This window comes from Trichosurus vulpecula, chromosome 9, assembly GCF_011100635.1.
Source record: "Trichosurus vulpecula isolate mTriVul1 chromosome 9, mTriVul1.pri, whole genome shotgun sequence".
Classification (NCBI taxonomy): domain Eukaryota; kingdom Metazoa; phylum Chordata; class Mammalia; order Diprotodontia; family Phalangeridae; genus Trichosurus; species Trichosurus vulpecula.
The window spans coordinates 136251498-136395676 of NC_050581.1; the positions used below are offsets into that span (position 1 = coordinate 136251498).

Here is a 144179-nt window from a genome sequence, read left to right on the forward strand (position 1 = left end):
TATTTAAAAAAAATCCCTATGATATCTTCATTTAGTTTAGATGTTGAAATAAAAATAAGAGTAAAAGAATGAAAAAAACAGATTCTATATATTCCATATCCACCTAAAAGTTGAGAATCTCCAAACTAAAATAAACCTAGTTATTTAACTTAACAGTGACAACCAATTATTTAAACTTTATTTTCTTTTCCTTGAATGTGATTTCGCACATTTTTATTTTTAACTTAATTTTAGCAAGCTGTGTTTAAATCTAAAGTTTCTAAATTTTAATGAACAAAAATGACAATATGTGACATTTGCCAATTATAAAAAAAATCAGGATGCCTCAATGAGCTTTATACCATTTGATCCTGACAGAAAGACTATTGTTAAAGTGCAGAAATAAGAATGATATTATCACCTTTTTAAGGCTAAGAAAACTGGGCCTTAGGAATTTTAAGTATCTTGCCAGGGCCATTCAGAAAATCAATCATTTATAAACACGTATAAAAGAATAGATGTGTCAGGGTCCATCATAGCTACTAAAATGGTTTCACAGAAATAGAGGACCCAGTAATGACTAAAAGCAATTAGCCTCTGTATTTTTTTAAGTGTATGTAATGTCCAGAGAATGTGGTTAAACCAGATAAACTCAAGGTAAAACAAGCTAATAATACAAGAGCAACTAAATGGTCCCCAAATATTGTGGCCTAAACCAATGACTTCAAATTTGGCTGTTCCTTCAGTCCTGTTATGGTGGGGTTGGGGCCAATTCCTTTAAACTCATTCATCTTAGCTCATTAACCTTAAAAGTCAAGTAATCAAAAGAAAGATGTGCTTCAGCAGCTGTCCCAGATTTACATAGTGGCTGCCTAAGACTCATGAGTCAGTTCATTTTTTTTAAATCAAAAGGGAAGGGAATAGAAGGGAAAGGAAGAAAACAACAAGGAAGGGAAGAGAAAGTATTTGAAGGAAAGGAGAGGAAAGGAAAGAGGAGAAACAAAAGAAAAGAGACAGGAAAATAAATGACATAGATGAGAAAGTTACTTAAAGATGAGGAAAGTAAGGCCCAAAGGTTAAGTGATTTGTTCATAGTCACTCAAGTAGATAGTAGCAAAGTAAGAGTCAGAATTCAGGTCTTAAGACTCTCAGGTCAGAGTTCTGGCTACTGTGCAATTCTTCTTCCCATTTGTTGGAAAACAATAACATACACACATATGCATATGATTACTTTGTAAATTTCCTGTGTAAACTTATCACAGCACTTACATTTTTATTACACAGTTTTCCCACCTGTCAATCAAAAATACTAATGTCTTCTCTGCATACTTAACATATTAACACTATTCTTTTACATTTTTGTAAGAACATAGCATAATATATGTTGATATGAAATATATTTCCATATATGACACTGTCTCCTAACTATATTAGGGCTAATCTGGTTATTTTCATGTAATGATTATTTTTTAGTGTGTCCATACAAGAAAAGTCCAATCTTAGGATACAAAGATAAAAAGAAAGCATCTTCTGTTCTCTAGCAATCATTACAGGTTGCTGAATTTTTTTGACTGATTGAAGCATGGCTGATTTAAAACAGTTTAAGAATGATCATCCCCACTGTGCTTTAGCAGATGTCCCAGACACACATGGATGATGCCAAAGTCTTGTCAGACAGTTAATGAGCAGAAAAATGAAATGATCCATAGAGAAGAAGGATTACTTACTTGGATACTTCAAAAGATCTGTGATTCTATTGGGTATAACTATTTCTTCATCCAAAACAAACTATAATCCCTTTTATACCTTAGTAGACATCTCAGTGAGTTAAAGGATACACATAAACACACATACGAAGTCACTACTTCTTTGGTGGGGGGGCAGACAGAAGAATTCACAGATTTTTAAAAGAAGAGATGAAGGTATTGTTATTGCTATAGGTAACTTCCTTTGTGTAATGGATTGTTCTAACTCAAGCTAGTCCCATGTTAGTTTAGGTTTGGAATTGGAACAAAATGGGAAATGCATGAGGCATTCTACAGTTTCTTTTAAGGAGATACAGTTAGATATAGCATAGAAAAGTAATCTAACAAGGACAATATCACTTAGCTTGTACAGACCCTTCTTCTATGTCAAAGCTTTTGCTTGATGCAGAAGGGTGTGGTGACTCTCAAGGCCTAGGAGGTGCCTCATTTGAAGAGTTTGAAATCCAAGTGATGTAACCTTTTTTATACACTTAAGCATACAAGAAGCCATATTAATAATGCCAGAGGATCTAGCAAACTGGGCCAATAGAGGCACAGCTTGAGCCTTACCTACTTGGGTCAAACAAGTGAGGAGATAATTTCCTTGGCCTGTAGAGAATGAATGAGTCTTAGTTACTTTGAGGTGGGAAGCACAAATATTGTCCCAGTAATTGAAGTTTTGGTTGAAGAGTATGAACAATATAAGATATTTTCTAGAATAACTGCAGTTGTAAATTTATACTGTCTTTTAAAAATTTGCTCCAACAATGACCATGGTCTTATTTTATTATCTTCACTAGTGTGATACAGGTGAGGTAATATTACAGGGCTATTTTTATTTGCATTTAAAGTATTATTATTCATTTTAAAGATATAACCTGAATCTTAATTTGTCACCTCATGTTATCTACCGTAATTTGGAAAACAAAAACATCTTTGCCCTCAATTTTAAAGTTATTATAAATAGGAATAAGACATAGGTAAAATGCCAGACTTTGGATCAGTTTTATCTGGATTTATAACCTGCAACAGGCATGTGCTAGCCGTGTATACTGTCTGAAAGTCACCTAGCCTTTTTTGTTTCTTTTTCTGACAAAATGATGATAATAAGAACACTGAACTTATAAAATAATTTTGACGACCAAATGTGATTTGTGTTAAACATTTTGAAAACTTTAACATAGTATATAAATGTGAGGTGTTACTATTAAACTTAATATAATAGCATTACAACAGGAAATAATTATCAATTTTAATTAACAGATTAAAATTCATCGGTGTTCTAAATATGATCAGAAACCAATTTATGAACTACCAGGATTACAATTTTTTGCCAAGATTCAATGGAATTCCTTTGTCAAATGTGGAAGTGTTATATTTTTAAGTTCATACTGAAGGTTTGCATTTGGTTTTAGAGGCTTTGTCTTAGAAACCTGGATTTACAGTTTTTGCCCTTCGTTAAGTTGCATTATTAATGCTATTAGCACCTAAGTCATCACTCTGTGTCTGTGAGAGTGACTATCATTCAGAATAACTATAGCTCATCTGAGTTTTCTGGAGACAAACCAGAGAAGCAAGTAAATGGAAATAGGTTTGCAACTAAAAACATTGATTTCATGTACAAAATACATGACTGTCTTATGGTGCCAGAAAGGAAAACAGCTTTCAGCAGCCTCTTCAAAAAAGTTTGAGTTTATGAGTGATTTACCAACTAGAGCCCAAACCATCTAGAGTTTATTACAAGCACCACCATGTAAATGAAGACAAAATTTGCAATATTCCTTTGCTTTCATATCATTTTTTTATTTGTTGCATGCAAACATGCATCTGACATGTCACTATGTTAATATAACACTAGTTCAAAATAATATTTAACAATATTTCAGATACATTAATACGGGATTAAATTGTCTTGTTATCAATTTCTCAGACATTACTTTTCTATGCCTTTTTTTAAAATGAAAATGGCATTTGGATTTCAGTAGGAGTTGTATATGTGTAATTTTCTGGAAAATCCTTTTGACCATTGATTTCTCCTCTGTAAGTAATATGCCAATGTTATTTGCAAAAAAAGAATAATGAAAACTAAAGCAAACATAAATGCTAATTCATTCATAGATAGGTATGTTTGTACTACAAAGCCTTGGATATTGAAAAATGGCTCATTAGCAACAAGACATGTTATCCATTTAGCTCTCGGGTACTTTGGTGACTTCTGATTAGAAATGTTGCTGGTATTTCATGGCTATTTGCAGCTAGAAACAATTACCAATTCCTTGGTGACTTTAGCAATTCATTGACATATTTCACATGAAGAAAATAACTTTTGGTTGTGAATTTAGTTGAAAGAAGAAGTTGATTTAATTAAAGAAAATATAAACACTTTTTTTTGAGTCAGTCGGAGGATCAGTAATGTATTTTCACATTTAAACACCATTTTGACTTATTCAAGTGACATATTGAGAACTTAATAGAATTCTTTCCAAAGGACCACTAGATTCTTGAAATGTACTATAGACCCTCTAACTTCCTCTTTTGATGGTGGAATAAATTCTGCTAGTGAGAAGAAGCAATGCCTTTCTATCACAGAAAAGAAATCATTGGCAATAAAGACAACATGACAAAATAGGAATAGTCCTCATCTTAAATCTTCTAAGATCTGGTCAAATACAAATTTCAACACACACACACACACACACACACACACACACACACACACACACACACACATATATATATATATATATATATATATATATATATATATATATATATATATATATATATATATCTTATTTTGTATAAGTCACTTAACCCTGCAAGAATGGATTTCCTCCTCTGTGAAATAGGTATAACAATACTTATATTGTTCACCTCACAGGGGATAGTGAAATTGCAATAATAATAACATCAATTAAGTTGTTGTTGTTCATTTTTTCCCCTCGTAACAAGTAATAATTCCAAGATAGCATGTTTGTGGTAGGTGAGATTTTCAGAAATTTTATCGCTGACAGAAGCAGAGAAATCTTTTTAAGCCAACATTCTGTCAATCTGGACAAAAATTCAATAAGCCTAGCTTTCTTCATTTATGCCAATATTTCAGATGGTAGATGGATTGTGGAATGACTTGTAAAGTCATTTTGGCATTGCATAATGACAACATGAATCTAGAAACTTGAGGAATTCTTATTTCTGCAGAAAATATATCTGTCTTGGCAAAGATGACAAAAAAGAGAAATGACAAATGTTACCAGGGTTGTAGAAAAGTAAACATATTAATGCACTATGGGTGGAGCTGTGACTTGGTCAAGCCGTTCTGGTAAGCAATTAAGAAATATGATCCAAATGTCTTTTAGTTATATAAATACATTAACCAAGTAATATTGGTATTAAACTTTTTACCACAAATATATAAAAGAAAGAAAAGTATAATATGTTCTGAAATATTTATGACAGCTCTTTTCATAGTAACAAAATACTGGAAACTAAATAATGTGCTCCACTATTGGGGAAAGGTTAAAAATTATGACAAATATTATTTTGCCTTAAAGAATTGATGAAAAATGCAGAGTTTCAGAGGTTACCGGAAGGATTTTATAAACTGATAAAAGAGTGAAGTAACCTAATTTAACTGCCATTGTAAAATGAGAAAATTGTTTTAAATACTTTTGAAATATTTGCAATCTCTGAGCAATGCAGTGACTAACCATGATTGCATAAGACTGACACACCCTATCCATCCCTTAAGGTGATGGATAAAACATACAGAGGGAAATATATATGTATATATGTAGTTAGATGTAGCCAATGTGTCAATTTCTTTTGCAGAATTATGCATATTTGTTATGATGGGTTTTTTTAATTATTATTGCTGAATAGGCAGTGGGAAGAAGAGAAAATGAATACCTAGAAAAATTAATGTTTTATTTCTTCAATAAATATAAATCATTTAATCTCACTTTGAACTTTTTTCTTTCATTATTTGGTAAGAAGCTGATAGATTTATAAATGAGAGTGACTTTTGAGTCTACTGAATACAACCACCACATTTTTCAAGTGGGTAAACTGAGGCAGAATGAAGTTAAATGGCTTATCTACAATGACACAGCTAATAAGTGTATAAGATGGATGTGAACCCATGTCATCCTGAAATAATCTATTTATTATGTCACACTTCCTCAAAGTTTTTCCTGTCATGAGATTTAGGATTGACTATAGCAGATTCTTGGCTCCTGCTGAGTACCATCTAATGGAGTTGGTACTATAAAGGATAAGTCATTTAATAAACCTGGTACATGACTAATCACAGACTAGTTTCAAAGTGCTATAAACTGTTCTAGATAAGGTCATAAAAGATCTATAGACTTTCCAGGCTTAGTTTTCTTGTCATCCTTTGGATATAGGGAGCACACCAGGATTATATAATGACACCTAGAGAAAAGTAGATGCTGGGCTATCAAATCAAAAAAGCCTAACCCCTGCTGCTATTGTATATCATATCCATGAAGGCCTATCTCAGTCTCTCTCCATTATTTATTTATTCATTTATTCTTTAAATTAATTTATTTATCATTCATTTGCTTGTTGTTCATGTATTAGTTCCTTCATTTATTAATGTACTTATTTGTTTATTTATTTGTTCAGGTCCTATTTATGAATTCTTTAATAAAGAGAAGTATTAAAAAAAAAAACAACCTGCATTTAGTGATTATGCTGGGAACCTCTGGAGGCAAGATGGAGGAGTGAGTCAGGAACTTACCTGAGGTTCTCCCAAATACCCCTCCAAACAACCCAGAATTATGCCTCAAAATCAATTTGGATTATCAACCAATTTTCTGGCCCAGGACAACTTAAAAGTTCAGCAAAAAAGGTTGGTATCATTGAGGTGGGAAGGGATTGTGGTCAAGTGCAGGTGGTACCCAAGCAAGTCAGCAGCAGGCTACATCCCAGGAAGCTGGCAGCCAGACCCTTTGTAACAAGTCATAGATCAAGTCAGCAGTAAGAACCTGCCAAAAATTCCAGCCAGTAGTGAGACCCTGCATCTGGTGCAAAGCAACAGAAAGGCTCTGCCTCAAGTGCCTGCCAGCATGGTGCTCCACTCACAGTGCAAGCCAACAGTTATTCCCTAGTGCCTGGTAAAAGCCAGTCAGAAGGCCCTGAGTTCTGGAAAAAGAAGTTTAACACAGTGCCTTCTCCAATACAGAAGCAGAGCATGACTTTGACATAAATTAGAAAGTCATGAAATTGGCTGGGAAAATGAGCAAATAAGAAAAAGAAAAAAAGAACCTGACCATAGACGACTACAATGGCAACAGGGAGGATAAAGGCACACATTTAGATGAGGATAATGTCAAAACAGCTACAAGCAAAGCCTCAAAGAAAACTGTAAATTGGTGTCAGGCTCAAAAATAACTCCTAGAAGAATTCAAAAAAGGATTTTTAAAATCAAATAAGAGATGTAAAAGAAAAACTGGGAAAAGAGATGAGAATAATGCAAGACAATCATGAAAAAAGGGTTAGCAGCTTGGTAAATAAAACACAGAAAGTATGAAAAAGTTGCACAAAAATTTGCGAAGAAAACATTTTTTTTAAAAAGAAGAATAGGCCAAATGGAAAAGGAGCTATAAAAATTCACTGAAGAAAATAACACTTGAAAAAACATAACTGACCAAATGGAAAAGGAAGCATAAAAACTCACTGAAGAAAATAATTCCTTATAAAATAGAATTGGACAAGTAGAATCTAATGACTCCAGAAGACATCAAAAACTGATAAATAACAAAAAGATGAAAAAATGGAAGAAAATAAGAAGTTTCATATTGCTAAAAACAACTGACCTGAAAAATAGATTGAGGAGAGATGATTTAAGAATTATTAGGTTATGGAAATTCATGATCAAAAAAAGAGACTGGACAACATCTTTCCAGAAACTATGAAGGAAAACTGTTATGATATCCTAGAACCAGGAGGTAAAATAGTAATTGAAAAAAATCCAAAAGTCACCTCTTGAAAGAGACAGCAAGATGTAAATTCCCAGGAATATTATAGCCACATTCCAGAGCTCCTAGGCTAATGATAAAATACTGCAAGCAGCCAAAAAAATTCAGATATCATAGAATTACAGTCAGGATTACACAGGATCTAGTGGCTTCTATATTAAAGGCTCAGATTACAACCAAGAATCATCTACCCAACAAAACTGAATATAATCCTTCAGGGGAAAAAATGTATATGTCATGAAATAGAGACCTTTTAAGCATTCCTAATGAAAAGACCAGAGTTAAACAGAAAATTTAATCTTCAAATACAAGAGTGAAGAGAAGCATTAAAAGGGAAAGAGGAAGGAGAAAACATAAGGGATTCAACAAGGTTAAACTATTTATATTCCTACACAAGAAGATGATGCGTGTAACTCTCATGAAATTTATCATTATTAGGGCAATTAAAATAATTATAAATAGCCAGAGGGTGTAGCTATAGGTTGACTATGATTGGATGATGTCTTCAAAACAAAATAACAATTATAGAGTGTAAAAGAGAAGTACGGACTTGCTTAAGCTCCCCACCCAGTTCCCTCCAAACACATATAAAAATGGCTCTAAACAAATTCTAGAGCTGTACAACCCATGAAATAGCAAAAGAAAGCAGGGCTACAGCCCAGCAAAGCCTGGATGGTTGTTGGGAAGGGGCGCAGAGCAGAGCCCAGTGTGGGCCATGCCAGGACCAATCAGACCAGAAGCCAGGCAGAACCAGCCGTAGTGCCCTGAATCAGTGAGATCTGTCAGTTACCAGACTTCTCAGCCCACAAACACCAAAGACAACAGACATTGTTAGTGGGAAAAAGCTGCTGGGACAGGGCGTGGCAGAATTGGTGCAGCTCTGAGGCTGCTTCCAGAGCTACAGTTGCAGTTGCTTCCAGCCCCAGGCCCACCTGGTGGGAGGAATTAAGCAGCGGATTAGAGCAGGAGTGCAAAGTCTGCTTTGCCCTGCCTGGATCTGGGCCACAATCCTGGTTGGTGGCTCTTGGGGGAGAAGGAGCACTGGTGTGGCAGAGATTGCTGTGTAGAAGTAGCTTGGGAAAATAGCAGCAGAGCCTCTCAAGCTTGGGACAAAGTAATCTCTCCTCTACAAGCAGTTGTATCCTGGCACAAAGCTCAAGGGTCAAGTAGTTGGCTGGGGACATGGTCAAGCAGCAAAAAAGGACTCAGATTCAGACTTTGGAAACTTTTTTTTTTTTTTGGTGATAAAGAAGACGAAAACGTACAGCCAGAAGAAGTCAACAAAGTCAAAGAGCCTACATCAAAAGCCTCCAAGAAAAATATGAATTGGTCTCAGGCAAGGGAAGAGCTCAAAAAGGATTTGGAAAAGCAAGTAATAAAAGTGGAGGAAAAACTGGGAAGAGAAACAAGAGTGATGCAAGAAAACCATAAAAAACTAAAGGAGGACCAAAAATACTGAAGAAAACAACACCTTAAAAAATAGACTAACTCAAATGGCAAAAGAGCTCCAAAAAGTCAATGAGGAGAAGAATGCCTTGAAAGGCAGAATTAGCCAAATGGAAAAGGAGGTCCAAAAGTCCACTGAAGAAAATACTACCTTAAGAATTAGATTGGAGCAAGTGGAACCTAATGACTTTAGGAGAAATAAAGATATTACAAAACAGAACCAAAGAAACAAAGAAGTGGAAGACAATGTGAAATATCTCATTGGAAAAACCACTGACCTGGAAAATAGATCCAGGTGATATAATTTAAAAATTACTGGACTACCTGAAAGGCATGATCAAAAAAAGAGCCTAGATATCATTTTTCAAGAAATTATCAAGGAGAACTGCCCTGATATTCTAGAGCCAGAGGGTAAAATAGAAATTGAAAGAATCTACCAATCACCTCCTGAAAAAGATCCCAAAAAGAAAACTCCTAGGAATATTGTTGCCAAATTCCAAAGCTCCCAGGTCAAGGAGAAAATATTGCAAGCAGTCAGAAAGAAACAATTTGAGTATTGTGGAAAAACAATCAGGATACACAAGATCTAGTAGCTTCTACAGTAAGGGATCAAAGGACTTGGAATATGATATTCTGGAAGTCAATGGAGCTAGGATTAAAACCAAGAATCACCTACCCAACAAAACTGAGTATAATGGACCAAGGCAAAATATAGATTTTCAATAAAATAGAGGACTTTCAAGCTTTCTCAGTGAAAAGACCAGAGCTGAATACAAAATTTGACTTTCAAGCACAGGAATCAAGAGAAGCATGTAAAGATAAACAAGAAAGAGAAATCATAAGGGACTTACTAAAGTGGAACTGTTTTGTTTACATTCCTACAAGGAAAGATGTTGTGCATAATTCATGTGACCTCCGTATTAGGGTAGCTGAAGGAAATATCCATAGATTGATAGTTAGATAGTTAGTTATGTAGACAGACAGACAGATAGATAGATGGATAGATAGATAGATGGAGGTCACAGGGTTAGTTGAATATGAGGGGATGATATCTAAACAAATAAAATCAAATTAAGGGATGAGAGAGGAATATATTGTGAGAGGGAGAAAGGGAGAGATAGAATGGGGTAAATTATCTCACATAAAAGTGGCAAGAAAAAGCAGTTCGTTTGAAGGGAAGACTGGGCAGATGAGGGGAAATGAGTGAATCTTGCTCTCATTGGATTTGACTTGAGGAGGGAATAATATAAACACTCAATTGGGTATCTTACCCTACAGGAAAGAAGGAGGAAGGGGATAAAAAGGGGGATGACAGAAGGGAGGGCAGATAGGGGGAGGAGGTAATCAAAAGCAAACACTTTCACAAAGGGACAGGGTCAAGGGAGAAAATTGAATAAAGGGGAAATGGATAGGAGGGAGCAAAATATAGTTAATCTTTCACAACATCAATTTTGTGGAAGGGTTTTGGTACATGTGTGACCTACGTTGAATTGCTTGCCTTCTTAGGGAGGGTAGGTGAGGAGGGAAGAGGGGAGAGAATTTGGAATTCAAAGTTTTAAAAGCAGGTGTTCAAAAAAAGCTCTTTTTTATGCAACTGGGAAATAAGATATACAGGTAATGGGGCATAGAAGTACAGCTTGCCCTACAAGAAAGTAAGAGAAAAGGGGATGTGGGGAGTGGGGTGACATAAGGGAAGGATGACTGGGGAACAGGGCAATCGGAATATTTGCCATCTTGGAGTGGGGGCGAAGGTAGAAATGTGGAGAAAATTTGCAATTCAAAATCTTGTGGAAATCAATGCCAAAAACTAAAAATATTAAATAAATATTAAAAAGCAAAAAAAAAAAAAAGATAGAAATGCACTGGGAGAAAAGGGGAGGGAAAGATAGAGTAGGGTAAGTTATCTCATATGAAAGAGAAACAAAAGAGCTATTACAGTGGAAGGGGAGGGGGTGTATTCTCAGTTGTAGTATTTGAACCTTACTTTCATCAGAATTAGTTCAATGATGGAACAATATGCATACTCAATTAGATATAAAAATCGATCTTTCCTTACAGTGAAGTAGGACAAAGGGATAAGAGAATGAAGGCACCAACAGAAGGGCAGGTGGTTTGGAGAAAGCAAAGGTCAGAAATAAAACATCTTTGAAGAGGGACAGGATTATAGCAGTAAGGCAAGTTTCATGACCTCGAGGATGACCATGAACATGCCTGAATGGTTTGGAATCGAGAAGTATAACAAATTCTCTAGATAGAAAGCAGAGGAAGTATAAAACTTATTTAGACATGAGAGAATCCAATTCCAGGACCAATAATTCCAATTCCATATAGTAGCAATTATATACCAAAACCAGTAAGCCCACCTCAATGTAACAACAAGGAAATTATAACAAAGTATTATAGCAAGGAGCCAATCCATACTGTAAACTTCCTCCCCCTCCCCCCCCATAGGGCCTTCCTGTAAACAATCTCTCAGGAATCCTAACTCTCTGCTCAACACTCTCTCCTGCAGCTCCCCTGACTCCAAGTTCCTTGATCTCTACAACTCTCTTTTGTTCTGCACTCCCTACTCTGCAGTCTCTCTCGATGCTGGTTCTCCCTCAATGTCTGCTGCTTCAATGTCTTCTTGAGGTCTGCTTCTGAATCCTGCTGCTCTCTGGTTCCACTGTTCCCAGTTCTGGGCACAGTTTTTATGTAGTCCTAGCTGGCCTCTGATTGGCTACAACTCAGGTCTCTGATTGACTGAATTCATATTGAATGAATTCATGATTGACTAGAACTCAGTGCACATATCTTTGGCTCTATTCTTAGCAACTCCCCTTAGGAACCGTGAGGGCTTCACTACCACATCAGCTTAGCACCTAGTAAGTAGGGGCTTTAGGCCTACTTACAAACAAAGACTTACTCAGGCTTTCCCACCCAGACCCACCTGAGGCCTACTGAATGGGTGGAGAAGCTCTTTACTTATAGTAATACTACAAGGTTGAAAAGTGAGAGAGGGAGAGAAAGATACACTGGTGGAACATAGGAAGGAAGAAAATACACATTTCATTATCATTACTGTAAATATGAATAGGATGAAATTACCCGTAAAAGAGAAACAGCTAACAATGTATTAAAAACCAGAATAATAAAATATGCTATTTAGAAGAAACAAATTTGAAGCAGAGAAACATACATGAGTAAAGGTCAAGCTGGAGTAGAAACTTTTATGCTTCAGCTAAATTAAAAAAAATAGCAGGAATAATAATTATGATCCCAGAGAAAGCAAATGCAAAAATAGATCTAATTAAAAGAGATAAGGAAGAAAAATGTATCTTGCTTGGATGTACCAAAGACAATGAAGGAATATCAATAGTAAAAATATATGAACCAAATGGCATAGCATCCAAATTTTTAAAGAAACTGGCTGAGTTATGGACTGTTAGGTGACACAGTGAATAGAGTACTGGGCCCGGAGTCAGGAAGACCTGAGTTCAAATTCAGCTTCAGAGACTTACTTACTATCTGGGTGATGCAGTTAACACTGTTGTCCTAAGTCTTTTCATCTGTAAAATGATGTAGAGAAGGAAATGGCAAACTATTCCAGTATCTTTGCCAAGAAAACACCAAATGGGGGCAAAAAGATTCAGACATGATTGAAAAATAACTAAACAACAACAAATGAGTTACAGAAGAAAGTAGAAAAACTATACTAATGGGGGCCTTCAACTTTCCCCCCTCAGCATTTGTTTCAACAATCCGGCTAGCAGCTTCTGTGGTGGTATAAGATCCACCCACAGCCAGCACCCAGAAAGCTGCCAACAGCACAGGTTCTTTTGATCTGCTTTAATAAGGAAAGCAAAGTTAAAGGGGTTGACAAGCTTACTTTAATTCAGCATACAAATATCATTCACTTACTTCAGGGGAAGAGATGAGCAACCTGAACTTCAGAATAAATACAAAAAAATTACAAGCTTCAACAGACAGACCAAATACAGATTCATAGTTACCAACATCTAAGTTCAGCCCGGGAGCTCAGAACAAGGGCTGGCCCAGAGTCACACGCGCCACCACTGCTGTAGGGAGGAGCTCCAAGGAACAGACAGCTAACCCCTGGTTTTTATATCTCACCCATGTGACCTAGAATCATCACAAAGAGGTGACTTAAACCCATGTGGTCTAAGAGCCTCTGCTCTCCCAGACATGTAAACTAGGCCCTCCCTGGAGTTAGCTCTACCTTGGGCCCCACCTTAGTTGCCAATACACACCCACTAAGGTTTTACACCTCATAGGGGTTTGGGCACTGGGGCTTAGCACTTAGTAAGACTCAATGAAATATACTGAATTAATCAAAGCAAGCAAAAGCCAAACTCTTCAAGGGCACTTGTTGAACTAAGTGCTAAGGAGCCCATTTTTCTTACCAACACAGCATTACATAAATCTAAACGAAAAATAATGAAGAAATAACTTTAAAAGGAGAAAAGAACTTTAGACAACTTAGATATGGTAAACCTCTGGAGAAAAATTCAATGGAAATTGGAAAGAACATAACTATTTTACTCAGAGGTACATGGAATCTACAAAATCTGGCCATGTATTAGGGCATAAAAACATCACAAACAAATGCAGGAAAGTGGAAATATTAAAAGCATTCTTTTCAGATGATAATGCAATAAAATTACATTCAATATAGAGCAGTAGAAATATAGGTGAAAAATTAATTGGAAACTAAATAAACTAATACTAAAAAATAAGTGGTCAAAGAACAAATTGTAGAAATAATCAATAACTTTAATCAGGAAAATGACAACAATGAGGCGACACACCAAAATTTATGGGATGCAGCCAAAATAATTATTAGAGGAAAATTTATGTCTCTAAATGCTTCTCTCAATGATATAGAAAAAATAGCAGAACAATGAATTAGGAATATAATAAAAAAACTAAATAAAACCTCACAAATTAAGTATCAGCAATTAAACATCAAATTGGAAATCAAAGGAGAAATCAATAAAGTTGAAAATTTTAAAAATGAGCTAATAAATAATACTAGGAGATGGTTTTATTAAAAATAAACAAAATAGAGAAGCAATTGTTTAATTTGATTAAAAAAAGAAAGGAGAAAACAAAATTTCTAGTATCAAAAATAAAAATGGCAAATACATCAACAATGAAGAAAAAATTAAAGCAATTATTAGGAGCCATTTCACTTAATTATGTGCCAATAAATCTGACAATTAATTGAAATGGATGAATAGTGACAAAAATATAAATTGCCCAGATTAACAAAAGAGGATATAGATTACTAAAATAATCCAATCTTAGAAAAAAGAAATTGAGCAAACCATTAATGAAATGCCCAAGTGAAAATCTGCAGGGCCAGATGGATTCATGAATAAATTACATCAAACATTTAAAAGCAATTATTGTCAATATATTTTAGTTGGTTGGTTGTTATCCTTCATTCTCAAAGAGGCTTAAAATGATGTCAATATGAGCTATTCTCTGTTCTTTTAAGAGTTCAAAAAGGGAGAGTGATAGTGACTTACTGAATACTCATGCATTTGGACTCCCTGAAGAGCTCAATAATTTTAGGAAAAAAGCATGGAAAGACTTGCATAAAATAACGAAGAGTGAAATGAGCAGAACTTAGAAAACATTGTATACAGTTATAGCAATATTATTTTAAGAATGACTTTGGGGACTTCCTGGAGCCAAGATGGTGGAGTAGCAGTAAGTTGCTATCACTCTCCCTTTCTGACTTCTTAAAACACAGAAAATAGCCCCCCCCCCCCCCAAAGGAAAAAAATCCTAGAAAAGTAGAGCCAGAAGAAAGATCTGATGGAGCAGTCTCTAAGCCCAGGAAACTTGGAGGATCATCAAGAAAGATCTGTTTCCCTAAGGTAAAAGGGGAATGCATTCTAGGACAGGTAGTGTTCCAACAAGCTGGTGGCTACCCCACCTTAGCAAACCAGGAGGAGATCCTGAACCCCAGGGTGGTGGAGCAGGCAAACGCCAACACCAGAACCCTCCACATGTATTAGCATAGCTAGGGGAACTGGCAGACTTCAGCTTGGAGAATCACCACATGTACCAGTACAGTCTCAGACAGACATGTGACCCCTGGCAGCAGAGCTCCAAGTGCTTCAGTGCTGTATGGGCAGGTAGGTGTCCTCTAGTAGCCAGACCTCCATGTGCTTAAATGCAGCCCAGAATGGGTAGGCATCCTCCAGGAGTGGACAACCCCCTGCTTTAATACAACCCCAGCCTGGTGGGCAAGCATCATCTAGCAGCAGAACCTCCCCTTGCTTCAGCACAGTCACCCTGGGGAAATGCATAAAAACCTCACCTGGCCTCAGCACAAACCGGACACCACCACTAGTACCCCAGCTCAGCACCAGGTCAGCTGTCAGACACATAGAGCTCCCAGCTGCTAGCACTTGAGGCACCAGCACACGAAGCCAGTGACCAAGCCCCTGGCCCCCAGCATAAGAAGCTTGGGACGGTGTCCCCCATGCTCTACCAGGAGAGCTCAACTTTAAAAGCCAGGAAAGAATCAAACATCATGAACAAGAAGTGGGAAAGACCACTGATCATTGTGAGTTATTATAGTGACAGGGAAGATCAAAACACAAACTCAGAAGAGAACAATATTGACAATATACCTATATCTGAAACCTCAAAAGAAACATAAATCCCCAAAAGCCTTCTTGGAAGAGTTCAAGAAGGATATTAGAAGCCAAATAAGAGAAGTAGAAGAAAAATTGGGAAACAAAATGAGAGGTATTCAAGATTGAGTTAACAGCTGGGAAAAGAAAGAACAAAAATTGACTAAACAAAACCACTCCTTAAAAGTCTATTTGGCAGAATGGAAAAAATAGGTAGAAAAATCTACTAAAGAGAACTCTTTAAAAAGCAGAATTTGCCAAATGGAAAGGGAGGCAGAAAAACTCACTAAGGAGAGCAGCTCCTTAAAAAGTAGAATTGGTCAAATGGAAAATGAGGTATAAAAGCTAACCTAAGAAAACAATTCATTAAAAATTAGATTTGGGTAAGTGGAAGCTAATTACTCCATGAAACATCAAGAATAAGTTAAACAAAAATTTTTAAAAATGAGAAAAAATAGAAGAAAATGTAAAATATCTCATTGAAAAAACAATTGACCTGGGAAATAGATCCAGGAGAGATAATTTAAGAATTATTGGTCCACCTGAAAGCCATGATTTATAAAACAAAGAGCCTGGACAGCATCTTTCAAAATATTACCAAGGAAAACTCCCTTGAGGTCCTAGAACCAGAGGGTAAAATAATAATTGAAAGAATCCACGAATGACCTCCTAAAAGAGATCCCCAAATGGGAACTCCAAGGAATATTATAGCCAAATTCTAGAATTATCAGGCCAAGGAGAAAGTACTGCAAGCAGCCAGAAACAGTTTAAATGTCATGGAATCACAGACAGGGTTACTCTGGACTTAGCAGCTTCTACTTTAAAAGATCAGAGGGCTTGGAATATGATATCCTGGAATGCAAAAGAGTTTGAATTGCAACTAAGGATCAACTGTTGAGAAAAACTGAGCATAATTTTTTGGGGGAGTAGATGAATATTCAATGAAATAGGCGACTTCCAAACCTTCCTGATGAAAAGACCAGAACTCAACAGAGAATTTGTTCCTAAAATACAAGACTTGAGAGAGGCATAAAAAGGTAAACAGAAAAGAAAAAAAAAAACATGCTATTCAATAAGGGTAAATTATTTACATCCCTACATGGGAAGATGAAACCTGTTACTCTTGAGAACTGTATATTTATATGATATTTAGAAGTGGTTCACATAGACAGAGAGTGTAGATATAAGTTGTGTTTGATGTGATGATAAAAAAATTAAGGGTTTAAAAAAAGATTGTACTGGGAGAAGAGGAAAGGAGAAGAAAGAAAAGGGTAAATTATATCACACAAAGAGGCACAAAGACCTATTATGGTACAGGGAAAGAAAGGAGGAAAGTGAGCATTATTTGAGCCTTACTTTCATTAGATTTGTCTCCAAGAGGGAATAACGTATGTAGGAAGTAGGAGGAGAAAAGAAAAAGAAAAGAGAAGGGTTGAATAGAAGGGAGGGCAGAAGGGAGGAAAGAAACAGCAAGGGAAAGGGGAAAGAAAAAGAGCACAGACATAATCCATGGTTGATTGTTGGAGATGCTGGTCAGAAGCAAAACACTTTTGAAGAGGTAAAGGGAAAAAAGGAGAAAGAAAAACATAACAAGGTGGAAAATAGGATGGAAAGAAAGACACAGATAGTAATCATAATGGTGAATGTGAATGGGATGAACTCTCCCATAAAATAGAAGCAGATAGCAGAATGGATTAAAAACCAAAATCCTAGAATATGTTGTTTTCAAGAATCACATTTGAAGCAGAGAGATACACACAGAGTAAATGGCTGGAGCAAAATATATTATGCCTTAGCAGAAGGAAAAAAAAAAAAAAGTAGGGGTAGCAATCCTGATCTCAAAGAAAACCAAAATTGATCTAATTAAAAGAAATAAGCAAGGAAACTGCATCTCCCTAAAAGTACTACAGACAATGAAGTAATATCATTAATAAACATATGAGTTACAGAAAGAAATAGACATCACAACAATTCTAGTGGGGGACCTCAACCTCCTCCTCTCAGAACTACATAAATCTAAGCACAAAATAAATAAGAAAGAAGTTAAGGAAGTTAATAGAATTTTAGAAAATTTAGGTATGTGTAATGGCAAGCAAAGTGGGATTTTTGTTGTCTTTTGCTTCGGAGTGCTTCTCAGCACTAAGGTAATCAAGTGCTTTTGATTCTTGCCTTTGTTTCAGCAAAGAGTCTTTGATTGAATCAAGGGTATTTTCTGACTTGTTTAAGTTCCAAGAAAGCCCCAGGCCTAAACTCTTTACTTACTAAGTGCTAAGCCCAGGCCTACACCTTTTCAAAGATTGGGCATAGAGCCCTCGGGGCTCTAAATAGTGTATATATACTCTGAGGTTACCATTTTGATTCGGGAGCACACTCATTGGAAGAATGTTGTTGTGGAGACTCTGGGTAGCCATTAAGGAGCCCTCTGGCTTTGAAAATGCAGATGTTGGTGTTTCTCTCTCTGATAACCATGTATGTATAGCTTTGGTCAGACAGCTAGAAGCCTATTTGCTGATTTGTATTATTTTCTCTGTTTATATTTTCTCTGTTTGTAATTTCTGTATGTATTTGCTCTGAAGTTCAGCGTGCTGGCTTTTCCCTCTGAACTAAATGAATGATATATGTATGTTTGATTAAAGTGAGCTTGTAAATCTCTTAAAGTTGCTTTCCTTAGAAAAGCAGATAAAGAACCTGTACTAGCAGCCCTTCTGTGTGCTGGTGTTATTGGCCTTACACAGTTACAGGAGCTACAAAGAGCATTGTTGTTACAATATGGTAGACTTCTGGAGAAAATTGAATAGGGATAGAAAGGAATATACCTTTTCCTCAGGAGTACATGGCACATACATGAAAATTGATCATGTACTAAGGCTTAAAAAAACATCACAATACAATGCAGAAATGCAGAAATATTAAATGTATCCTCTTCAGATCATGATGCAATAAAAATTACATCTAATGAAGGGTGATGGAAAGATAGACTAAAGAGTAATTGGAAAATAAATAATCTAATCTTAAAGGATGTGTGGGTCAAACAAGAAATCACAGAAACAATCCCTAACTTCAACCAAGAGAATGACAATAATGAGACAACATACCAAAACTTATGGAATCCAGCAAAAGTGGTTCTTAGGGTAAAATTTTATATCTCTAAATGCTTAAATGAGTAAAATAGATAAAGAGGAGATCAATGAATTGGGTATACAACTAAAAAAGTTAGAAAAAGAACAAATTAAAAATCCCTAATTACATGCCAAATTAGAATTTCTGAAAATTAAAGGAGAGATTAATAAAATTGAAATAAAAAAATAATGAATTAATAAATAAAACTAAGAGCTGGTTTTATGAAAAAAAGAAAATACAAAATAGATAACTTTTGTTTAATTTGATTAAAAAAGAAATAGGAAAACCAAATTACCACTATCAAAAATGAAAAGGGTGAATTCACTACCAATGAAGAGGATATTAAAACAATAATAAGGAGCTATTTTGCCCAATTCTATGCCAATAAATCAGACAATCTCAGTGAAATGGCTGAATATTCACAAAAACATAAATTGCCCAGATTAACAGAAGAGGAACTAAAATACTTAAATAACACATTTCAGAAAAAAAAAAGAAATTGAACAAGCCATCCATGAATCCCCTAAGAAAACTCTCCAGGTCCACATGGATTCACAAATGAATTCTGCCAAACATTTAAAGTACAATTAATTCCAATTCTATATGGACTCTTTGGGAAATTTGTTGGAGAAATACCAAATTCTTTTTATGATACAAATATAGTCCTTATATCTAAACCAGGAAGAGCCAAAACAGAGAAAGAAAATTATAGACCAATTTCCCTAGTGAATATTGATATTAAAAAAAATATTAGCAAAGAGATTACAGCAATTTATCATGAAGATAATGCACTACAAGCAGGTGGGGTTTATACCATGAATGTAGGGCTGGTTCAATACTAGGAAAGCTATGAGCATAATTGGCCATATTACTAACAAAATTAACAGAAATCATATGATTATCTCAATATATGCAGAAATACTTTTGAAAAAATACAGCACCCATTCCTATTAAAAATACTAGAGAACATAGGAATCAATGGAGTTTTGTGTAAAATGATAAGTAGCATCTACCTAAAACCATCAGCAAGCATTATATGTATTAAGCATAAGCTAGAAGTATTTCCAATAAGTTCAGAGTGAAAAAGTATCCCACTCTCACTACTGTTATCCAATATTGTATAGAAATGTTAGCACTAGTAATAAGAGAAGAAAAAAACTGAAGATATTAGAATAGGCAATGAAGAAACAAAGTATCCTTCTTTGCAGATGATATGATCATATACTTAGAGAGTGATAAAGAATCACATAAAAACCTACTTGAAATAATTAACAACTTTTGTAAAGGTACAATACATAAGATAAATAAACATAAATCATTATCATTTCTATATATTACTAACAAATACCAGGAGCAACAGATAAAAAGAGAAATTTCACTTAAAGTAATGATAGATGACATAAAATATTTGGGAGTCTACTTGCCAAGACAAACCCAGGAACTATATTAATACAATTACAAACACTTTTCACACAAATAAAGTCAGATCTGAATAATTCGGAAAACATCAGTTACTCACAGGTAGGCCGAGTTAATATAATAAAAATGATAATCCTACCTAAACTAATCTACTTATCTAGTGCCATACCAATCAAACTATCAAAATTATTTTATAAAGGTAGAAAAAATAATAATGAAATAACTCATTATTTAACAAAACTGTTAGGAAAACTCAAAAATAGAGTGGCAGAAACTAGGCATAGACCAAAATCTTACACCATATACCAAGATAAGGTCAGAACAGGTATATATTTAGACAAAAAGGGTGAAACTATAAGCAAACTAAGAGAGAAAGGAATAGTTTACCTGTGAGATCTATGGAAAAGGGAAGAATTTATGACCAAACAAGGGATAGAAAACATTATGAAATGCAAAATGGAAAATTTTGATTACATTAAATTAAAACATTTTTTCACAAACAAATCCAAAGCAACCAAGATTAGAAGGTAAACAGAAAGCTGGGAAACATTTTTTTTACAACCAGAGTCTCTGATAAAGGCCTGATTTCCAAAATACCTAGAGAACTGAGTCAAAGCTATAAGAATGCAAGTCATTCCCCAATTGATAAATGGTTAAAAAATATGGACAGGTGGTTTTTAGATGAATAAACTAAAGCTATCTATAGTCATATGAAAAAAATTACTCTAAATCACTATTGATTAGAGACATACACATTAAAACAACTCTGAGCTACCACCTTATACCTATCACATCAGCTAACATGACAAAACAGGAAAATCAGAAAAGGACATACATGTACGAAAGTATTTATAGAAGCTCTTTTTGTGGTGGCCAAGAATTGGAAATGTCACCTAAAGCCTTAGAAGTGCTTTTTTTTTGAAGTAGGAAGGAAGCAACAAGGTCCATTGCAATAGAATAGAACACTCAAAAGTAGGCCACTAAGTTCTTCAAAGCATTTTTTGTACTCTTCTAAAACAAAATCAGTTAGAAGGTAAGACGCCATATTATTTGGAGGTAAGAATAAAATAAATGGATTGAAAGTAGAAGATGCTGCTTTAAAGCACAAATTCCAGGGATTTTAAGCACAAAGACCTTTAGATCTGTTGTTGTTCAGTCATTTCAGCCATGTCTGACTCTTTGTGACCTCATTTGACATGTTCTTAGCAAAGATATTGGAGTGGTTTACCATTTTCTTCTCCAGCTCATTTTACAGATAAGAAAATTGAGGCAAACAGGGTGAAGTGACTTGCCCAGAGTCACAGAACTAAGAAGTGTCTGACATCGGATTTGACTTCAGCATGAGGAATCCTCTTGACTCTAGGCCCAGCCCTCTATCTACTGCACCACCTACATGTTCTATCCAGATAAGATCTAGTTAGACAATTAGATCTACATCATTGATCTAGAATTGAAAATGATAGTAGAGGTCAAAGAATCCTATTCCCTTATTTTCGATAAGAAGAACTGAGAGCTAGATAGATTTTGTAACTTGTGGAAGACAATACAGGTACTATGTAGCAGAGCAAGAATTCAAATTCACATCCTCTGACTGAAAATTCAGAGGTCTAAATGAAAGGTTTGTGAATGTAGGTTTCCGAGCTCTAATTCTGGTTTTCTCTATGATATGGAAAACGTTGCAATTCTTTATGGCCCACAACCTTTATCCATGCCCAAAGAGTTTCATCCACCATTACAGCTAGGTTAAAGGAATACTTAGAACCTCTTCCCATCATTCTCCCAAACCCTGCTTTCTCCAACTACCAAACTTTATCCATTTAGTGTTTTACTTCAACTCAGGATCAGATTTCAACAAGAGTAGTGACAAGTAGAGAAGGGGAAGGGAAAGAGAATAAGTAGCACTCATTGTGTGCCAGGTATGTGTGCCAGGTACTATGCTAAATGCCTTATAAATATTACCTCATTTGATCTTCACAACTACCCTGTAGGTGCTATAATTATCCCCATTTTACAGTTGAGGAAAATGAATCAAACAAATTAAATGACTTGACTAGCGTCACATAGGCATTAAGTGTCTGAAACAGGATTTGAACTTGTCTTCCTGACTTTGGGTCCATTTCTTTCTCTATCCACTGCACTACATAGCTACCTCTAAGTAACTAACAAATAACTAGGAAGTGATATGAAAGGGTTTCTTGTTGTTTATTTGCTTATTTTTTGGCAGTGTAGATGGCAAGAAATAGACAGGAATACTTTAGAACATTGGGAAACTCTGTCCTTTGTTTTTTCAGGTTAATTATTATTGTGGCTGTTGAGTTATTTTCAGTCATGTCCAATTCTTCAGAGCCCCATTTGGGGATCTCTTGGCAAAGATGCTAGAGTCGTATGTCAATTATTTCTCCACCTCATTTTACAGATGAGAAAACTGAAGCAAATGAGATTAAGTGAGTTGTCCAGGGTAATGCAGCTAGTTAGTATCTGTGGCTAGAATTGAACTCTTGAAAATGTGTCTTCCTTACTTCAGGCCTAATTGTTTATATACTGTGACACCTAGCTGAGAGATGGTTGAATCATAGGATCATTGCTTTAGCTCTAGAAGAGACCTTAAAAGATGTCTAAGACTACCCTAAATCCTCAGGGAAGCTGAGGTTCGAGGAGGTTTAATAGCTTTTCTAAGGTCACACAGGTAGTAAGTAGCAAAGCTGAGATGTGCACCTCGGTCTTCAAACTCTGAATGAGTTTGCTTCTGCTTTTTTGAATTCCTTTCCCAAAGTGATTCACAGCCAAGAAAGTGAAATAGGCTAGCTGGAAGGGACTTTAGAAATCATGCAATTCTATCCATTTAGAAAAAATGGATTTCAGAGTTTGTTATATCCACCACAAGATCAGAGATTTAGAACTGGAATGGGAAAAAGAACAAATTTTAATCTTTGAGTGGATGTCATGGACCCCTTGGCAAATCTAGTGAAGCAAGCTTATGGTTCTCTTTTCGGAAAAAAATATTTTTAAGTAAATAAAATGAAATATATACTATTATGAAGGAAACCAATCCTATTGAAATCTTAAACTTCTAATAAAGAAAGACATGGACAGATTAGGAACCTCTAACTAGAATGATATCACTAAGATGATCAAGGTAAATTAATGTTGAACTAAGTGCTACATTATGGGTTTCTTATCAAATTGAAGAAAGAACTACAAATGCCTTGTAAATGACATTCAGTTCTAATATTTATTGTGATAAGTTTTTATGTTGTTTCAACTAGTTTTACATTGATTCTCTAGGATTCTTTATGTATGCCATCATATCATTGTAATATCAGTTAAGTTGGGTGTCTTTGATTGAGCCTTACTAGGTGCTAAACCCCATGCCCCAAACCACCATCTATTAGCTGCTAAGCCTACGTGGGTGCAAATTGGTAACTAAGGTGGGGCTCCAGGTGGGGCCAATGAAGGGATGTGCTAATTCCATAGCCAAAAGTAAGAGCCTAAGTTCTGGTCATTCAGATGACATTTGATGACATCTGAAGCTGTATAAAAAGAGAGAACAGAGTTATTTGCTTAAGGCTCTCACTCCTGGAGGCATGGGACTCTGGGCAGCCACTCTAAGGGCCTTCCAGTTGAACTCTGATGTTGATGGTTTTCTTGGTAACTGTGAATTGTATTTGGTCTGTTTATAATTTGATTGTATTTGCTCTGAAGTTCAGGGTGCTGCCTTTTTCCCCTGAACTAAGTGAATGATATTTGTATGCTGGATTAAAGTAAGATTATTAACCCCTTAATGTTGCTTTCCTTAGTAAAGCAGATTGAAAGAACCTGGGATCGCAGCATTCTGTGAGCTTGTTGTTGTTTTTGGTTTTACACCCCACAGCAGCTGCTAGCTGGATTGTTGAAAGAATCATCAGCAAAGAGTGACAGTTTTATTTTCACATTGTGTATTCTAACTCCTTTAATTTCTTTTCCTCTCTTATTGCTATATCCAGCATTTTAGTACAAAATTGATTAATAGTGATGATAATTGGTAATATTGCTTCACTCCTAATCTTATTGGGAAAGCTTCTTGTTTATCCCCATGATAGATAATGCTTGATGATGAGAAAGCTCCATTAATTCCTATGCTTTTTAGTATTTTTAATAGGAATGAGTGCTGTATTAGTTTTTCCCCCCATATCTATTGAGATAATCAAATGTTTTTGTTCTTTTTGATATTCATATGGTCAATGATCCTAAAGTTGTTCTAATATTTAGCCAATTCTGCATTCCTCTCATAAATCCCACCTGTTCATAGCACATGATCCTTGTGATATGTTGTTGCAATCTTCTTGCAGTATTTTATTTAACATTTTTACATCAATATTAATTTGGGAAATTGGTTTGTAGTTTTCTTTCCCTGTTTCTGCTATTGCTGATTTAGGTATCGGCACCATATTTGTATGATGAAAGAAATTTAATAGGACTCCTTATTTGCCTCTTTTTTACCAAATAGTTTGTGTAGTGTTGGAATTAATTGTTCTTTAAATATTTGGTAAAATTTATTTGTGAATATAAATCCATTTAAATGTCACCCTAGATTATTGTGAATCTACCATAATTATCATTTCTTTTGTCAAAAAATATTCTAGTACATTTATAAAGAATGATTTCTTTAGCAGTTCCTTCACTGATAAACTCGTACATTGTTTCCATCTTTCACTTAGATAAATGTCAAATATGTCTATATTTATAAATATATATGATGTGGATACACACATATGTTTATATGTTTTTCTCCTCACATGGTGCTTCTAGCAGTTGCCATTTTTTTCTTTTTTGTTATCTATCAAGATAACACCTTTAAAGACTGAAATGGGATATTTGTGGTATTTTTCTTTGCATTCATTTTATAACCAGTGGTTTGGAAATGTTTTTGTATGGTTTTCAATAACTTCCATTTCTTGTTTAATAAAGCAAAAAAAAACTTTTAAAAAAACTGACCATTTATATATTGGGATATGGCTTTTGTTTTGAATGCTTTTATCAGTTCTTTATACATCTTGAATATCAGTCCTTCATATATGTTTGCAGCATTTTTTTCTGAGTTGATTATTTATCTTATGCATTGAGTTCAGGCAAAACTTTTCAATTTTATCTAATTAAAATGTGCATTTTCTCTCCTTTGGTACCTTTATTGTAATGCCAACTATTCTTCCTCTATCCACTATTGTGAAAATTATCTTCTTTCATTCTCCTTTAATTTATGCATCTTCTTTAGGATTTCTTCTTTTAATCATTCTTGCTCTGATATCATCATCATCTTCATCTTCAAGAATATATTTAGTGTTTGCTATATAATGAAGCTCCCTTTATGTTAAAAGATAACCCAGCCCCAAACTAATAATTAGTCTTTAGCAGACTTTATCAACTTTCAAGATCACATGACAGCAGGGTGGAGCCAAGATGGAGGCTGGAAAGCAGGGACTTGCCAAAGCTCTCCCACAGGACCCTAAAAAAACCTGTAAAAATGTCTCTGCACAAATTCTAGAACAGCAGAACCCATGAAATAGTAGAGGGAAGCAGGGCTTCAGCCCAGGACAGCCTGGATGGTTGCTGGTAAGGTCTATCACACAGAGGTGGGAGCAGAGCAGAGCAGAGCCCAGCGTGGGCTGTGTCCAAACCAATCAGACCAGAAGCCAGGCAGAACAGGCTGTAGCCACCTGATTCAGTTAGCTGGGGGTAGTTACCAGACTTCTCTACCCACAAAAACCAAAGACAACAGAGAAGGTTAGTGGGAAAAACTGGGGGACACAGTGAAAGGAGTTTGTGGTCCACTGTGGCAGTAGAGGTGGTGCAGTTCCGAGGCTGCTGAGAGAGCCACAGCTGCAGTTGCTTCCAGACCCAGGCCCACCTGGTGGGAGGAATTAAGTGGCAGATCAGAGCAGGAGTGCAGAGCCTGCTTAGATCTGAGTCTGGTCCGGGTTGGTGGTTCTTGGGGGAAGAGGAGTGCTGGTGTGGTAGAGCTTGTTGTGTAGAAATAGCTCAGAAAACAACAGCACAGCCCCCCAAGCTTGAGACAAAGTACTTTATACTCTACAAGCAGTCATACCCCAATGGAAAGCTCAAGGGTCAAGTAGTTGGATGGGGACATGAACAGGCAGCAAAAATGGACTCAGATTCAGACTCAGATTTTTGAATCTTTCTTTGGGGACAAAGAAGACCAAAACATATAGCCAAAAGAAGTCAATAAAGTCAAAGAGCCTACATCAAAAGGCTCCAAGGAAAACATGAACTGGTCTCAGGGCATGGAAGAGCTCAAAAAGGATTTGGAAAAGCAAGTAAGAGAAGTAGAGGAAAAATTGTGAAGAGAAATAAGAGTGATGGGAGAAAACCATAAAAAATAAGTCAATGACATACTAAAGGAGACCCAAAAATTACTGAAGAAAACAACACCTTAAAAAATAAACTCAAATGGCAAAAGAGCTCCAAAAAGCCAATGAGGAGAAGAAGGCCTTGAAAGGCAGAATTAGACAAATGGAAAAGGAGATCCAAAAGACCACTGAAGAAAATACTACCTTAAAAATTAGATTGAAGCAAGTGGAATCTAGTGACTTTATGAGAAATAAAGATATTATAAAACAGAACCAAAGGAATGAAAAAATGGAAGACAATGTGAAATATCTCATTGGAAAAACCACTGACCTGGAGAATCGATCCAGGAGAGATAATTTAAAAATGATTGGACTACCTGAAAGCCATGATCAAAAAAAGAGCCTAAATATCATCTTTCAAGAAATTATCAAGGAGAACTGCCCTGATATTCTAGAACCAGAGGTAAAATAGAAAATGAAAGGATCCACCAATCACCTCCTGAAAAAGATCCCCAAAAGAAAACTCCTAGGAATATTGTTGCCAAATTCCAGAGCTCCCAGATCAATGAGAAAATACTGCAAGCAGCTAGAAAGAAACAATTTGAGTATTGTGGAAACACAATCAGGATAACACAATATCTAGCAGCTTCTACATTAAGGTATTGAATGGTTTCTAATATGATATTCCAGAGGTCAATGGAGCTAGGATTAAAACCAATAATCACCTACCCAGCAAAACTGAGTATAATACTCCAAGGCAAAATATAGATTTTCAGTAAAATAGAAGACTTTCAAGGTTTCTCAGTGAAAAGATGAGTGCTGAATAGAAAATTTGACTTTCAAACACAATAATCAAAAGAAGCATGAAAAAGTAAACAAGAAAGAGAAATGATAAGGGACTTATTAAGTTGAACTGTTTTGTTTACATTCCTACATGGGATAATTCATGAGAACTCGGTATTAGGGCAGCTGAAGGGAATATACATACATACATACATACATATATATATATATGTATATATATATATATATATATATATATATATATATATATATATATATACATACACACACACACACACACACGGCACAGGGTGAGTTGAATATGAAGGGGTGATATCTAAACAAATAAAATCAAATTAAGGGATGAGAGAGGAATATATTGAGAGAGGGAGAAAAGGAGAGATAGAATTAGGCAAATTATCTGACATGAAAGTGGCAAGAAAAAGCAGTTCATTGGAAGGGAAGAAGGGGCAGGTGAGGGGGAATGAATGAATATTGCTTTCATTGGATTTGACCTGAGGAGGGAATAACAAACACACTCAATTGGGTATCTTACTCCACAGGAAGGAAGGAGGAAGAAGATGAAAAAGGGGGGGGGTGATAGAAGGGAGGGCAGATGGGTGAAGAGGTAATCAAAAGCAAGCATTTTCAAAAAGGGGCAGGGTAAAGAGAGAAAATTGAGTAAAGGGGAATAGGATAGGAAGGAGCAAAATATAGTTAGACTTTCACAACATGAGTATTGTGGAAGGGTTTTGCATAATGATACACATGTGGCCTATATTGAATTGCTTGCCTTCTTAGGGAGGGTGGATGGGGAGGGAAGAGGGGAAAAAATTTGGAACTCAAAGTTTGAAAAGCAGATGTTCCAAAAAAAGTTTCTTTTGCATGCAACTAGGAAATAAGATATACAGGCAATGGGGCATAGAAATCTATCTTGCTGTACAAGAAAGTAAAGGAAAAGGGGATGGAGGGCAGTGGGGTGCCAGAAGGGACAGCTGATGGGAATGGGGTAATCAGAATATATGCCAACTTGGAGTGGGTTGGGTGGGTAGAAATGGGGAGAAAATTTGTAATTCAAACTCTTGTGGAAATCATTGCTGAAAACTAAAAATATTAAATAAATAAATAACAATTTAAAAAAAAAAGATCGCATCACAATTTTTTTGCTAATAATTATTTCTATTCATTTCCTTGATTTTCATTTCTACAGAGTATTTTATTTTTATTTTTTCACCCCCCTTTCTTTTGACCTCATCAATTATTAATAATAATCTTACATTTACATTTCACAATATATAAAAGATAAACAGTCTGTCCTTATGAATTCCTTATAGTCAGTCTTTTTTATGTACCTTATGTTTCTCTTGGTTCTTGTATGTTGAATCTTCCACTAAGTTCAGATTTTTTTAACAAAGTCTTGAAATTCTGAGTGTTTATCAAATGTCCACTTTTGCACAGCTGTGTCTGGAGTTCCTCATCAGCAGAGGTTCCCTCAATCTTCCTGGTACTATTCCAGGCTGAAGAGTTCCTGGAGCTGAAGCAGTCTCTCAAATCAATACACCCTATGGCTTCCTGCTAGTTGTTTAAGTGGCTTGCCTCTTGTTGTTAAAATGGAACCTTGCCTGGAGGTGTTTATTCCTCTTAGTGGGGGAAAAGAAACTTGTCCTGGGACTTTCTTCAGATCTTCTCAAATTGTCCCAGGAAGATCCTGGTTGTGCTCCTATTCTTCTTTGTTTCCACCCCTACAGAGGATTGTATAAAGCAGATTTTTTTTCAACTATATTGCAACTGGTTCCTCCTGCACTGGGCATATTAACCTAACAATGTGTATAATAGCATTTGACTGGAATTCACCCATAATTCTACTCTAGGTCATGGTTAATTTGGATACATGCTGTTGAATATTGTAATAGCAGGCAAAATAAAGGGTCAGTATTTGCCTTGAACTTTTGAGGCAGAATACTTAAATTTTAGTCCTTGAGTTTTGTTTTATTTTTGAAGGGGGAAGGCAGGTCACTTGGGGATAGGTGACTTGCCCAAGGTCACACAGCTGATAAGTGTGTCAAGTGTCTGAGGTCAAATTTGAACTCAGGTCCTCCTGGCTCCAGGGCTGGTGTTCTACTCACTGCATCACCTAGCTGTCCCCTTGAGTTTTACTAACAATGTTACATTAGGCAAGTCACTGAGTGAAGCAAGCTTTGTTTTCCTCTTATGTAAAATTTTAAAAATAATACTTCTGATATTTAATTCACAGTCTAATTATGAGGATGCAACGTTTTGGTATGTAAGAAAGTGCTTTCTTACCATAAGGTGTTATAAAAGTAAAGTATTTTTAATTAATAGTCAATTGTTTTGATTCCCAAAGTTTATTTTTGGTATAAAATATGGGCAACAGACTTGACTTAAACATTTTTTCCTCCAAGGTAACACTTTGGGTTAGAATTTGTTGGCATCTCTGTCTATTTCCTTCCTGAATCTTACCTAATTATTGCTGAAAAGCTGCAGCAGACCCTGATATGTGCTTAGGAACTTCTTGGATATATCAACAAACTTAGTTATGGTTATGATGGAAAAGTGCAGTGAAATACAAGCAGATTGAAATGAGATAGGAAAACTAAAAGATGTATGACAGTAGGAAATAGGTGTCTGGTATTTTTGATACTGATTTCTTTCATGTACAGTAATTGCCTTAAAACAGAGTAAGTAGTATATGAGTATTTTCGGTATTAGCAAGTGTTATGAAATCTAGGCTGTAATACAGGTTCTGACTTTGTAAATGGTTGTCAAAATGAAACTCTTTGTATCCACCCACTTCTGGTAGTAAAGCCTTTGGAATTCTCAATAGTAAGAGCTATGGAGTAATTCAGTGATGGGGAGTGGGAAGGAGGAACAGAAATAAAGCAAATTCTGGGTGAAAATTATATATGTCTTGTGATTTTTGGAGTTTTGGAAATTGTTATGCATTCCTCAGATAGCCATAAAGTTAGGTAATCTGTACCTTAAGACAGGCTCCTCTCCATTTTTTATTTTAAAGAACATAGTACAAGTGCACAGAGGAAATAAGTTGGTCTGAGTCATATGGAGGAATATAAATAAAGTTCATCCCATAACTCATCACCATTTCATCTTGCCTATAAAGACCCTCAGGATTTCCCCACATATTGTCTTGAAACCTAAATTTGAACAATCACAAAAGAAACAAAAAATATTAATTCCTCATTCTCAGTTTGATATATATGTTTATCTGATTTATATTATGCCTAGGGAATATGGAATAATTTTAGCATATCCTATGGAATACCAGAAGTGGAAGAATATATAGCAATATCTAGTCCAGTGACTCATTTTACAGCTGAAGAAACTGAGGTTCTGGGAAATTATGCAACTTTCTCAAGATGACAAAGAAGTAGAGAGGATTTGAATCCAGGTCGTCCGATTCTAAATCCATATCTCTTTCTACCCCTTGCCTGGTTCTGAGAATGACTTTTCCATTTTTGTAATTACTCAAATGTTGTGAAACAGGCAAGATTAATCATTTGTTTGTAAATTGCTTTGTATCTTTTGGAAAAGCTTTAGATAGGATTAAAGTAAACTGTTAATACTTATTTTCTGTTTACTTTTATTCAAATTGTAAATGTAGGCATGGAATTATGGGTATGCTTGAAAATTACAGACTGTTGAAGACTATCTGCTTATTTTCTATTTCTACTTTCACAAAATAATTATCTATTGCATAAAAATAGAGAAGATAGTTATTCAAGTCTAATCAAACCTATATTTTTCCAAACAAGAAAACATATCTCAAAATTAGTAAATAATGTCACCAACCCTGAAACAGATTTAAATACCCCAGTCTTTCCTACCATTCCCCTCCACCTCCAATTTTGGAACTCAGAGAATTTCTGGATGTATAATATTTCTGTAACCTCGTTGCTGCCTATCAAGTAGAGTTCTAGAACTAGACAGAGTCTTACCTTTTATACAGAGAGAACATTTTTTTTCTTTCTAATATTCATACATGGAAGGATATGTGAATAAAATCATTAGGATTTCAGACTTTTGAGAAAGATCAGTCTGTGAAGACATTTATCCTATAAAAGCACCAGAGAAGACTTGATGAAGTCTTGATGACCTGCCCAGAATTTATTGAAATCCAGTTTTATATTTATAATTAATCTTAAAAGCAAAGTTTTATAGAGAATACCTTTAAATGCAAATATCTTAAGCTTTATCTTGATTTATTTCAAGAGGCATGTCACAGAAGATTCTGAGGAAATGGAGAATCAGATCTATAGCTTTTATTTTAGTGTTGGTATGAAGTTAGAATTTTTAGTAATTTAACTAGCTGTCATAGGTTCATATGGTTTTTTGGTTGTTGCATCATTTGAACCATGTCTGACTCTTCTTGTCCCCTTTTGGGGTTTTTTCCAGACAAAGATACAAGAGTAGTTTGCAATTTGTTTATCCAGCTCATTTTACAGATGAGAAGTTAAGGCAAACAAAGTTATGTGGCTTGTCTAGGGTCACGCAGATAGTAAGTATTTGAGGCCAGATTTGAACTCAGGGAGATGAGTTTTCCTGACTCCAGGCCAGGCACTCTGTCCTTTGGGCCACCTAGCTGCCCTACATCCAAATATTTACTAAGGATCTAAAATATCAGGATAGATTCTCTATCTATAAAGCTTTTATCATGAATTAGGCAGAATCACTGAATTTGAGAGTTCCAGCGAACTTTCTGGTCATATAGTCAAATTTATATAGTGAAGAGAAGAAAATAAACGTTTAAAGAGTGCCTACTATGTGCCATGAACTATGCTAATCATTTTGTTTTAAACAAATATCTTGTCATTTGATCCTCACAATAACTTGAAGGTAGATTTTATTATTATCTTCATTTCATAATTAAGGAAATTCTAAGGAAAGGAGAATCACCATCTTTCAAGGCAGCCCAGGGCACTTTTGGAAGTTTCTGTTAAGGAAGTCGTCGTTATTGTTCTTATTCTTGTCCTTGTTTGTAATTTTTGTTTTTGTTGTTTTTGTTTCATGCATTTCTTGACTTTAAACCCAATTTGGCCTTTTTGTAGTCTCCATTTATTACTCATGCTTCTACCCTCTGAGGCCAAAAAGGATATGTCTAATTTTCTCCTCCACATGACAAATCTGCACATACTTGACAACAGTTAACACACACACACAAGCACACATACTTCCTATGATCTTCTGCAACACATTAGTTCATGTGTCTCTGACGACTATATCTTTAAACCAATAGCAAGAGGAGGATCTCAACATATAGAATTCATTCCATAGTTCCACTTAGACAGCTCACCTTAGGATGAACTGATTTAATTGGCTATCTTGGAAATGCAAACTATACCAGATAACTACATTATCATGAGAGTATACATTATATACATATTTATATACAGAATATGCATTCAGGTCCTTGAAGGGGATGTAGTCTAATATTTTTACCCAATAAAAATGTATTTAGGAGTAGAGGAAAAGGGGAAAAAAGATAGCTTAGTTCTACAAATAGAAAATGTTTCACTTAGAATCAAATACTTATTATGATATTTTTAAAAATCCATGATCCCAAGAATGTGTGAATACTCTAAATTAAAGAAATTTGTTATCCCCACAATGCTTCATTCACCATGAATTGACTTAGCAAAAAAAAAATACCTGGAGAGCAACACTTTGCAAATGATCATTTAATCCAATTGCTTCATTTTATAGAATATACATCAATATTTCTAAATTTATTGAAGCTGCTTCTCAAATGTCACACCTGGAGCTTATGGGTTGGCCAGTGATTGAATGCTTCAGAGTATTCCAGGACCTCTAAGTGTCTATGCTCTGCTATCATAGTTTTTGCAAACATTGAGTCAAAGAAGAAGACTAGAAAATTAGTGTCCTCAACATATTCTTCAAATTGAATTCAATTCAGCTTATTTGTACCTCCAAACCTGAAATCCTGTGGTCCTCCAAATATAAAGTATATGGTGGTTTAAAAAGAAAGATTAGTATCTCTATGTATTTCATAAATATACAGAAAAGAGGTATCTCCTGAACTGACCTTTGAAGGAAGAAGAGAATAAATATATACACATGTGAAGAAGTATATTTAAAGCATGGGGGATGACTTTTAAAGTACATAAAAATAGAATGTATAATATTTTTGAGGACCAGCTCATAACTGATCAAATGAGATATTATATGTAAAGAGCTTTGCAAAGCTTAAAACGCATACATACGTGTATATGTGTGTCTCCTGTCACTATTTAGTAAACATTAATATTCACTTAAAATCTGTGTAACCTTGCATGATAAGTCACTTTAATTCTCTGGACCTCAGTCTCTTGATCAGTAAAATGAAGTAGTTTGAATTAAACCTTAATTATCCTTTAATTAACCCTTAAACTTTCCAGGTTTAAATCTGGAATGTCTTCTTATTTTATCCCCTACTCTTTTGATTTCTAAGCATTACTGACTTTATCCTTAGTAAAATGAGATGTCAGCTCTTCCAAATCCATCTGATACAATACCTTCTCACTCTTGATTTTTAAAATATTACTTTTAAATCAGAGTTTACATAATGGTTCCAGGATATTTCCCAGTATATTTTTGCAATAAATTAAATGTGTATGTGTGTGTATTCACACATATATTCATATATATATATATATACACAATATGTAAATAAAACTGTATAGTATAGCTATATATGACCTATTAGTGGAAAATTAATGGGAGATTTAGATAAACTGCTATCAATCTATCAATCAATGTATATCTCCCATTAATATACAAATGAAAAATTAATTGGAGATATAGACAGATCAGTATCTATAGATCTATCTATATCTCCCATTAATTTTCTATAAATTTCTGTTCTATCTATCTAACTATAAATCCATCTATCTATATCTCCAATTAATTTTCTAATACTGTTTAGCTGGAATGTAGAGTGTATAAAGGAGAATAATGTAGCATAAAGTTTGAAAAGTAGGTTGTAGACATATTATGGAGGGTCTAAAATACTAGAAAGAATGTGTGTATTTCTCCCCGAAGCAATAGGGAGCTATTACTTTTTTTTTAATAGTGTAGTGACATGGCAATTCCCATACCTTAGCAAGATTATTATTTTGACATCTGTGAAAATGCTACAAATCTGTGTAGGGTGAATTGGATAGGAAGACTGGAGTCAGGGAAACTAACTAGGAGATTATTATTATTGTTCAAAAGAGAATTTTTCCTATGGATTTTGCAACTTCTCAAGATCTATATTTTTTTTTCTCCAAATTAATCCAAGGCTAATGAGATCATGGGTCAAATACGTAGTATGAAACTGTCTTGTTTCCCTCCAAAATCTTCTTGAAGATCCTTTTGGGTCATTATGTAAAACATGATTTAAAATGATATTTTATGAATTAAAAGTGGTGATGCATTATGGAAGATGTATTTGGAAGAGCTAATGGTTGATTGTACTGTGGATGATGTTTGAAATGCTCCAAAATCAATTGGGTACAGAATGAAGTAAGCAGAGAAGTAATGAATTTGAGCATAATGACTCAGTAGGCTATTGTGTCAAAGATAAGAGATAAAAATAAAAAAAATAGTGTAGTGGAGACAGTGAAGATGTAGACAGCAGTGTGAATGTGAAAGAGCTTGATGAATTATGGATCCTTCGCAGATGTGTAATCTAACAGCTTAGATTGGCATGGTGGGAAATATGAAAAAGAATGATGGTTATTGGGATTTATATTGAAATCAGAGAAATATGGCCTTCAAGGTATATGATGATAAATAAATTAAACAGTGAAAAATAAGTAGATAATCACCATGATTTTTGGTTTACCTAATAGCAAAAGTCCCACAGAATTTTGGGAAACTATATAACTCTATGCAATCATTATTATCCATCTCTAGTTGATTTTCTTCTCTAAAATGAAGGATGACAGACATTAAATCAAGATTCTACACTTAGAAGTGAAGATTGAACAAGTCTGGATAATCAAATATCCAAGCTGAAAACTTTCTAAATGAGTTATCACTAGAAAGCATCTGTAGATATCAGGAAAGATGGGATTAGGACTATTACTGGTTTTCTTTTAACGTTCTTTCTCCTTTTGGGGCTATCTACTTGTATTTGTTGAATTTTTCAATTCATCTATTCTATTTTAATGGCCATACTATTTTTCTCATAGTTGCCCAATTCAGATTCTAGGAGAAAAAATTACGTGGTATTTCCAGTATAATGGATTTTATGAAGAAGAGATAAAAACATGGATTATAAGTGGAGGGAGATGAAAAAAAAATAAAACACCCAATTATATAGCAGTTTGTTTACCAAATGTTCTCACCTACCACAAAACCAGGAGTTCAGAATTGCAAACATGATCACTCCCACTTTACAGAATTAAAACAGGCATGGAGTAGTGAAATGCTTTTTTTCCATAGGTGAGCAACTATTGACCATATTAGCACTCAAACTCAGGTCTCTCCTGTCATTCTTGTGATTTGTGTACTGTACCACATTGACTCTAATCAATATTGACCCCAGATATACAGGAACAATAAAATAATAGTGCAGTTCAATTGAACTAAGAAGAATTGAATACCTTCTATTTTCAAGATGTAGTTCCCATTTCTAAAGGCTGTATACAAAGTCACTGCTTTCAGTTTGCTTGAAGTATTACAAAGACAGTCAGATGACTTATGATGTTCACTTTCACTAGTCAATCATATCACTTTATTAATTCCTTTTTTAATTCAAGGATAATCTAGAATATGCTCATTTTTTCATTTTCTTAGCATTTCAATTTTTGAACACAAAATATTACTTTAGCTTACAAAGGAGCAATGCAGTATTTATAAGGTAATATAAATGCACTTAATTGCCACAACTTAAAGGACCTGAAATAATCATAAGAAATTTTTAAGAGAAAATATCTACCTAGGTTGTGAAATGCCAAAATATAAATTATATTTGATAATTTTTTAGACTGTGTTTCTCTAACTCACTCTGACTTGGTAGTGCAGCATTCACTCATTGACCAAATCCCAGTACTGATTAGCACAGGAGCTTTAAACTTTTCTCTTTCTGACTAGGACTGGTTTGGCCTCACTTGGTAGCCTAGTGGCCACCTGCTCACAATATTGGTGGTAGATGTAAAGCAGACATCTGATTGGTTTATTCCCATAGTAACAGAGAACTCTTCAGCTCAAGAGATCCATCAGCCTCAACTATGCCAATAACAAAGATTAGAGATGTGTGGCACCATGTACAGCTAGATATCATTGTGAGAAAAGTTAAACATGTTTTTGTTTCATCATCCCTAGTCAGATCTTATAGATGATATTTTTAAGTAATCTTATGACTTATCTGATATATTCAAACTTTTGTGAAAATTTTCTCCCTTTTCATATCCCTTATTTTTCTTCATTCTTTAGTTTAAATAATAGTAAGATGTCTTCAAAGACAATAGAGATTTTGGAACATTAAAAAAAAAACTACTCCATCTTGTCACTTTGCTAAATGTGAGCCTTTATTTATTTATTTATTTTTAATTGAAAACTCCTCCTTATGAAAGGAAATAAATTCCAGTTCTAATCATTAACTCAAGATATTTGCATTATTCTTATAACTAATATAAAGAATGAGAAATATTGAATATATATAACCTAGTAGTAGATAGTTTACCCCTATATAAATTTTTCAAGCTATATTTAGAACAGTTCAAGTCATTGACTTTTTCATATAAGCAGTCTTTTTTGTTAAGTTCTCATATGAAGATTACAGAGGTCTGGTGAAATTTTGAAAATGTTACTTTTGTTCCCATTTTTTAAAAAAAATTTGATACATAAAAGCGAAGTCTTAAGCAATGCAAATTTGAATAAAATAATGATGTTTTCATGAAAACATGACTCCAAACTATCTTAGCACCCACTGCAATAGACAAAATTATAAGTTTTACATCAGAAGCTGATGGGATTGGTTGAAATACCTCTGCCAATATGAGCATATTATCCTTCTAACCATCAAAGTAGGTTTTGGCAAGAATACAGCTCTTTTCCTTTGAATGATCTAAATTTCATAAGGTTTAACTGAGATGACTGAATCAAAGAAAATGGGAAGATCTAGTGTTATGAATGCTGAGCAGCTCCTGAACTCTCATCCTAACATGAATTCCCCCCATGATTTTCTGCAAGTCACATATTCTAAGTTTACAGAGAAAAAATGAGCACAGTATTTTTGTGGAATATACCCTACCCAAGTTTCATAATCTTGTACTATTTTTAGCTGCCAGTGGAAAGAAACACAACAGCAATCAATAAATAGTCTTGAGAAGCACAGTATATGTTTAATGGCTATTTTGTCCAGCTGGTGCAGGCATGGACCTACTTTCTCTGCTCCAATTTATGTATCTGTGAAATGAGAATGCATATACTGCATTGACTTCATAAAAGAGAACTGTGAAGATTAATTCAGGGTTGCAAATATCAGTTCAGATTTGTTATATAACTTTGTGGATACAATAACAGATATAAAATATTTATCAACCAGGTTGAATGGAAAAATCATCATTGGGGGAAATATGTAAATTAATTGGCTTTCATGTCTGGCCTTCTTGTGAAAACACATGGCATCTTTCCTTAAGATGACATGTTCTATTGTTTAAATTCTCAGTAAGAAACAGCATATATTTAAGAGTTAATCACCTGCCTCCTCTAGCACAGATGACCAATTTATTTTATTTCCTCCAACCCAAAAGCTTCAAGGTTAGTGTGTTTTCCACAATAGTATAGTTTGTCTTCATGATTCCAGGGAATATTAAATAACTACTTTATTGTGAAGACTTAAGAAATATCTTGAAGGATCCTCCACCTTCCTCAATCTTAATGCCTCTCCCTTGTGTATTTGTTGAGGGTAGTGTTTGTAAAATCACGATATTTCAATGGAAGAATTTAGTTTTAACTCTAAGAATAATGTATGACATTACACCTTGCTTTTTTCTTTTCCCCCATATTCTTTTATCAACTATATCTATTTATAGATTCAGTTTCTCTTTGGTGGACAATGACCAGCAATAAATTAATAGAGTCATAACTTGTGAATGTTCTTAGTCAAAATATTTAGCAACTAGCTAAGCAACTTGATCTCTTATATAACTATTTACACCACTCCAAATCATTACCTTGAACATATAACCCAAATCCTCCATATATATTCCCCATTTTTATCAATTCTCCTAATTTCCCTTCTCAGATCCTTTCAGTCTTCCAACCCATTAAGACCTACCCCCCCATTTTTAACATACCCCTAATGAAAATCTGCATTACCCTCTCAGTCACTGAATAAAAAGATCCGAAGCCGGGAGGGAATATATCAATGTGAAAAAAAAGAAAAGGAAAAAAAAAAGAAAAGAAGGAAGGCAAAAGGAAAGGTAGAATGGGAAAGAAACCCTCCTGCCCTTTAGGAGGATTGGGTTTACAATGCACCAAAATCGCCTTCCTTGTCAATTCTCCAGTGCAAGTTCACAGCAAGACGAAGATCTATCTGGCAGGTACAGAGTTAAAGGCATCATCATAGCCATTAGAGGGAAAAGTTGAAGCAATGCAAGCACAGCGGAGTCCTCCAGCCCTCCCCTTTTGCCCACTCCCCACTTCTCAGGCTGGTTCAGTGTTTAGGGAGAGCAGTGATCACGCAGTCCTGAGCAGCAGGCTGACGTTGGACGAGCTACCAGGTATCTGAAAACAGGCAACGAAGGAGCAGAGATCCACTTTCACCGTTTCTACTCTGGATTCTGGACTTATAGCTTCACAACGTTCAAGCTAGCCCATTTTATCTTTCGTGCATCTCAATACCCTTTCCCCAAAGACAATCCACCCGCTGAGGAGGAGCAGAATGCTTTCAGTGTCGCATCCAGGGAAACAACGCAGAGCATTTTATAGATTCGCACGGATTTTCTTCCAGGGCATTTTGGTGTCGGTTACCCTGATGTGACTTTTCTTTTCGGCTTTGGAATAATGGGGATCTTTTTGGCTTATGTTGGATTCATTTTCTTTTCTGTTTTATATATACAGCAAGGACTTTCTTCTCAAGGTAAGTCGATGTTGGCTGTGTGCGCGCGAGTGCTCCCTACATAGAAAGTGAGTCTGAAATTCACTGAATGATCAAATGTAGTCAGAGTTCCCCAACAAGCATTCCATGGGTTTGAGAAGTGTAGATAGCGTTTTATTTGGAGGCTTATTATTTTAAGTTGAATCGAAGACCTACTGGATTCTAAAGAAAGCCAGGTTTCCTGGCCAGGATGTGTTATCAGAAAGCATAAGAAAAATTGTGCTGATATGTTATCTGTGTACATGCACTGAGTATCGCTCATGAGTACAAAATCATTGCAAACATGCACCAACACAGCAATGGGATCACTAAAGCACTAGTTGTAGGAGAACAGTTAAGCCAGAATGCATTTTGATGTTCTTTCGGCTTGTTTCCTTAATTTTGCCATTATTATGTGAAGTTCTTTTACCTCTCCTATTTGTGTGTGTATCTGACAAAAGACCAATTCTTTGAAGATCCAATAAAAGGTGCTACTTGCATTACAAGTAGCCCTTGCTCTGCAGAAGAAAAAAAGCCAGTTGTTTGGAACTTTGAGGGCTGCAGTGATCATTTCAGCACCGTGGACAGATCACAAGCCACTGCTGGGTTGATTACTGCATCGCCTCTGCAAATCTAAGTACTACGCTAAGACTGCCTTTTTGACTGAGAGAAAACTCATTTATTAACGAGGAGATATTTAGATATGTTGCTTCAGTTTTAATGTAATAGTCTGAAATCATTAGAAGTCTTTTTTTTTGCGGGGGAGGAGGATAGTAAATTGATTAAAAATAACCTGTAATGGTGCCATCATTTAAAAAGTGAGCCCAGAGAGGATCATGCAACCTTCCTCTATAACTGTACAATCTTGTTCTGGCCCTCCTGCTCCCTGCCTCACATACACACAAATCTTATGAAGATGACCTTTAGGAGTAGGATGAAAAGCATTGTTAAGAAGTAACTACCTTTCATAAATTCTCCTTGGTTTGGGAAAAACAACTATTGATGCATTCTATTTGCAACTAAGTTACTACTACTATTCCACTGTTAAAGTCTGCCTCTAGGCTAAAGGAAATGTTCTTGTGACTTTCCTAAATGTCAGGTGTTAAGATTACAAGAGAGTACCGGGAAGAAGGGAGCCAAGAAGAAGGCAGGCGTTAAAATCTTCTTGGTGACTGGTGAAAAATAAAATAAAGAGAAAGAAATGGCAACAAAATCACCACACTCAGAAACACCAGCAATTGTGTTCTGAGCTGTGCCTTAGATACTACAATATTGGCAAATAAAAGGCTGGAGACAAGGATGAAGGTTAATTTGGAGAGGAAGGTATCTACCAGTCTTGTCAGAACCAGTGCAACTTGGTTTACTAAAAGGAACAACAGATGCCTGCAAAGCAATGTAAGGGAGGGAAAATAACAAGACCTCTTTTGATGTGACTGAAATGTGCATCTTGATACATAATGATAGCCTTTCTTTAAAACACTAAAGATGCATAGTATCTACTCCAGTTAGCAGAACGGTGCTGAATGATTCACAGGCTATGCTTTCACCTCCGAAATGTAATAATGCATCAACTGGGCTGATTTTCTAAATTGCTATGCACTGAATCCCTCATGAGTTTTGAGAAATACTGCATTCCACTGAAAGGATCCTTGAATTTAATTATAAGCAACTTGGGCAGCCCAAGGGAGTGATTGGTAAGCTAGTTAGCTTTCCCATTATTTGGTCATAAGGAGAAGAAAGTGATATAAGCATGTTATAGAAAATGGGATAGAAGTCAGAAGGGAACTGAGAGAGAAAGCAAGAGAAAGGCAAAGATGATAAAGGTCATTTTTTAAAGAAGGTGAGTGAGAAGAATGTGAAGGAAGGAAGAAAATAAAAGAAATACACAATTCAAATCACATGTCTTTTTTTCCAGCAAATTTACCGAGTTTCCTCGAAATGTTACAGCAAACTGAGGGGCAGAACGTTGAAATGTCATGTGCTTTCCAGAGTGGATCTGCCTCAGTTTACTTGGAGATCCAGTGGTGGTTTTTGCGGGCAGCTGAGGACCAGGAGACTGGAGCAGAGGTGACAGGCACTCAGGTATATCCCAAGCCAGCCACAGGCTTTCCCTCTTCACCCCACCCCCATCTCCTACAAGCAACCAGCCACAGAAAGCAAGGTCTGAAGCTCTAGGGGTGTCTTGAAGCAATTGTATGCTTGTCTTTTTTCAGAGCGTTGTTGTAGCATAAGCCACAAACAATATGCACATTGAGGAATACCTAGTATTGCAAGACCACTATTCAATAGGATTCCTTCCTAGGTCACAATTAGATTTAAGAATCTGTCTTCGATTAAAGGGAGATAATGGCAATTCACCAGAGTGTAATGATAACTGAATTAGGTCTTGCACTAATCTGATGATTTAAATTTTACATTGCTCTTTATATATGTCATGCCACCCCTTTTAGGGACTAGAAGAAAAATGACTCTTCCCTTTCTCCCCTTTTGCCTCTGATTACTGAAACAGGATAAAGTAAATGATGAGAGAGAGAGAGAGATGCGAGAGAGGACCGAGAGAGAGAGAGGATGAGAGAGAGAGAGAGACAGAGAGAGAGAGAGAGTGTTTATCACAGTCATCGTCTACTGGAAAGAATTGCCCTAATATCAGCTCAGTAGAACATCCAGGATTAACAAAATAATATTCATGTGCAGACACCTCCACTCCCTCTCTGTCACAGACCTTTTCTCTTTTTTTCTCTCTTACCTATGAGATATAAACTGAATTTAAAAAGGCCAGCACTCGAATCAAAAATTAAGAGGAAGAACTGTGTAAGACCTGGTTGTCCCCTGCCTTCTCCAGAGCTAAAGCTTTTTAGCCTAGAGCCTAAATAAATAGATAGTGGGCCTCCTTCCCGGATACCACTGTGAACCACGTCATCACTTCTTCAACAGAATACAAACAAACAAATAAACAAACAAACCTGAGGTTTTAAAAGCTGTCTGTCTTGTAAGTGGGTTCGTGTGGTTTTTGTGTAAGGGAAAAGAAAAAAAAAGGTAAATGTTGTAAAATAAATGAATAAAATAACTTGATCGGCAAAGCAGAAATCCTAATTTCCCAAAAGGGGAAAAATGGTGTTCTGCCTATAGGTGGCACACTTAGCATGCGAGTGAGCTTCTGGCTGCCGTCAGCTTTTCCAGGGACATTGTAAAGCACAGAGCTCAGTCACGCTTTTTTGAAGCAATGTGATTTTTCTCCAACAGGTGGAGCTCTTACCAGAAAGAGACCTAGACAACGATGGAACAAAAATCAGTGTAAGTATATTCAAGAACGTTAGATATGAAAGACAAAACTACCCCCCCCCGCCGCGTACATCATATTACTTTAACCTTGTCATTTATTAACATCAAGCTAATAAAATCTGTGACCTACTTATGAATATTTAATTATGAAGTTCTTATATTATTTTATTTTTTTAAATTTTAAAAAAAGGTTTTTGAATGAAAGTGGGGGTGTATGGGAATTAGACAATGAATTAGGAAAAAACAACAACAACAACCTGCAAGCAGTTTTTTCTTTCCACTTTCATTACAGCATCTCGTCTGATCCTCACAAGAAAAAATTCAAATAATAATTAATGTGTAAATAATAAAATAATAACTTTTTATTTATAGGTTATGAAGTAGTTCCATCACAAACTCATCCAGAAATAAAAGAAAGTTAGGACAGCAATTTCCCTTTTTCGTATTCCTGATCACAGTCTGAATAGCAGCTTCTGTTTGTCATTTTAAACTATGAATGAACATAAATAACTTCCTTTCCTAATAAGTTAAAAATAAAGGTGAAAAAAATACTAAAGTAGTAAAGAATACCTCAGTGAGATTTTAATATTTTGATGGCAGGAATTAACCTTAAATGCCATTGATAATATGATAAAACTTTGACAAAATTAATTCTAATTGTAGAATATCAACATGTATTAAGCACCCAGTATATGAACAGCAGTGTCCTCTGAGTTGGGGAATACAAAAATGGATGTCCAACAGTGCCTTAGGAAGTATATATTTTACTGAAAATAACATCAATTTTTAAGCTTCACGCAATTATGTTGAAATAGGAGCCTCTTTATTCGAGATTTTAAAAACTGATGAAGATTGTAATTTGAAGATATATAGGTGTTTACATTCCTTGAATTTTGGTTAACATATTGCTTTGGAAAAACAACAACACAAAGATATAGATAGATAGATAGATAGATAGATAGATAGATAGATAGATACAGATACAGAAATATATCTTCCAAGGGCATGACCATGCAATAATTTGGGAGTAATAACATTAGTTTAATTTGAAATTTAACTAATTTGCACTTATGTTACTATTTTTCTAATGTTCATATAACTTTTTATACAGAAAATTTCACACAGAAAAGGTCAAGATGTCTCTAAGCATTATTTTCTGTTGTAGATAGAGCATTTTATATAAAATGTTGATGACCCTGCTGTGAGACTCTAAGTCAGGGATGGGGAATCTGTGGCCTTGAGGCCACATGTGGCCCTCTGGGTCCTCAAATACAGCCCTTTGCATTCAGTCAAAGGGCTGTATTTGAGGAACTAGAGAGCAGCATGTGGTCTCGAGACTGCAGGTGGGAAACTTTGACTGAATCAAAAAGGCCACAGGTTTCCCACCCCAATCTAAGTGAAAGGGTACTTTATGCTGACATAGTTACCTATTCTCCAAAAATAAGAACTGAATATTTCCTATATATGGATGGGCATAGTCATTAAATGCATGTGCTGAATTCTTTATTAGGGTATCCAAAAATGGAGCCTATATATTAGAAGGATGCTTCTCTTAAAAATTTCATTAAAAATATAATATAATAATAAAGTGCATCATATCACATTCAAGACACATCTATATTATTAAAAATAAAACAAACCCATTGAATTTCTTCAATTTAAAAATACTTAACATACATTTTATTAAATTCTTTGCACAAGGCACTATGCCTAGGTGCTGGTGATACTAAGGCACCCTACCCATTCATAAACACACTGAATCCTTGCCATCGAGCAGCTTACATTTTCCTGAGAGAAAAAAAAACAAGATAAGTTTATCCATTAATATTTGCAAAAAAGGAGGAACATTAGGAACTAGAAAATCAGGAAAATCGTTTAGTATGACATGACACCTAAACAAAGGCTTAGAAGAAGCAAACATTTTTAAGAGAAAAAAAAGTGAGGAGAGAATATATTCCAGGCACCTAAAATAATTCTTATCTTAGGAAGTCGGCCACTTTGATGGGATTGTAAGATAGAGTGTATGAAGTTGGATTACCTTATATCTCTGAAAAGGAAAATGGAACCAGATTATGAAAGACTTTAAAGGCTGGAAGAAAAAAAAATATACTGGAGACAAAAACGAACAATTGTAGTTTTTCATCATAGAAATGTTGTGGTAAGATAATATCTTAGGAAAGTTAGTTTGAAATCTCTGTGAAGGATGGATTGGAGAAAGTAGAGAAAAAACATGCTGACCAATGAGGAGAATAAACGATGAGACAACTACTGAACATTTGAAGGAGGCTCGTGGCCATGTTAGTGGAAAGAAATGGTCAGATGTCAGAGATACCATTTAAGCAGATCTGAAAGACTTAACGAGGGGTTGTATATGTATGTGGTAAGGGAATTGATAAAGTAAATAAAATTTTGTGATCAGTATAAGCTATCTAAACCATTAAGAACAGCTTGCCGTATAGAAGATTATGTGAAACTAGAAGCTTCAGTTTATCTTCCCAAATCCATCAGACATTTTAGTACTATTAGATATAACAATTATTAGTGACATGTAAATAATAATTCAAGTTATATATGCAGCAAGTGTGTGCAACCATCATGACTTTTTTCCTATAGCTGTACTTCAAACTGAGTGACTCATAAAATATGTCAGATAAACCTTGTCACTCTTCCACATATAGATGTTATATTATAATGGACAAAGTTTTTGGAATTGGTTGTAAGGAAATGAGTTCAAATTAATCCTCGGACACTAATTTATGACTATGGACAGATAAGTCACTTCCCTTTCATGAGTCTCTGTTTCATCCTCTGTCAAATGAGATGTATAAAACCTGTAGTACTCACCTTGCAGAGCTGTTGTAAGGTTTCTGCTACCTAGATATCACTGCCCTATATCCATTGATAATAACTTATGAAAAACAAGATTCACATACTTTAATAGAGATCACTAGATAACACCAGAATACTTCTATCTCCAGAATACTTCTATCTTAGAGCCAATTCTGCTACCAACTGATGGTATGATATCAGAAAAATCAGTTAAGCATTTTGAACTTTTGTTTCCTTTGCGGAAAACTACTATAATAATAGTTACTTGGCTACCTTATTGTTAAGTTGTAGGGATCAAATGGGGTATATGTTCAACAACTTTAAAGCCCCCAAAGCCCTGAATTATTAGGAATTATGGTTATTATTTGCAAATAACAGTACAGAGATGTTCATTTACAAAGGTCTTGACTTATAATTTCAACTTTTTGGAGAACTACCTAGTGTGGGAATTCCATCCAAATCTGTAGTTTTTTATAATCTCAAGAACTAATTAGTAAATATCAAGCATCATTTGAACCCAGATCTTCCTGGATAGAAATCTGGGCCTCTATCCATCAAATATAGACATATACATATACATATATACTCACATACACATACATATGTATCACACATATATTTAAGCTTAATGAGCTTTAGTTTACTCAAATCCTGTGATAGAAATATGTATATACAGCCATATACACATAGATGTATTCACAAAAACATGCACACACATGTATGGCCCATAACTGTAATTTTGTTGGTATGAAGAGGAACTCCTATTGAGAAAATATTCTCTACAAATGCAGATCAGTACTTTTTTCTGTACATTATATTTTCAGCAAATTGCCTGAGGCAGTGAGCAATTAAATGACTTGCCCAGGGTTACATGGCCAATTTGTGTCAAAAGTAGGACTTGAAAATATGTGGAAGCCAATCTTAGAATCACTCGATTGGCTCCAGTCAAGCTTATAAAACCACTAATTCTCATCATTGCATACTATTATGTACATCATATTTGATTTGAATTAAGCTCAATTAATTTTTCCCAAAAGGAAAGACTATATTAAAAGAGTACGTAACTTATATGTATGGGGCACCTACGTGGCATAGTATAAGGTGTGATGGACTTGGAGATAGGACAACCTGATTTTAAGTCATACTCCAAAGACGTACTAGCTGTGTGACCCTGGACATGTCACTTACAAGCTCTGTCAGCCTCAGTCCTATATATATTAAAGTAGATTGTAATAATACTTGCTTCACAGAATTCTGTGAGGTTCAAAGAAATATTATGAAAAATGATTTGCAAACATTTAAGTGATATTTAAAGGATAGGTATTCATTGTATTATATATCATAAGAACTTTGGTAGTACTTGCATTTTGATTTTTCTCTTCAATTTTATCAGAATTATAGTTGTTTATATCCTTCCATTATCTCTTACCCACTTCCTCTTTTGGACCAGCAAGATGTATTTTAATTTGCATTACCTACTGGAACAATCTTTGAACTCAGCACAGACTGATACTTCTTTGAACTCATAATGATCTTCCTAGAACTAACCATCATAGAGTTACTCACACAATTACATAATAATATGACAAGATACTCTAATTTTGGAAATGGAGAGAACTTGGCTAACAACCTGGAGATAGGTAGCTCAAATCTGAAATATATGAACCTTATGCGCTTCTAATACTGACATATAATTCTTAGCTATCAAGTACATTACAACATGTAGGCTTTTGACAAATATTTGTCGAATTCATTGAGGAGATAAAAAAGAAAATCTATTTTTTATTATTTTAATTCTACTTGAAAATTAAAATTCTCTGATCCCATGTCCCCAATCCATTAAAAAATTTTCTATTTTACATATAAGCATGTATAGTCAACAAAAAACCTTTGGACAGAGTTTTATACAACAATATATGTATATATATTTTTCCTTCTGAAAATTTTACAGACAGTAAAAGTACAAGGGAATGACATCTCCCACAAGCTTCAGATTTCCAAAGTAAGGAAAAAGGATGAAGGCTTATATGAATGCCGAGTGACAGATGCCAACTATGGAGATCTTCAAGAATACAAGGCCCAAGCCTACCTTAAAGTCAATGCAAACAGCCACTCTCGGAGAATGCAGGCCTTTGAAGCCTCTCCCATGTGGTTACAAGACATGAAACCTCGAAAGAATATCTCTGCAGCTGTTCCCAGTAGCATCCATAATTCTGCTAATCAGAGAATGCGCTCCACCTCCAGTCCTCAAGCTGCAGCCAAATCCCCAAACAAAGTCCACAATCAGGTATGATAAAAAGTATTTTGAGCCTTTCATTTTACCAATGAAAAACTCTCAACCTGAGGATAAACCAGACATAATTATCAGCTGAGGAAAGTATGGACAGATTGGTGTCAATGTTTTAGGGAACAATAGTTTAATTTGAACAAATAATGAGATACATGCCCTAGGCATCAGGAGGGGCTTTACAGGAGATATAAATTAGCCACAGTAGTCACTGACATTGTTTCATTTTAAGGGTGAATAAAAATGGACTCTTTTTCTGTATTTCTACATGTTTTCAAAACAATAAATGATGGAGTTTGGGTGATACTGTAAATGCATGTTCATTTATTTTATAAAAAATTACCCCATTTAAAAAAGTCTATTCTTATTTAAAAGTTCACATCAATTAAAAAGAAAAAAAATATATATATATGTATATATCATGTATGTTTTGGTGCCATTTACATCTATACAATGCTCTTCCTCTGAGAGCTTTTGATTGTCAAATGGACATTTCTCTGCATGTGCAGGAGGAGGATATAATAATGGAAGGAAATGAAGATGTGTGAAAGGGAAGAAAGTATAAAAAGACAGAGAAAAAGAAAAGAAAAAATGTTACCAAGAATGGTTATTGAATATTAATTTGGAATTATAATTGAATATTTTCTTAAATCCATTGTGCAAGTTAAAGCTTCCCTGAATAGCATACTTTTGTTCTATCACTTCAGTCAATGAAAACTCATTGAGGTGTTAGCCTTGGCATGATGACAGTGATGAATTTTTCCCCATGATGATCAACACTTTAGTACATCTCCTTCACTATTAAAATATCCGTAAGCCAACTTTGGAACCTCTTCAGAGAAGACAAAATGATAGAATTCTTTCTTATTGGCCTTTGTCTTCATACATTTTGATAGGCAAAATTACCTAACCATGATTCCTATCAACATTGACATGGAAATAAACTTTGACATAGAAATACACTTTGCAGCTATTACACCTAAAGATTGGATATTTTCAGAAAATTTCTTTTGAAATAAAAAAAAATAAATTAAGGATCCATAATCCATGAATGTGGTACCACTCTATTGATGCAGTTGATGTCATCTACCTTCTGTTGACAGCTTTTGTGGATTAGCTTTGGCTGAGAAAAATAATCAATCAGTTGCCAATATTCTAATGAATGAGCCTTTTTAAACAGTCTAGATGAAAAAAAAAATATATTATCATCATACCCATATTCAAAGACTTCAAAGTTTAGTAACACCCATCAAGGCTTAAATTCCACTGGCATAGCCTTTGGGAAGACAGGAAGGCCTTTATCCCATGATGACACAACACCTGCTTTTTAATTCCCTGTCTTCATTGTTTAATGTCTATTACCTCAAAGACACAATGACCTCACCTCTTCGTTGCTATAATCATTATAGATCTTAAAAAATATGGATTAGCTTATGAGGAATGATCTATTATTTTGGACATCCTAAAGTAAGTGAAGATCATACATTATTATTTTGATCATAAAAATGTTATTAGCCAAGAACACAGCTGCAATGAACATGCTAGAAATTTGGTGACTCAGTTCATTCACTGAGTATCAACATGGCTTAACTTTGCCTATGCATCTTCTCTTATGCTACATGAGTAAATGATAGGAGTATTATTGCCAGAATATCTAGTTTTACTGCTTGCCAACATTATGTAACTCACACTTTATCTTTTGGGACAATGGACTTTTCTGTCATCAAAGGAGATATACTAATGTCCTCTAACCTTCCTTTAAAGATACAGCATGTTTTTAGGGGAAATGAATATCAAAATATAAAAATTAGGCAGTACTAAGTCAGAAGAATGATATCAGCTTCTATACACACAACACACATATACGCATTCATACACATATAAACATACATGCACATGCTTGGGTATTAAAGTAACATTTTATAAATTAAATCTATGAAATAAAATCAGATTAGATCAGCTAGTCTTGTCGAAAATGATTTCCAAATATAATTTTACATTCATGCATATTTATACAGTATTATTCTTTTTCTTTCTCTGCAATAAAATAGAAATTTCTACATATTTTGAGTTGAAAATTAAATACTCAGGATAGATGATAAATAATAATTTCTAAAAAACCTACATTACGCTATCCATATATTACAAAATTAACAATAAGAGACTATATGCATACGCATATCTTCAGTGAAGAGATTCCTTAAGAAGACAAAAGGAAAAACTGACATCTTTTTCAACAGCAGTTTCCAAAATGTTGTTGTTCTTTTTGTAGTTTAATGGAAGCTCTACCATGACAAGTGTGTGAAAACAAGTTTTTTTGTTATGAAAGTTGAGAGAGAAATCAAGGTACTATTTCACTTCATTTAAAAGATCATTTAATTTTCAAAGTGACCATGCTAACAAATGCTGTCTTATTTCAATACACATGCATTAGTTTCTTTTCCAGCATTTCAGGAAGAACCAATATCGTGAACTTCTACTTCAATATATGAAACTTCCTGAAGGGAAAGAAAAGAGTTGGGAAGACTGATACTTTGTCTAACTTTATATTACCTCACTAACACATTGCTTGCTTGGCATAAGTCAAGTATTTATCTCCACCTTAGGTAGTTTGGAATTAAGAACTCAAATTTGTTAATATTGAGTATATAATAAAATCTTCTATCTTTTATTTTCAGTACACAATATATCAGATAATGTGTACGGCAATGTCATTTTTATGTAGAGGTCATAGGTCAAAGTTCCCAGGTTTGGATGTTTTCCAGATTGGAAAGATTTGGCTTCTCTAATAAAACAAAGAAACAGGATAGTTGCTCCTTTCTATACCTTGAAAGAATTGTGACAATAATATTTAAAATATGACTTTTAAAAATTAACCTGAAAAATGAAATAGCTTATTAAAGCTACCTTTAGAGATTTTAAATAGTCTAAGGAAAAATTTATATATATATATATATATGGAAAACTTTATCTGAGGTCCCACTGCAAAAATTGCTAAATCTTCTAGTTCCAGTGGCAGGGGCCTTTCAAGTATGACTTGTTAAATCCATTATTATATTCAATATTCACAGTAACCCCTATGAAGCTGGCAAGGAAGGTATTATTATGTTCATTTTACAGATTGAAAACTTGAGGCTTAGCATGGATATGTGAGTTAGTTGCTCAAATCACATGGCAAGCAAATGAATTATGATTTGACTACACTTGGTCAGTAGGGCATGCACATTTAAAATCAAGCATTTTTCATATTATCTTGGGAAAAAAAAGAAGAGTCTCATTGTAGGGCTACTAAGGGTAGATGTGAACATAAGTAGCAAAAAAGAGAGACAGGACAGAATAATTAAAGGTTATTTTGATTTTATCTTCTCTAGAAAGGAGAACAGTCTTTGGATTGGAAAGGACAGGACAGAAAAAGAATGATAACAGGGAGGCAAATTAAAAGAAATGAATGAATAGATAGATAGATAGATAGATAGATAGATAGATGATAGATAGATTGTAAAAGTGCACTTAGATGCCCTCAATCAGTCAAGTCACCAAGGTCAGGCAAACAGTTTCCCAAGGTACTGAAAGACTTGGAATGTGTGATTGCTGAGCCAATGTTATTTATTTTTGAGAACCTGTGAAAAATGGGAGCACTGCCACAGGACCACTGAAGAACACATTTTGTTCTAAGTTTCAAAAAATAGAGAACAGTGATGAATCTGCAAATTATAGACCAGTGATTTTGACAGATTCATGGCAAATTCTGAAATGTTCTGGAGAAACAGTCAAGAAGCATCTACAAAAAGAAGTGATTACACAAGCTACCATGACTTCATCAACAAAAAATAATTAAAACTAACCTCATTTCCTTTTTTTTTGGGATGGGTAGAAAACTTGATTAGAATGGTAGATCAGTTAAAAGTCAAAGATGAGTTTTACAAAGATTTCTGCAAAGCATTGGAAAGTATTGTATATAATCTTTGTGGAAAGACAAAAACTGATGGCTACAGAACATTACTGTAGACAAGTTCATAACTGCTTCATCAAATTGTCAATAAAACTAGGTCAATAACACAAAATGACAGAAGAGACCTCCAAGTCCATGTAATTCCCCCTGTACCTAATGAAATATGTCTCTATAACCTTCCAACATGGTTATGCAACCATTGCTTGATTACCTTTAGTGACTAGGACTCCAAAAATAGTATAATTCTAGTTTGGAGGAAAGTCTCCAGTGAAATGAGGATCTGTCCTAATTCTTGTGTTGGTTAAATTTATTCATCAATTAATTGGACAAAGATGTAGATGGATCTTAGAATAGTAAGATTATTTATAAATTAGAAATGACCTCAGAATTTATGGAGTCCATTCCCCTCATTCTTGAGACAAAACTGAAAGTTAGTTGGCTTTCCCAAGTATACATTGGTTGTAAGTGTTAGAGATGTAGTGTGGGCTCATGTTCTCTGACTCAACATGGAATGCTTATTAACTTTTCAAAACTGGGTAACATGTTGGATGACAGAATCTGAATATAAAAACAATTCAACTGGGTAGAATGACTGTCTAAACCCACTGAAGTAGAATTTATTGAAAATTCATGGGAAATCATGCATTTGAGTCAAAAAATAATTTTAGCAATATTTGATCATGTAGCAGGCAAGAAAATAGGTTATTTGGAGGAAACAGAAGTTCTGAGGTTTTAGTGGGCTTCAACATGATTGTGAGTCCAGAATGTGACGACATAGTATTCAAAAAATGAATGCAAAATTTAGCTGTATTAAGAGAGATGAAAAGTCTATAATTATGATTTTGATAATATCATATTGTATGTTATGACCTTTCAGATTATATTTGAGTATTGTATTAAGTTATGGGTGTCATATTTTAGGAGGGTAATTAAAAGTTGGAAAATAGAGGATAGCTGAAAGAGGTGAATATACCACGTGTTCTCTTTAAGGAATTTGGTAAAATTAAACTGAACGGAGAAGATTTTAAGGGGATGTGATAGTTGTTTTTGTACATGTAAAAGGTTGTATGAACAGAATTATCCTTGTTCTTCTTACCCTTAAGTAGCAGAACTAGCAGAAATGGACAGAAGCTTCAGTGAATCAGATTTTAACTGATTCCTCTGTGTGTGTGTGTGTGTGTGTGTGTGTGTGTGTGTGTGTGTGTGTGTGTGTGTCTGTAGGGAGGGGGACAATTTGGTAATAGAGCTGCAAAAGATGAAGATAAGGGAAAGTATTGGGTTTTTCCTCAATGATCTTCAAGCAAAGGTTAGATGAGTTTTCACTAGGAAATTATTAACGAGATTCTTGGGCAGACTGTATTAGATTGTTTTGGAGGTCTGTTCTAACTCTGAGGTTCTATGGTTCTGTCATTTTGTGGTTAGTTGTTTTCTCTAATTATGAGGAGTGATTTATGCTGATCCACTCATCCCTCTGACCTGGTAACCTTTGTGAAGAATGATAAACATCTGAGAGACAGCTGGCTGGGGTTAAGGCTATAGTTATTTTTCAGTCTGTGATGTTTGTGACCACAAACAATATAGCTCTGGGGATGGGTGACAGCTGCTGATGTTGTGGCCAACAGCCAGGAGCTCACCGTTCTAACTCTGCTACAAAGGGCTTTGGCAGTTTTACAGTGTCTATCATAGATGCCAGAAATGATTTTATGGCATAATAAAAAAGTGTGTGTGTGTGTGTGGTTTGAACTTGTTTTTTTTTAAATCTATTGAATACCACTTTCATGGCATTGTGTTAAACATGAAGGGTAGTAGAATCTACAATAACTAATAAGAAATGAAGCATTATATGTACAAAAGAGAATTTTTAAGGGGCTGTGTGAATTCTGATGAAGGAAATTTAGTTTTTTGCTGTGCAGTGAAAATATCAGGGAAGCCTTCATTGAAAAAAGTCATATCTAAGCTTGGCTTCCTAGCCAAGCGTAGTGATATCAGGGGGCAGAAATTATTATATTGATTGGTAATTCCAGGCATAATGGCCTGTGTATCTAAGGACACAATGATAGGAAAGAAAAATATATGTTTAAGGGCACATGAAAAATACAAAGAAGTACAAGTTTTGCTTTGATGTCAGGCAAAACCTTCTAAAAATGAGAACCTTAGAAATATTGAATGGGCTGCTTCAGGACATAGTTGATTTCTCCTCCTTAGAAATCTTCAAATAAAACCTAGATGATAATTTATCTTTCATATTGGGTAGGGCATTCTTGTTTAGGTACAGGGAGTGGGGACTATTGGCTAGTAAAATCCATTGAAATCTAAAAGTCAGTGATTTTGGGACAATAATTAATCCAGTTTGACCGAAATACAGAGTTTATAGGTGGGAATGGTATTGGAGAGGAATAGATAGGTAGACAGACAGACAGATAGATAGATAGATAGATAGATAGATAGATAGATAGATAGACAGACAAACAGATAGATAGATAGATAGATAGATAGATAGATAGATAGATAGATAGAAAGATTTGGAGCCAGAAAGCAACTTAGATACACCATCAAGACTAACCTCCCTTTTTGTCAACTGAAGCCAAGAGAAGTCAAGTGATTTGTCCATTGATTCATATCGGGGTAAACACCTAAGGCAAGATTTGAACTCAGGTCTTTCAACTCCAAGTACAGCACTCTGTTGTGCCACCTAACTGCCTACAAGGGATTTAAAATTATTTTATAGGATATGGAGAGATAGTGGATAGTTTTGAGCAGGTGGTAACATGGTCAAATTTGTAGATATTGATGATTGATCTGGCAGCTTTGTGATAGCTAGATTGGAGAAGGCGTAGAGATAGGGAGAAGTAATATGCCAACATTGGCTTGTCAAATTAGAAGGGGAAAGAATAAGTATGTAAGTATGTTGTTGTTCGGTCATTTTTCAGGCATGGCTGACTATCCATGACCTCATTTTGGGTACTTTTGACAAAGATACTGGAGTGGTGTGACATTTTCTATTCCAGATCATTTTACAGATGAGGAACCGATGCAAACAAGGTTAATTGACTTGCCCAGGTTCATACAGCTAGTCATTGTCCAAGGCCACATTCAAGTTGATGAAGATGAGTCTTCTTGATTCCAGACCTAGCATTCTATCTACTGCACCATCTAGCTGCTCTACATACTTACGAGTATGCTATCTATTTTATACATTTCCAGTTAGAAAAAAAGGAGTTAATGTGTATGGTATATTTAAACATATCTTCAAGTTTTCTATTTCAGAAAAAGAAAGAAAAGTGCTACCAATTTAGCATTTCAAAAACCACATGCAAGCAATGTGAGACTATGTAGTAATCTAGATAAAATAGAAATGAAAACTATGCTGAAAAATTTAAGTTTACCTTATGTACTGACTAGATATTGACTCTCAAATCCGAAGTTATTTTTTTCCTTTTCCAAATGATTCATTTTGTCTGCTATTGTGGTCTAAACTTACTGAGTTATTACTAATATAGTTCCTATTTCAGTACTTTGTAAATCAAGTTTGTGGTTGTGGATATGATGAAGAACTGGCTAGAGGCATTATTTGGATAATTTAGGCTAGAAAATCTGAACAACAAAGACTTGGGCCTGAAATATTCAGAGTGTATGTTCATAATGATCAAAATCATTAGAAAATTCCACCAACTTAATTTATGACATCACTTGTTTTTCTGAATCTTCATATCCCATATCCAGCCAGATAAGCACTAATATTTGTAGGTCATCCCATTCTTCTATAGCCAACTTTCAGTTATATAAGCAATAATACTGCCATCTAGAGATTATAAATTACAGAATGGAGTCTTTGGAACTAAATGATATTTGTATCTATATAGAAAATTCATTAGAGTGTGGCATACAGGGCTAGTTTTTTAACCTCATATAGTTTTTCATATTGGATGTTTACTACTAGCGGAAGTTAATAAATCAAAGGATTATAGATTTAAAAGTGGAATGTAGCATAAAGGCCATCTAATTAAACCTTTTCATGTTGTTGCTGTGGAACCTGAGGTACAAAGAGGTGGTCAAACGAGAAAAGAATTGAGACACTGTTAGACTTCCTATGTATCAGCAGCCCAACCTCCTAACTTATCTAGAACAAATTTAAAATAAAGATGAGAAGCCCCACTTCCACCTTACACTACCACTAGTAACAGTACTATCACTAAGATTTAGTATGGGCTACTTAATAGCAACAGTGGTTGGGGCTGAAAGGAATAGAGGAGATATTTGTTATTTATGCATCCCTACTGAGTTGAATGAAAGTGAATGCAAGGGAGCCAATAAAAGAGAGGGGGAAAGAATGGGAAACAGCTATCCAGAAAGCCTCAAATTTATCACAATTCTGTTTGGAAGAATATGCTAATTAAAGGACAAAGGCTGATTTTTCTTTTCTTCTTTTTTGGTCTTAAAATTTGTTTTTTTTATCATTTTCTCTTCCTTAATCAGTGAGCAGATTTTTTCCTTGTATAATAATATTACAGCAATGGTCAATTAACTTCCAAGAGTAAGCACAGGGTCATATTAGCAACATGAGATAAAATCCTAAGATTGATATTGTTGTTGTTGCTGTTGTTTTTCTTGTGAGGGGGGAGGGGATAAAGATGGAGAGGAAAGACAGAGGGAGTGAGGGAAGGCAGGAGAGAGGGAAAGGGAGAAATATCCTATTTTCTTGTCTGAATAGCCAAAGCAGATGAAAGGTCAAAATTACTCAATGGAGCTATTGAACTTTTATTCAATTCAAACTTTGAACAGTCCTCTATATTTTTCTCTATAAAGAAGAAAACTAATTACAGAGAAATATGTTTTAACATCCCATAAGTACTGTTAGCAAAATGACACTTTTGTACAATCAGTAATAAGTAACATTCTGTAATAAAATACTTAATCTTTTAGAATATATTAAACAAAAAAAACTAACATGATCCATTCTCTTTCCCAACATCATGACTAGTTGTTTTCAAGGAAAATTTAACTGCATACATTGAAAAATAGTTTCCTATCTTCATTTATATTTGCCAAATATGTTTCAATATTCAAAATAACAGGAAAATAAATATTAATATATTTTGTAGAACAATGCATAAGAAAACAAATAAACCATGAAAACATGAATTTAAATGTTCTTCATCATCTTGAGTATACTAACTAAATTCCCAGGTGAGAAATACAGGTCATTTTTTTTCTGTTTGGCATTTCCATCAGGATAGTAAATATCTGCTGACTAAGCTTTTCTTAAAAAGTAGGACACTAGCCCCTCAAGCTTATCACATTGAATGGATTTAGTGCAAGTTAAAAAAAAAAGACTGAGTTACTTGGTCATGAGTAGCAATAAAAATATACTTACTTAATCATTTTGAATGCATGATGTTCATAACCAGTATATGTATGTTTGTTTGTTTTTGTATAAAATGGTACAGAGGAACTAGCACTATATTTAGAGTCACAATATTTAGGTTTGAATACTATCATGGTCAGTTATTGTCATTTGATGTTGAACAATTCTCTTTCCCACTTTGGGCTTCAATTTCTTCTCTATAAAATAATCATTTTGAACTTGGTGGCCTCTAAGATACTTCCAGGTGAAAATCTTAGATCCCTAGGAAATTCTAATCCTTTTAAGAACAGAAAAAAAAAATATTAATTGCAGAGTTGACAGTGAGTTCATTGGAAAGGGAAATTTACACAGAAAATCATCAGAAAATGTCCAGTTATATAATTCTCCATAAACATATGAAACTTAAAAGGTAACTCATCAACAAATTGAGGCAATCGGAAAGCAATTAGCACACAGTTTACATAATTTTTTCTCCTGTACAAGTTTGAGTAATATAGTGACCTAGTCACAGAGAAATGAAAAATAGCAGGAATGGCTCTCTGTTATTTAGAGTCAAGCAAAGTCAATATTCTTGCAAACATTGTAATTAATATGGTTAAGACATATTTAAAGAAATGTCTTAGAGAATCGCTAAGTGACTCAGGGGATAGTGTGCTAAAATTGTAATCAATAAGACCTGAGTGCAAGTCATGTCTCAGAGCTATGTGAACCTGAGAAAGTCACTTGACTTCTTTAAGACTCTGTTTCCTTTCCAGAAAATGGGGATACTAATAAAACTTACCTCACACAAGGGTTAAATGAGATAAGATAACAAATGTAGAGATTTTGCAAACCTCATAGCAATATGGATAAAGATAGATACATGTAAATATGTATATATATATATATACACATATATACACATATATATGCTAGCCCTTATTGTTATAACCATTGAAATAATTTTTGCCAGAATTCAGACTCTTTCATTCATAAAACACAAATAATATATAGGCTAGCTAATTCCTAGCTAATCTGTAATCATATATGAACCATTGCTGATTTAAAGTATCAGCACATAAAGTTTCAATACTTGATTGATTCCAAGATTTCATTGATGAAGGACCTTCTTAAAGGTTGAGAGTGTAAGCAATCCATGTGTTCTCATCCTATGAGACTCTTACCTATGTATTACCATAAATCTGCCAAAGTGGCTATATGCAATACGTAAGGGTCTTCCTCTACATGTTTTGAAATTTGGTGAATAACAACTTAGCACACATTCTGCTCATTTATTCTTATCTCCATTTCCAATATGAACCACAATGCCATTTTATGTTGCTTCATATATGCAAATCTATCATAATTATGAAAATACACATTTTGATGCTTTAGACTTATTCTCAAAGTTCTCATGTGATGAATTCAATTGAGAGTTTTACACAGATAATAATTAGTAATCAAATTTCTCATCATGCGACTTTGTCTACACAACGACATTTTTATAAAGACTGCATAATATAATGTGCTTTGAAATTCCAATAGACCTGAAATTCTCCATGAAATTCCAAAAAGTATGCAGGTATGAATGACTGATTTATTTTTATTTTAGGTGAATGTGTGAAATAATGGAGTCATGAGCTTAGTAAACATGACTGTTGCCTTCTTTATGTTTATAATTTACACTAGAAGCTGATGTATATTATACAGAATGTAGAGATTCTCATCTGCCCTATCCCAGTAGTATAAATGGCAAATTTAAAGGTGTTAAATCTGAGCGGTAATAATGAAAGTTAGAATTATTTTGTGCTTCAAAAGCAGACAGTGATAACCTTAGCAGGACATTTCGTAGAGAGACATTTAGCTAGCATGAAATATCACACAATTTCAAAATACTCTCCAATATTAAGAACTGTGTTTCATTTTATGTCTATACTCAAATATGCATAATGAACAAATACATTTTTTCCTTATATAATCTGTTCAGTCTCAAAAATATAGTGTCTGTGTAATGACGCTTTAGAAAAACAAACAAAAACATTTCTATAGGTCTTTTTTGCCACATTGTCATATCAATGGCAATTCTAATTAATAGCAGTATGTAAATTACCTGGGGCAATGCAAATGTTGACATATATAGTAAACATTACAATTTTTGCAACTTTAAAATCTTTTAATATGCATCATGCCCTCCATTTAACTTCAATCTTTTTAAATATGATTTGGCATTGAATTCATTGGACTTTGAAACATTCTATAATTCATCACAAAACCACCTATCATTTCACTCTTTAATTCTACTTTTTTGAAGTCACTTCCCTCAAATTTTGCCATGTTTAGGTGTATCTTTTAATGCAGTTTTAAACTATCCCTGATGTGTGATATGATGTAAGGTCATGTTGCAATATTTCACCTTCTGAGAAATTTCTTCATTCTATAACAATTGTCTTCTCTGTATATTTATTTACTTATCATAATTCAACATTCCCCCAAGATTTCTAGAACCACTGAAAGTAAATTTCCTGAATATATTTGAAAGGAATATTTTACAGTCTGAGTAAAATTCACATAGAAGTTCCCCTGAAATTCTTTTGATTTCAATAGTCTTGAATGATAAAATGATAAAGCGAGTTAAAAATTACCTACCAGTCCTCCTGTGTTTTTCTGTCATGCTCATGACAAATGTATGTCATCATAGCAATGGCTAGCAACTTTAAAAAAATAGTCTTCTCATTGTCCTTCCCATTTCAAGATGTTGTAGAGAAAGGGTTCTAAATCTTTCTATGTGGCAAGGATACCTTTGGTTAAGTCCGTAAAACTCTTCACAACATGATGATTTTTAAAACAAAATCATAATTAAAGAAATGCTAAACTTTGATAGAGGTTAATGACAATAAAATGTTTTTTCCCATCCAGGTTCATGGACTCTATACATTTGGGTTCCTTGGACCTCCAGAATAAGAATGTCCATTGTAAAAGAATTAAATACTCCATTGTGCTTAACACAAACATTATCTTTCACTTTTGGCCTGGACAAACCTTGAAACACTTGATTTTTTGAACTAACAATAAAGACAACATCGCTAAGATTCATTAAAATATACTGTAAAGGCTTCAAGTTCTTCACATTTCCTCAGAGTAATATCCATTTTAGAAACCACAATATTAAAAACGGAAGAGACAGCAATCAAATTCATTTATATAATATGAAATCTAGGATTCAACTGACAGAGGCATAACTAAAAGGGGGAAAAGCATGTCAATCAAATTTAGTAATATTTTGGGTCAGTTTAGTCAGTAGAAATTCATACATATAAGCATTGCTGTCCCAGAATTAAATACTTCAAATGTATTACTTGTCATAAAGTAATAAAGTCACAAAGTAAGTGTAATACCAACGTCCTATTTTAGTGGTGATGAGTAAGGAAGAAGAGAGTCTGGATCTTTGATTTTGTCTTATTGCGGAACTCCTGGTGTGGAAACTCCCTCTTGGATATAGATGGACAACTTCCACATAACTTAAAATCTTAGAGAGTTGCTTAGGAAGCTGAGAGTTTAAGTAGCTTGCCCATGGCCACAAAGGATGTATGTGTTAGATGTAAGACTTGCCCTTACTACAAGGTCTACTGTACATCCGTTATCCCCTGTTGTTTCTCAATTTATAAAAGTGACATATACATACACAGCATGTTGATCCAGGAATCTGGGGATAAATACTTTCTTATTACCTTTTTTATTGCTATTCATGACCGGGAATGAAGTGGACATGAGTTTGTTTAAAACTTCCTTGCTGCAAATATCCCTCTCTGTTGCTTACACAACTCAGCAGCTGTGAAGATGCTCAGGTTTAGTTCAAGTGTAGAACCTGGAAGAATGATTTAATTTATATGAAAAGAGAAAACTCATTGATGTTTGCAGCCTTTCAAATAAAATTTAGAAAGCATTCTATTAAATATTTATAGTTTGAGAGGATGAGTTTGAGGGCTGGGAGAGGTGAGGGTAGGGATATTAAGCTGACAATAGTCATCAATCTGTAAAACCAATAGACTCTGCACATTACACCAATATGGAGTGTAGATAGATAAATATTTATACACTCTGTGCATACGGGTATGTACATATTTTTGTGAATACATATCCATACATTTTTAATTTATTTATAAAAGAGGGCATAATCTCAAGTATTATTGCTTATGTTTCTGTAAAATCTAATGAAATTTTTCCTAAGTAGTTTCTTTCCCTTATTTTTCTCTCAAAGGCTAATGTTGTTTGAAGTTTAGATTTAAATTATATTAGATTAAATGATTAAGTGCTTATCTTGTGTCAGACATTGTGTTTAGTATTGAGGTTTGAAATGATAATCTATGTTGTAAGGGGAACAAACTGAGATAGAAGATAGGTTGAACCTCTTTGAAGAGACGCATTAATGTTATTGAATGAATTTCAACATAACAATTTTTCTTTCCAACTTCCCTCACTCCAATTTTAAGGAATTATAAGAAACTTCAATATTTGGATTATCTAGCACATTGTTAAAGTACTCTATAGTTTGATATTTTAATAAGTATTAATTGAAGTAGTTTAAGTAACCATTCATTTTATAGAGGAGTAAACTGAGGCTCAGAGAGTTAATTATTAATTTGTCAAGTTACACAGATGGTTTATTCAGGGTAAGTATTTAATAAACTGTTTGGATATATACACATACATATATGCATAGATATCTATGTATGTATATATGATGTATATATATGCATATATATACATGCATGCATGCACACATACACACACACCACAGCACTTTTTTCAGTTCAACCTGCTTTAACATTCTCCATCACTTTCTTAAGTCTAGACTATAAACAAAACAATAAATCAAGCCCTATTGTAAAATATTTCCAAGTTTTCATTGCATAAATATTCGCAATGAGTATATAATAAATAACTTTTGCAATCCTGTTGAGCTGGGTCCTATGGACCTCTGAATGTGTGGCTTGCTATAATTCAAACCCATGTCATTTGATTGTATATTTAGTGCCTATGTCACTAAATCATGTTAATTTCCTAAAAGTACTGAAGTCTAGAGTCTCATTATATGTACTGCTTGGAGGAGCTGTCATACAATGTCTCTGAATTTCTATCATATTGTTTTGCTCCAAATTGCCACTACTATGAAGGCACACTTGTCAACCTTTCCCACTTTTACTATTTATTTTCTTCTCCCTGAACTGTCTTGGAGCCTTTTCTTGTTTAAACTCTTTGCTGAAAAGAGTGTAAATTCATTAGATGGTTGTGATGTTAGAGGAAGAAATGGTGTCAGCTAATTATCAATAACACTGAATAATTATAAAACACCTTATGTTTTGCAACATAACATTCATACATCATTCAATTTAATGCTCATTAAAGCCTAAAGGATAGCTCCTATCATTATTGTCATCTTTTGTTGAGTAAACTGAAGCTCGGATAGGGTTACTTATTTGTCCATTTTAATTTAGACAGTATGTGAAAGAAGCAGCTTTCAAACGTAGGACTGCCTGACTCCAAAACCCCAAGAAAACAACCAATCAACAAGTATTTTAATGAATGCTATTTGCCAGACACTACACTAGGAGATGGTCATGTGAGTGGAAACAATGCAACAGATAGGTGAGATTTTGTGGAGGTACAATTGATAACATTTGAGAGCTGACAATGTGTGGTGATAGTGTAGAAGGGAGGATGACTCAACACTACTAAGTTGTGTAACTGGAAGGATTATGTTGCTCTTAAAGAATTCAGAATTGGGTTGTTTTATTTTGGGGGGGGATGAGTTCTGTTTTACGTCAAATTTGAACTAAATATAAAATATCCAGTTTAAAATGTCCAATAAAGAGTCAATGATGTTGGAGTAGGGAACAAGATACTATATGGGAATGTGGAAGCATGGAGTAGGAGACTTTTAATTCTACCTGGAGACTAGATATTCCTAAATGGAGAAATACCATCCCTTCCTCCAAAAGCCCTAGTACTGTGGCTATGAACCTGCTTGCAAAATTCCATTGCAAGTATTTATTGAGAGAAATGGATTCTTGAAGAAAATTAGTCATGTAAACAAGATTTCAGGAAGAATATTTAAATTATTTAAAAGAACAAACTTTCAAAGCTTTTTAGCACAATTTATTTACTTACAAGCAATTGATGTGCTAATTATAAATCACTCTTGCTCATTCATTAGCCTCATTACTTCATGTATTGGAAGTAATAAAACTGTATTTCTTTTAAAATAGTCTCTAATTCAGTCTTCCCTATCTTCCTTGTATCCAAGTATGCAAATCAGTGTAATTTTCTTTCATAATTTTAAATAAAATGAGGTAATTTAACTTAGAAACTATAGCCAGAGACAAGGACTCAATGAATGTGTCACATATCCTGCAGAAATCAAATCTTGCTGATATCAATAGAGTTATAAAAATAAATGGGTTGCTTTAAAATGTAATGTGGCATTGCTAAATATCTAGGAGGGGCATATTTTGTGTCCACTTCCCAACTAGTGCAGTAACATTTTTCACTGCTACTGACATAAAAAAGGGGAAAGAAACCACATCAAAGAAATGCCCTGGTGATTATGTTCATGAAAAGGAGGATATTTGTGTTATTCTCAGGTGAGGACAGTATCCTCCATACCCTTCAGGATTTATGTCTTTGTATACAGGTCTGCTGTACTTTGCCTTGTGTCTGTCTTCAGAAACCTTCTGGCTGGCATAAAGGTGTAGACCTTTTGACCAAAGAGAAAATGTAAAGGACATTTTAATTGCTAATGCCAAAAAAAAATAGGAAAAATCCCATTTAATAATTTGGTCAGAATGAAGGTCATTCCTTTAAAGTTGATTGTCTGGGAAAATTGAAATTGTAGTTGATCGTAAGCATTCCATTGTAATATTATATACACACATAGTATATTTCAATATATACATTTATATTCTATTTGGATAAATATGAGAGAAAAACATGCTGTTATCTCCTCTTCTCCTTTATTAATCACTTAGGATATATAGAAATCAAATAAAAATTGTAAAAAGGATGATGACCTATTCTTTCCAATTACTTTCATTTCTTAAAATGGGCATTTCATTTAAAGGCCTAGTTCATGAAAATGAACTTTTCATCCATCACCAGTTCCTCACACTGACTCTTCATTCTTCACAACATCAACACATGTGCATGCACAAAAGCTTACAGCTTCTACTTAATGTGTGGAAACTTGTTAGCTCGTGCCGTTGAGATTCAAATTCAGGTTTAGAGAACTGTTGGAAATTCTTCTATGTATCATGTTTGTTGTTGTCTACCATATGTCCAGGGCTATTTTAAGAACTGAAAAGTCTCATCAGTTAAAATTAAGTTAAAAGCAGACAGAGAAATGGATTGAATTATAGAGATCCTCCAATCTGCTCCTTGTGAAAACCTATGTGGAGAGAAAGAAAAGAGAGTGGTCTTCAAAGCTTTGGTCTTGTGGGCAAAGCTTTGAACTTTGAGATCTGGATATCTGGATTCATACTCTACTTTTAGCATTTATTAGCTGTGACCCTGGGAAACTCATTTAACCTGAGGCTTAGTTTCCTCATCAATAAAATAGAAATAATAATATCGTCAACATAGTATTGTTGCAAGGTCTAAGAGACGATTATGTCAACAATTGAGAATAAAAATTAAAATAAATTAAAATATTATGTGAATAAATATATTACCACTGTTGTCCTTATTATTATTAAAAAGCATCTAATTCAAGCTAAGGGAGAATTCTGCCAAAACAGCAACAACAACAAAAATAAACAACACCACCAACAAAACGTTGTCTATAGACTATACAAGTACTGCATAATAGAGACCTGAATGTGTTTTCTAAACTGTGGAAAACATATTTTTTTATTCTCAATTATTGACATAATCACCCAAATTCTTCTATTTCTGGATTAAATTAGTTACATGGGCTCTCTACCTGCACTGTATTGGTAGTAATCAAGGAAATCATTCCCACTCTTCTTTTATTCTTAACATACTCTTAAGCTTTGGCAAATCAACTGATCTATTGTGTCCCTAGTTCCTAATGGAAATAAAATGGATTGATTAGTCAGTGTCTAAAGTCACTTCACATTTTAAAGTTCTCTTTTTGATGAATCAATAAGCTAACCTTATATTTCCTAATCAACTCAGCAATGTGACACAGTTGATAATATACTAATATAGGGTCTAGAAAGTGCTGGGTACAAGTGTCATTTGAGACATTTAACACTTGTGTGACTTTAGTAATGTCAGTTCTCTCTCTCTGGGTCTCAGTTCCCTCATTTCTTAAAAGGATATACACAGGATTGTTCTAATGATCAAATGGATATAGATAGATAGATAGATAGATAGATAGATATAGATATAGATATATACACACATATACATATATACACACATACATATATACATAGATATATATACACAGCTATATATATGTGTATATATATATGTTCTTTGCAAAACTAAAATAGCTATATAGATGTCAGATATATTAATACCTTAATAGCAAAATAATTAGTACCTTAAACCTATAAAACTAAATAAATATACCTGAGTATCTAAATAAAGAAAATTAAAATTAATATTTTAAAACATCTCAATACATGATACAAGAAATAATCAGTTTGTATAATCTTTAAACTAGAATAATTGAGTGTACTAAGTTTGAAGTCAGAAGACCAAGTTTTTAATTTCAATTCAGCTACATACTAGTGTTTAATCTTGGACAAGTCTTTTCCCCATTTCTGGGCTTCAGATTCCTCCTCTGTGAAAGAAAGGTTTTGTAGCAGTTAATCTCTAATTTCCATTCTAGCTTTAAACACAATGTGCAAAGTAATTATAGGTCTTGTACCTAGAGTAGTTTTCCATAAATATGACAATCTAAACCAAGTTCCCCCAAATCTCATTCTAGCTCTGAACTAGACATTTAAAAAACATACAACTTGAAGGAACTAGTAATTTCAGTCTTGACTATCTTTTGATGTAATCTTATCAAAAGGTCCTAGCAAGGGTTGTCACTTTAAGGTGTTTGATTTTTAGGTAGAGAACAAAGTGAATTCAGTTCAACAAGAGACATTTATTAAGCATCTATCAAGTTCCCATCACCATGCTAGCCATTGGATGTACAAAGACACAAAGAAGATAGGCACTGCTCTCAAGGACTAATCCTATATTCTAAAAAGGTGATACAACATTGTTACGAGCTTCCGAAGCCTCGTAACTATGCTCCGGGTTCCCCCCAAGCCCCAGGCCTCTGCCTAAGCAAAGGACCTGATCTCGCGGACAACGTACGGGGCGGGAGCCGAAAAGATGGTGAATGACTCCGTTTATTATTTCAGCAAGCAGCACATTTATACCTTTAGCGACGTAGGTACATTCTTTGGTTATGTGGGTGAAAGACAGGTAAAGCTAATACACCTGGGTCCTAGGACCGCCCTGACTCCGCCTACTCTCCTCCCCCTCTCCTCCTGCACTACCCTAAGCTCCCTGTGGGCAGGCAGTCCAGGCAAAGACCGGAAACTCCACGTGGTCAGGCAGGTCTGACCTGGAATCCCTAGGGAGGCAACAAAGGCGAGACACCTCCTCCTGGCTCCACCCACATCCCAAAGCCCTGAGTCTGTCTCAGCAGGCCCCTGGGCCTGGAGGTCTGAGGAGGACAGGGCTCAGCTCTAACGCGGCCGGTAACATAACATATTACACAAAAAGTCTAGTACAATGGAGATTCAGAGAGAGGCAGACACAAAGCACTGAGTATATCTGGGAAGGATTTACAGAGGAGGCAAGTGGAATGAAGTTTAAGGAAAACAAGTGTAGTGAGAGACTGAGGTGAGAAAAAAGTACATTTTGAGAATATTTTATGCTAATATATGTTGATGAGAGGGACTGTCAAGTTGAAGAGAAAAACAAGTATTTCAATTTTGTTGGAATGTAGAGATGTGGATAAAGATTGCATGAAATAAGGCTGAATGGTAGGTGAGAATAAGATACCGATAGACTGAAAGTGTCTGGCTAGCAAGTTTGTATTTTATCCTGTACTGGCACTAGTGGGGAGTCAAAGGTATTTTTTTTTGTTTGATTGCTTGTTTTCTGGAGAGGAGTTATATGGTCAGACTTGTGCCTTAAGAAAATTATTTTTTTTGCAGCTCTGTGGAGTATGACTTGGAAAAGGGAGAGTCTGGAAGGAGACCAATTAGGAAAATATGACACTTATATAGGTGAGAAGTGATGACAGTGTAAATTAGTATGGTAGATGTGTGAATGGTGATAAGCCCTGCAACACTCTGAAGTGCAATCCAAATCAGATTAAAATATTATTGTGAAAATTTACCAAAATAAGCAACAATAAAATAATATAGTGTTAATATGTGGCTTTCTAAGTCAATATGCAACCCACAGGAATCCTTATGTACAATGACCCTGTTATTATTTGCATTTAACACCACAGTTCAAGTTCAGCCCTTTCATTATATAGCAGAAGGAAATGCTACCCAGAAAATTTAGGAATTTGTCCGGTCATTAAGGTAGTAAGTGGCAGAGGCAGGCTAAAATGAAGATCCTTGGATTCTATAGCTATTGTTCTTCCCACTTAAAAACTAGTTCTTCACTTAGTTCCTGTGAATTTAGGAATAAATAAACATAGAACAGAAGAGGAAGATGGAACTTAATCAATCTAGCACCTTTTCGTAGACCAGAAAACAAACAAACAAAAAACAAAGAGTTCATGAAATAACATCCAACGTAATGTTCCACATTCTTATATCATATACATAATTCACATTAGTAATGAAAATTGTTATCTATATTTTGCCAATCATTATAAGATAGTACACATTAAAAATAAAACGAAACAAAAAAAAAACTCTACTAACTTTTCCAATATCCCACAAGCCTCTGGCCATTGTTGTACTTTAGAATGTAGTTTTTATGTTCCTAATGTAGCTTTTAGTCAGTTTTGGTGGTGTAGACAAAAATACTAGAAGACAATATATGTGTGTATGTGTTTAGATAGATAGATAGACAGAAAGAAAGAAAGAAGCAAAGAAAGAGAGAAGGAAAGAAAGAAAGAAAGAAGGAAAGAAAGAAGGAAAGAAAGGAGGAAAGAAAGGTAGAGAGATAGAGAAATAGATCGATAGATAGATACATAGATAGATACATAGATAGATACTCTAGTTCTAGAGCATCTTGCCACTGGCTTTGAACAAATCACTGAATCTCTCTCATACTTTTTTTTTATTTTTCATCTGTAAAATGGAGCTAATGACATTTCCTTGTTTACTTAATAGAATTATTGTGAAGCTGAAATGACAGAATACATACGATAAGAATAGGGAGCATTCTAAAATCAGTGTAAGATTTATAATTAATGAAACAATTATTATTAACCATGGTGATCATGGCTGAAAATCAAAGGCTGTCTCTTCATCTGTATTAGATGATGAACTATATGAATTAGATGACCTTTGTGGTCCATTCCTCTAAATCTTTTAATAGTAGCTTTTGCTTTGGCACCATATGGATGTGAAATTCACACTTTTACCAGTGGGCTACAGGATTCTTCTATAACATGATGACATTTGGCAGTTCAGCCAGGGTCTATCCCCAATTTGATTTCTGAGTTATAATTAACCCAGCATTTGAAAATTCTTTGAAAAAAAATACTATCATGAGCTGCCTATTTGGAATTACCTTCTTAATGAACATGCTCATCTGTCATCTCAGTACACTTCCACAGGATTTTAAATTACAAACTTTCCTAATGCATTAGATTTACTAAAAACAATAGCTGTCAAAAGGGTAACATGGCATAGCAGATAAAGAGATGGCTTCACAGACAGGAATACCTTGACTTCAAGTTCTGGTTCTGAAACAGGCTAGTTTTGACCCAGGCAAATCTCTAAGGACTATAAAAAAATGCAGAACAGACGCACCTGCATTGTTAGAGTAAATTCCTCACTAGGAGCTCCCTTCCCCCAATGAAATCATAAGTCCAATCCAAAGTTTGGGGCAGGTATGTGGGGGAGAAAGCGAATATTTGGAATAGCTGATATGTATATAGGTCTTGTGTGTGAGGTGCACAGATGTAGACATACATTTATAAATCCCTGGGAAGAAACTCCCTCCACCAACACAGATGATGCATTTGTTTATAACTTACAATTTTAAGGAGTTACTTGAGACATTGAGAGAATAAGGGACACACCAGAATTATGTAGCCAAAATGTTTCAGAGGCATAGTGAACTTGGGCTCTTGACACTAATGCTAGCTCTATCCACTGTACCAGGTGCATTATCTCATTTAATCTTCAAGGTAGTCCTGTGAGCTACCAAAACTAAGAGGTAGAACAATTGGCCCAAGATCTTATATTTAAATCAGTATTAGCAAGAATATTCAAGCTCATCTCTCTTGACTCCGAATCCAATACTCTTTCCACTAAACCTTGCTGGTGAACCTAATAAATAAATAATATCAACAAAAATAAATCACAGAGTTCAACCAAGAAAAATCTTCCCAGAAAGGGTATCCTTTTTTAATGAATGATAATATATTTGATTAAGTCTATGTTGAATGGCAAATACCTCCTCCTCAGAAAGCTCAGGGATTTATGAATGTAACTTTCAGCCTTGTGTCCTCAATTTGAAAGGCAAGAAAATGATTGAAATTCTAAAGGATTTTGATGAGTGAAGAACAGATGGTAGTTGTAATTTAGACCAGACAAGTATGCAGAGAAATGTAAATTGATTATTTAGAAGCAAACAACCCAGCTAAGAGATAGGTGCCTAAATATATCAGCTAAGATAGTGAAGTATTTTAATAGATTTGTTGAACTCTCCATGTATGATATATAAAAGTAATGTGTATGTATGTATGTACACACACATGCACAGACACATTTATGTATGTATATTTAATGGATGCATGCATATATGTCAATAACATGCAAATTATATACTTCTACATATATAAGTATCCATTTATCCTAAGAATTTTATTATTAGCTCTGATTCTAAGGCCAAAACCTTCAAGAGATGTTAGAACTTTAAGGGATCATATAATTAATAACATACAATCTTTTCCTTTTATAGGTAAGGAGAATGAGACCTGCAGAAATAAAATAACTTGTCCAAGGTCATACAGGAAGCAAAAGGCAGAAGTAGGATTAGAAACTGAGTCTTTCGACAAGAGATCAAGCGAAATAAATTATACCATGCTGTCTTTTCCTTAAGAATCTTTGTTCAGAATGTAAACATATCTTTGGGAGCTATTTGTTTTTAGCATAATAGGAAGGCTTTTCCTTAAAAACTGGGTTGTTGACTATATTAGCTTGTATACTGGAGTTAAAAAAACACTTCTTTGAAACACACACACACACACACACACACACACACACACACAAACAAGCAGAAACTTCACCATGTTTTCCTAACACTATGTTTTTAAATTAGGAACATATGAGATTAGAGATTAAAGAAGATAGATGAAGAAAATCATGCTACAATTTCTTCATAAAGAATTTGAGATGAAATTGACATATTTCTGGGAAAGTGGCAAAGAAAACAGAAAAATGAGAAATTAAGTTTACAGTCTTGACTTTTATTTTGGACACATTTTTTCTCATGTCTGATTTCCTCATAGATAAAAGTGATTCAGAATATTTTATATTCAAGAACATGTAGCCATTTGATCGAACTGCTAAAATGTGCTTTTCCATCACCGCCATATTTATCCAATGAAATTCAGGTTGCTTTGAGTCTTCACAGGTTTTTCAAACACAAACTAGGCAAATTAGTTTCCTTAGAGGAAAATGCATTTTCAAAACATGATTGCAAACTGCTTTTGGACTTACCAAAATTATTATTGTTTTTCCCATAGGACAGTCTAATTTTTTTCTAAGTTTTAACAACTGAAAGTTCCCTCAAGACTTTACTGTTATTATTCATTATCACACCTTTTTTTTTAACACACTCTTTCCTCTAGTCAGTTAAAACAAACCAAAAATTACTAGGTTTCACAGCATTTTTTTTAATTCCTTATAGGTGGAAACAGGAGGTATGCTGCAAACAGCAATAGATAAGTTTTAATTTCAAAGCCACTTGGGAAATATTTTCATTTTCAATGATAATGACAGTGTTTGTGGCTCCTAGAAGCAGCTGCAGAAGAGAATATGAATAAAGAAAAGTTTGGTGATAAAACAATTTATGATAAGAACAACAATTTTGTATGAGAATATTATGTTGCTATTACTTATCTTTCACTCATGTCCAATTCTTCATTATCCCATTTGGAGTTTTCTTGGCAAAGATACTGGCATGGTTTGCCATTTCCTTCTCCAGCTCATTTTACAGATAAAGAAATTGAGGCAAACAGGATTAACTGACTTTTCCAGGGTAATAAAGGTCATTAGTATCTGAGGCTGGACTTGAACTCAGGAAGATGAGTCTTCCTGACTCTAGGCCCAGCATTCTGTCCACTGTACCAGCTAGCTGCCTCTGTATTGAGACACAAATAGTATTCATAATACATGCTATGGACAAACTCGAATACGTCTAAGACCTGTGTGTCACCATGGTCAGCTCATAGGCTCTGTAGATAGAGCCCCATTCCTGGAGTTAGGAATACTTAAGTTCAAATTCAGCCTTAGACCCTTACTAGCTGTTTGACTCTGGACAAGTAGTTCAACCTATGTTTACCTCAGTTTCCTCATCTGTAAAATAGGGATAATAACAGCACCTATCTCCCAGGAATGCTATGAGGATCAAATGAGTTGATAACTGTAAAGCACTTAGCATAGTGCTTGGCACACTTCACAAATGCTGTTATTATCATCATCAATATAAATTAGTGAGACAAAATCTTCTATATTAGCATTATGAGATATATCTTCCCTAACTGCTCAAAACAAACATATGAACGCACGAGGAAGTGTATCTGACATGATAATGCAGAAAGTCTTTCTGAGATTTGGAGATAATATGGACGTAAGTCCAAATTCTGTTATATTTTTAAAAAAGAGATAAGGATACATTGTCTTATTATCACAACATGTCCTAACCACCATAGCCTGGAAATAATTTGATTTGTTAAAGAAAGAATATTTTAAGAAATATATGTGTCTGGCAAGGAAGTATTTTTTAAAAAAAAATAAATACCCCTGAGAAGAGCTAAATGCTGCCCTGCATGCTTGAAGAGGAATTTAGATTTTTTTAAATAGATTCATGATCCTTTTCTTTGTTTCATTCTTACATCCTAACACTTCTATAGTTGCATTTGTCCGCATTCGATCTCATTTATTCAGCCTCTGCTTTAACTTGCACATACTGGATATGGTATTGTAGAAAATGTTGTGTCAGAAATAATGCTACTTTAGTATCCCAAGTGGAGCGATGCTGCTGCTGAACCATTCCCAGTGAAGAATTTGTGTCAGGAAGTGGCTATATGGAAAGGCCCTTGCCTTCTGCACGGGGAATCAGAGAATATGAATCCTCAGTGATTTCTGGGAGAAAAGGAAATGGTGACATCAGAGGGAAAATTGTTACTTTAAAAAGAGGTCCATGACACATTTTGAGGGTGAATTGTTTAACCTGCTTGCTTTGTTTCTTAATATCAGCACCTCAGAAAACAAAAAAATGAACAAAAACCCTAAAGACAAAAGACAAATCAAAATATTGATGCCCCTAATGTCATCACCAACTCTGTTAGCCCTCTATGGAAGGAACATGTCTATCCAAAAATGCCTTTGGTTGAGAACAACTATCTTCATTTGTTAATGATGCTGTTTTTAGATTTGGGAAAACTGAGACTTGTATTTTTTGTGCAGATTGCAAATACATACTTTAACTAATCTTCAGAGGAATGGCTCCAGTCCAGCTATAGCTTTTACTCCTCTCACTCATGGCAACCAATATGGAACCAGAATCAGACATTTCCTTAAGCTTCTGTCATGATCACTCTCATAGAACCACATTATTTATTTTTGTTGGTTGGAGATAGTCTGCCTACTACAAGAAATATGTTTCATATAAGCATAAAATAGAAAATTTGATTGCACTATTTTCAAGTTTGCACGTGCAAAAAAAGACAAACTGAAAATAAGCAACCCATTGTTTGGATAATTTAGGATATTAATTTGATAAAAAGATCAATTTTCAATTCAATCCAATTCAATAGATATTTTTTAATTGCCTGCTAGATGCATGGCACATGTAGAGGGTATTGGTGCTACAAAGGAAAAAAATATCTCCTGAATACATTGAAGTTACGTTCTACTCAGAGTGTACATGTGGGTACGATTTCCTATGTGGCCTGTATGAATCTGCAAAACACTGAAAGTGGCTGAAAATTTCAAACAAAACCAAAAAGAAGATTAAAAAAAATAAGAATCCGTAGCCAAATGACTTGCAGAAAAGACATATCTGGTATGTCCTCAATTCGTAATATCCTGCTAATGATTGCAGTTTAATGCATGATTCATGGGCCTCAAGTAGATTTTCATCATATTCATGACTACATGTACAAAGTACAGTCCCCATCTTCCACTGAAAAAGCTCAGAGGCTCATAAAAAATGCTATTTCACAGGTTTAGCAGGACCATTCTTGTAATTCCTGAGTCAAAGAAGGACAAATTATTTAGGGAAACCAGATGCTGATACACATACAAACTGAGCTACAAAGTCCCTAGCATACACTCTTTCAAGCAATACAGAGCCCATGGCTCTCAGCTTGCTTTATGTCTTTTAATGCTTGTACTAGTTAAAAGGAGGATGCTTTTGGGAGTTGCCATTATTGTAATCATTAAGTGTCTGCAGGGCTATTTCCTCAAGGAGCACTGTGAGGGGAAAGGTTCTTGTATCTAGCCCTCATTGTATGCTGAACATGGGATTACATTGTTTGAAAACAGACAAAACAAACAAGACAGCCTTCATGGGACTGAAATACTTTGTATGTGTTGTTATTTGCAGTGCATGCCAAGACATTCATGAGCACCAGAGCTGGCGAGCTAATTAAGTATATATATGTATGTGTTTAAAACAGCCTAATAAGGAGCATTGGAAATCTGCAAGATGAGCGAATATCTTATAACTTCTTCCGCAGGTGCGAGGATAGCTACAAGCCATGGACTTTCTGTCCTGCTTCTTGTTTGTGGCTTTGTGAAGGGTGCTTTGCTTTAATCTAAAGTGCTGACTTTTTTCCAATATCACTTTCTCTTCTTAAAGCAAAGAGCAAATCGCCTGTAAAATCTTCGGAGCGGACAGCAAAGTTGACCCTAAACTCCAACCACCACTCTGCACCCAATGTACTCTAATTCTCTACACAAGGAGCACCTTCTTCAGGAAGTTAAAAAAAAATAAAACAAAAAATAAAAAACAAAAAGTTTTAAAAAAAAGAAGAGGATTGCCCACGTTTTATTAATAATATTTTCTTTGGCAGACCACTGAGCTTTTAGTTCAAGAGGACTGGTGTGAAGCGATAGGACATTTTGTAACAGCAAGACTTGTTTTCCTTTTCTTTCGGCAAGTAGAAGCGCTGTATCATTGACTGCTCAGGGGTTGGCCTGTAAGTCATCAGTATAATAATTGTTCGCTGCGGATATCCTTGATTTCCACTAGGTAACACCATTTCTCCACTGGAGGCAAACAGAGACCAAAAACAAATAAATAAATAAAAACTACAGCATATCCTCAGACGTCAGTCAAAATCTGCCTTTTGGGGGAGGAACAAAAAATATTGACATGACAAGCCAACGTATAGAACATGAACTTAAGGCAGACAAAAAAAAATACATGGACAAGAATGGAGTGGGGGTTTTTTGTACTTTTTTTAGATTTTTCTTCACTTGCGTTGGGGCTCTTCTTTTTCATTTCTTTCTCTCTCTCTCTTTCTCTCTCTCTCTTTTGTGGTTTCTATTTCTTGTTCAATGGTGGCAAGTGCTGACTAAGGCCAATCCCTGTTAACTGCGTGGAGGTTTCTATAAATACATTTTTTGAGTGTTCTCTATTTCATTGTGTTTTATCTAATTTTGCAATTCCTGTATATGCAAAACTGACATAAATTCTGTAAATTGCTTACAGTACATGTGATATAACTTCAAAGTAGGCATAATATGATCCTCATGCAAGACAATTTTAATATAATATATATCTATATCTATATGTCGTGCCACCAACAAACATCTTTATTTCCTTTTCTGATGAAGCATACTAATTTAATTTGTAGTTAAGTATTGTGTGAATTTCATAATACATGAATTCACTTCCACTGGTTTGACACTTGCAGATGTCTGCTAATTTCTGTAAAATGCACATTAAAATTCGTAATGGTCTCTGAAAAATGAACTATTTCAGTTGTGTGTATGATGTGTTGGAGTTTAATATGTGCCCTTTTTATGTATGTTGGTTTTGGGGTTTGAGGGACTTTTTTTCCAGAAGAATGTAAACTTTTTTGTTACACTGATTATACTTAGAGAGGAAAGGAGGAAATGAAATGTTTCCTCCAAGAAGATTTGCTTGAAATGTGAGCATGGGGTAGGGGATTTGATCACATTTATTTCTGAAGTTCACCGAAAATTTTGCTTTTCATGACTGAAATAATTTCTTCTTTTATCCTTTCTGGATCTACATAGCACTGTTGTCCAGTCCTATGCTGTTAACTGAATTTCTTTCTGTCTCTAAATAAAAATTTGATTATTGTACGGAAATAATATGCACAAGATAAATCAAAATAACTGATGAAAGGTAGAAGGTCCATGTTTCTTTGGTGAAGTGAGAATGTTTGAGTATGCTACTTCCTGTTTTGTTTCTTTATATTTTTTTCTTCAGTACCTAGTTTCTCTCCTGGAAAAGAAAGATAGGTATGACTGTAATTGTGTATATGTAAGCTCTACTACAATATGTGTCAGGAAAGAAAGATATGAAAGATTGGAGCTTTCCTTCCATATTGGTCCCTCAATTTTTCTTTCCTTGTGAAGAGGGAAGATCATCTATTAATGACCACTTCCTGCTCTTGGTCTGAGGACCTGAACTGAAGTTTTTAAATTACTGTATGTTTTGTGGTTCATAGGTAATGCACTGACTGGTTCTGTGACTGGATGCTGAACAATGCAATATGGTTCAATGCTTTCAATGTATTTGTCTGAGAAATGATGTCTTGTGCCATGCATTTCTTCTCTATTCACTTCTTGATCTGTTTGGTTCTCTGATCTTGTAGAGTTTAATTAGAAAAGCTAAAGAAACAGAGATTTTATTTAAACTAGTATAGAAAAGAGCAATGGTATTTTTAGGAGGTTTTATTTATCAGAAATATATTTTCCTTTAAAATTAGATTTACGAAAATCATGGAAAGGTGAGAAGAAAATGTATTTTTAACCAAATCAAACAGGACCAAAGCTTCTGCTGAATCCTCACCTGAACCTCCCTTTGAGATTAATGAATAAACCCAGCAATGTAGAATTGGGCTCAGCCACTCAAGATTAATAAATTGTGGGGGAGGAATTACCCTAGCCCTAAAACTGAAGGCAATTTGGGAATTCAAGCCCTGTGATTAGTCAAGACTAAAGAAAGATCATAGGCTTGTGATTTTCCTGACTGCTGTTACTTTTTTTTTCAGTGTGAAAGGATGCTATCTAGTCAGGAAGGACTTAGTAGTAGAAATAACTCTGTCCTTGCCCAAATCTAGTGAAATCAACTCTACTTACTGACTTACTGAGGGTTGTCCTTTTTCCTGAAAGATCATTTGCACATCATATAGTGGCCCCAATCTTTAAAATCAATTAAGTATCTTAAACATTGTAATAGAAACTAGAATTTGTTAAGGAGGCCTTCAGATATTTTATGCCTCATATTGTGTCCTTCTGGGACTATGACTTTGTATGTAACCATGATTATGGCAATACAAATAAAGGTTGGAAAAACGTTGCTATCTGAATTTCTCAACATTGGTTTCAAAGGTCATGTGTTGGCTTCAATAAAAGGGAATTATGATAATTTCAAAAGATATTCTCCCTTAGGCTCTAGTTATATATTCTTCATTGGATATTTACTCCTTGTCTACTTTCAAAAGGATTCAAGGTGGCTTCTAATTTAATTGTCCAACAACAATGTAAAAATCCACTATTAGATAAATGTATATATTGTGTCTCCTTATTCAGATGCATACTCTACTCAGTCTGTAAGAGGCGCTATAACCCCTCCCCCACCCCAATTATTTACCTTGTGGCCAATATCCTGGGGGTGATCCTCTTATCATGTACTGAATTTGGTTTTCAGATGGCCAACATTCAATCCATTAATAGGTGCGTGTATAAAGGGGTTGTTCTTTCTTTTTTCCTTCAGTTTTCTAGGAGTCACCAGAGATTGTGATCTACTTTCATGGGCTTTGAGAACTTGGAGTACCTTTCATGACATGATGAAGCAGTGATATAGAACTTGACTGGAGGATAATGAAAAAGTAAGGGTAAAAATAGAATGAAGTACCCCTAAATCATATGAATTTATTATTACAATTTTATGAGCCTGAATTTTGCCATAAAGTTTCTTGATTCCTAAAGCAAAATGGGGAAAAATATTATATTTTTAAGAAGCAAGTATATGAATCCATCTAGAGAAATTAATTTTTTTTTCTTGGCATTATATACAAATAAAGATAGATTAATGGGGCCTCCCCTTATTTTAACATCATTGGATCACTGGGATGGGGATACTTCAGTTTTAAGAAAGATGTAGGAAGATTATTATGATGAGTAGTTCTTTTATCTTTGAAGGATTAGTACATAATGTTAAATCATCCTAACTTGGTAAAGGCATTTCATAATAAAAGTAACTAAGGTTAGATCTTCTACATTACTTGTTTTCTCATGGTTTAACTTGTTACAGTGATGGAGTTGAGATAATCTAAATAACTTTCTCTCAGCGAGAAATAGTATGCCCATGTAGGTTGTTCAACATTTCTCAAGATACCACAGAAACTAGATTCTTTTATCCTCTGCTTTATTTCTCCCATTAAACAAGTATCTCTACTTGAAAGTGAATAAAATTACTCAGCAAAACAGCAAAACTATCACTAATTCAGTGCCTTCTAAATCAAGGAAAAACTCAAAGACTTTTTCTGGAGTTTTCAATTACTTTTTGGAAGGAATAGAAGAGCAAATATAGAAATATTGGAACAGAAAACACGTTTTTAAACTGATAAAAACAAATACTCTACCATGTTTAAATTACAACTCTTGGAATACCAATTTAACACTTCTTCAAAGAAAAATAATAATTCTTCTTCCTAGGAAACTGTCTTATTGCCGCATATATGATTTAATGCAGATTTCAATGGACCTCCTTATAAAAAATAAGTCAAGAAGGCATTGGAATAATTAAAGTTTTCCCTAGCTAATCCTTAATTGTGCTCAAAACTTGAAAAAGGAAGTGAGAGATGATTGTAGTAGTTTGAGTCTGGAAAATTATACTTAATTCATTATTTACTCTCTCCCCCCACCAAATGAAGCTCCTCTTAAATAATTTCTTATTTTTTTTGAGGGTAACATCATCCTTCCAGTCATGAAGTTCATCCTATACTCTTTCCCTATGTATCTTCTTACTCTACTCATCTTTACCCCACATATTTAATCAGTTGCCAAGTCTTCTGGACTATGACATCTAGATTTGGCTCATTCTATTCTATTTCTCGTCTTCATAATCTCTCACGTAGATTATCATAACAGCTTCCAAATTCATTTTACTTCCAGCTTCCTTTTACCCATCCTCCACCTAGTGGTAAAAATTATATTCCCAAGGAAAATTTATGGTCGTATTACCACTCTTCTCCTTACCAAATATCTCCAATACCTCCATATTCTGGATTTATTATGAACTCTTCTGAATAACATTTAAGCTTCTTTAGTAACTGACTCGAGCATATTTTTCTAGGCATTTTACAATTAATTCTTCTTCATATACCTAGCATTCCATCTAGTCTTGCCTACTTACTTCTGCCCAAACATCACAATACATCTCTTCCCTCCAAGGATTGTACATGATGTACATTCCCTTCTTTTTTCATGGAAAGCACTCATTTCTCATGTCCTCATCCCAGAACTCCTGGATTCCATCAATGCTCACATCAAATGCCATCTTCAGTATGAATTCTTTACTAATTCCCCATTAGGTGCTAAAGTCACTCCATCAATATTTTACTTGGCATGCACTTGGTATCTACTTAGATTTTTATGTGGCTCTTCCACCAGAGATGTAAAATCCTAGATGGCAGGGATTCTGTTTTTTGTCTATATTCTCAGTGACCAGCACAGTGCCTTATATATACTAGTTAATAAATGTTCTCTGAAAAGCTAGTAAAAGTTTCAGAGATCAGAAGAAAAGAAGGATCTAATCCATTATTTTCAACAACTATTGTACATTTAAATTATGGTTACATTACATTATCAATTGTTACATATAACTATTTACCAAGTATAAACATCACAAGGACAATATCTTCATGAAATACCCTTTTCCAAACAGAAAACAAACCAACAAATAAACAATTATACATTTGCTAGAGGAAAACAATGAAATAAAACAAAATGTAATCTACCATTTATATACATAAAATATGTCATATAACATAAAACATATCATTCTCTACAGCTCAACACTGAAAATTCCCCCAAGAATTTAATTTTGACTTTGCTTTTTGAATAAGTTTTTTTTTTTATTTTAAGAAGTAAATGAAGGGAGAAGGGGAAAATCATATAGAGCCTACTATGTGCCAGGTACTATGTGATTCTTTTTTATAAATATTATCTCATCTGATCATCACAATGAATCTGTGAGGTAGATGTTATTTATTAACATCCAATTCTACAGTTGAAGAAACTGAGGCAAACAGATTAAGTGACTTGCACAGGGTCACATAGTCACTGTCAGAGGCCATATTTAAACTCCTCTTCCTAACTCTAGGCCTAGAACATTATCTGCTATACCACTAACTGCCTCAAAATGAAATACTTGTTCTTTCTCTTATTTTTCGATATTAGGAATTTAATGAAAAGCTTTTTTCTTTCTTTTGTTATTACAAATAAAAACACCCAGTACTGGAAAAAAGTATGTGTCATTTCTGCACATCTACATCAACTAGTGTGCAAAAAAGAAAACCAAAACTTCAAATATCATTCTATCTGCACTTGAAATTGAGTTGGGGATTTTTTCTTTCCAAACTCCATTGATTGATGTTCTTTTCTAATATCCTCTTATCTCAGGTGGAGAGGAATTCATAAAATTTGTTTAAGGATGATATATATATATATATATACACATATATATATACACACACACATATATACACACAAATATATATGTATATGTATACATACATATATATATATATTTCTCTTAGGTAATCTATAGGATAATCTAGTAAAGTAACATGTATTCACAGTTTGGAACTTTAATCAAGGTTGTAAGCATCTGTTCAATGCAATTACATTGGTTGGATACATTTAATAAATATATTGCTGGGCAGCTAGGTGGCACAGTGAGTAGAGCACTGGCCCTGGAGTCAGGAGGACCTGAGTTCAAATTTGACCTCAGACACTTGACACATGTACTAGCTGTGTGACCTTGGGCAAGTCGCTTATCCCCAATTGCCCTGCCCCACCCAAAAAATAAAAAAAATATATTGCTATCCCATGCCTGGCCTTAATTTTATAGGATACAAAATTTTAAAAGTAAGCAAGTAAAAGCCATAATTAAATACATATGAGGTAATTATGAAATAGTGAAAATAGTATGTATCTGGATTCAAATCTTGGCTAGGAATTTAGTAGCTTGTAACTTTAGAAAGATACTTTTTTTTGTATTGTTTTATTTACAAATTATGTTGATCTAATTGATCTCTAAGATCTCTTCAAGCCCTACGTTCTATGATAGTTCATGGAAAAGTAATACCACATAGAAAAAAAATCAATGAGCACTGTGTGGAATATTAATTAGTATTCTAACCCTGTTACATTTAACAAAATACCATAGGGGGAAAAACTGTAGTCATATAATAAAAATATTTTTTTTACAAAACTAATAGAAAGTGGATGGTTGGCCAGTAATAAAGCCAATTTGATATTTTCACTCTTATTTAAGAAAGGAAATAGAAGGCATAGATGTTAGTTATTTTACAGTACAATGACATTAATATACATTTTCATTTCATGACTTAAATAGAACGATTGATTCCAATGTATCTTTGTGTTACCTTGTAAGTGCAGACTGTAGCAAATGTCAACATTAGGTCATTAGTTAATTAATGGTTATTGTTATATCCCCCAAATATATGGTTATAATTTTACTTCCTCAAAATCCCACATTCATCCACACTCATCAAAAAATGCAGTGACCATGTGCTCATAAACAATCAAAATTCATATCTACACATGTGAAGTGCTAATAATTACAGAAGTGGTCTTTATCAGCCTCATTTAGTCATACAGGTTAAATTTTTGACTTGCTCTCTCAAGAGAAAGGCAGATATGTATATTTATTTTTAATTTTTTCTCATAGGGAACAAAAGGAAAAGGGAGGAATTCAGAATTCAGAAGAAATTATCACATTGTGGGAATTCTCCCTTTTGGTGAGAAATATCTAAAAAATTAGATTGTTTTCAAATGACAGACATATCTGCAGTCAACATGGTTGTACTTGACACCCTTCCAAATTACTAGGATTTCCAGAACTTATGCACCATTCATGTTTCATTTAAGATTCAAGGGATTAAAGGATCATTGCAAAATCATGATGAAGAACAATTATATAGAACTTTACTGGAGGATTTGCCAAATTAGTATATTGAAATAAAGTAGACTTTTCAATTTATATAGGAAAACTTCTTTTTTGAGGTAGACATTTGTGTTATATAAATTAACTAATTCAGAACACTAGCACAGAGTTTCGTAGAAGAGTATTTTACCAAATGGTAGCACTGTGGACTTAGGTTGGTATTTTTTTCCTAATAAGTATTAATTACATTCTGACTTATCTTCAAATTAAGATCATTATTCCAGTCCTCACTCAAAATGTCTACATGCACCTAGGAATGTTTACATTGCTTTCTATGCATTTGTATAACCATCAAAGGATTCAGAGCAAGCATCTTGTGACTTAAATCACGTGGTGATATTATTTGAATGACAAGAGTACTTGTAAATGTTGACTTTTGTTTACAGAGCTAAAGGAATTAAGATCCACTAATAGAATCACATTTTCTGTAATATAGATTGGTAAAGGTTAATCAGCCTCATAAGCACAGTTAAACATGACTAAATTAGAAAGAAAATATTTAAGGTGTACTTGCACAAATTATTTCAGTCACTAGCCTCTTTTTTTGAAATGATTTGCTTTTTTCCTCTCATGCACTTAAAGCTAAACTAGCTAACTTGCTCCTCTCTCTGAAGGACATTCTCTGTCCTCATCTTTAAATAATTTGGCACCCATCTCTCAAATGCTCTGTTTCCTAATCTTAGATTCTTGGAATACCAAGGTCCCTTCCAGAATTAATTCCAGTGCCCTCTCCTCTACACTTTTCTGAAACCTCATTGTTAGTACACCCTCAAATCACTTTGTATATATATATGTATACAATATAGGTATGTATCTGTGCCCTACCACAGTAGAATTTATCTCCAGAATGCATAGCAGAATACCTTATTAAATTTTGTTGAATTCATCAATACATTTAACTCAATTCCCCAAAGGTTTGTTAAATAGCTGGTATTTGTCAAGCACAGTGCTAGGTAATGGAGTTAAAAAGACCAAAAATAAAATAATAATGATAATAACATAGTCTCTGAACCAAAAGAGCTAGTACTCAACAAGCTTGTGCTTATATAATACACATAAGTCATTTCTCCTTTCAGCAATTTGAAAATGTCTACATAAGGGAGACAACTGAGTCACCAACAAGAAGACAAGGATTTAAATGGGCAAAGATAAATTGAGACAACATGACCCATTTCTACATTACTGTCTTTTAATCTCCTTAAACTTGCAATGTACATAGATCTTTTTGGCATTCCCACTTTTCCATAGCAAAGATGCTATTTTTAATGAATATTTGTCTTTTCCTGTGCATCCACCTGGCCTTGTAAGCATTTTTATATTTCTATCAATTATAAAATCTTTTATGGATAAGTATATCATTATCAATATGATAATTTATAAACTTTTTACTTGATATTAATAATTCAATAGAATTGAAATTGCTGACTCTTGAAGGAATAAGATATAATCTGGTCTTTGGAATAAACAGGATTTTGTCAGATAATTGCCTATAAGCATGTTGACTTTCCACAGTGTTGCTGAGCTTGACCTATTTAATCTGAGTTATGTTTAGCCCAGATATAGAAACTCATACACGATTCTTAAATGCATTTCTCAGTCACTTAGATTTTATTATTTTTATATATGTGATTTAAAGCAAAACATTGTAGAAAAAATAAATTTTGAATCTGAAGACTTATATAGGAAACATGGCTTTGCTAATTACTTGTTCTTTGAACCTAAATAAAGTCACCCTAGTTCTCTGGTTTCCATTTTCCTAATCTCTAAAACAATATGATTTTTGTTGTTCAGTCCTATTCGACTCTTCATGACCCCATTTTCAGGTTTTCCTGGCAAAGATACTGAAGTGGTTTGACATTTCCTTCTCCAGCTCATTTGGTAGATGAGGAAGCTGAGGCAAAGAAGGTTAAGTGACTTGTCCAGGGTTACACAGCTAAAAAGTATCTGAGCTCAAATTTGAACTCATCTTCCTGACTCCAGGTCCAGTGCTCTATCCACTGTGCCACTTAGCTGCTCAAATTAAAAGGGTTAGATAAGATAATTCTTCTAGTACAGGATAAATCCTGGAATTTTTCAGCCAAACTTGTGATCAGTAAATTGAAGGACTTCCATTTTCAAGAGAATAATATCATTGAGTCCCAGAGGTTGCCTGTTCTCTCTTTATGTAACCACTTCCATGGTCCTTAATTGTTAGATATTGCCCTCTCAACAGTTAAAAGAACAGATGACTCCATTTGATGCATTATTATCCTATTCATGAGATGCCTAATAATCAGACATCCAATGTCTTTATTTAATGCCTACTTTCCATCAACACAGTTAGTTAAACGTTTCCAACCTGCCTTAATCATAGAATGAACTACATCGCCTCTTAGAGATACAGCTTTCCAAAAAAAGAGTACCTGAAGTGTAACTGATGCCTCTCTTCAGTTTTACTGGTGCAAAACTTATGTGGTTCTGAAAAGTATTTAATTTGGTTTCCTTCCTTGACATATAGAAGTGCAATAAGTTTAGCTTAAAAAGAATTCAGTTTCATTTCCTTTTGGGTTACAGTAAAAATATGCATACTGAAAACCAAATTTATTTATGTCAAGGAATCACTCAATTAAACATTCTAAATGGCAATGTCAATAAGAATTTGGTATTGAAAATTGCTACAGTAAATCTTGAAATGCAGCTCTTAATCTGCTTGAGCATACGTAATAGCTGACTGAACTTTCCAAAGTACATAATTCTTGTAAAACCAATTCTGTTGCTGTGCATTCAATTCATTTTCCTTTGTTAAACATCAATATTGATGACAAATTGACACATGATAAAATTATTTCTTCAGCATAAGGGAATACGTGTATCCCTGATTTGTCTAGCACAATCCCTAACTTTTTTATTGAAAAATATTTTCCATTTCACACAAATCCAATTGCTAAAAAAAATCCTTTTTTCCAAAAGCAACAACAAAATAATACACTAATTAGATACATGATTCCATGAAAATGCCAATATTTAATCTTGTCCAGGTCTCTGTAGTGAAAAATATAGAATCCTAAGAAATTATTCCATTTTTATTTATACTCTGAATGTCTAACTCTAGGCAATTGTATTGCATCAATCATCCATGTTAAAAATGGTTAAAATGGATCATAAATTGATTTTTAAAACCTTCTGTAGAAACAGTCTATGTCAGTTTCTACATTAATGGAACTATGTATATTTACATGAGTAAAAACAAATTTCTTAGTTTATATAATAAATATTTTTTTTGCTAATATGCTAACAACTTTTGACTGTTTCTTTTGATGGCTGTTCATTCAGGCATCCATTTAATCATTCATTCAATAAACGTCTCCACTTGTGATAGACACTATGATAGACTTTGCAGATGAGGCATAACCTTTACAAAGACACAAAATCAAGAGAAGCATGGTCACACAAAAGGAACAACAAATAAGCCCATTTGTTGAGAATGTAGGATGCATGAAGGGTTTGAATTTGTTAAACCATGGAGTTCTCAAGCTTCCAAACCAATAACTAATGACTTATGTGATACATTCATGCAGTTGGTCATGCTCTGAAAGCATGATGTTGGGCTTCTCAAAAGAAGGTTCATGATGTCCTTGTTTGTTTTTAATAAGTATGGTTCCTGTTATAGCTTAATAAATAACAAATTCAGTTCAGTTTTAGCTATTCTCTTTTCCTATATCTATAAAAGCATAGATGCTGTACCGAGAGAATAAAAAGGCTGGGTAAATATTAAATTGTAAGTCTAAGTAAGTCTCAAGTTCAGAGAGTGTCAAACCAGGTAAATTCCATGATGCCCAATCCCAGTTATTCATATTCCTAGTTTTCTATGTTCCTGGACTTTATTACATTGATAGACTAAGAGAATCAAATTCTGAATTTGATTAGTGAACTAAAAGCTATAGTTTTCTTCTACCTCTTGGAGTTTTTACTTTATGCCTTGCTATTCAATGAATCTTCAAATCATAAATGGGTTGTTCCACCTTCAGTTTATACTATAATTTTTTTTACCCTTGGATTGTTTGGTTGGAATCTCCCTCTGAGGACTAGCACTTTGAAAATGATTCTGAGATTATAACGTATGTGGAAATTTATAACCAACATCAAACTTTCATCAATGTGTTGAATTTAAGGTATTGCCACATGAAAGAAGGCAAGGGAGAATAGAAGTTCAAAAGGATAGATCAATTTATTTTATCAAATGCTGCAAAGAAGTAAAGGAAATTAGAACTAAGATGAAAACCATTGGGTTTATGATTAGTTCAATACTTACCTCCTTTAGAGAATATTATTTATAAAGTAGAGTCATTAAGATTGGAAACTAGATTGTAAGACGATGAAGAAAGAATGAGTGACTACAATAGTCATAGGTGAACAAATGTAGACTACTCTTTTGAGTAGTTTGGTGATAAATGGAAAGAGAAATGGGACAAAAGTTTGAAATGGGCTGTGGGGTCAAGGGAAAGCAATTTTGAACAAGGAAAACTCTTTTATTTGTTTATCTGTGGGGAAAAAAGTCTTGTCAATGTGGCCTATGGTTAGCACAAGTGGGAAGAGGTAGAGTTAATTAGACATGTTCCAGGGGGATCAATGGTTCAAGAATAAGAGCATTTTCTCCCTCTTAAATTAAATTTGGAGAAAAGATAAAAAGGTGTATGAAGATGCATAGAAATTTGAAGTGAAGAGGATGAAAATTGTGGAAGCCATATTCAATAGCCTAAATTTGATCAATAAAATGGAATACCAGATCATTTGCTGAGATGTGGTAGGATTTAGGATCAAGTAAAAACAGTTCTATATCTCTTGTCCTTAACTCTCATCTCACCCCCTGATGTGCATTTTTAACAACCTGCTATATATCTTGATTAAATATTTGGCATGACCAAACAAGAGTTTTCCCACTTCACTATAAAACCTCTTCCCTTTGACACCTTTATTTTTGTAATGTCAGAATAACCTTATAGTTACATAATATTAAAACAATGAATGAATGGATTTTTCAATATTTTTCAAAAATTATTTTTCCATTAACAAGCATTTGGTTTCCCTCTCCCTTCTCCCAACGGGAAAAGGAAGAAACACAAAACCCTTGTAATATATATATATATATACATATATATATATATATGTATACACATATATATGTATATATATATATACATATATACACATTTTATATATACATAACCAAGCAAAATAAAATCGCACGTTGGCTATGTCCAATACATGTGTGTCTCTTTCTGTATATTGAGTTTATTGCCACTGTGTTAAGAAGTGGGTAATTATTTTTTCCATTGGTCTTCTGTACTCATGTTTGGTCATTTTGTTGATCAAAGATCAACCATTCTGGAAAGCAACTTGGAAATAAAACCTCGAAATTACTCAACAAGGCATAATCTTGGACTCTGTTATACCATTACCAGGCCTATACCCAAAATAAAGAGAAGAAAAGTACTCATTTACACTAAAATATTTAGAACAGCTCTTTTTATGTTGGCAACTAACTAGAAATAGAGAAGATGTCTATGAAGTAACTGTTTATCTTCCTTATTAGACACTAATCACATTTCAATTTGTATTACTGTTCTTGTTCTGCACCTTATACCCTCCTGCCAGTAGGCTATGATTGAAAGAGACCCCAATGTGCTTATCTTTGGATATAAAATAAATGTGCTGAATTGAATCTAAAAGAGCTACTATGTAGAAGGTGAAAGTGAATCAATTAGACGTGATTAAGTGATTTGCCAAGCATCATTAAGGTCCCAATGTCAGTTAGCATGAATTGAAGAATGATTCAGCACAGTTACACGCCTTTCTTCAGTAGGAGTTACATGACATTCTCACACAATTAATGGGAATTCAAAGAGTACATGTGCAGAAAGAGTGGGTGCTATCCAGATTTAAAATAAACTGGATTCTCAAAAAAGCTAATGATTATAGGATGCTACTGGGATCCTCAGTGTAATGATAGCTCATTGAGTTAGTGTTAAGTGAAGCCAAGAGGATCCTGGGATAATTTAGAAATATCCAAAGATAGGAATTTGGCATAAGGAAAAAGAGAGGTTTCACTTAGAATATGGAAGTAGGAAAGGAGGGAAAATAATACCTTTCTAGGGTCAGAGCATGGAATTTTGGATTTAAAGATTCTAGAAGTAAAATACTTTTGAGAGACAACAAGGTCAAAAGCATGACCTTACATGGGGATAGCTTAAGTGGCGCTGATATGATCAATATAGTTGAGAACTTTAAGGGGTCTTGAAGCCAATGTTTTGAAAAAGGCACTAATATGGATGGTGAAGTCACTGAAGAAGGCAGGGAATTGTGTAGTGGAACAAAAAAAAAAGATTCCAGGAAAAGGTAGAAGGGATAGTTAACATGTTGGATGACAGAAAAGGGATTAAAATGCTTTTAGTCAAGAACATTGAGTTGAATCTAATAAATGTTTAGCAAAGCATTTGGCACATATTAGCTATTTAACAAATGCTTATTGACATAATGACTTAATAAGATGAAATGTAATTGGAATAATATGAATTCTTATAATTTAGGTCAAGAAATTGTCTTCTTGAGTACAAGATGAGAAAACAATGGTTAGTTAGAGTAGGTTGTTGGGTTGTACTTTTTGGGGGTACAGGGGCTACTACTAATTTCAAAATTAAAAACAAACAAGCTATCATCAACACTATCACCACCATCATACCATCAACAACAGAAAAAACAAGAACAACAAAAAACAACTTAGATATCTCTATCTTTCCTAAAGATTCTTCTCTAAAAACATTTCCTTTTATCTTTTATTATTTTCAAGTAGAGTTTCTGGTTGGGTTTTCACACGCACATATACATATGCATACATGTGTAAAACTTACATGAATATACATATGCACACATCTGTGTTTCTGTGTCTGTGTATATAGTATGTATATATGTGTATATATCACCATCTGTACATATATCTCTATGTTTTATAGACAGATAAAATGAGGTAAACTTCAAAAATAAAGGAAAAATCAAATGTTAACTTCTTTTTAAAATTAGTAATATCTTTGTAAATGTCAATGACTCTACTAAATTATTTAAAATTAATTGTGTTGATTTCTTTACTTTCATTATATTGATTGTTTATATTGAGCAAAATTGCTTTGTTTAAGTTTCAAGTAATGATATTTCTAAATGATGTAACAGTGTTGAAATTGAAATGTCCTATCTTTCAGATACCTAGGTGCTTTGGGAGATGCATGATTTTATGTAGTTCGGTCTTCCTTCCAGAAATACTTATTTCAATCACATCCATATTCAGTGTGTTTCTGGGGATGAAAAATTCTTATCTCTCCTGAGTTCAAATTCAGAATCAACATATTAATGCCTGCTGAACATCTTCACCTGATTTTCCTATAAGCATTTCAATCTCAGCAAAACAAAGATGGAAATCATTGTATACCCCCTACAACTTAATCAATCTCTTCTTCAAATTTCCTATTTCTACTGAAGGTACCATCATCCTTTCAATTGCTCAAGCTCATGATTTCAAGTCATCCCTGACTTTTCACAACCCTCATCCCTTATAGCCAGTTCATTGCCAAATGCTAATGATTCTACCTACACATCTCCCACATTTTCCTTTTTCTCCACACAAATTGCCACTATCATTCAGTTTAGTCTCTTATTATACCTGTATTATCACAATAACTTTCCAATTGCTTTACCTTCTTATAGACTCTCTCCAGTCTCCAATCCATCTTCCATACAGCTGACGAAGTAACTTAAAAAGACAAAACAAAAGAAAGAAACAAAAAAAACCATGAAACACCTGAACTCATGCAACTGTACAAAAAAAAATTCTAGGGCTTCCTTATTACCTGTAGAATAAAATATACATATCCCACTTTAGCATTTAAAGCCATTCACAATCTGACAGAAACTTTTATTTTCAGACATTCCAATATACTCTTTCCCATGCATTTTACTTTTAAGGCCAAGTAGCCTGCTAATTTTCTACAATTCAGGGAAATCATCTCCCTCCTCCACATCTCCCATTTCCATTCCTTTACCAAATGTGCTCCCTCTTCATCTTCTCCAAAAGACTCTAGCTTTCTTCAAAGCTCGTCTCATCAAAGTTACTTTCTACTGAATACCTTTCCTTACCTTCCAGTTTTTTAGTAACTCTTGCATTCCAAATTATATTTTATTTGCTCACATATGCATATACATATGTGTGTGTGTATATGTACATTATATATGTATGTATATGTACACATAATCTTCTCAAAATGAAAATTCCTTGAGAGCAGGAATTGTTTTTCTTTACTTCTGCAGTAGTTAAATTGCATTGAATGAATCATCTTTTGGCCAGGTTTTTTATGATAAGTCTTCACTTAGCTCAGCCGGTCAGTATCTGTATGAAAGTCACATAATTTTTTGCCATGCCGAAACTTGTAGCTGATCTCAGATGAGCAATACCTATCATAGAATTTCTTCTACCAAAGTGAAATTCAGGAAACCAGGGGTGCATCACTGCCATGCTTAAACAAGAGAATAGTGTTTTTATTACAACATTATCGATATGATTTTATCTTTCCTCAAATATCCATATAGATTAGCAAATGATAAACTAGGATAGTACTACCAAAAAAGGAACCCCTCCTATAGCTGTGGGCTTTAGTCAGGGATGGGTAAAAGGAAGAATAATTGCCCTCAGCAGAGTCTGTTTCTGTTCTGAAGCAGTGATTTAGCTAGATGTCACTTATAGCCAAGTAACCTCAATGTACATAGTGACATGTTACCTGTCTCAAAACAGGACTCATTACATTGCCAGAAACACAGTGTCACCAATGACCTTTGTTTACGTGTGAATCAAAGGGTAGGGGAAAAAGCATGAAGTGGAATTTATTATGTAAATAATGTTGTGTTATGATTACAATGATTACATTTCTAATTGGATCTACAAAAGATAGGAGAGAGGTAGACAGAGGCAGAGAAAGACAAAGACAGATAAAAAAGCTTTATAAAGCTAAAGCTTGGACAAATAAGAATCTGAGTTATAAAATGTTGCATGCAGGTTCATTCAGTTACTTATTACTGGTAATATGCTACAGAACTTAAAATCATACTAGATCCTTCCTTTGATATCATGACGTTTATTTTTCCCTTTCTGCTCTCACAAGGATCAAGGAGGGCTGTATAAGGATGACTCCCACTGGATAAATGAAAAATTTCATGGTGAAATGAGGAAATAACTGGATTTAGAATCAGAAAACCTAAGTTTAAATTCCAACTCTATCAATTGCTATATGTGGGAACTTGGCCAAGTTACAACCTGTAATTAGATTAGACTAAATAACCTGTAAATTTCCTTCCAGCTCTAAATCTATGATCCATGCCCAAAAAGTCTGCTAAGGACCCTCAAATGTTTATTATTATTACTAATAATACTATATTAAACATTATTATAGAATATGTTTTATTAAAATAATCGAAATCTGGCCTCAGACACTGCCTAGCTGTGTGTCCCATGACAAGTCACTTAACCTTTCTCTGCTTCAATTTCCTCGTCTGTAAAATTGGAATAAATAAAAGTACCTACCTCTTGAGCTTGTTGTAAGAATGAGATATATGTAATACATGTGTTAGAATTAAAAGTACCATATAAATGATAGTAATAGTCACAATAATACTAATTTATTATGTAGAGCTACAAGTATTACAAAGTATTTCCCTTGGGGGGAGGAGGAAACATGTAACATAGTAGGTAGTAAAATTATTTTCCCCTGGGTTATTGACTTTATATTTTGATTACTGCAAGGTTATTCCAGGAAACTTCTCCCACCAATGCTGATTGTCAAGAAATTATATTTTTTAGAAAATTTTCTGGGCCATAGAGTTTAACTTGCCCATGATCATGTAATTTTTCCTGACTGCAAGATTGACCCTATATTGTCTGGGCTAGGATATTTATCTAAATGAAAGCAATGTTATCCCCAATTTGTAGAAAATGGAGATTTATACCAAATTTACACTAAGAATAAGGAGATTAAATAAATATCCCATTATCATATTGCTAGAAAATTTTGGAATTGGATTTGAACCCAGGTTTCTTACTACAAGTTCTATTTTTTTCCAATATTCCACCCAAAACATCCTCTCTACTGGCAGTTACAGGTCAAGAGTCAAGAAACATGATCAGCTGTGTTGACTGTGGTCAAAATAAGAGTCTGGCTATAATTCAGATCATTTGGTCACTGGACCCTGTAGTTCCCTTTGTTGTGTGATTACTATATCTCCGTCCACATTTTCAGCTAAGTAGTGTCTGATTGATCCACAGTATAAACATGCCCTTTTGTATGATGTCAATTAACCCCCCCCCCACAAGCTTCATAAACTCTTCTGTATAAAGTAGCAGGAGAGACAGGAGAAGGATATGGACTGGATATGACACTGATGCGTTTATAATTGGCCCAGTCTTGAGTTTATGCAACTCTCTGTATGAGGAAAATATTTGAAGAGGCCTACTGTGGTTTTTGTCACATTTCTTCTAGTAGTCTATCCCATATAAAAAAATCTGATGAGATGTCCATAAATTGACTCGTTAATGACAGGTAGGAGATCTTTATAGAGAGGTCAAAAAAGTAATGGGATAATACACTATGAGGCTCATCCTTTGCATGACCTGACAGGCCTATTAACAGATTTCACACAAAGATGATCATCAAAGATATCCAAGAGTTATTGAAGTAACTCTTCCAAGTCAGTCTTCTATTATTCAACCACCAGCCTATGATGAACTGGATATCCTGCACATTAAGCAAAAGACCAGGAATGATAACTCTTGAGTACTTGGAAGGAAATTCCTTGAGGCTGGTGTGCTTGAAGAAGGAACCCAAGAAGATCACTGTTATCCAAAAAAATAAAAATTGTTCAAGGGTAATCAGTGAGTTATCTGATTTCTCCCCATGGCCACACTCAGGTAAGTTTTTGATAGGGATCCTCATAATAAAAGGGTAGTCACTCTGCTCCAGAGAGTCAGAATCATAGTCTTTAATTATAGTCTTAAATCAGCTCCCCTCCTAATGTATATCCAATTCTTATCTGTAATTCTGATAGCTATTGCGGGAAGACATATGGGGTGACTGGTCTATAACTGATAAGAAGAAATTCTTAAAGTTGCTAGATCGCACCCCTCTTCCTGATAAGCTACGCCTGAGTAATATCTAAGACTTCCTACTCCAGAAAGCAGAGAAAAGTAACAGCTGGGACATGACTGATGACAATAGGGTCTGAAGTGTCATATAGAAATCTGACCTGAGGCACCAAAGGCAAATCAATAATGCAGTTTAGATCAGGAATATAAATCAGCATCATGACCAAGAGAATTTGCGTGGAAATAATTACATCTGAGTATTCCCTCATGCATAGATCCACTATAAATGATACCCAAGGTTTGAGTCTTTCTATGACTTAGCATCCATTCAAAACCATATACCAAACAGGTCAGATACTTGAAAATGACCATCGGATAATGTGATTATTTTTTATCATCTAACCATATGAAACACAAAAACAAAAGATACTTAACCAAACTGTGTAGAAAATAAAGATGACACAAGGGGGATATTAACTATGTAACAGGTTACCTATCTTCTACTTAGTGTGAGAGGGAATATTTGAAAAAGAAGAAGAAGAAGAACTCACAAATGATAAGAGATGATGGATGGATGGGTGGCATGGATACGAAGCAAAAGTATCTGACCAGGAAATTTGTAAAGGTCCACTCATGGAAAGAAGATACATAAAAAAATAAAAGTCACCATGACAAACATGTGGCTGTGTACTTCTGGTCTGGCACAGAGGCTAGCGTACTCTTGTCATATTTTTAACTGCTCCGTTATTTTTTCTGCTGATTCATCTCTGTGTGGAAACAAACAGTGTGTGCCATGTATCTTCAATGTTTTGAAATAAGTAATTTCATCTTGGAAATTGTGCTCCGTTTAATTCAAAGTGAGGAAGCAAGTACTCCTCAAATTTCATTTCATTTTAAAAACCCCTCTGTACTTTTCCTTAGTACCTGGTTAGTAAAATAGTCAGTCCTATTTTTGGAAATGTATACTAGACCACCTGCAAAGACAGTCCTAATAGAAAGTTAACCATTATTCCTAAGGGGCATATAAGTGTTTTGTCAAGTCTTGGAGAGGGGAACTGATAACTTAAAAGTGTACAGATGGTCACTCATGTTGTGGCTTCTATATTACTCTAATAAATTTCTATCTGCTCATTTTTTTTAAGCACAATAGTTCATGTTACTTTTTGATCAGGAAATCAACACAGCAAACATAGAGGACATGTTGACAGAAGGCTTTCCTTTTGTACTCTTGCTCCACTGTGAAAGTGAAAGAGAATCTTTATAAAACTATTCAAGAGGTCCAGAGGAAGGTTACTTGTAGACTCCTCTACCTGAATTGGAGGTACCTAGGGTTTTTTTTTTTCATTTGCTCTCATATTCAATAAGAACCTTATTCTCAATTTGGTTTATTTCTGTTTCTGCCTGAACCAGCTGTTTGCCATAGCCTAGGATCTTCTCTATTGTTTGTGTGCAGATTCCTTTGGCTAAATCCAGTAAAAAAAGAATATTTTTAATCTTTTCCAGTGATCTTATTGGATAAGGGTTGATTCATTTTGCATTGTCTTCTTCTTGAGAGAGGGTAGATGTAGCTGCATGTTGCTTTTGCCACTGTGACTGATTTATGAGCAATTAGTCAGGCCCTTCTCAGCTTCGCAGTTTCTTAACAGGCTTAGAACTGTTTCCCTAGTGGATAACTGCATAGATCAGGACAATCATATAGGATGACCTTTGGAAAGGGAAAGAACTCAGACTCCCATCTTACCTGGATCTTTCTAAGGGCAGAGATGCCCCTCTGCCCTCTCCTTAGGGAAGAGGGTAATAACTAAAGCAAAGGAACAGTATATGGCTACAAAACTTCTTGTCTTCCTTATGTATCTGTTAAGGTGACTTCTCACAACCATTTTCTGCCACCTTCTCCCAGAACTCCTTGTGTATCTTTAGTTTCTGACCTTGGACCAGGGTTTGGCCTAAGCTAAGTGAAGTCTTTTGGATAGGAACCAAAGTTTATGCATCTTCATTTTGTCTTCCTGTGCATCTGCAAGGGGACATATCTCTTTAATTATGGACCCCTAGTCAAAGTGTGTTCAATTAAGTTCACCTTAAGGAAAAACAAAAAAACAAAAAAACAACACCGGTATTGGTATGATTCATTCCTGCCCCCCCAAGATTATATATTTTCTAAATAAGTGAAATTGTTAAGCACAAGCTACTAAAAGTAAAGCCGAATTTTTGACCATATATAAAGAAATAAAACACTCTCACAGAATTAATGAAAACTGCAAAGTTAAAATTTAGGGAAGATATAGGTCACTTTTCTTGCTGCCTCCACATCTCTGTGATAGGCAAAATACCTCTATTCTCTGTTACCTCATCTTTATTAGGTGTATTCATTGATCTGGTGGCCACTGAGCTATTCTCTGCTAGCATTTGCTGGGTTACATTCCTCTAGAATCTTTAGAGCCTAAATCTTTTTGTGAAAGAGAAAAGCACAACTTCTTTAATGCAAAACTAAGAGTTATGGTTCACTATACCTAGCTAGCTCTGCAGTACAGTGGCTAGAGCACTACATCTGAAGTCAAAAAGACCTCCATTCAAATCCTGCCTTAGACACTTATGAGCTCTGTGACCCTGGGCAAGTTGTTTAACCTCTGTTTGCTTCAGTTTCCTCTTATTTCAATTGGGGATAATAATATCTACCTCCCAGGGTTATTTTGTCGGTCAAATGGGTCAATAATTATAAAGTACTTAGCACAGCATCTGCCACATAGTAGTGCTATATATATATATATATATATATATATATATATATATATACACACATACACACACACACACACACACACATATATGTATATATACATATAAATGTTAATTATTATGTTTAGCCAGGCAGGAGCCCAGAAAATCTGTCAGACTATCTCAGGCTGGATCTGTTTTATTTTAAATGTCTATGTTTGATCTGCATTCAAAATCCAAAGTGCTAAATCCTTTGTTACCTAAGGGTTTATAAATTCATTGCCACTCCCTAATTAGAAACTTACATCCTCACAATTCATTGTGCTAAAACACACAATACAAAAAACACAAATAAGCATGTGAACTGTGTAAGTGCTAAAGCACCGAGGCAAGTATATATAATCAAGATCTTATTTGATTGTCTTGCAAATCAGTTTAGGGGAAGAATAAAATCTAATTGAAGAAGTCAAGACTACACAGATAATTCAACCTTTGGTCTTTATTCTGAACTACTTTTGTACATAAATGTTGACAAGAAAACCTCCATGATTGCTTGTTTGTTTGACTGTTTTAAATTTACTTTCCTCTGTCATGGAAATTATTTCTCTCTATAGAAATAGAGGGATCTGATAGGGAGTGGGGTTAGAAAACATGGTCTAATCTTTGGATAATGGTGATGGTTTGAATGTAAAACAGAAAAAGGTTACTTTGGAATAGCTGGCTTGTTTTTATGCCTGCATATGTGAAGCTTTTCTGTTTCCCATGTATCGGATTACAATACAGACTTTGACTTCTGCCACTTCCCCCTCACCCAACCTCCCATTAAAGCATTATCCTTTGAGGAAATCACTCTGAGGGTTCCAGTGAGCTTGACTCTGGTTCCTGGCAGAACTGTAGTATGTATCAGTCAGGAGACAATGCATTGACATTTGGCAATGGAAGCATTGATCCCGAAGAGCCAGTGTGGTTTTAAGAATAGGTCATATCTGACTAAACTTATTTCATTATTTAACAAGGTTACTAAATTGTGCATTCAGGGGAATGATTTAGAGATAGGTATATATTTTCCCAGATTTTTCAGAAAATGTCTACTACATTCTCACAATCTTTTCTTGTGAAAAAAATAAAAAAAAACATGGGTAGGTGTGAGTTAAATAATGGTAATAGATGGATAAGACCTGATTAATGGCTGGACCTAAGAGTTGTTCCTAATAATTTGATGTCATCTTGTAAGGAAGATTTAAAGTGAAGTGTCCCTGGGACCTGCACTTGGACTTTTACTGTTTAGTATTGATATCTGTGATTTAGAATAAGGAAGAGATGGCATACAGATCAAATCTGCAGATGACAAAGCTAGAAGGAGTAGCTTACATTCTGTATAATAGTTCATTCTTCTATGAGATGGTAAATGGAACTAAGAAGTTAATTGACATTAGGTAGGTTATCAAATAGCATGCTGATAACCTAAAAGACAGCCTAGTATGTCGTTTTATTTTATTTTATTTTATTTTTTGGAGGGGGAGAAGGCAAGGCAATTGGGGTTAAGTGACTTGCCCAAGGTTACACAGCTAGTAAGTGTCAGGTTTCTGAGGCTGGGTTTGAATTCAGGTCCTCCTGATGCCAGGGCCAGGCCTCTATTCACTGTGCCACCTAGCTGCCCTGTATATTATTTTAAGTCAACAAACAAAGTAGATATTTTAATGTGTTATATCTTCAGTATACATAAGTTGTCATATTTTTGAAAAATAATACTTATGATTCACTGGTGATGTTTAACGAGTAGTTGAAGGGTAAGGACCTGGTTCATTGTAGTACCAGGCTAGTTAAAAAAAAAAGTTTATTCCATGCCCCTTCTTGACCCTTCTGGATAATTTCAATCCCACTATACAAAATCCATCCTTGGACAGACAAGAGAGCTGTAAATATGCCAATTGTTTTTGCCCATTAATGTTTGCTTGCTGAATAAGCCATTTAGGCCTTTGCTGATTTGGTGCATGATTTGGACATCTGTCTGCTTTGGCTTCATTATCCGGGATTACTGCCAGATTCTTAATCTACTTCTTTTTTATCTACACTGGCACTTTATTTTCCTTCTCAGTTTTCAATACTCAACAAAATATTGCTGAGATAACTTTGCTTTCTTTTCCCTCATGGTCACATCTTTTAATCACATGAACAAATTATTGTCTTTCTAGAGATTGGATTTGCTTCCTCCCTAGTTCTCTTCACAGCTCCAGTTTTAGTCTGTTGAGAATTACTTGGTTGTCAGGTAAAAGGCATGTGAAATGATATAAAAATTAAGGGTGAAGTAGAGATGATAGAAGAAGTTGTTTACAGGGGTACCTTCCTTCCTATAAACCTGCTATATTTATAAGAAGAAAAACCTTAAGATAGATGCTTTTCAGGTATACTGGAAATCAGTTGAAGCTGTGACTACTGCTTTTTGTAGGCAAATTTGTACAGCAGCCTAGAATTATAGAGTAATAACTTTAGCTTTGCTCTGTTACCCAGATACTGCTAAGAAAAGAAGGCTCTACTATTACTAGAAGCTCCTATGGCCCATATGAAAATAGAATTTATGACTGGAATGAACATTTGATAATCTCTAGGGAGTCCAGGGATCTTTAACCTTTTAGCATAATATAATTCTTTAGTACTATGGCAAAACTTGTGGACCCTTTCTCAGAAAAATTTTTTTTTTAAATAAAATACATAAAATCATGAAGGAAATCAATCATATAGAATCACATATCAACACATATGTACCTATATATGCATGTATGTCTATGTGAATGTAATCATTTAGACTCATTTAGCATATATGTATTGTGAATATATTTAAAACAAGTTTTAAAAAAACAGCTCTATTAGATCTTCTGTAGTCCAATCCATTCATTTCATGGATGAAGAAACTGAGGTGCAGCGAAGTGAATATGACTTTCTCATGGTCTTACCAGAAGAAGGGACCAAGGATGTTACTCAAAGCAAGGCACTGATTCTGATTTCAGCAGCATTTCCTCTGTACCAGGTTTACTGTGTTTTCTGAAATACAAAAGACAGAATCTGAGAAATTTCTGTGGTCCAAAATTTGTTATGTCAAAATATATGTAAACATGTAAATATGCACCTTGTGTATTTGTGTACAAACATATGGGCATACCTCAGAGATATTGGGGGTTAGGTTCCAGACCATCACAATAAAGCAAATATTGGAATAAAGCAAGTTGCATGAATGTCTTGGTTTCCCAGTGCATATAAAAGTCATTTTTACACCATACTGTACTCTATTAAGTGTGTGATAGTATTATGTCTAAAAAAAGTCCATGTTTTAATTGAAATACTTTATTGCTAAGCAATGTTAACTATTATCTAAGCCTTCCAAAAGTCATAATATTTATGCTGGTAGAGGGTCTTGCCTTGATGTTGATGACTGCTCACTGATTATGGTGCTGGTTGATGAAGGTTGTGGTGACTGTGGATATTTCTTAAAATAAGACAACAATGAAATTTGACACATCAATTGACCCTCCCCTTCACTTGAACACATAAAGGCCTTTGAAGGATTATTAATCATCCTAATTTGAATATTGTGTCTCAGGGAATAGGAGGGCCCCAGGAGAGAGAGAAAGATAGAGGAAATGGCTGTTCAGTGGAGCAGTCAGGATGCACAGTTATATGAGTTATATTAAGTTATTTGAGCGCAGTTCGAGGTGTGCCAAATTAATTATATTAGTAACATCAAGGATTACTGATCACAGATCACCAGAACAGATATAATAATAATGAAAAAGTTTGAAATATTGCAAGAACTAGCAAAATGTGACACAGAGACACAATGTGAGCACATATTGTTAGACAAATGGTGCATATAGAATTTCTTGACAGGATTGTCACAAACCTTCAATTTCTAAAAAAAAAAGCAACATCTGTGAAGTACAATAAAGCGAAAGGCAATAAAACAAGTTATGCTTGTTTGTAGATGCATGTATATATAGATATATGTATGTGCTTGTGTTATATTATGATACATATCACAATGTATAAATGAGCTGTATATATGCTATATTATATACAATATGCATGTATGTGCATATGTACGTGTAAGTGTTTTGTATATAGTTTGCATGAGTGTTTGTATATAATGTATAGGTGGTAATTTTTCTAAATAGTGTTTGTTGTACTGGCTTTCCTAGAATCAAAATGGTTGGTCATCAAATCACCACTGTCAGTAGTGGTGCTGACACTGGATGAAATTAGCTTTCATTCATTCTGTGCAGCAGTTAGCAAGGACAGGAAAACACTAAACTTCATTTAAAAAAGGCCAAAGAGTTAGCCAATTTCTACATTGACTTCTGAGCTCACTGCTGTCCTACACTGCCTGAGCGAATGGTTGTGTCATGGCAGACATAGTTAAACATCTTGAACACTGAAGTACTGAGAATGACTTCTTCCATTAAAGAGGTAAAGTTGATAGATAATTTTTCTTTTCTTAAAGGTGCACATATTCCAAAAAATATTATCATTTCTAGATCTGTGGTAGGAGGCAACTCCAATACGATAGGAAGTACACTGGATTTTGAAAAAAGATGACTTGGATTTAAATCTCAGCTTTTATTATTTGTGTAACATTGAACATATCATGTCACCTTCTGAGCAAAAGTTATCTACAGTTATCCAACATAGTTGGATTAAATGACTTCAAATGTTCCTTCCAACTCCAAATATTTTGATCCTAAGTCACTGTTATTTGGCTGGCATTTGGTGTCTTCATTGCTGAAATTAGCACAAGATGTTCAGATATTTACCTCATACAACAACCAAGGAAGGATGGGGTAGGAATCATTCTCCTGGGCAGAACACTGGCTACCCCATTCATCTGTTATATTGCCTACTTCCTACTTTTGCAACATTTCCTAAGACCCATGGCTAAAATGCCCACCTACTGGAGTTTTATTTTCCCATTCAGGCAGATTGCACTTAATAATTGCTTATTCCTGAGGCTTGTACAAAATAGACTTCCCTGGATTAATATGGTATCATGGGCAAAGGACAGGCATATCATCTTCTGCTGCTTTTCTGAACTTAACGCTATCATCCCGTATATTAAACTCATATCAGGCTTCTTTGTTATCCTCTGGTCTGCTTTACCGTAGGGCCTTTTGTGATCCTCCTCCCTATATTTTTATTTTTTAATCACCATTCTTTGTAGATTTTTTTCCTCTTGAGTTTCCTTCCATTTTCTGATCTTCACAAAACCTAATTTTCTCCTAAATGCTCCAATATCTCTTTTTTCCCTCTCTGTACAATCTTCCCCTCAATCACAATTGCAAATCTCAAGATCACCATTGTCAACAGGGGCCCTGACACTAGTTAAAATAAGCTTGTCCTCATTTGATGAGGGCAGGAAGAAGGAGAAGTAGCTGTTTTTTTATCTCATACTTATAGACTCAGGAAGAGAAGGGCAGGAGAAATCGTCAGCATATTCCTTACATACTCCCACAGGTACTTACACATCCTCCCTTTGCAGCCATCAATTAGTAACTGCCTCTCCTTTTTTCAAGTCTCCTTTATCCTCTTCAGAACATTGTTACTACATACCCTGCAGGTTATACTCCTTTCTATTAAGTTCAACACCAGATTCACAGTTTTCTCTACCAGAAAACAAAGGGAAACAAAGCAAAAAATGGTTCTTCCTTCTTCCCCTGTTTTTCTTCCTCCTCCTCCTCCTCGTATGCACAGCTGTAGATAGATATAGCTGTAGCTATAGAAATATTTATGGCTGTAGCTGTAGCTATAGATATGAATGATGGATGGTGGGCATAATAAGGTGGCACTAGATTATCTGGACCATATATTATATGACCATAATAGAGGGCATTATATTATCCATAGTAACTAGTCTATGAGAAAAGAGTAAGAGATTGTGTGATTTTTTTTGTTTTTGTGTTCTCAGTATCCAGTACCCTACCAAGAACACAGTAGGTATTTAATGAGCGTTTGTTTATTAGTGAAATGATTGATAAAAGTTATCCAGGACCACCTGTGGTTTCATAAAATGGTAGCTGTCAAAAGCATCCTAGCCCTCATGTAAATTGTTTTTTAATGTTGCATGTTTTTAGATTGCTTGAATTAAGAATAGTTTGCTTTCCCAATGCATGAAAATGAATCTCATTTTCTCTATATAACTTCAGTTTTACAGTAAATACAGTCAGTTATGTAGTGAGCATGAGAGACAATATGGATAGCCCAAGACATTAAAAGAATCGCAAAAGGTCCTCAAGGGAGTTAGGCCCATCCTTGGAGGATGCAGAGACAGAAAAACAAAAAAAAACCACATAATTTAACAGGAGAAGAAATAGCAAGAACAACTGTCATTCATATATTACTTTGAGGTTTATAATTCATTTTAGTCCAAACAACCTTTTGAGACACAGCAGGCATTGTTATTCCCTTTAAGACAAATGGTCAGAGATTCTCAGAGGGCAAAGTATCAATGATCAGTCATCTTATCCAATCTGATAGGTGTGAGGTGGTACCTCAGAACTGCTTTAATTTTCATTCCTCTAATTATTAATTACTTAGATCCAATTATTAATACATAATTATTAGTGATTATTCCTAGATTTGATTTATTCCTCCGAAGACTGCCAGTTCATATCATATGACCATTTGTTAATTAAAGAATAGCTCCTATTTTTAATGAATTTTGCTTAATTCTCTGTAGATTTGAGAAATGAGACCTATATCAGAGACATATGGCATTTTTTGCTAATTTACAACTTTTTCCTTACTGTGGATGTAGTAGTATGGTTTGTGCAAAAACTTTGATTTTGTGTAATCACTAATCATTTCTACCTCCTCTGAACTTTTCTGTCTTTCTTTGTCATAAACATTTCCTCTATCCACAGATTTGACGAGTAATCTCGTTTATGTTCCCCTAATTTCTCTATTATATCATTTTTTGGTGTAAATAATTTATTCATTTTTATTTTATTTAGATATATATGTGTGTATACACACACACACACACATTCAGTGGTGGGATTCAAATGAATTAACAACCTGTTCTCCATGGAATGGAGCTGCTTATTTGGCAGGCTCAGGCCCTGCCCCTGCTAACAATTGGTTCATCGAACCCAACCTAAAATTAGGTGCCTGTTCTACCAAACTGGTATGAACCAGCTGAATCCCACCACTGTATACACACACACACACACACACACACACACACACACACACACACATATACACCTACATATGTACACACTCCCTGTTTCTCATTCTCTGGCTCCCACTGCCTTTCCCTTCTCTCTGTGCTCCATTTCAATGGCTATAGGCTGCCTCTTTATCTTCAGGTTTACTGGCTAGATTTCTTTCTCAAAAACTAAGCCTTAAACCAGATTCACTCTGGAGCTCTTAGATTGCACAATAGGTCCCTGCCCTCCTAGCACAGAGTGATGTAAATATCACATAGTAACTGTTTCTCTTTTGGCCAGGAGCCCTGAGGGTCTTGTCCCCGCAGTATTTTTTTGTTTGAATTTTGATTAAAGGGGCCATCCTTTGATTAACTTCTTAAAGAGGCTTATTCGGTGATTGGGCATTACCTCACTGAAAGTGAGAACCTGAAAAGACCTTAGCCTGAAAGGGCCAGGGTTTCCCAATGCTTCCTGGGCCATCTCCAGTCCCGGTGAATATATGGCCACTGGACCCAGATGGCTCTGGAGGAGAATGTGAGGTGGGTGACGCTGCACAGCCCTCCCTCACTCAAATCAAAGTCAACTGCAAGTCATGTCATCATTTCCCTGGTGTCATGGTCCTCTTGGAGAACGAAGAACAAACACAGCAACACATACATACATATATACACACATATACATACACACATATATACATATACACATATACCTGCATATTGTGTGTGTGTTTGTGTGTGTGTGCGTATGTGTGTATGTGTTATAGACCTCTCTTGAAAACCTCCAAAGTTGTTTTAGGCTAAAATCTCCCTTTGATCTTTTGTTGGCTCTGCTGCTGAAAAATTTGATTTGACATTTCAATTTAAAATTTGAGGGAAATATTGGGAGCATTCAGCTACATCCCATCCTCTCTTCCATCTTCACTGCCCTCCTCAAATACTTTTGTAAATCCACCTGCCCCGCCCCCCCCCCGCCGTCTCTTTCTCTGTCTCTGTTTCTCTCTCTCTCTCTTGCTCTCTTTCTCTCTCTCTCTCTCTCATTCTGTCTCTCTCTCTCTCTCTCTCTCTCTCTCTCTGTCTCTGTCTCTCTCTTTCTCTTCTTAGGGAACTAATTTACAATTTGTTTAATTTCTTGTTGCATGATTGGATATTTAAATATCTTACTTCCTCTTATGCGAATAACTTCATTTTCTATTAATGTAAATATCCATCAATTTAATTTAGTTTGTTGGTTTCATTAGTAAGTATTTGGGTAAAAATATGTCTTTATAATTGATTTAATTTTATCTTCATTGGCTGTGCATTCACTCTTTTTGCTTTTGATATCAGTAATTTGGTTTACTTCTTTCTTTTTTATATCAAATTAGTCAGTAGATTTTCTACTTTATTTTTTTATAAAACAATCTCCTTTTTATTAGTTACGATATTTTCATTTTTAACTTTCAATTTTATTAATCTTTGCTTTGGTTTTTAGGATTTTATTTTTAGTGTTTAACTGGGTACATATTTTGCTCTTTTTCTAGATTTTTTTAGTTGCATTCCTAATTCATCAATCTATACTGTTTCACTTTTATTGACATAAGTATTTACAGATATATTTTTTCTGACAAGTACTGCCTTCATTCCATCCCAATAATTTTGACATTTTTGGTATTTTTTCATTATTTTAAGGAAATTATTGATAGTTTCTATCACTTGTTATTTGACTCAATTATTCTTTAGGATTAAATTATTTAGCATCCAATAATTTTTACTCTGTGTTTTAAAGGTCATTTATTGAATGTAATTTTTATTGCATTATGGTCTAAATGTATGCATTTAATATTTCAATTTTTTCTGCATTTGTTTGTGAGGTATATGCCCTAAAACATGGTTGATTTTTGCAATGGAGATAGCTGACTAAAAGTCTACTACTTTCTATTCACATTAAATATTCTCCAAACATGGATTATATCTAATTTTTCTTAAATTACATTTATCTCCATTCTTCTTTGTTTTATGGCTAGATTTATAAAATTTCATTTTTAGTATCTATGCAGACTCCTTCTAACTACCTTAATAAAAATAAAACAGGAGTCAAGATGGCAGAGTAGAAGCAGTGACCTAATTGAACTCTTCCCCCAAACCCCTCAAAATACCTTTAGAAATGACTCTAAACAAATTCTAGAGCACCAGAAGCTACAAAATGACGGAGCGAAGCGGATTTTTAGCCCAAGACAATCTGGAAGGCAGACAGGAAGAGTCTATCCCACCGTGCTTGGAGTAGAGCCACAGCCCAGTGTGAGTCACACTGATGGGGCCAGAGTAGGCCTCAGGGCATTGAATCACTGACAGCTGTGGCGGTTTCCAAACTTCGCAACCCACAAAGGCCAAAGACATCTTTGAAAGTCAGTGGGAAAGCTCTCTCACCTGTATGAGAGGGGAGTGTGCTATGCTACAGCCTTAGCTGCTTTTGGAGCTCTAGGTCTACAGACAGTGGGAGAACTGAGCAGCATATCTGGGTCATAGTCCCAGGTGGCAGATCTGGGGTGAGAAGGAATGCTGGAGTGAGGAGGAGCACTGGCATATTGGAACTGGTGTCAGGTGTGGAGAGGGAACCCTTCCTTGTAGTTTCAGGGCAGAAAAGAGTGCTTGTGGTTGCTCACAGACCAGAATGAAGGCCAGGAGAGGAGTAGACACCTATATTTGATCATACCACTTTGGAGGAACCGAGAATTTACAAGTCCCTAGAGATATCTCTGAAAACATCTGCACAAAAACCCTGAAACTTGGGGCAGTATACTCTCCACTTAACAAAGAGCTCAAAAGTCAAAAAATTGACTGGCAAAATGAGCAAACAGGGGGAAAAGAGTAAGACTACACAAGGCTATTTTCTTGGTGAAAAGATGATTTCTTATACATTTACTGACAAGGAAGATCAAGACATACAACCAGAGGAAGACAGCAAGGTCAAGGCTCCAATATCCAAAGCCTCCAAGAAAAATATGAAATGGTCTCAGGCCATGGAAGAACTCAAAAAGGATTTTGAAAATCAAGTAAGAGAAGTGGGGGAAAAATTGGGAAGAGAAATGAGAGCGACACAAGAAAGTCATGAAACATGATTCAACAGCTTGCTAAAGAAGACCCCAAAATGCTGAAGAAAACAACAGCTTTAAAAATAGACTAACCCAAAAGCAAAAGAGGTCCAAAAAGCCAATGAGGAGAATGTCTTGAAATGCCAAATTAGCCAAATGCAAAGGAGGTCCAAAAGCTTACTGATGAAAATTATAATTATTCCTTAAAAATTAGAATAGAGCAAATGGAAGCTAATGACTATAAGACATCAAGGAATTATAAAACAAAACCAAAAGAATGAAAAAATAGAAGACAAGGTGAAATATATCATTGGAAAAATTACTGACTTGGAAAATAGATCCAGGAAAGGTAATTTAATTTAAAGATAATTTATTAAAGATAATAATATAATTTAAAAGTGAAAACCATGATTAAAAAAAAAGCCTAGATGTCATCTTTTAAGGAATTATCAAGGAAAACTGCCCTGATATTCTAGAACCAGAAGGTAAAATAGAAATGGAAAGAATCCACTGATCACCTCCTGAAAGATATCCCAAAAGGAAAACTCCTAGGAATATTGTAGCTAAATTCCAGAGTTCCCAGATCAAGGAGAAACTATTACAAGTTGCCAGAAAAAAAAAAAAAACAATTTAAGTATTATGGAAACACAATCAGTTTAACACAATATTTAGCAGCTTCTACATGAAGGGATCAGAGGGCTTGGAATATGATATTCCAGAGGTCAAAGGAGATAGGATCAAAACCAACAATTACCAACCCAGCAAAACTGAGTACAATATTTCAGGGGAAAAAATGGAATTTCAGTTAAATAGAAGACTTTCAAGCATTCTTGTTGAAAAGACCAGAGCTGAAAAGAAAATTTGACTTTCAATTACAAAAATCAAAAGAAACATGAAAAGATAAACAGGAAAGGGAAGCCATAAGAGACTTATTAAAATTTCACTGTTTACATTCCTATATGGGAAAATGATCATTGTAACTTAATAGACTTTTCTCAGTATTAGGGTACTTAGAGGGAATATATATATATATATATATATATATATATATATATATATGTATATATATATATGTATATATATATATACACATATACATATGTGTGTATGTTTATGTGTATGTATATGTATATATGTGTATATATATATATATGTAGATAGAGGGAACAGAGTGAGCTGAATATGAAAGGATGATACCTAAAAAATAAAATTAAGAGTTGTGAGGAATGTTCTGGGAGAAAGAGAAAGGGAGAAGTAGAATATAGTAAACCATCTCACATGAAAGAGTCAAGAAAGAACTTTTATGATGGAGGGGAAGAAGGGGGAGGTGAAAGGAATAAGTGAGCCTTACTATTATGGGATTTGGCTTAAGGAGGCAATAACATGCACACTCAATTGGGTATGAAAATCTGGTTTACCCTACAGGATAACAGGGTGGGGGGGATGGGTAAGAGAGAGGAGATAATAGAAGGGATGGTATATTAGGGGAAGGGGCTATCATAATACATCACTTTTGTGGAGGGACAGGTCAAAGGAGAGATTAAAATAAATGGAGGGTGGGACAAGATAGAGAGTAATATAGTTGGTCTTTCACAACATAACTGTTATGGAAATGTTTTACATGATGACACCTGCATAACCTATGTTGAATCACTTGCTTTCTCAATGAGGGTATGTGGGGAGGGAAGAAGGGAGATATTGTGGAACTCAAGGGTTGAAAAATGAATGTTAAAAATTGTTTATACATGCAACTGGGAAATAAGATATACAGGCAATGTGGTATAGAAATCTATCTTTTCTAATAAGAAGAGGGGGAGGGGGAAATAAAAAGAGGGTGGATTGAAGGAGGGGGTAATCAAAATCCATGTTGTCTTGGGGTGGGGGAGGGGAAAGATGGGGAGAAAATTTGGAATTCAAAATCTTGTGGAAGTGAATTTTAAAAACTGAAAATAGATAAATTTATTTTAAAATTGATAAAGCTACATGTGTCTTCCTACATGTAAATGTAAGCTGTTTAAACTAATTAAGCCCTGTATGATTTCTCTTTCATGCTTACTTTTTATTTTTCTCTTGAGTAGTGTGTTTGAAGGTCTATTTCTCTACTCAGCTCTGGCATTTTCATAAGGGATGCTTGAAAGTCCTCTATTTCATTAAATTTCCATTTTCCCTTGAAAGATTTTATGCAATTTTGTTGGATAGGTTATTTCTGATTATAATCCTAATGCTATTGCATAATAACAGCTCTTTACTCCTTTATTATTATTATCTTAAATCTTGTGTGAACCTTACTGTGGCTCCAAAGTATTAGAAATATTAATTTCTGACTGCTTATAGTATTTTATCTTTTACCTAAAATATCTGGAACTTGGCTATACTATTCTTGGGAGTTTTCGTGCTGGGATCTCTTTATTTTTTTATTTTTTTAAATTTATTTATTTATTTTTGGTTTACAACATTAAGTTCCACAAACTTTTGAGTTCCAAATTTTCTCCCCTTCCCTCTTCCCCCCACTCCCCAAGATGGCATGCAATCAGATATAGGCTCTACATATACCCTCACATTAAACATATTTTCAGATTAGTCTTTTTGCAAAGAAGAATTATAACCAATGGAATGAACCACAATAAAGAAGAAACCAAACCAAACCAAACCAAAAAAAGTGAATAAATAGTATGCTGCAATCTCTTTTCAGACTCCTTAATTCTTTCTCTCGATGTAGATAGCATTTTCCATCACAAGCTTTTTGGAGTTGTCTTGGAACCTTGCATTGCTGAGAAGAGCCAAGTCTAACAAAGTTAGTCATCCCATAATATGACTGTATCTGTGTACAATGTTCTCCTGGTTCTGCTTCCCTCACTCAGCCTCAGTTCATATAAGTCTTTCCAGGTTTTTCTGAAGTCCACCTGCTCATCATTTCTTATAGCACAATAGTATTCCATTAAATTCACATGCCACAACTTGTTCATCCATTCCCCAGTTGATGGGCCTGCCCTCAATTTCCAGTTCTTTGTCACCACAAAAAAAGCTGCTATAAATATTTTTGTATATGTGGATTCTTTTCCCATTTGTATGATATCTTTGGAATACAGCCCTAGAAGCAGTATTGCTGAGTCAAACGGTATTCACATTTTTTATATCCCTTTGGCTATAGTTTCAAATTGCTCTCCAAAATAGTTTGATCAGTTCGCAACTCCACCAACAATGAATTAGAGTTCTAATTTTCCCATATCTTCTCCAGCATTTATAAATTTCCTATCTTGTCATGTTAACCAATCTGACAGATGTGCTGTGGTACCTCAGAGTTGTTTTGATTTTCATTCCTCTAATCAGTAGTGATTTAGAACATTTTTTCATTTGACCATAGATATCTTTTATTTCTTCTTCTGTAAACTGCCTATTCATATCCTTTGACCATTTATGAATTGTGGAATGACTTCTATTCTTATGAATTTGACTCAGTTCTCTATGTATTTTGGACATGAGGCCTTTATCAGACACTGGTTATAAAAATTCTTTCCCTGTTTTCTGCTTCTCTCCTAATCTTAGTTTCATTGGCATGTTGAGATCTCTTAAAGGAGGTGATTGATGGATTCTTTCAATTTCTATTTTGCCCTTGGTTATAAGATATCTGGGTAGTTTCATTTTACAATTTCTTGAAATATGAAGTGTATACTTTTTCATCATGACTTTCACATAGTTTAATAATTCTTAAATTACCTCTCTTCAGTCTATTTTTCTAGTTCAGTTGTTTGTCCTTTGAAATATTTCACATTTTCTCCTAATTTCTGGACTTGATTTTATTCATTTTTGATGTATCATGGAGTCATTATATTTCACTTGCTAAATCCCAAATTTTAATGCGATATTTTCTTCAATATTTTTGTGCCTCTTTTACCAAGCCATTAATTCTCTTTTCATAATTTTCTTGGATTGCTTTAATTTTTTCCCATTTTTCAACGCTCTGATTTTTAAATCATTTTTGGCTCTTTTTACTTCTTTCTTTAACTTTCCTGGGAATTCCTTTTGAATGTATCCAATTTGCTTTGTTTTGATTCATTCTTTGTACTTTTCAAGTCATTGTCTTCTTCTGAATTTGTGCCTTGAGCTTCATCTTCATGACAGTAGAATTTTTGCATTCAGATTTTTTTTTGTTTGATTGTTTCTCCATTCTATTTCTTAGTTTTAGATTTTATTTTAGGTTTGGGCTATGATGATCCTTGGATTTTATGACTGGCTGGAACTTCAAGTTTTCATGTTGTACTGTTTTCACAAATGACAATATATCCCAGTATCTTTGCCACAAAAAACTCTAGTAAGGTATGAAGAGTTGGACTGAGACAACTGAAGAAAAAAGTTTTGGGGGTCTCCACATATTTGGGATATGGTCTTGTCACTGCCCTCCTTGTATGTACCCTGGTTCTTATCCAGGTAAGGCCCCTGCTCCCTCATAACTTCAACTACTCCTCTTCCCCCTAGAACTGCAACCCAGAGCAGGGAAATTAATGATTTACCTGTCAAATCATGCCTAATCTTGTGCTTGCAGAGAGGTCCTCTTGAAAGAGCAGTCCTCTTAAAATCTCTTTTTAACTAGGCATTCAATCTCCTTAATATTTTAGGGTGCCAGACGTTCATGGTGCTGCCACAAATGCTGTTTCTACTGTCACTACCTCCAGTGCCTGTAGCTGGTGCCACTTCTGCCACGTCACACTCTAGGACCGCCCTAACTCCAGTTTCTGCAGACTAAACTTTTTGACCTCCTTAGCTGCCCTGGGCTAGGAAAACGACTCACCATGACTTTTGTTGGTTATATCATGCAGAATTTGATTGTATGCACTTTTTAAAGTTATTTAAAACGACATTTTGGGAGAGCTTGGAAAAAAAATACCTAAGTTAGCTATCTTGGCCTTCACATAATATTTCATTTGATACTCACAATAACCCTGTGAAATAGTTGCTATTATTATCTAACTTTACAGTTGAGGAAACTGAGGCAAAGGGGGATTTTTTTTTCCCCAGTTTGCTGAGCTAGGAACTTTCTGAGGACAGATTTGAAGTCAAGAATTTTTCACTCTAGGCCCAGTCCTCTGCCCATTCTACTACCTAGTTGCCTCCAGTAGTAGAGTTAGAGCTAAGGCAGTGTCTATCAAGTCCAATGTCCTCATTTTATACATTAGAAAAACTGGACCCAAGAAAAATTAAATGACTTTCCCTTGGTGCTACAACTAGTTAGGTGTCTGAGATAGCTTTTAAACTGAAACATTTGTTGTTTTTAATGCTGTTGTTACAGACACTGTTTTCCCATGATTTTTGATCCAGTTCCCTATGGCCCAAAGAAGAAGTGAGAAGGTTGATGAATCATGGGCCTTAGTATATGTAAATTCAGAAATCAAGGGCAGCAGAATTATAATAAGCATCTGTCATTTTACTGTCTTTACTGCAGTGCAGGGTTCCTGTAGTCAGTGCAGTACTTAAAAAAATCAACGGGGTAAGAGTCAGAAGACCTGTTTTGCTCCCTTAGGCAACTCAGTTAAATTTTCTTAGACTCAGTTCCCTCTTTTGTAAAATGAAGACAGTGGTGACAGCCCTACCTAATTCACTGAGTTGCTGTGAAGACCTCCTCAGAAGTGTGCAAAATCTTTCACAAAGTACTGTGTGAATGTTGGGTCTTATTATTATAATACATATAGAGTTTTGTGCATTTATTTGGGAGGGAGCTAGGGAGAAAAAACAGTCTTGGTGTCTGAACTGAAACTATTTCTATAGATAGGTTTTAAAGACTTTTGCCTTTCCATTATTTATCTGCTTGTGGTTCTATTTCTGGATTGTCAGGCACATGCTAAATTCTTGGTGCTGATGGATGTTTGTGGAAAACAGGATTCCTCTAGATATTTTTCAATTAAACAAATCACCAATGCATAGCAAATAACCCCCAATCACGTGAAATCATTCCTACCTCATTAAATACTCATTTATTATGGAGAAACTTTAATACTACACGGTGCCTTAACATTAAAAGGGAGAAAAATCCACTGTCTTTCATCACCAGTCAGTTTGAAGTAAGAAATATTGCTCTCTATCAATCACTCCTATCCAAAGAGTGCTTAGTAAAAAGGAATCCAAGGTCAACTGATAATTTCTATTTGATGACATAATTTAGAAAGGCAGATTGGACCCTTGTGATGACCAGAGATATATTTTTTTGTAACAGCAGAGCTCAGGGTCTCATTCAAACAAATTCTAATGGAAGCACTGAAAAATGAAGCTGCCATTTTGTTGTTTGTTGATGTGTGCCTTCATTTTCCTATTAAAAGGAGAACGCTACTGTTAGTCTGCCATAGAGATTAGAGAGTTTGACAGAGAGAAAAATGAAGGGGAATAGTCAAAGAGGGAAAATAGGTGGAGGAGTCTGAGGTCACAATTGAAGGGCTTAGCCTTGGAAGGAGGAAGAGCACTTTATTCTCTGAGATCAAAGGAAAAAAATAGAATAAATCAGTGAAGACATAGAGAGGTGTAAAGGCTGGGAAGCAGAAGGGGATCAGATAAAGACAGTAAAGTATTAGATCAGTAGTAAGAAGGGGATAGATTCAAGTTTAAGGTTTATAAAGAAAGAAGATAATACATGGAAAAAATGTTGTGGAATATATGATATGGAGACAGACAGTGATAAATGATAGCTGCACAGCTCTGAATACCATGTAGATTAGGTAGCATGAATTTGGACTTTAATATATCATCACAATTTCATGATTTCTATCAAGCAAATAGCTGTCACTTGTCACTCCTCATCAGCTTGCAGTAGCCAAGGCCAGAATTAATGGTGAAAAGTTACAGGTGTTCATATGCAGGAAAGGACATTATCTTTCAGAAATAGGAGTAGATAGAAGAAATAGTAAGGGGCCAAAAGTGCAAAGACCGTACATGGTGATCACATGATCAAAAGGATGGAAAATTAGATATTATTTCTGATCATCATAATCTCTCAAAACATTCTAAAAAGAATTATTCACAAGAGGCAAACAATTACAATTGATTCCAGAGGTTAAGACAGCAAGAATACTAAGGTAGGTAACAAGCTAATGACTTAACTGCAGTGGGAAAAGGCAAATCCCCAATGAGAAAATTTGGCACCCCCCAAAAAAAAGGTGCCACAAAATTCTAAATGGAATACAAAGACTAAAGAGGAATTAAGTAAGTATAAGGGTTATGAATTTAAAAATCCATAAAAATCACAAAAGGAAGAGAATATATGAGGAAACTACGGGGAAAAATCTTTCTTTTTAGAAAATGATATATAATTTTTTTAAAGCTAATAAAAAGGAAAATTAAGTTTGAGAAGAATATCAGTTTTGCTCAGCTATTTAACTGAGACAAAAAGGGGGAAATAATTAGATGCTGTTAAATAAAGATGATGATGATGATCACCATAGTCATACATAGTATTTATAGGCTACTAAGACATATTAAATTGCAAGTATCTCATTTATTCCTCACAACAACCCTGTGACATAGCTGCTATTATTATCTTCACTTTACAAATGAGAATCTAAGGCGAACAAAGGTTTAGTGACTTGTCTAGGGTCACACAGCTATTGCCTGAGACTAGATTTGAAGTTAGATTTTCCCAGATTCAGTTCCAGCATGTTATCCACTATACAACATTGCTAAATGAAATGAAGGAAGAAAATGAATTAATTATTGTATTTTCCAAAATTAGGGAAAGAAGTAGAAAATGGGAGAGTTAGGTTCCAGAAGAAAATAATCACAGGAATTGTTCTTTGTTAATGTAAATTTAACAAAAATAACTAATGAAAAAAAGTGTTTCCCTTTCCCCGCCCTCCCCAGTCCTAACTCAGAAGAAAAAATAAATCAATATTAGAGGTGAATGTAGGAAAGCATAAAGTTAATTCTCATAATTTTAAGGGTAGATGGATTGAACAATCATATAGAATGAAAGAGTAACAGATTGGTTAACAAAATAAAACTCTGCAACTTGTCATTTGCAAAAAATATATGAAAAAGACATACAATAAATATTATTGAGGGGCTAGAATGAAACTTACTATTCATCAAGTAAATTTTTAAAATAGGTGTTGCTATCATGTTTATCAGAAGAAATTTAAAACAAAACCCAAATCATAGAAATAAGTAAGGAAGCTGCTTAAAGGTATCAATAAAAATAAATCACATCAATATTAAGCTTCATGTTCCAAATGCCTTAGAAACCAAATTTGCAAGAAAAAAAATAACAAGTGAATTACAAGAAGATAGAAGCATTGATGAAATAATATTAAGAGATCTTAGTGTCCTTCTCTTAGCTTTGGGACAACCTAACAAAAATAAATGAAAAGCAAATATAGAATTAGAAAAAAGTAAAGAAATCAGTTAAAATACTGTTGGTACTCTATAAATAAGGTTACTAAGAAAAACACGTATCTGCCATAACTATATGGAACCTTTATAAAAACTGACCATGTATTAAGGTATAGCAATATTAAAAATAATTATATAAAGAAGAACTGGTAAATACAGCTTATATATGTAACAATAACAATTGCAATTAGTTCAGGCAACATAAGGAAACAGAACTAAATGGAAACTTAATTTAATGCTAAATAATAAATTTATCAAATAAAAATAATTATAGAAAAATAATAATTTTATGGCATTAAATCATAGTGATGGAAGAACTTAACAAAATTTCTGAGATATCACCAAAATCCTTCCCATGAAAAAAGAAGTCTCTCTCATTATGTATATATAATTAAAAAAGGAAAGGAATAATGAACTGAATATGCATTAAAAATTAGAAAGCCAACAAATAAACTCAAAAGAAGTAGAAAGAGGAGATATTGAAAATTATCTATTTCTCATCTTATTTTCAATAATTCAAAACATAATTATTTTAAAAGGCTAACATAATTGTCAAATATGTAGTCGATTTGATTAAAAGCAGGAAGAAAATTATAACAACAGATTAGCAAATGAATGAAGTGACATCCCAAAAAATCAGAACAAATAAAAAAAAAGAATTCTCAAAACCTGCTATGTAGAGCTCTATGCTAATGAAACAGAAAAAAAGTAAATAGGTAAATATGTTAAATATATACACACATACATATACATACATGCATACACATACACATACATATATGTGTGTTTGTGTATGTATATATGGATATAGATATAGATATAGAGATAGATAAAATACTCCAACTCATAGAAGACCAAAAAATGTTTGATCTCAGAAAATAAAATAGTACAAAGTATCAGCAAAATAACAAAATGTGATGGGATAACATTGGGTAGGGATAATTCCTGCTGCTGGTGAATTCACAGTGTAATTCTGATTGATATTTAAGAAAAAAATTTTAAAAAATTGTCCATATTACTAAACACATTCTTCTCCGAAATTGATAAATTGATAAAAGAACTATAGAGCAATATCGTTAATGAATATTTATTTAAAATTTTTAATAAAATCCTGACAAAAATATGATTCATTTAAGAAATCATTCATAACGTTCCAGTTGGATTTATATCAATAATGCAATAATAAACATTAGAAAACAATTAAAATATTAATTCTATTAAAAACAAAATGCCCACAAACAAATGGTAGTCTCAATAGATAAAACCAAGAAAACCCTTTGATGTAGTACATTATGCAAATATGCTAAAAAATCCTGCGAAGTAAAGTCATATGTGCAACTTTTTTAATATCATTAAATGTAGCTGAAAACAATAATAAGAATAATATGTAATGAGCATATACTAAAAGCTTTCTTTGTAAATATTGGAATAAAAGAAGAGGTGTGCTGGTTATTGTTAACAACCAATTTTCTGGGTAAAAAGTGAGTGGCACACTTTTAGGTTTAATCTGCTTTCTTAACATTCCCTTCACCACTTTAAGTCCAGACAATCAACAAAGCAATAAACCAAGCTCTGACTCATAGCTCTTGAGGTTTTTCCCCCCAGGTATGTCTCATACTTTAAATTTAATAATCCCATTTTACAAGCCATTATGACCTAGTTTTTTACACATTCATAGGCATACTTCTAGATGTGATAACAATAGCCATAACACAAAGGAATTAAAGATATAAAAATAAATAACAAGGACGGTAAACTCTATATTTGCTGGTGACAATCATTTTATATAGAAAATCTTAGGCAATCAGTAAAGCTATATATTCAGGCAAGACATATGTATATGTATATGTATATGAACATATAATGTATGTGCATATACTATGTGTATGTGTGTGTATATATACACACTTATACATACATACACATATATATGCATATACACACATATGTGTGTGTATAAAAGCTTTTCTCCAATAAATAAGCAGTCAAAGGATATAAACATGCAGATCTCAAGGATGTATTTTAAACTATTAACAACAATATTAAGAAATCTTCTAAATCAATAGTAAAGATAGAAATGAAAACTAAAGCAGATGATATTTCATTTCACACCCAGCAACATGGCAAAAATGATATAAGACAGAAATGGTCAGTGTCAAAGGGATTGTGGGAGGATACACATAATAGTACATTCTGGGTGGAACTATGAAATCAGCACAATCATTTTGGAAATATATATTGAAATAGGCAAAGAGACAATATTAATTATACCCTCTCATATAAAGATTGCCCTATTTGCTTATACCCCAAGGAAGTCAATTGATTAAATGAAAGTCTTCATATATCAACTAAAATATTGATTAGAGTACCTTTGTGGTAGTATATCAGTTTGGCAAGATTCATGACCTCAAGGATGACCATGAACATTCCTGAATGGTTTGGAATCGTGAAGTATAAGAAATTCTCTAGGTAGAAGGCAGAAGAAGTATAACAGTTATTTAGACATGTGAGAATCCAATCCCAGGACCAGTAATTCCAGTTCCATAGAGTAGCAATAATATTCCAAAACCAGTAAGCCCACCTCAATGTAGCAACAAGGAAATTACAACAAAGTATTATAGCAAGGAGCCAAGCCAACCTGCAACCACTCCCCTCCCCCTTTCCCCCTGGGCCTTCCTATAAACAATCACTCACAAATTCTAACTCTCAGCTCCTCACTCTCTCCTGCGGCTCTGCGGGCTACGAGTTTCTTGATCTCCTCAACTCTCTCTTGTTCTGCACTCTCTGCTCTGCAGTTTCTCTTGATGCTAGCTTTCCATCAATGTATGCTGCCTCAATGTCCTCTCGATGTCTGCTTCTGAATCCTGCCACTCTCACTTCTGCTGCTCCCTGTTCTGCTGCTCACAGTTCTGGGCTCTCTTTTTATACATCCTAGCTGGCCTCTGATTGATTACAACTCATGCACATACCATTCACTCTGGGCTTAGCAACTCCCCTTAGGGCCCTGAGAGCTTCATACCTCTCCAGGTCTAACTAGCAAAAAGGTGCAGGCCTGGGGCATCACACCTTGTTAGTGAAAGGGTATGGGCCTGCCTCTAATCAGGCCTCCCTTTGTTGGCCCCACTGGAGGCCTATTAAATGGGCAGGAAAGATCTTTCATTTACTGATTGGCCTTACAGTTAGCAAAGATTTGGAAATGAAGGAGATGTGAAGTGACCAAAGCATGGCTAAACAAATTGTGGTACTTGGTATAATATTAATATGCTGTAAGAAATGGCAAATACCATGAATACAGAGAAGCATGGAAAGATTTACATGATCTAATGCAAAGTGAAATAAACATAACCAAAGGGAAACACACATACACATAAATACATCATGAGCAGCACGATTGGAAAAAGTAATAATGGCTCCAAATAAGAGTTATGTGATCTCTCTACCCTCTTACTTTGCAGAGGCAGGAAGTCTATACATGGGGTATATTTTACACATAAAAACACACACATGTATATATATATATATATATATATATATATATATATATATATATATATATATATATATATATATATATATACACATATATATGCATGAATATAGACATGTATGTACATACATATTTACATATGTGTATATGTGTGCATATATGTGTGCATATGTATATGTACACATGTATATGTGCATATATAGACACATGTGTATACATGTACATATACACACATATATATACATTCTATATATTGTATTTAAATGTATTTTAATCATTTTGATGAATTTGTGTATCTCCTATTTAAAAAAAAAACTGTTACATGATAAGAACAGTTAAGGATATTGGAAAAATTCTGGTGATTTAAAAACAGAATACATTAATAAAAATTTATTTTAAGAAATGCTCTAGCAAAGCCAGGCATATATGTGAGAGAGAGAAAGACAAGACATACTTGGCTAGACAGAGACAGAGAAAGAGAAAGGTACTGAAAAATTTTGAGAAGCAAGAGCAGACATAAAAACTCATCACAATCATAGCAATTATTTGCCTCAGTTCAACAGTAGTATTTTTAGTAACCAATGGTCATATTGTTCTTGAAGAGACAGACTAGTCAGAAATGGGAATCTCTTGAAAATAAATTTGTAGAATACATTTGCCCAAAATGAAGTAACTGTTGAAAACACAAATAGGCTCAAGAAAAATCGAAATAATTTAAGTATGTTATATACATAAAATGATATCAAAGGTAGCTAGAGATGTATAGATTCCATTTATGAAATTTTGGAATGAACCATATGGAATATACCATTTTGTGACATTAACACTCCATGGATACCAGTAGGAAAGAGTGAATAATAAACTTGGGGGACCATGGTTTGGGATTAGAATCTATTTTTATTCATTGTTTAAGGTAAATCCTAAAATAAGTTTTAAAATCTAAATCACCAGAACCTTTTTCTTCTTTATCTTTTATTTTTCACTTTTATAGACAATGAACTTAATTATAGACATTCTGATATATCTGAATTTTACATGGAATTATGTAAATTATTTATTCCTTAATAGATCAGACCCCTCCCATTAAAAAAAAACCTATGAATTGTAAAATATCATCATTCCCCTCTAAGTATTGACTAGAATAAAATGTAAGGCAAACTACTGAGAGAATTAATTCTATAACAGCCAGGAAATATTGACCTGAAGGTCTTGCTACTTTTACAGATAACATTACAATTTCGCAGGCAACATTAAGGCCAATGGTAATTTGCTATATAAAAACAATTTAATTAGGTTTGTACATTTTCTATAATAGCCAAGTTTTGGTTTTCAGTGAGATTTCTCTGAGTAAAAGTGCTTTTAAAATAATTGTACTGCAATTGAATTAATTGCTTTGATAATTTGAGCCTCAATTTTAGGATTCTTTGAACCTAGGCCATAATCATCATTATGACAATACAGGTTTGGGGAATTCATTTCTGTTTTCAGTTTGAACGTAGGAATCAGTTCAGTCCTAAAAAATTCTTTGAATTCATCAAATAAATGAAGCACGTCTGCCACTAGCCTAGATAGAATAGGCTTTCTAATTAAGACAGTGGAAACCCCAGAACTGAGTTCCACAGATGAAAGGTTATGTAATGGTCAGGCATGGTAGGTGCTAATTTTTTCTGACTTAGAATAATGTGTTGTACCATTCCTTCTGCATTTTTGCACCATCTGTAACTATGTCCAGGATACTTAAGGGCGATGTTTCTGTAATTTTTGGTGCAACTCAGTTAATAAGTATTTGTTAATTTACTGCTATGTGCCAGATATTTTGCTAGGTGCTTCTGTTGTTCAGTCATTTTTCAGTTGTGTCCGACTCTTTGTGACCCCATTTGGGGTCATTTGGCATTTTCTTGGCGAAGATACAAGAGTTGTTTGTCTTTTCCTTCTCCATCTCATTTTACAGATGAGGAACCAAGACAAACAGGGTTATGACTTGCCCAGGGTCACACAGCTAGTATGTCTAAGGCTGGATTTGAAATCAAGAAAACAAATCTTCATGATTCACAGCCACTGAGTCACCTAGTTGCTTCTTATTAGATGTTGACTATACAAAAAGAGTTAAAAAACAGTTCTTGCCTTAAAAGGAGTGGGTGGGGGTAATAACTAGCAAATACACATGTACAAAACAGCTATATACACAGGATAAAAAAGTAGCAGAAGACAGGCACTAGAATTAAAAGGGGTTGGAAAAGGCTTCCAATAGAAGAGAGAATTTTAGTTAAGGCTTGAAGAAAGCAAGGGATACCAGTAGATATAGATGAGGAGGGGCCACATTCCAGGCATGGTAACAACCACAGAAAATACCCAGAACTGAGAGATAGTGTCTTGTTCATGGAACAGCAAGGAATCCAATATTATTGGTTCAAAGAGGATATGCCAGGATATGAGGAAGATGTGAAAGGAGGATATCAAAGAAGAGTGGAAAGCCAGCAGGTAGGATATAAGTTTTAAAGACCTTTGAATGTCCAAAAGAGGATTTTGTATTCAATCCTCAAGATAATGGGGAGCCACTGGAGTTCAGAGTAGGAGAGTGACATGATTTATCTATGCTTTATGAAAATCACTTTGATAGCTGAAAGTCTGCCAATGACTTGGCCCTAAATCCCTAAATCAGAATTTCCACAGTTGCAATGACTGTGATTTTTTGTGATGCCAATTAAGTACCTATTGCATATCAACCCTTTCATATGTACCTTTTTGGTTATATTTGACAAGTTCAATGGTGTTTGCCTGTTACATGCATTTAATAGTGACACATCCTTATCCAAAAATATTTTCTGAAGATTTCTGTCCTTTTTATCACTTTTTAAGGAAAAACCATTCTCTTCCTCCTTTTTGGTAAGGAAATGTTAATCTTTTAATAGCTGCCCTAGAGTGAGAGGCCTTACGTTTCATTAATATTACACTGGTTTTTACTAGTATGAGAGGTAGAGAGGCATAATGTATTGAGAGCTGGACCAAGAACCAGGAAAAAATAACGAAATCCTTACTTCTGACAAATAATAGCCATTGACCCTGAGTGATTCCCTTAATCTCTTAGTGTTCTAAACAACTAAGACTACATTTTTCAAATATGCCAACCTGCCTCAGTAGAGGACAATTCTTCATAGTTATATGTCCAATCTTTATATATACATAGATGCACACATATGTGTGTGTTGCAATGCTTTTCAAATATGTCATGGTCCATTGTACAATTCCATATGTAGACATTATGATTGGCTGTGCATGGAGATTAATTGCTTTACTTTTTTTCCTTTCCATTCAGCTTTATTTCCAGAAGAATAAAAATCTTAATGTATTTATCCACAATTCCTTTTCTTAATGTATTTATGATCATTGTGCCTTTCCAGGAGGAAACCAAGTTATTTATAACTTTTGCCTTTATCCATTGGTTTAGTGTGACTACTGGACTTAAGCTTGAATCCTTCTGTGTCTAGCTTTTCTTTGTATACATGAATAATTTTACACTTATTGAGTCTAAATGTCATTTCTATATTGAGAAAACATTCCATGGGATGAATTGTTTAATCTATTTTTCAACAAATCCAGCTAACTTGATGAAATGTATGTACAAGAAATGATTAATAAGATGTATTAATCTGATTAATTTAGAAGTCAGACTTAGTTCTTCATAAGAGTGACTGTAGTGGGGATAAATGTAAGTAGACCTATAGTGGGCTGTAAGTTTTTCCATCAAAATTATGAGATTTTGTGTCGGTTTTTTTTGGCATTATACTGTTGGTACCATATTTTAAATAGAAAATGCATTACTTTGTGGATATCAAATGCTCTAGAATTCATACAAGAATCTATTGCATATTTGTGATGTTTACAAATAATCCATGAGTGCAGAAATGACTTAAAGGCTTTGTGATAACCAACAAAACCAGTATGTAGGTTATTATGCTACGGGGAAACTTGTTCAATGATATCCAACTTAGTAATGAAAAGTTATCCTTAATACCTCTAGAAGTTTTTAGCAAACATTTTGTCTTACTCTTCTTCCATTATATTTTTTCTTTCATTTTTTATCAGTCAGGTAATCAATAAGTATTTATTGACTTTGTCTTTTAAAACTCTTCATAATTTGTTCCTTTCCTACATTTCCCTTCTTCTTATACCACACTCCCTTCCATGTACTCTATGATATAGTGACACTGACATCCTTAATGTTCTTCATACAAGATACTCCATCTCCTCACTCCATGAATTTTCACTGGCTGTACCCCATGCATGACATTTTCTCCCTTCTTGTCTCCACAGCCTGGATTACCTGTCTTCTTAAAGTCTCGGCTAAAGTTGTGCCTACTGCAAGAAGATTTTTCCCAATTCTCTTAATGCAAAGGCCTTCCATTTTCTAATTCCCTCATTAGATTTCAAGTTCCACAAGGACAGGGAATGTTTTTGTTTACATTTTTCTGCCCTAGAGTTAAATATGTTGTTTGTCATAATTGTGGATGAAGAAATCCTTGTTGATTTGATTTAAATTATTAAGTGCCTGCTATGTGCTAGGTGCTATGCTAGACATAGGGCATACAAGTAAAGAATGAAACAGTGCTTACTCATGAAATGTACATCTCAGTGGGGGAGGTAATAAGTGCTCATATAAATACATACATACATACACACATATACATATATACATACATATGCATATATGTGTATATATTTATGCAAATGTATATATATACGTATATGTGTATGCATGTGTGTGTATATCTATCTATCTATCTATCTATCTATCTATCTATCTATCTATCTATCTATCTATCTATAAATGACTGTGTTTCTGCCACTCGAGAAGGTTGAGGCTGGAGGATCATTTGAGCTCAGGAGTTGTGAGCTATAAGTCCCATAACGGTATGGTAAGCCAACAGAGTGAGAGATCAGCAGCCTCTTCAAGGAGGGGCAAATCAGCCTAGGACAGAAATGAAAGAGATTAAGTCTCCTATTCTGATCAGTACTTGGATCAGGCCTATGAGTGACATAGTTGAGATTGGTAGATTTAGTCTCTAAATAATAATATAAAGGGAGGACAGAATGGAGGAAGGAAGAAAGGAAAGAAGGAAGGAAGCAAGGAAGGAAGGAAGGAAGGAAGGAAAAAAAGTTATATAATGTTTATGTATAAATAGCATAAAAGCAAAGTAAATAAATGTAAATATATAGATAGTAGTTAAATGCAATGTAGGAGGTAGTTTAAGAGGGATAGCATTAGCAGTAGTGGGTTCAGGAAATAACTTAAAATATTTTTTTAAGTGCATAAGCACATAATTAGATTATATTTGGAAGGGGCCCTAGTATAATCACAACAAAAACAACAGCTCCTTCTCCTGTTCCTCCTCCTCCTACTACACCTACTCTGCTTTTTCTTTAACTCTTAGAGGTCTGGGTCCTAAATATTGACCTTCATTCTGTAAACTCTTCTTTTCTCTGCCTTTGCCCATTTGTATCCTTTTGACAATATTTTACCTGGCTTATCTTTCTCTTCTTGATCTGACCCATATTCTCTTCTTCCCCAGGCCTATCTCCTCACTTTGTATTCCTTGATTTGTTGCTGTCTAAGATCTAGAGTGAGGCATATAAGCAAAGTGCGGTATTTTACTCCCTATACTTTTAAGTTATGCAATCACAAAGATGTGAGAAGGGAAATCCCATGTAAAACACTGTATATTCATGTGTGAATATATAATATATGCATATATATTATAATTTGTCCCTTTGTTATTTGGTGACAATAGGATCTGAGTTTTCCCTTATCTTTACTTTCTTCTCTATCAGATTCTTTGACAATCTATCCCTCAATGCACTCAACACTGTTGAAAACCTCAATAACAGGACTCCTTTGTGTATTCTTGGTTTTCTTCAACTATTTTTTCCATTTCTTCTTCAGTGCCATCTCCTCTACCTCTCACCAAATCTAGGTCTGTGATGTTAGAGTCGATATGTGATACATACTTGTAGTTGATAGAGAAAAAAATGATATAAAATTCTTACAGATCTTTTTTATTCTATTTTTTATCAGCTTACTGGTCTTCCAGTTTCAACTTTAAAAGCACTCAAAATTATATTGTGTAGTTTGGATGAGCTTTCTCTAAATTTGTTTTGCCTCCATTAGTTCTCTCTATTTTATGAGATAAACGTGATTATAATCTTTCATTCTTCATTTTAAGATTTTTCTTGTGAGTTGACATTTTCACTCTTTCCCCAAATCTTTCCACTTGGGAAGATGCTAGAGTTTTGTTGGCCAAAATGGTTTCTGCCTCTTTTGATCTCATTGTCATAAGTATTGATTTATATTGGTCAAATATTGATTAAACTTAGTAAAATAGCTTTAACTGGTGTCACTGTTCTTTGAAATATTCATTGAATATGGTTGCTAGACTGAATTTCATATCAATTTTAACTCAATACATTTAATGGGTGACTACAAATCATAAGTAGAGAAGGTTAGTAAAGCTTTGACCTAAGTCAAAGTCAATCTTGTAGTGACTTATTTTATTATTTTTCTTATATATATATATATATATATATATATATATATATATATATACACATATATATGCATGTATACACACACAACACACACACACACACACATATATATATAATGCAAACATTTTCCGATTACCTTTACTACATGAGAGCTGTCTTTTAACAAAGAAAAGTAATCCAACAAAATTAACACATGGGTGAACTCATCTGAAAGTTTATGCAGCATTCCACACCTGTAGCAGTTCCCCCAATGTCTCTTTTTAATTTTCATAAAAATATTTTCTCTTCCTCTTGCTTCCCATCTAATGAAGAAAGAGATAAAATTCAATTCCCATGTGTACAAACAAAAAATATAATTTCCTCATTTAATGTATGTATATATACATATGTGTATGTGTGTCTGTGTGTCTGTGTATGCCTTATTATTACCTATAAGTCCATCACCTCTTAGAATAAGGAAATGTATGTTTCATTACTATACCATTGGAGTAATTGAAGGTCATTTAATTAATCATTTGTTTTATTAGTTCCAAAGTTGTTTGTCTTTACTGAGTTGTTGTATAAGCATTCTCCCGTGTGGAAACTAGGTGGCACAGTAGATAGAATGCCAGGCTGAAATTAGGAAGACTCATCTTCTTAAGTTCAAATCTAGCTTCAGACACATATCTGCTTGTGACCCTGTGGAAGTCACTTAACCCTGCTTTTCTCAGTTTCTCATTTGTAAAATGATCTGAAGAAGGAAATGACAAGGCATTCCAGTTGTTTTGCCAAGACAACCCCAAATGCAATCATGAAGAGTCCAATATAACTGAAACAAGTGACCAACAACAAATGTTCTCCTGGTTCTACTCATTTCCTTCTTCATTAGTTTGTAAACGTCTTTAAAATCATTCATTTGCATAGATGTGATAAACTATAAATTTGTTTTCTGATTCTGTTTACTTCATTCTGTTTCATTTCAAATAAATCTTTCTATGTTTCTTTGAAATCATCTATTTTCTCATAATAAAATGCCAAGGTAATGATGTTAAATTTAAAGATTTTAGATTTAGAAGACTCCTGACAAAAGACCATCTTGTCTACAACTTGTAATTGTTGGCTATAGGCCCACGTGCTAAGAGGTGCAATATCACAAAAGATTTTGGCTCCTCTAAAAAATGGAGTTTGCTGGCTATGGAACTGATCCTCCTATGAATACTAATACTTTTCCACTAGTGTCAACATAGACAACTCTTCCTCCCTTGACTACCTCTAACCAAAGCAATAAAGAAATTTTAAAACACTGTGGCGCAATGTGTTAGACAGTTTAAGGAAGGAGAGTATATGTGTAATGGAGTGGGGGGAGGAGTGGACATGGTTTACTCAACAGCAGCTGATGGGCTTAAGAGTGAGATATCAGTTTTCTGTCTTTATTCTCCCTGTCTTTGTCTGACTCAATCTGGGACTTCTCTCTATCCTTTAAGCCCAGCCCTGATCATATGATGGAAGGGAAACTTATAAAATTGTGGGGATATAGGCAACAGGAAGAATATTCGGGAAGACAGGCAGGACACTAACATTTTGTTAGTGCCTAATCATCTAGGAGTGCACCTCAGTCCTCTATTTTAATTAGTCAGATAGCAGGGCTCTGGCATCAGACTCCACTTCCTTACTCTTCACAGGGCTCCTAGTCCTTTCCCTTAGCGTCCAGGCCTTTCCGAAGAACAAGATGAGAAGCCACATTTCTTGCAGGAGTATAGACATGGAGCAGAGAGGGCCTTTGTTCTTTCCTCTGGACTGCACACAGCTTGTCACCAATGAATTTCATTCTTCTTCCTTTCCTTATGTGTATGGGAGAGGAAAGATTGTATAATCACAAATCTGGTTGGCTTTTGTTGGTTTTTGCATTTTGTGGGCATAAGGTTCATTCTCCCCTGCTGATAAGTGTCTAAAGGGCATCTCAGCTCTTTGCTATCCCATGTTTAGGGACTGTGTCTCAAACATCATCATGTCTAAGGGAGAGATAGCTGCAAGAATATGCACCTACGTGTGAACAGGAATGGTGGTGGGGGTACAGATTCCTCCTGTATGTGGATAGGCATTCTGCTTCCTCCTTCCTGTCAGCACAGACACCATCCTAAGGCTCCTGCATTGATCACGAATGAAGTAACTAGTGATAAATTATTAGTAATAATTGCTAAATATAAGAAGCTGCTAAGTGATCTCCAAAGTCGGCTCTTCACCCCAGCTCAATTTCTGCTGTTCTATCAATGTCTATTTCCCCAACCCTTTCCCTAATTGATAATTTCCCTAGTTATGACTCTAGGCTGTGATGATGGTGGCTTGGCATGGCCAGTCAGATAAAATGTTGAGGGAACCTATGCAGCTTTCTGCATAGTAAAGGCTAAAGGATACGGCTGATATATCATTTGTCTAATATATAAAATTTTGCTCAGGTAAGTAATCTTGAATTGGAAAGAGCAAGGCTATTTATTCAACTCAACAACTCTATGAAAAACAACTTAACTAGGTGGCCCTGGGCAAATCATTGAACTTGTGTACACATGAGTTTCCTCATTTGTATAATAAGAACATTAGAATAGATGGAATAAATCTCTTTCACAGATAATGAAACTGAGGATCAAAGAGTTTAAATGATATAACCTGAGGTGGAGTGAGAATCCACCTCTTCCTGCTTTAAGCTCTGTCCTCTGTCTGTTGTGCCATGTAACCTTTAAGAGCCTAATACATGTATTGAAAATAAGAAGATACCTATGTAGCATGCCTCCATATGGAGCCTCAGGCCTGAGCAAAATGTGGATGACTGTGTAACAGTGAAGAAGTTGAGGAAAGGAATTTCAAATGGACTAAAGAGGAGAGAAAGGGGGAAATGGTGACCTGTTGCTAGGGCTCATGCCTTTCTTTTTCTGCATAAGTGGGAGTGAAATGGTCACTACATTTATGTTTCATGTATTTTCATGCCTGTGTGTTGGGGTAGGAATCTGGCAGGAGAGGTTGTAGGAATTGGGAGGTCATCTACCTGAATAGACTTGCCTGAGAGTTAAAATTGAAAGTACCTTCCTGAAAGAGCTAGAAATTGCGAACAGAGACAACTGTTGAACATCTATCCAGAACAGAATCCCTAGATACTCTGAGACCTGAGTTCAAATGTGATCTCAGACACTCATTAATTATGTGATCCTGGGCAAATCACTCAACTTTAGTTTGATTGAGTTTTCTCAAATGAAAAATGCAGGTAATAGAAGTACCTACTTTGAAGGATTGTTGTGATGCACAAATTAAATAATATTTGTAAAAGCACTTAACCAAGTGCCTGGCACAAAGTAGGTGCTATCTGAACATTTATTCCCTTCCCATTCCTGCTTCCTCTTTCTCATACTTCATTAATGGGAAGTAGAGTGTCAAGCAATACAAGCTCTATTCTACTGCACTGATTTTTCTTTGAGCATAAAACCATAAGTGGACATCTTTGTCAGCTTCCCTTTGGGAGTTGCTGGAGAGAACACAATTTGTAGATTTCTTCCCTATCTATCACTGCAAAGCTAATGCCTTCTCTAAAGAATCTTGTGCATGTTGAATGTGTTGATACTAATTGTTTTTATCCCTTTGCAATAGTTTGATTAAATAATTGAAATATGTCTATGTTTGAACTTTGAAGGAAGAACCAAATGTTCAAGGGATAGAGAAAGAAGATTAAAGGAAAATGGAGGCTGAGTCATGATCTGACTGAATAGTTCATAGAAAAACCTATATTAATGAGATAAAAGCAATGTCACTCACAAACAGGTAGAGCCAAGTCATCTAGCTATAGGAAAATCTGAAAGATACCACCATAGAGTTCTAGGGTGTTGAGTATTGTACCATCCAATCAAGCTAAGAAATTGTTTAACTTTAAAGTAATTGGACAACCACAAGAGAAAAACTCATGTCGACACAATTAGGCATTCACTATAATCACAATTTTGCATATTTCATGAATACATTGATACATGATAAATTTCCATCTTTGCCATGACACTTTATAAGGTTTAAAAAATTGTGTTAAAAATGTTAGGATGTAATCTCAGAATGTATTAAAACAATTTACTTCACATGAACTCTCAGGTTGACTTATTAAAGAAGTGACAAATAGAAAGATATTTGCGATTTGTTTTGCATGAACACGAAATATTTTCATTTTACGGTGACAATTACAATAAAGCATTAAGGAATGATCTAAAATATTCCCTATTGTTTCCAAGTTTTGAGAGATTGAACTTCAAAAAACACTTTTTAGAGCTTTTATGTTTAAAAACTTGGCACTGAATAACTAGTAATTGACAAATAGGAAAGCTGTTTTCCTTTATAGATGATTATAAAGAAAACAGTGTGAGGGATGTGCGCTGTTTCTATTAAAGAAGAAGGCCAATTATTCTCTCCTCAATGTTCTCTTTTGATAACCTGAAAGCAGCCTAATGTTCTCTAATAAACACACATTAGTAAGTAATCAAAGCCTAAAAGAAAATCCTGTCATTCACTTAATTTGCTATCTTAGAAATGAAAGTCACAAAGTAAAACTTATATAGGACAGAATACAAGCTTGATAGTTTCCTAAGTTGACTTGACATCTCATTTTAGGCGCATTTTGACTCACTGAACAAGAATTCATTTCGTCCTACCTAGGAGATCATGCAAAAAGAAATGAACTTTGCCTGTCCTTCTAGAATCATAGATTCTTGAATGTAAGAAGTGGAAGGAATCATTGTCCTATTTCTTTTCATTCAGAATGAGGAAAAGAATGACTGGTTTTTTTTATTGGATTTATCACAGCACAAATGGGGTTCCTATTTTCCTTAAACTAATATAGGGACAATAAATATTTAATTGAACTTTAATTCATTGAATATTTATGTTAAAAATAAAAGCTTTGGGTGGCTGACCAACTGATACTCAAGCAATTAAGATGGCCTCAAATTGCAAATCAACCTCAAAATGGTTTATCCATATAGATATGACCTTAGACACTGGTGACAACCATCTACTTTCATTTGATTCTACTTGGGGTTATTGCATTGCAACCTCTGCCAAGGGACAGCTGATCAAAGAAAGTGAATCTCAACTTGTCTACATTCCTGCTTCATTCTGATTCTAGTCAGGCAGCACAGCAGCACTGACTAGTGCTGACCTTCCTAAGGCATACTCCTCAATTAATCATGTGATGAAAGTCACAAATGCACCACTGCTGGGAGTGAATTCTGTTCAAATCACCACACAATTTTCTTCTAAGGCAGCACTTAGCCCCATTTGAAAAACAACATGTGTTAACTCTAAAGCAGTTGGATAGCACTAAGAACCCACAGTAATTTCTCCACACATTGAAAATCCTCTTCGTCACACACCAAAGAGATTATTTAAAGAAAAATACTTATCCCCACATTGCATCTTAATGTTCCAATTAGCAATAAATCTTCTTTTGAAAGATGAATAGGTCAACTGCTCAAAAGTAAAATGCAAAACCCATGAATGTTATGATTTGATTTAATTACAGTGTTTATAACCACAACTCTTCCTCAAATTATTGAGTCGTATAACAGCATCACATGTGCCTTTTTGTTGTAGCCACTGAAATCACCTTTCAAATTTATCTTTCAAGGTTTTTTTAGACATTCCAACAATTGCTTAGGCTCCACATTAATTATTCTGTAGTCCAGGATTTTCAGTTTCCAAACAAAGGGGGAATTCTAATGGTTAGTTTTCTTCTTTATGTTTTGCAGTTTATCTGAAGGCAGAGATATGAAGAATCTGGCTTTGTTTATTGTTATTGTGCCCTGTGATTCTATTATTTCATTTGCATAAACACTCAGAGAGGAAACTCCTTTTATCAATTCAGATTCGATTAGCAATTTTTCTTCAGTCTAGAGTTTTTGATAGTTGCTTGAGAGAGCAATAATTTACATACCCATGGTCACACAGATAATGAGTCAGAGTGAGAACTTGAACACAGATATTTTTGATCCCAAAGTTGATTCTCTTCCCACTAGGCTAAAATAAACTCATAAAGAAATCATAGTATCTATTTAACTCATATAATTTAGAAGGAAAGAAGAGGTGCTTGAATATAATATCTTCATTTTATATATGAGGAAAATGAGGAGCAGAGAGGGACAATGCCTGGAGATACAAAAGAAGCAAATGGCAGTCCATGTCCTCAAGGAGTTTACAATTTAATGGGGTAGAAAACATGCAAACAAACATATACAAAGGAAGCTATACACAGGATGAATAGGAAATGATAATCAGATGCAAAGCTCTGGAATTGAAAGGTTTGGGAAGGTTTCAAATTGAAAAGGTTCAAAGATACCAAGTGGTCTAACTTGAAACTGAACAAGAATCCCTTCTCTGACACAGCTGAAAATTTGTCATTCAGAATTTTCTTGAAGTCAATGTGAGGGAACACCATACTTCCCAAATTTGAACAAAAGTCAAGGAGGATTCTGGGAAGATGGCAGAGTATAACAGAAAACTTTCGGTTCTCCAAATTCCCTCCAGAAAAAGATGGAACATTGCCTCAGAGTAGCAGAAATAAACATGGGGTAAGAGCAATTGTCCTCCTAAGACAATTTGAGAAGATCCCAGAAAAGACCCAACTTCCTGTGGGCAGAGGTTCAGTGTGAGTGAAGAGCAAACTCTGGCCAACTCTGCAGAATCAACAAACAAGCACTGAAGGCAGTTCGGCTGAGAAGCAGCCTCAGCCTTAAAACTTTGAGTTTGTAGACAGTTGGGGGTGGGGGCGTGGATCTGATGGCTGAGTAGGAGAAATTTGGAGGACTTTCCACTGTCCAGGGACGTCAAGTACAGCTGTGGCTGCAGGGAGAAAGAGCTAGCATACACGTGGTAAATGCAGTAGCCAGGGCAGAGACCCCTCCTGCAGGAGAGCAGAGTCCCTGGTTTCAGTTCCAGGGCTGAAAGGACAGCTGTAGTTTGCAGCCATTGGAAGGGCTGCAGGAAACAAGATCATTTTCAGGACAGTGTGGTTGGGGGCCCTAGCCATCACTAGGATTGGAGAAGAGAGCCCAAGGTTGGTCCCTGAGACAGATCTAAAAAATGACAGTAAGAAGGACCTGAGACTTGCGGCATCATTGCCCATACCTCCAGACTGAAATCTGATCACACAAATAGCTGCTAAAACTAAAATAAAATAACAAATAAACAAATCAATGAATGAGTAAATTAATAAATGAATAAATAAAAACAAGTAAGCAAAGGAGAAAGTTACTATGGGGATAGAGAGGATCTGGGTTCAAATTCGAAGTAAGGTAATGGAGCTAAAATAAACCACTCATTTTTCAATGAGAAATGTTAAATGGTCTCAAACACCAAATGAGTTCTTGGAAGAACTTAAAGCAGACTTTAAAAGGCAAATAAGAGATATTGAGGACAAATTTTGAAAAAAATAAGAGCAATCCTAGAAAATCAAGAAATTTATGAAAAGAAGGTCAACCAACTTGAAACAGAGAATCAAAACCTTAAGGAAGAAAGTAATTCCTTGTAAACTAGAATTGGGCAAGGGAACGTAATGACATTCTAAGACACTAAGAAAACATAAAACAAAAGCAAAAGAATGGAAAAATAGAAGAGAAAGTGAAACATCTCATCAGGGAAAATCCTATCTGGAAAGCAGACTGAGGAAAAATATAATATAAAATTATGAATAAGATATATGATATTTTAATATAGTACAAGGATAGTTGGACTACCTGAAAATTGCAATGAAAACTTGACATATAACATCCAGAAGACCAATTATAAAGGACTCAATAATGTCAAATTATTTACCTCATGTATGTCAAAATATTAGCAGTACTCTTATGATTGTCATCATTATTTGAGTAGTTTGAAAGAAAGACTTGGGCTGAGCTGAGTATGAGGGAGAGATCAAAAGCAGCAGTTATGTCCTACAAATGAGGCATAAGGGGAAAAAAATGTCACAGAAATAGCTAGTATGGGGAGAGGGCAGGAAGAGGTAAAACCTTACTTTCACTGAGAATGGATTACAGAGAAATCTATATATCCGTAACTATATGTGTATGTATGTTTATAGATATCTATGTATATGTATGTATTTGTATATTTGTATATATGTATATGTATGTGTGTATATATGTATATATGTATGCATACACATATACATACAGATATATATATATGTGTATGTGTATATATATATATATCCATCGTTAATTGAAGCCTTCCTTAAGGGAGGGGGAAAATAAAGTAAAAATTGCACAGCAAAAAAAACAACAAAAGAAAACCAACAAGGAAGCAAAGAAAAGCTGGGCAATTTTGAAAAAAATGTGTAGTTTTTTTATATAGGTTTTCTTAAAATGGACATGTATTATTTTATATTCAGTCCTCTCTTATGGTCTGCTGTGTCTTCTTTTTCTTTTCTTACTTTGTATTCAGTTTTAAAATAAAAAAAAATAAAACAAAACAAAACAAAAAATCCATCCATGACATATCTGACAAGTCGCCATTTAGAATTTTCTTGAAGTTATATAATGAAAGAAATATACTATTTCCCAAAATTGCTCATTTCCCTCTTGAAAAATTCTGGTAGGAAGTTTCTCCTTACACTGAGTCTAAATTTTCCATTTTGTAATTTTCATTCATTAGACCTAGTTTCACTCTGTGTGGCCAAGAAGAAAAAAAAAAAGATTAATTATTCTTACTTTTGAAAAATTTTCAGTACATACATTAAGATAAAACTTCATCCAAGAGATCTGGAAGTTAGATTCACAGACCAGCTACACTGCACCTTTCCTAAATGACAAGAAATGGTCAAAATAGAGCAGACAAGAAGGAAATAAGAAATAAAATAGTGTAAGAAAATAAATCAATAAAAGGAAAAAAAAAGGTCTGAAAAATTTTTAATGTTAAAGGATAAGGGATGAAAATAAAATCCAAGAAATTAATTGAATATTATGGGGTAGAGGAAGTGATGTAGGAAAAATTACAATTACTACTACAAGACTTCCTACAAAATGTAAAGCTTGAAAGTCCTCTATAACACAAGATCTAGAAGCTTCTACATTAAGGGATCGAAGGGCTTGGAATATGATATTCCAGAGGTCAATGGAGCTAGAATTAAAATCAAGAATCACCTACGCAGCAAAACTGAGTATAATGCTCCAAGGCAAAAGTTGGATTTTCAATAAAATAGAGGATTTTCAAGCCTTCTCAATGAAAAGATCAGGGCTGAATAGAAAATTCGACTTTCAAACAAAAGAATCAAGAGAAGCATGAAAAGGTAAACAAGAAAGAGAAATCATAAGGAACTTACTATAATCAAACTGTTTTGTTTACATTCCTACATGGAAAAATGATGCATATAATTCATGAGACCTCAGTATCATGGTAGCTGAAGCAAATATGCATACATAAAAATTAAATTAAAGGGTAAGAGAGGAATATATTGAGAGAGGGAGAAAGAGAGAGATAGAATGGGGTAAATTATCTCACATAAAAGTGGCAAGAAAAAGCAATTCTGTTGGAAGGGAAGAGGGGGCAGGTGAGGGGGAATGAGTGAATCTTATTTTCAGCAGATTTGACTTGAGGAGTGAAGAACACACACACTCAACTGGGTGTTTTACACCACAGGAATGTAAGGGGAACAGGATAAAAAAGAGGAGATGATAGAAGGGAAGGAAGTTAGGCAGAGGAGGTAGTCAAAAGCAAACACTTTTGAAAAGGGACAGGGTTAAGGGAGAAAACTGAATAAAAGGAGACAGGATAGGATGGAAGGAAATATGGTTAGCCTTTTACAACATGAGTATTGTGGAAGTGTTTTGCATAATGATACACATGTGACCTATGTTGAATTGCTTGCCTTCCTAGGGAGGGTGGGTAGAAAGGGAAGAGGGGAGAGAATTTGGAGCTCAAAGTTTTAAAAGCAGATGTTGAAAAAAAAGGTGTTTTTGCATGCAGCTGGGAAACAAGATATATGGGGAATGGGGCATAGAAATCTATCCCACCCTACAAAAAAAGTAAGGGGAAAAGGGATGTGGGGGGAGTGGGGTAATAGAAGGGAGGGCTGACTGGGGTATGAGGCAGTCAGAATATATGCCATCTTGGAATGGGGGGAGGGTAGAAATAAGGAGAAAACTTGTAACTCAAAACCTTGTGCAAATCAATGTTGAAAACTAAAGTATTAAATAAAAATGATAAAATTAAAAAGAAAAAAAAGAATGTGAACTCCATGAAAAAAAAATTAATAAAAAAGAACAAAAGCAAACGAAGAATGAACAACACCAATGTTTCAGGTACTGTGATGAGCAATTTTATAAATTTTGTCTCATTGCATCCTCACAGCAACCCTTCAAAGTAAGAATTTTTATCCTAATTTTAGAGCTGAGGAAATTAAGACAAACAAAAAAGTGACTTGCCCAGGGACAAACAGGTACAAAGTGTATGAGGGTGGATTTTAACTCAGGTCATCTGAACATTTTAACCACTGCACCACCACTGTTTGCATATTTCATGTGAACTCTAAGTTTTATTTTTCTCTTGTTTAAATCCAACATCTTCTCTGAGAGGTAACAAGAAACAAAAGCAGATCATCTATAGGTGAATTTCACAACAATGGCTCAAAAGAACTAATAGGATGGAATGAACAATTGATTTGTATTTCTTCAACTAGAAGCCTTATTCCTTCACTTGGTAAATTACATTTATGGGAAGGGAAGTGTCTTTTAATTGGAGATACAGGGAGAAGAGGGGATGAGGGGAAGATCTAGATAAGCGACTTTACCCTGATCTACATTATGGAGGTGGGGGGTAGAGAACTGATTTGTTTGTTTTGATTTGTTTTAGCACATCTCAGTGTATCCTAAGTGTTTTGATTAAAGTGATGGAAAGAACATTGAAGACTGTAAGCCAGAATGGGACAACAACAATTCCCCCCTCTCCCCCAGAAGAGTCATTCTGTTGGTTTTTTTTGTTTGTTTGTTTTTTGTAATTCATTTTTCTGGAGATAAGATGATATAACAGAGGGAAGCTAAGTGGTGCAGTGGCTAGAGTGGCAGGCCTGGAGTCAGTAAGACTTATTTTCCTGAGTTCAAATCTTACTTATTTACTAGCTGTGTGACCCTGGACAAGTCGCTTAACCTGGCTTTCCTCAGTTTCCTCATCTATAAAGTAACCTGGAGAAGAAAATGACAAACCACTCTAGTAGTTTTGCCAAGAAAACCCCAAATAGGGTCACAAAGAATGAAATGGACTGGAATGAAATGACTGAACAAGAGCAACCACAGAAGCATCTGTGGCAGTGTATACTTTTGATGTAGTTTTCTTCTTCCATCAGCAGATTTGATTTTCACATCCATGGCTATGATAGGAACCAAACACCCTAGAGGGACCTGGCACAATGGAAAGACAAAGACGGAAGCCTCAGTCCAGAAAAATGATATAACCTACCCCAGGACTTTTAGGTAGTGAGTGGAAGATACTGGAATCAATCTCGATCCTCTGATTCTCACTATAAACTGCTTTCCATTGCTTAGCAGATTTTTCATAAATTATCCTTTACTAGTAACTGAACTGCTTAAAAGATCTTTCAAAACTAATGAGAGATGAAAGATTCATGCTACCAAATGATGAATGTGGAAACTATGTTATACTTAAAAGTGCTATGGACCACACAATAAATTGCACTCTCCAAACAAAGCCTCAAGCCTCCATCATGGGGTCATTCTGATTGGTTATAGGTTATTAAATCCACATGATGGCAGCTACCTGGCAATGCTATCTTACTGCCATACCACGCTGTGATGTGCTTCTCCTCTTTTTCCTCTTGAGGCTCTAGAACAGGACTAGAATCAATATACCACATGTATCTTATGAATGCTCTATGGCTCCACTCTCTATCTCTGTGATTGTACTTTCTGGCCACTGTTGGTACCCTTTCCTCTCTCTTTCTGTCTCTCTCTATTTCTCCCTCTCTCTCTCTCTTAAAATTCCAAGTTCCTTGTGGGCAACAGCTGTACCTTTTTTGTATTTGTAACTGAGGAGATTAGGACAATGAATGGCACATTGTAAGCCTTTAATGAATATATTCATATTGTCATGCATTGTTAAATACATTTGTATTAAATGGCAAAGTGTCTAAGTTTATAAAAGGTTGCCAATTACAGCTTCCAAAACAAAAGTTTATGTGGTGAAAGGGATGCCAATACTACAGTTCAATTTGAAGGAAGTCATAGTGATTGTTTGAAGTGCTTTTGATTAGATTTTATAAAACCCTCAAATATTGAATTTGTAATAATTTTGGCAATATTTGAGAAAAAGTTGAGGGGGAAAATTTTAGTGAAAGAGAATGATTCAAGGTAGAAAAGGAGACAGATTGACTAGAAGGATATGAAGAAGAAGAGGAAAAGAAACAAGAAAGCAGTTGGTGATACAAGGTAAGTTATAAAAGGTAAGTATAAAATATTGGTAAAATGAGTAACAAGATTCTAGACAGAAGAGGAAAAATGTTTGACATAGCTATCAGATTTCGAAGAGGCACTAATGAGGCTAAATAGCAATGATGTGAACTGCAATCACCCATGAGCAGTTTGAAATATAAGGCAAGAACTCACTTCTAGTAGATATGAAGAGCAGATGTTAGACCCTTTCAGAGACCACACATATGACAGAGTTTGCCAATGACTGACAGCTAGCTGATTTGAGGAACCTGACAAACATGACTAGAATGCACATTAGCTATTCATAGTATATTATTGTGTAATATAGAAATCAAATCCCTTCTCTCAATGCAGGTCACACTTGAATTATTCCTTGTGTTATTAATTGCTTCAATTATTCCAAGTGTTAGTATCTATATAGTGTATACACATATGAAGGAAATTAAAGTCAGAGAGATCCAAATCAATACATATTTATTAAGTATCTACTATGTGTAAAGTATTTATGGGATGGTAGGGGAGGACTAGAGATATAAAGGAGAAAAACAGCCCTTACATGAAGAAATTTTATAGTGCAAAATGGAACAATAGATCATGAAGCTTTTTGTTCTTTTAATTGCCCTATTCACTCCTCAAACTACATTATAGTAGGTTGTCTTCCAAATTATATTATTGTTACTCTTATATTGGAGCAGATTGTAAGAGAGAGTAGACAAAGAAGAGATGAAAAAATTAGGAATATTTGAAGAAGAAGTGAGCGTGAATCACTGGGAAGGTCAGTAGTGAATTTAATAGTGAAAGTTCAGTTAACGAATGGGTAGAAAAAATGAATGAATGAAAAATAAAACGATTGTTAAGCATTGATTATATGTCAGGGATTGTGATAAATGCTGAAGATATAAATACAAGTAAGCAAAAGATTTTTTGCCCTTAAGGAGCTTACCTTCTATTCAGGGGAGACAATAAAAGAGCAAGTGGCATGTGAGCTGATAGGTGAGTCAGAACACCTGTCTGGGTTCAAATCTTGTGTGTGCTATTTGCTACCTGTATGACTTTCATCAAAGTGGTTTAACCTATTGAGATTTCATTTTCCTCACATCTAAAATGGGGAGGTTGTACTAGACACGGAATAAGGACTTTTCAGATCTGAATATATAAACCTATCATCCCATGATAAGAATTCTGGGAGGCATGAATAATTCTACCGATGGTTGTGTTAAAACGTGGAAATGTGTAGAGAGAGGTCCCTTGAAATGTGGAGTTCAAGACATATTAAGTATTCTAGTGCATCTGGAATTTAGGTTACATAAAGTGGAACAAGTCTGGGGAGTTATATTGTAACTAAATTGTGAAAGATCTTAATTGTAAGGCTAATGGCTTTATATTTTATAAGAGAGTTAATTCCCATTAGGTATTTTTAATCAAAATCATAATATGGTCAAGATGGTATTTTTAAAGTATTATTTTGGCAGTTGTGTAGATGGATTAGTAAGGAGAAAGGCTGAAGGCCAAAATTCCAGTTAGGGTACTAGTCCAAGAATCAAGTGATATGAATCTGAATTAGGGTAAGGAAAGTGGGAAAAAAGAAAAAAAAGGGAGTGGCTCTAGGAACTGTAAGGTAGTAGTACAAATTGGAGTTGGTAAGTGATTAGATTTTGTGTGGGGAAAGGTATGAAAGACAATCTTAGATGGTTGTAACACTACAAACTTAAATGAAAGATTTCTGGGCCATGTGACTATAAACAAGAAAGAGTTATTGAAGTTTTCTTCAGTAACTCTCAAAAACTCCCTTAAAGAAGAATTATGTAGCAGAAGTAGAACAAATTATAGTTACTTCCACAGGCCAAGATACTTAGAACCCTTACAAGGGAATGACCGTATGAATTAACATCAGAGAATGTGATGAATGTGTAATCCCCATCCCCACAAATCCCCCTCCTCTAGTAGGGTACACAACCCAACGCACTAGCTTTATCTAAGGGATATACTTAGCAATTCTCCAAAGATTGCCATCTCTATTGGAACTCACAAAGGTAAAAATCTAAGATATCAGGAGTAAGAAATAATTAAAAATCTAGAGAACAAGTAGATAAATCAACAGGGAAGATATTACAACAGAATGGGAAATACCTACCAAGACATTCTAAAAATTCACATGTTTCTAAATAAACATATTTCAATTAAAAGGAAATTGGATTAAAAACTGATGGAGGACAAAACACTACATTCTCATATTTCTAAGCTCTTTAAAAATCAGAATCTTGAAAGAAGTTACCAAGGGAACAAATGAAATAATTTATGACCTAAATCACAGAAGTTCTTTCTATAATAGAAAAACTTGAATCCACACTATTTAATGTCTCCAAAGAAGTGAGACACTGATTTATTGATACTACAAATATATTGAAGGACAAGTTGAAAGAAGAAAAGCAAGAAAAAAAGCAATAACATTCAAAGAACACATCTCTATATAAACAAAACACAATGATACTGAAGATAGAATGGATGGAAATAACATAGGAATCATAGGTCTCTCAGACAAAAATGCCAAGGTAAGAAAGAAAAAAAATTGAAAATTATAATGAAGGAAACAATACAACAAAATTACCCCCAACTTCCAAATACAGAAAACAAAGGAAAAATTGAATGAATCCACCATCAAAACAAGGTTGATGTTTTACTTCAGATTTAACAAATTGGCAAAAATGGCAAAAGATGCGAATAGTAGATGTTGAGGGAGTTGTCAGAAGAAAGGCACACTAGCACCTTGTTGGTGGATGTATTAATTATTTCAACCATTTTGGAAAGCAATTTGAAACTATGCAAATATAGTGACTAAAATCTCCACATCCTCTGACCCAAGGATTCTACTAGTAGGCATAAACCTCTAGGAGGTTATTGATAAAAAGGAAAATCCCCATGTACATCAAAATTCATAGCACCATTATTTTGTAGCGGGTAAGAACTGGAAAGAAATTAGACCCCCTTCGATTGCGAAAAGGCTAGACAATTTTGAACATGAATGCAATGGGAAATACTACAGGGAATGCAGCAAAGTAAAGTTAGTGGAGCCAAGGAGATAATATACAAATGATTACAAGCAATGGAAATAGAAATAGAACTACAAAATTATTGAAAATGAATGTAGCAAAATTACAAAGAACAAAGTGGGCCCCAAAGAAGAGATATAAGAAAACATTCCTTTACAGAGGCAGAAGGTTCAGAGGTGTGGATCATTGAATATTTCTTCCTTTTTCCCCACACTTAGTAGTATTTGATTTTTCCAATTATATGTAAAGATAGTTTTCAACATTCACTTTTATAAGATTTTAAGTTCCAAATTTTTTTCTCCCTTCCTTCGTGTCCCCTTCCCCAAGATGGCAAGCAATCTCATATAGGCTATACATGTACAATCATATTAAACATATTTCCATCTTAGTTGTGTTTTGAAAGAAGAATCAGAACAAAAGGGAAAATCCACTAGAAAGGAAAAAAAAGCAAAAGAGAAAAGAGTATGCTTCTATCTGCATTCAGAGTCCATAGTTCTTTCACTGGATGTGGATAGCATTTTCCTTCATGAGTCTTTTGGAATTGTCTTAATTCATTGTATTACTGAGAAAAGCTAAGTTTATCAAAGTTGATCATTATGCAATGTGGCTATTGCTATGTACAATGTTCTCCTGGTTCTGTATACTTCCCTCATCATCAATTTGTATAAATCTTTCCAGGATATTTTTATGAAATCCACCTGCTCACTATTTCTTATAACCCAACAGTATCCCATTACATTCATATATCAGAACGTGTTCAGCCATTCTCCAATTGATAGGCATCCCCTTAATTTCCAATTCTTTTTCACCACAAAAAGAGCTTCTATAAGTATTTGTGTACATGTTAGTCCTTTTTCCCTTTTTATGATCTCCTTCTAATACAGACCTAATAGTGATATTACTGGATCAAGGGTATGCACAGTTTTACAACTCTTTGGGAATAGTTCCAAAACACTGCATATATTTTCAAAGTATAGATAAGCTTTGCTGTTTTTTTTTTCTGTTCTCCTATTTTCCCCCTTTACTCTTGATGGTATTCTTCATTACTCAGCTCACTGGGTCATGTGAGGAGGAGGGACATAAGGGAAAATTCCATCATTGTAAAAATGAGTGTATAACAAAAAAAAAAAATAAATAAAACTGTAATATGTGAAGGATGATCATGTTCTCAAGAGTAAAGAGATTTTACAGGAGGATTAGATTTAGGTCAATAGAGCACTAGTTTTATTCTTAATATGATTGATATATATATATATATATATATATATATATATATATATATATATATGAGACATAGAAATATTTTGTCTAGCATACATTTGATGATATTCAAGAGAAGTTCAAAAGAGACATTTGTCTGGATACATCAACTCATTATTCATTGATGTGGAGGTATAAATTGAGTTCATCTTAATAAATGGTACAATAAAAGAGGGGGTACATGGAGAGAAGAGAAATGGGTTCAGGCCATAACCATGAAAGATATTTAGGGGATGAGAAATACATATGGATTAAAAAAAGAGAGACTGAGAATGAATGGTTAGCCTGGTAAAAGGGGAATCAGCAACAAAAATAGCCTAGAAGCAAAGGGCAGGGGAACTATCAAGGACGAAGAGATGATCAAAAGTACTAAAGACCACCAAAATTTCAAGAAAGATGAGGCTTAAAAAGGTCATTGATTTTGTCAATTATGAGGTAATTAATAATACTAAAATAAAAATTTCAGTGGATTTTTGTATTCAGAATCTTGGTAGATTGTAAAGTGTTAACAAGTGTGTAAGTTACGAAAAAAATGAAGAAAATAGATATAAATCAGATTTGTGTGTTGAAGTCCATAGGCAAAGTGAGGGTCCAAAACATATTAACATGTAACCTGGAAATGTATAACAAAATAAATAAAAATATAACACAACATAGATAATGTTAACTTGTGATTTCCTAAGTCAATACGCTGCTTGCAGGAATTATTATTATTTGAGTCAGACAATTTTAATGTAGGACTTCCATGGGAGTCCAGTAGGTAAATGAAGATACGTATAGTTGGATAGACTGAGATGATGAAATGGTGAAATTAACTTTTTTATTTGTTTTAAGATTGAGCTACATACATTTGTAGACATATTGGGAAGGCATCAAGAACACAAGTATATCATTTAACCATAGCAACAAGGGCCATCTTATCCTCTGAGACTAGGAAAGGAGGAAGGGGCAGATGATGGTATTGAGATATTTGGGAATGTGAACTAGAGGAATTAAGGGAAGTAATGAGGTACGCCTTGAATTTTGTCAAAGAAGTATGAGGCAACTTCATTTACTAAGAAGCCGTTTAGATATGGTGTCAGGGAAACCCAGTAGGAGAAACAAGAAGGGTTTGGGCAGGCACTTGGACAAGTGTGACTGAAATCCAATGAAGGCAGCATAGAGAAATTGCCATTCAGCAGCAGGGGTCCAGTTTAAATTAGATAGCATGACTTTATAGTATCCTATATTATCAGCATTCATCAATATGGGAGTAGAAACAGAGAAGTTGGATGATGTAGACCTCAAAAGGTTTGTGATTGGTCATGTGTGTATTATAAGATAAGGGAGAAATGGAATCAAGGGTATAGGGTAGTATACAGTCAAAATGGGTTCAAGAATACAAAAGTATTATGAATTGCCTAAGGTCATTCAGGTAGCAAGTAGCCAGAGTGAGAATTTTAATCCAGTTCTGACTCATATCCCAACTCAGGTGGCAGCTCCTCCATTAAGGATTAAAACACTCTTCCTATGGGATTGCTTCTTAAATTCAATTCATTTAAAAATAAAATAAAATATTAATATCTTTGTATTAAATACCTTTTCTGTACAGGGCACTAAGCAAGGCATTATGAAAGATACTAGAGACACTAAGTCTTTTACCAAAATAAACTAATATTCTTTCTCTAGGATTTTTCACAATGCCTGGCACATTGTTGGTACCTAGAAACTATTTTACTTGACTTAACTATAAGAATATCATTATTTTTTGTGAAAGGATAACATTAAAAAATGTTTGCAAAGACTCAAAATTCATTTTCCACCAAAATTTCTGTTTACTTTAGGAACTTTCTAACATAAATAATGTATTCAGGGACACCTTATGTAAAATATGAGGAATTATTATGAACAAATACCATGAGAATAGGAAATCGTTAATTTCAATAATTGAAGGAAACCAGGTATTTCTAGATGACATTCTAATAAAAAAAGTCAGAAATCCATTGTATTGTCTATGGAAATAAACAGACTTCTCTGTCAAGTGAGAAATTAGAGGAATAAATAATATTTGAATAAAGATGCTATAGGTTGTCCAATTTAATGTTGTAGAAACCCATCTTGAGAAAGGTGACCTAAGCTTGTTTTGGTTAGGTCCCTCCATATCTAAGTTACTGGGAAAAAAACTGAGTGAATTAAATATGGTATTTTTATGGAGAGGATTCTGAACAGAGACACCTTCACTTTATTCCTGGTTCTGCCACTGGGTGATCTTGCAAAAAAAGGTTTCTTCTCTAAACATGTCTAACATGATTCTCCTGGTAATAAATTAGATAACTAAGTAATAGATTCCTAGAAACTAATTTCCCTTTAGTTCCTGAGAAACAGGGCCTTAAAATAAGGCACAGAGAAGCTAAAGCATTGAAGAGAATCAGGCTTAATTTCTTATTTTTTTCTGAAAATATACAGAAAAACATCTTGGCAATATAAATCTCCAAAGGGAAGAATTTTAAGCCACTTCTTTCTAATGCAGAGATCTTTTTTCTGACATGGTACTCTTGGGCATTCTTGCAAAGCCTACGTACACCTTTTCAGTCATTTCTGACTCTTTGTAACCCCATTAAGGGTTTTCTTGGTAAAGATAGTAATTTTCCATTTCCTTCTACAGCTCATATTAGAGAAGAGGAACTGAGGCAAACAGATCTGTGATTTGCCCAGGATCACACACTAGTAAGCGTATGACACCAGATTTGAACTCAGGAAGAGGAGTTTTCTTGGAATCT

The 144179-nt window shown here is 34.5% G+C and overlaps 1 protein-coding gene across 1 annotated transcript; it reads left to right on the forward strand.

Annotated features, from left to right (window-relative positions):
• Positions 1–39141: 39141 nt before the first annotated feature.
• Positions 39142–74524, forward strand: VSTM2A (V-set and transmembrane domain containing 2A). Its single transcript, XM_036737929.1, is given in 8 exon segments — positions 39142–39598; positions 41507–41540; positions 41542–41673; positions 42835–42885; positions 47654–47963; positions 47966–47989; positions 67470–67541; positions 74284–74524. Coding segments are annotated over 8 exon segments (771 nt in total). The 5' UTR covers positions 39142–39518; the 3' UTR covers positions 74352–74524.
• The last annotated feature ends 69655 nt before the right edge of the window (positions 74525–144179 follow it).